At 40.8% G+C, this 119,567-nt stretch overlaps 2 protein-coding genes across 7 annotated transcripts; one reads left to right on the forward strand and one right to left on the reverse strand.

The window, feature by feature from the left end:
* Positions 1–22,902: 22,902 nt before the first annotated feature.
* PTCD2 (pentatricopeptide repeat domain 2) lies at positions 22,903–53,145 on the reverse strand. Of its 4 annotated transcripts, none has more exons than XM_050945273.1 (10): positions 53,013–53,145; positions 46,811–46,903; positions 41,599–41,728; positions 40,848–40,965; positions 37,424–37,502; positions 36,076–36,167; positions 32,629–32,742; positions 27,202–27,276; positions 25,580–25,693; positions 22,903–23,355 (listed from the first exon to the last, which is right to left on the reverse strand). In XM_050945273.1, the coding sequence occupies exons 1-10, from the start codon at positions 53,143–53,145 to the stop codon at positions 23,131–23,133; spliced, it is 1,173 nt and encodes a 390-aa protein (XP_050801230.1). In that variant the 3' UTR covers positions 22,903–23,130. The 4 variants fall into 4 exon arrangements, with proteins under 4 accessions (XP_050801230.1, XP_050801232.1, XP_050801233.1 ...); XM_050945275.1 differs by lacking the exon at positions 53,013–53,145 and adding an exon at positions 52,763–52,783; XM_050945276.1 differs by lacking the exon at positions 53,013–53,145 and adding an exon at positions 49,349–49,511 and having other exon boundaries at positions 41,599–41,715.
* Positions 53,146–53,176: 31 nt separating this feature from the next.
* On the forward strand, positions 53,177–117,144 carry MRPS27 (mitochondrial ribosomal protein S27). 3 transcript variants are annotated; one of them, XM_050945271.1, is made up of 11 exons: positions 53,177–53,431; positions 57,115–57,192; positions 66,089–66,159; positions 68,726–68,784; positions 99,906–100,020; positions 100,929–101,007; positions 101,713–101,828; positions 107,132–107,234; positions 109,147–109,289; positions 113,287–113,442; positions 113,751–116,667. In XM_050945271.1, the coding sequence occupies exons 1-11, from the start codon at positions 53,353–53,355 to the stop codon at positions 113,808–113,810; spliced, it is 1,059 nt and encodes a 352-aa protein (XP_050801228.1). In that variant the 5' UTR covers positions 53,177–53,352; the 3' UTR covers positions 113,811–116,667. The 3 variants fall into 3 exon arrangements, with proteins under 3 accessions (XP_050801228.1, XP_050801229.1, XP_050801227.1); XM_050945272.1 differs by lacking the exon at positions 113,751–116,667 and adding an exon at positions 116,675–116,746 and having other exon boundaries at positions 53,178–53,431; XM_050945270.1 differs by lacking the exon at positions 113,751–116,667 and adding an exon at positions 116,760–117,144 and having other exon boundaries at positions 53,182–53,431.
* Positions 117,145–119,567: the final 2,423 nt, after the last annotated feature.

Raw genomic sequence — 119,567 nt, forward strand, 5'->3', positions numbered from 1 at the left:
ATTCTAGTGAAGTAAATAGAAAGGAGCATAAACATTGCCAAATTAAGTGTAAAAATGTAATAAGAAAAGCCAAAAAGGAGTTTGAAGAACAGCTAGCCAAAAACTCAGAAGGTAATAACAAAATATTTTTAAGTACATCAGAAGCAGGAAGCCTGCTAAACAACCAGGGGGGCCCCTGGATGATCGAGATAAAAAAGGAGCACTTAAAGACGATAAAGTCATTACGGAGAAACTAAATGAATTCTTCACTTCAGTCTTCATGGCTGAGGATGTTAGAGAGATTCCCAAACCTGAGCCGTCCTTTGTAGGTGACAAACCTGAGGAATTGTCAGTAACTGAAGTGTCATTAGAGGAGGTTTTGGAATTAATTGATAAACTTAACAGTAACAAGTCACCGGGAGCAGATAGCATTCACCCAAGAGTTCTGAAAGAACTCAAATGTGAAACTGCAGACTATTAACTATGGTTTGTAACCTGTCCTTTAAATCAGCTTCTATACCAAAAGACTGGAAGATAGCTAGTATAACGCCAATATTTAAAAAGGGCTTTAGAGGTGATCCCGGCAATTACAGATGGTTCAGTCTAACATCAGTACTGGGCAAATTAGTTGAAACAATAGTAAAGAATAAAATTGTCAGACACATAGAAGAACATAAATTGTTGGGCAAAAGTCAACATGGTTTCTGTAAAGGGAAATCATGTCTTACTAATCTATTAGAGTTCTTTGAAGGGGTCAACAAACGTGTGGACAAGGAGGATCCACTGGATATAGTGTATTTAGATTTCCAGAAAGTCTTTGACAAGGTCCCTCATCAAAGGCTCTTACGTAAATTAAGTTGTCATGGGATAAGAGGGAAGATCCTTTCATGGATTGAGAACTTGTTGAAAGACAGGGAACAAAGGGTAGGAATAAATGGTAAATTTTCAGAATGGAAAGGGGGTAACTAGTGGTGTTCCCCAAGGGTCAGTGCTAGGACCAATCCTATTCAACTTATTGATAAATGATCTGGAGAAAGGGTAAACAGTGAGGTGGCAAAGTTTGCAGATGATACTAAACTGCTCAAGATAGTTAAAACCAAAGAAGACTGTGAAGTACTTCAAAAAAGATCTCACAAAAGTAGGTGGTTGGGCAACAAAATGGCAAATGAAATTTCATGTGGGTAAATGTAAAGTAATGCAAATTGGAAAAAATAACCCCAACTATACCCCAACTATACCCCAATATGATGGAGGCCAATTTAGCTACAACTAATCAGGAAAGAGACTTTGGAGTCATCATGGATAGTTCTCTGAAGACATTCAAGCAGTGTGCAGTGGCAGTCAAAAAAGTAAACAGGATGTAGGAATAATTAAAAAAGGGATAGAGAATAAGACTGAGAATATCTTATTGCCCTTGTATAAATCCGTGATACACCCACATCTTGAATACTGCTTACGATGTGGTCTCCTCATCTCAAAAAAGATATATTGGCATTAGAAAAGGTTCAGAGAAAGGCAACTAAAATGATTAGGGGTTTGGAATGGATTCCATATGAGGAGAGATTAAAGAGGCTAGGACTTTTTAGCTTGGAAAAGAGGAGACTAAGGGGGGATATGATTGGAGGTATATAAAATCCTGAGTGGTGTGGAGAAAGTGAATAAGGAAAAGTTATTTAGTTGTTCCCATAATATAAGAACTAGGGGCCACCAAATGATATTAATGGGCAGCAGGTTTAAAACAAATAAAAGGAAGTTCTTCTTCACACAGCGCACAGTCAACCTGCGGAACTCCTTGCTTGAGGAGGTTGTGAAGGCTAGGACTATATCAGGGTTTAAATAAGAACTAGTTAAATTCATGGAGGTTAAGTCCCTTAATGGCTATTAGCCAGGATGGGTAAGGAATGGTGTCCCTAGCCTTTGTTTGTCAGAGGGTAGAGATGGACAGCAGGAGAGAGATCACTTGCTCACTACCTGTTAGGTTCACTCCCTCTGGGGCACCTGGCATTGGCTCCTGTTTGCAGACAGGATACTGGGCTGGATGGACCTTTGGTCTGACCCAGTATGGTCATTCTTATGTTCTTATGAGTACCTTTCCCAGACCTGAAGAAGACCTCTGTGTAGCTCAAAACCTTGTCTCACCAATGGAAGTTGGTCCAACAGAAGATATTACTTCACCTACCTTGTCTCTCTAATATCCTGGAACTGACCCAGCTACAACTTTTGTTGCCTGACAATTTGGCATCCCAGTAATCAGGCATTGACTAGGTAAATACTGGCAGCTTTGCAGTCTTATGCCCACACTTAAAGCAGGTGCCTAAACATTTTCAGGATCAGGGACTAACTTACCATTATAGTGTTCTGGGTACAGTTGTGCAAACACTTCCAAGACATTTCTGTGAATGGTCGCTTAAATATTTCAATGAATGTGCTTTAGCCAAGCATATGAGTCCACCTGCACATCTACCAACGTGATATATGCCATCATGTGCCAGCAATGCCCCTCTGCCATGTCCATTGGCCAAACCGGACAGTCTCTACTCAAAAAAATAAATGGACACAAATCTGACATCAGGAATCATAACATTAAAAAAACAGTGGGAGAACACTTCAACCTCTCTAACCACTCAGTGACAGACTTGAAGGTGGCAATTTTGCAACAAAAAAACTTCAAAAACAGACTCCAAAGAGAGACTGCTGAACTCGAATTAATATGCAAATTAGATACAATTAACTCAGGCCTAAACAGAGACCGGGAATTGTTGGGTCATTACACTAATTGAATCTATTTCCCTACGTTAAGTTCTCCTCACACCTCCTATGGGTCATCTTAATTATCACTTCAAAAGTTTTTTTTTCTCCTGCTAATGATAGCTCATCTCAATTGATTAGACTCTTCCTGTTGGTATGCATCCTTCCTTTTCATGTTCTCTGTATGTATAAATATCTCCTGTCTGTATGTTCCATTCTGTGCATCCAAAGAAGTGAGCTGTAGCTCATGAAAGCTCATGCTGAAATAAATTTGTTAGTCTCTAAGGTGCCGCAAGTGCTCCTGTTCTTTTTAATTTGCTTTCTGTGAATATTTATGCAGCTGAGTCTTACTAGCACAAATCGGGTTCAGGAGGTGAATTTGAAGCTAAATGGGCAAGTACTCATAGAGACTACATTTGTTGGTGAAGCATACAATAACTTTCTGCAATATTCATTGGATTCTTGTAATACCTCATACATAATGTAATACATATTTCTGTGCTGTACATTAGCCTTACCTGGGTGAAGTATTATACTGGATCTGTTCATTGTAAAAAGTCCAGATTTTTCTAATCTTTGCAGTTTTCTGCGCTTCAGGTAAAAATAATTTAGATGATGTGTGGTGCAAACTAATCTTATTGAACAGAACCAGCTTCCACCCATTAAGTTATCACTCTCTCCTTGAATTTCTATGACTAATGGGGGGCATGTTTCCAGAATTTACCCTTTCCCCTTAATGCACTACAATTCATCTAGGATCCTGGGTCACTTATAGCATTTGTTTAATTTATTATTTATTATTGCTGTAACAGAGGAGCTGTTCCATATACCATACTATCTAAGACAACCTGTTCTCTGGAAAATCTTGCCAATCTTTGGCCCTAGGTGTCACTACAAGAGATACTTCCAAAGCACATCTATAAATTTCATTCTGCCTGCAACTCTTCTATGCAGGACAGTATTATTTACTTTGCCCAGGCCACAAACACATACTCACAGACTTATCTGTCACATACTGTAACTTGTCACCAGCACTGATTCAGCTTAACAGTAATCAATCAGTCACTTCCAACAAGTGAAAGAAGTGAAATTGCTTTGATGTCAGTTTGTAATGGCAAATAGGTGCATAGATTCTTGGGTTGGTAGTGCACTTTTCTACAGCATGAACTCCAGTTATCTGACAAGAGGCTCCGTTACTTAAAGTGGCATATATTTAGTTTTCATGTGTACTTTATAAAGTACTGTTCTATTTTATTAGCAGTATTTAGGCTTGACAGAATTGAATTTTTTTTAAAATAATTTCAATAAATAATATCAGTGTTCATTTAAAAGCATTTGTTTCTAATTTTATCTAGTTAAAATTCACAGTTGTGGGAAATTATAGGGCGAGGGTCAGACAACAATTATTTTAATGACAATAGATATTAAGATTCAAAAAGTTAAAGCTTTATAACTGTTAAAACACAAAATGTCAATAGCACATATCAAAATATAAATAGTAAATACAAACTAATGAATTCTCAAGCAGCATTTTTCTTACTTTGCCTATCTGTAAATTTCAATGATTATTGATGGAAATATTTTTCATGGGTTTTTGTGTGTACAATGATATTGATGTTTATCAACATTTACCAATAAACATCTAATCCTTCAAAGCCTTGTAGTATTGTATGTAGGAAAATGAAACCTATGACTCTGATCCTACAAACACATGGATGTGAATACACTATATGTATACCAATAGTGTCAATTAATTCAGTGGGACTACTCGTGTGAAAAGGTAAGTGTATAAGGCCAGGTATAAACTTGGAAGACTTTGCTGGTATAGCTACACTGGTATACTAAATACATCTGCAGAAAGCTCCTAATGTGGACTCAGCTTATACCAGCAAACCAGCATCCCTGAGCTAAATAAGCTATAATGGCAGAAGTGCAGTTTTACTAGTATAGCTCTGTTTATTCTAGGGGCTATTTCTGGTGTAACTATGTTGGTCATAAATCACAATTCCCCTGACAGACAGAGCTATGCCAGCAAAAGTTAATAGTATAAATGGGGCCTTAGTCTATAAGATAACATAAATGGCACAGTGGCAATATTAAATGAATTATTTTTGCAATTATATGTCAGTGACACTTCGCTGCCATTAGAAATGGGCTTTCATACTGGGGAACACTCGCAGGCAGTATGACTGCCTGAAGCATCTGAAAGTTAAGTAGCTCTCATAAGTTTTCTTAACCTCTTTGCCACTTATTTAAACACAAATAACTTAGGCAAGTGCATCCTCCCTACTATCCCATCTTCTTTTTCTAGAGCAAGAATTAGGACCTTACTGCAGGATCAAACCAGAGGAGTTATTGTTCTGGGAGGGAATGTATTTCTTGTTGCACTTCGCACTGGCCAGGACAGTTGAGGTAATACACTGAGTAGAGGCAGTTGTTTAGAGATCTCCAAACAAGTAAGTTAAACATCATTTTTGTACATACCTCTGGAACAGGGGTTTAACTCCAATATTGGCATACATTGCTCTTATTACAGAAGTCTGCTGTTCACTTTTCCCTCCTGTAACAGTCACCAGTGACAGAGGTATATTGTGGCTCTTCTGTTTAAATCATGTGGCCTGAAATCTTCTATATTGATGTGTATGTTTATTAAAGAACAGGCTGAATTCCTTATTAAACTAAGATTTAGGCCTTGATCCTGCATTGTGACTGCATAGGCAGAATGCAGCACTTGCACAGGGCTCTCAGTAGAGACCCATTTATCTTTCACTGTACAGAGCTATGTGCATCTACTGTGTTATAAAACTGATTAATAATGTAACAACTATAAGCCACTGACAACTAAAGTACAATGGCTTTTTATCCTCCATTTCATAATTTGAAGCATCCCACCACCCCAGCCATGTAACACAAGACAGATTCCATTTCAGTGTCATTTCCTTCTAGTTAATCTAAATATTCCCCCTTTTTGTAGTAATCTGAAAATCATTGGGGTAAATAGCAGTTATAAGAACCTGCATTTCACAAGCACAGCAAATGCTATGCTGAGGCCAGGTATCCATCTAATTCAGCTCATAAACCACACAGCATCAGAGCAATGGGGTATGAGATTACTTATTTAAGTATTTAAGACCTAATTACTCTTCTTCACAGTAAGATGTCTCAAAGGTTTACGGTATTAACTGGTTTATAGGTACTTCATATAAACAATATCAAACACAGGAATGGGATTTGATTGTCCTCCCACTTACATCTGTATAAATTGGGCATAACTCATTTGAAGTCAGTGCAGTTACGCCGGTGTAAGTGAGAGGAGAATCAGGCCCATGGCTTTTAATCTGACTGTGGTATTAGCAAGAAGAGGAACTTGGTTCTTTGATATCTACAAGTACATTTTTAAAACAACATGCAGGGATTTTGCTGCATATTTCTCACTGGCACTTACAGAAGTTGTGCAGAAAACTTCCTGGGCATCACTTTTTAAAACACCCATCTGAATTTTTGTCAGTAATTAGAGATCTCTCTATCTTAAGAACATAAGAACGACTTACTGGGTCAGAACAAATGTCCATCTAGCCCAGTATCTTGTCTTCCGACAGTGGCCAATATCAGGTGCCATAGAGGGAGTGAAGAGAACAGATAATCATCAAGTGATCCATTCCCTGTCGCTCATTCCCAGCTTCTTGCAAACAGAGGCTAGGGACACCATCCCTGCACATCTTGGCTAATAGCCATTGATGGACCTATCCTCCATGAATTTATCTAATACTTTTTTGAACCCTGTTATAGTCTTGGCCTTCACAACATCCTCTGGCAAAGAGTTCCACAGGTTGTGCGTTGTGTGAAGAAAGACTCCTTTTGTTTGTTTTAAATCAGCTGCCTGGTTTTAAACCAGGTCATTTGGTGACCTCTAGTTTTTGTGTTATGAGAAGGAGTAAATAACACTTCCTTATTTACTTTCTCCACACCCGTCATGATTTTATAGACCTCAATCATATCCCCCTTTAGTTGTCTCTTTTCCAAGCTGAAAAGTCCCAATCTTATTAATCTCTCCTTATATGGAAGCCGTTCCATACCTCTAATAATTTTGTTACCCTTTTCTGAACCTTTTCCAATTCCAATATATCTTTTCTGAGATGGGGTAACCACATCTGCATGCAGTATTCAAGATAAGGGCATACCATGGATTTTTATAGAGAGGCAATATGATATTTTCTGTCTTATTATCTATCCCTTTCTTAATTATGCCCAACATTTTGTTCACTTTTTTGACTGTCACTGCACGCTGAGTGGATGTTTTCAGAGAATTATTCGCAATGACTCCAAGATCTCTTTCTTGAGTGGTAACAGCTAATTTAGACTCCATCATTTTATATGTATAGTTGGGATTATGCTTTCCAATGTGCATCACTTGCATTTATCAACATTGAATTTCATCTGCCATTTTGTTGACCAGTTGCCTAGTTTTGAGAGATCCCTTTGTAGCTCTTCGCTGAGTTTGGCCTATCCATGTTTATACCCAGGGCTCTAACCGAGAAGAAATGAGGGAAAATGCAACTCCTTGTTAAAATATGGAAATCAGTCTATTAAATAGTCTTAGAAAGAAGAGGTCCCTTTGTCGCTATAAAAGTTCTGCATTTAAACACACAACGGGGCTGATTTACAGTTTTTTAGGTAAATCACCCATTTGATAAGAGGAAAATATATCAGCTTTATTAATAACTTTAGCGCAAAAAAGAATTTGATATTTTGTGGAAATGCCTAATGACCTTCTAAAGAACTGTACTGTTTGGTGGTTTTGCCATTCTTCCCAGCCAATGGTTTTGATCTTGCTGTGCCTATGTGGTCAAAACTACCAGGAAATTTTATGGCCAGGTTCTTCTGGTACATTCTGGGAGCTTTGCGAGGCTGTGCTTGTGTACTTCAGCCACAAAAGGTGCCTATGGGGCTCAGGAATTGAGGGATCGTATATGGAATCCTGCACTGACAAATGTCTTGCAGTCTTTGGCTTAGGGGCTGCAGGGTTGTGGTGATGCAAACAGGAGTATGGTTAACACTTCTCCCTGTTGTGCTGATACTCAGCTCTATGATTAAGGCAAAACAGATGCAAGGGGCCAATGTAACAGAGCAGATACCTATCTTTTCTAGGTCCCTATATAGTGGTTTACTCTTATCCATTAGTTTGGAGAAAAAAAATGTTTCCCAAATGTTGCTGGAGGCTAATTAGCATCATCATCCGACAGTGAAGTAGTTCTTGACTGCAAACATGTACACTCATTGCCAGCTGTTGCCCCTGAATTATCACAGTAAGGAACAAGTTATACAAGACTGAAAGATCTACATGACAGACAAGGTGGGTGAGGTAATTTCTTTTATTGCACCAACTTCTGTTGGTTAGAGAAGCTTTTGAGCTCTTCTTCATAGATCTAAATGAATCACGCTTGGCATAATCCAGTTAGCTGGTAAAGTAAATGTTCCCATAATCTCACAGACTTCATTACCATTTGTTTCCGTAGTAAAATGCAAATTTCTATGAGGCACCACATAAAAAACCGAAATCTATACACAATCAGGTGCATATTTCCACCAACCACCATCAACTATTCCTCTCAGTCCTGTTTCTATTCACCCTGGGCAAACAGGCCAGTGGTTTTCCAAAAGCCCTAATTTACAATTCATTTTAAGTCACTTGCAGTAGTGCTGTCCTTGAACAAAAAGGCTTACTGTCCTCTAATAAATACATAGGTGTCTTTGTAAACATTGCTCATCACTGTGGTTGCCCACAGCATGACACTGTATCAAGCAATTTATGACAAACAGAGCTGGTTGGAAAATGTGATATTTTTACCTACAGAAAACTTCAATTATATTTGTTTGCATCTCAATTTTTCATGGAATTTTTTGAATATTCTGGAAAAAAATCCCTGAAGTATTTTGACTGAAAACTAAAATGTTTCAATGCTGAAATGGTGCTTTAGTACCTCATGGTGCCTTTCTCTTCTATAGTTCAGGTTTCCTGACTAGAGAACTTCTTCCATGATGCACCATGCTCTCACCTTTCATGGTGGGGAAGGCCAGTCATCATGGCAATTGCATAGGAGATGTAGTCTGGTGGAGGATCCTGACCTGCAGAAGAGAATGGGAGCATGATGTATCCAAACAACAACTCCCATAAGGCATAACAGCAGCATTTCAGAATCAAGATATTTCAATTTTGGGCCAAAATATTTTGGTTTTTTTCACCAAAAACCAAATATTTTTCTATTTTCAAGTGTTCAGTTTTTCAGCAAAAGATCAATTTTTTCTGTGGAAAGTAGATACTTTTCACAAACAAAAACTTTAGTCAAAGAACTAATTAAACAATTATGATGGAAAAATTTCAACCGGCCCTTATGCCAAAGCTAGTTATAGTAGGTTAGGGAAATTTGTCTGCATTGTACAGACACAGATCCTATCCCCAAACACTAAATATATGACATAGGCGGAATCTGAAAAGCTTTTTAAAATTTACTCTAATGGAATGCCTAATTACAACATGTCTATGCAAATTAACAGTAGGCTTGTTTGCAAATACCAAAACTGAGTGCATAACAATTTCAGCATTGGCAACACAGTTAACTGTATTCACACTGCCTGTGTAACTTACTTTGGTTACCTAGCTTACATATGTAGCTTTTTAAAAATTCCTAACATATCACAATATGTGTGCATAATGAAGGAAAGTCACACAAATGCATTCTTTTTAACATAAATCATTCTGTATTTCTGGTTCACTGCAGAACTCAGTGCTCCACTGCCATCTATTTCCACCTGCCATGTCCATTTGTACTTTATGCTCCAATACGTCTGTTAGTCTATAAGGTGCCACAGGACTCTTTGCCACTTTTTACAGATCCAGACTAAGATGGCTACACTTCTGATACTTGATATAAGGAGCCTTGTAACCCCTGCACCGGAAGCAATGAAATGCCTGGTATAGGAGAGTATGGGTGATGGGCAGTGTAATGTTCTTGCCTCTCAGGATCAGGGCACCTCCCCCTGCCGGAGGCATCAGGGAATTGTTATGCCTGCTTGACGTTTTGTCAGGGGCCTGGTTTGTAGCTGCCCAATCATCCAAATAGCAGTTCAAAGCTCTGAAAGGTGAGTTAAGCAAACAAACAGTTGGCCGGTAGCCCAGGCCTTCGGGTGGGGGGTGAACAATAGTCTATGGCTCAGGCCTTCTGAATGTGGGCTGAGCAATTAAATTGTTTATATTGCTGGCCTTCTGGCCTAAAGATTAGCACACAACCAGCTTCATATACAGAGCTGGGGAGAAGGGGACCCAGGCCCACCCTGCTCCACCAGATCCCAGCCCAGGGTCCTAGAAGTGGCAGCGAATCCAGTCACTTGGTCACTGGGGAAATGTGCAGTCACTGCCTCGCCTTCCAGCAGCACGAGACCAAAGTCTTGTTTCCCTGGGCTACTACCTACCAGTTCCTGTTGGCACTGCTCCACCACTGCTGGGCCCTGGTCCTCAGTCTCATGGTCAGGCTCCTGGGGCAGCAGTTTGTATTCCTTGTCTGGTTGCAGGCGCAGCAGAGGGCTAAGCATCCTGAGCAGGACATCTGCCTCTTGGTCTGGCCCCAACTGAGCTGCAGGGCCCTGTTCTTACACCTCCTGCCCCGCCCTTGCACTTCCTGTACAGTTAGCTGCGCCCACCAGGGGGAGTTAACCCCATCTGTACTGGAAGGAAGTCACTCTGCCTCGTTACAGGCCTCCTCCCTTCCATAAGCCAAGCCAACTGCAAACCGTGCAGCCGGTTTGCTTCCAAACCACACCATGGGAACAACTTTACACACTCGTGCTCCATATGTTTCACTTCCTCAGCCTTGTGTCCTACCCCGATACCAAGTGGCAGGACTATCTACCATCTGTAAAGGGTGAGAAATCCTGGTGGGCCAGCCTCTATTCCAGCTTGGTCCCATGGCCTGCCAGGGATATCGGTTGACAGCTCCTTCATGGAGCTGTGAGAATGGGCATATACTTGGCGCGGTTCATTGCCATCCATGATGCCTGCCCCTTTTGTGGCATGAGGGAGACCCTGGCGCACGCCTATCTAGAATGCACCAGGTTGCAGCCCCTATTCCGGCTCCTCCAGAACTTTCTGTTGAGGTTTTGACTGCACTTTTCCCCACGCCTCTTCATATATTCATACCCTGTCCATGGCCCCACAAAGTCATGAGACCTCCTCATCAACCTCCTCCTGGCCCTGGCCAAAGTGGCCATCTACAATATCAGGAGGAGGATGCTAGATGAGGGGGTGCTGTGCCAGGGGGATGGAACAGGGGGAGCAATTAAAAAAAAAAGGTGCCACCCGCTGCAGTGCTTTTACTCACCTGGAGGCGCTCTAGGTCTTCGGCGGCGGGCCCTTCACTCACTCAAAGTGTCTTCAGCGGCACTGAAGGTCCCGCCGCCGAAATGCCACCAAAGAGCGAATGAAGGTCCCGCCACCAAAGTGCCGCCGAAGACTCGGAGCGCCACCAGGTGAGTAAAATAAAAGCGCTGCAGTGGATGGCACCTTTTTTTTTTAATCGCTCCCCCAGGTGAGTAAAAAGGCGCCAAGAAATTGACAAGACGCCACTTGTGCTCAGTGGGGGAGCGGCCGCTCCCCCATTCCCCCGCAGCTATGCTACTGTGCTCTGCGACAGGGGGGCCTTTTTCCGTTCCTCCCTGGTCTCATGCATCTGGGCAGAGTTCCTCTGGGCAGCGTCTGCTGGCTCCCTAGACAGCTTTGAGGAGCAGTGGGTGCTGTCCAGGGTTCTCTGCTCAGTGTCCCCCTTTGGATCCCTAGTTTTGAACCTGTGACCTCCACTCCTTGCCCTGTTATTTTTCAGTTGTCTCCCATGTTTAGTTGGAGCCCGTGTCCAGTGGTCCCTCCTGCAAGGCTGGGGGAAGGGCCTACAAGCCTGCCCGCATCCCGGAATATCCAATAAGGTCTCACTGCAGCTAGGTAGCACCCCTCTCCTTTGTTAAAAGTTTAAGAAAAGTTGCACCTCTTACTTAATTCCATGCATGTGTTTGTTCTCATTTTGCCACTCTGTCCACACTAAATGCTTATCTATTCATTTTAAAACTTTAAACGACATCTTTCAACCCAGAGAAAAATATGTCTGGAAAAAGAGTGAAAAAAAGGGAAATTGTTGAGGAATAAAAAACCAATCTCACTAATAATGATGCTTACAACCGTGTAGCATAAATATTTGAAAATTCTAACATTTCCATTATATGGTGAATAAATTAGATTATTTGGGCCAAAATTAGCTCTCATATAAACAAGTGTAAATCAGTTGTGTTAAATGGGTTCCCTTTCACTTACAGTAGGGCTGGATTTGGCCCTTTAAAAATAATTTTTTCAAAACCATTGATATATTTCAGCTTTATACCTTCATTCCTCCCCTCCCCCCCGCAAGATCTCCTGTGGATACAGAAAGCATCTTTACTTATTTTATGTCTCCTCATTTAATAAGAGTCTTCATAGTGATCTTGTAATCAGTTTTATAAGGACCAGTTCTATATGGACTGGTTTTTCAGGGCTGGGTCCACTAGTCAGATCTTCAGCTGATATAAATTGTCATGTCTCCATGGACTTCATTTTGTACCAGTGGAAGATCTGCTCTATCTATTTTTACAGCATCTGGCACAGTGAGTCCCTAATTCTGAATGTGGGCTGTGAGTCCCACTGCAATATAAGTAAGTGCTAATGAAATAATATGAATAATTAGATGTTGTGGCAAAATCAACTTTATCAAATTATCTTGGGTTTGAAAAATTAAGTTGGAAATTTCACACATTTCAAATTGTCAAGATTTCTGGTACTTCTTACTTGCAGCCAAGGTGGAATTTTTATGAGAACTTGTCCTTTCCAATGGTAGTGTGGCATTTCTGCTTCTAGTGCTAGAGCGGATCATGGAACCAAGACAGCTTGAGTCTAGTACACACAGCATGCATCTGGGTGCCAGGACCAACTGAGCTCTAGTCAGGATTCTACCAGTGACTCACTGTGTGTCTCTCAGCAAGTACTAGGGCTGCATTGTTCTAAAGTGGCCTCTAATTTTAGGTGTCTCTGTTTTTGGATGTCCAGCTACAGAAACCTTGTGCCTGGTTTTCAGAGATGCTAAACATCCACAATTCCAACTGAAGTCATCTTTGAAAAATCAGGCCTTGGGTATCTAAAGCTAGACACCCAAAACCAGAGGCACCCAAAATGAGAGGCTACTTTGGAAATTTTGGCTATAAATCTGGCTCTCTGTAAAATCATCATCGTGGCAAATCCCAAAGGGATATATCTTCCTTTCAGATTGAGCATCACCTGCATTTTTTCTAGCTGGGTCCTTAAGGTGGTCTGCAGGATATTCAGTTTATCTCTACCAGTGACGATTTTACTTACTGCACTACCAAAGTTTTGGCTACCACTTGATCACCGTCCATGTAGTAGTATTCCTTGGTAAACATTCTCTGTAATTCATTGGTCTGCCATCCTAATAATATGCCTGTACCAAGAAAGCTGCTGCAACGGAACCAGTGCTAATTGACGTGGTTGCTGGGTTTGGGTTTGAATATCTTCGTCTCTGATCTCATCTTGTCATTTAATATGGAGCAGCTGACAAAGAAAATGAGAATCTAAAACATCATTCTGCTGTTCTTCAGCCTTCCTTGGCGCTCATGTTTTACTGTTGTACAACAGTGTTGCTATCTACAAATCCACGCCTTCATATTATTTCAATTGATTTCAATTCATCCCCACAAAGGCCACTAAAGGGCTCAAAACATGGCAGCAGTTGCTGCCATACAAGTGTCCACATCTTTTGAGCATCCTTCAGCACTGTCTATGATGCTTCCCAAGTGTTTGACAGTCTCTGTAAAATGAATAAAGATAATAATTCCATCCCATGAATGTTGTGGAGGCTTCATTGGCTAATGTTCAGCGTGGAAGTTTTTAAAGTATTGTGTAAGTGTTAAGTGAGTGCAGAGGTACATAAAAATAGATACTAATGGAGACAAGCTAACTCCATATCTGTGATCTTCAAAATGTTCTTATTCTACTCAAACTAATTCATCCACTGTTAGTGAAAACATTTCACATCTCATGACAGCCACTGATTATGAACATGGCAGAATGTATGAGAAGGTGAGAGATGCTATTCCATCCAGTATTCCATTTACAGGAGATGTTTCTCAATTACTGTATTAAATAGTGAAATTGATTTTATTAATTATAATTACAATAATCTTCCATGTTTTTGTAAAAGAATATATTAATCAGGAGCTCATTGAGCTGTTTAATAGGATATCATGGCTATTAAATCATCTATTCCCACTGTCCCTATGAACATGCTGATTTGCTTTTATTCCCAACCATGTGCTCTACCCTCATTCAGTAAGGCAGAAATCCAAATGCATCTTGGCAAAGAAACAAAAGCTCTGATGAAGTGAACATTAACAGTGTCATTTGTTCTCAGATGGTGAAACATTCCTCTCTTCCCATTACCCTTCATTGGGCCCCTTTCTGATTATTCATACTTAATTAAATAAATCATTTAAAATGTAGGACAGTATTTCTATAACATGTATCATTCATGCCTTTTTAACTGCCCAGATTAACTTGATGATAGATCTTCCTCAAAATGCACATTAATGGTCTGACCCATTCCCTATAAGATTGTCCTTGAAAATGTATAAGGAAAAATGTGCATATTTATTCCCATAGCTGACAAGAAAACTAGATGTTTATGTAAGCAAAATGTTAGAACATGCATTATAATCCCAGTTGCAAATCAAGCATGAAGTGTCGTTTTTCTTAAACATTGTACTGATCTTTCCATTTTAGGGAAAGAGCAGGACTAGAAACAGATCACAATGGGCAAATCATTGCTGGCCCTGGACAGGTGCAATAAAGAGGAAAGAAGATACATGGAGCCAGGCCATAGAGAAACCAGAAATTAGCTGACTGGCCTCAGGAGCATGGAGTTGGGCCAAGAGCTAATATAGGGGCATATCTGAGGGATGGAAGAGAACAGGAGGCGTAGCAATTTCCAAAGTTCCTAATACTGCTGAGTCTTTCTGTCAGCAATATGCCTTACATTGGACTAATGAGCCAGTTTCTGCTCACAATAACACTTGTGTAAATGCAAAGTAACTCCACTGACTTCAGTCGGAGACTGAACAACTTGGGTCAGAGTCTGTGAGGTGGCGAGCAACTCCCACTGATGTCAATAGGAGTGGAAGGTGCTCAGCAGCTCACAGGGTCAGACCCGGTATTTGTTGAAACACTCATCAGCACTCACAAAGTCCGTGTGATGGTGAATACTTGTGTAACCTTACTGAGCTGTAATTTATTATGCAAATCTATTTTCACTTTTGTGGCTGTCATTAAATGTCTACTCGAGCCAAGTAGACACAACAAATTTTTTCTACAAACAGTAATTGTATTTTACCATTTTGTGAGATATCTGTGGCTTGAAAGCTTGCATCTGTCAGCGTGTACAAAATTAAACCTCTACAAAGGGTAGTAAAAGTAGAGCAGAACAGATTCTGTGGTCTGAATTTCCCCTGAAAGTACTTTACCACTAATGCAATTTGGTACATGTATCATCCTTTCTCCAGCATAGTTCTCTTTTTCTGTCATTCTGATGTGAGAACTGATAAAACTTAAAACATAAAGAAGAAGTTCTTCCCTAGGTCTATGCCTTTTATTTCTCCTTTTTTTTGCCATTGAGGTGATGTTGTAAGGAATAACAATGAGACGTTTCTGAGAAGTTTACTAATGCTCCTAACAACTTAATGTATTGGGGATTTTTTTTAATTAGGTAAAGTGAAATTATATGAACTAGTTTCTATTCTATCCTGTTTCTATTCTAACCAATTACACCGAGGAGTCTTTATAACCCTAATCCTACCATATATTATACATGGGCAGACCTCTGCACCTGACTAAAGCCCTACTGACTACAGTTACTTCAGTAGGGCTCTGCATGGTATTAGGGGTTCACCTATATGCAACACATCATAGGACGGCATAGGACATTTACAGCAATTAAGTAGATACCACCACCCCCCCCCAAAAAAAACCCAAACAAAACCCAACCAACTGAAAAAATCCTAAGGTCCTCATTCTTATTGACACTAAGGTCTCTTTACACCACTCTGACAGCACGATCAGGCACTGAAGTTTATGTAAGTTATATTAAATGCAAGTGTCATTTACAAGGGACTGTTAATGTACATGACAATTTAGGCATCACTGTCTCAAGAGCATAATATATTCAGTTACCTCTTCCATTGTCAAATGTATTTGTTCAGGTTGCATCACCAACTCTCCCACTACAGAATGGTTACTTGAACCCGGTTCCTGCAGGGCTTAATGAAGCAGTCAGCGGGGATGATGAGGATCCCACTCTAAATGTGCATGTCCTTCCCACAGCTGCAGTCCTCCATTAGTTCCATCGCAAATAGAGCACCATACTAGCTGAGGACTCCACTGATGAAGGATGGGCTGTGGGATCCACACTGACTCCAACATCTTGAAGAACCACAGTTACTGTTAGGTAAATAACCATTCTTTCTTCTTCAAGTATGTGTTTGTGGGGGTCCCACTGAGGTGACTGGCAGGCAGTATCCTCTTCAGGATGCTGAGAATGAGGAGTACCAGTTGCATCAGTTAAATAGTAATTGTAGTGCCGTACTCCCAAACTTGGCATCTGGTGTAGTAGCTAAGTTCACCAAAGTCAGATGGTTACTCCATGCTGCTGCCTCGCAAGGTTTCGGACATTGGCACATTCCTGAAGTTGGTAGAAGACGATTGCTTTGCTCTTGTGGAGTGAGCTTGATGTTCAGTGGCAGAGGTACACGAGGCAATTGGTGACATTCCAGGATGCATTATCATCTGTTTTCATATTCTCTGTGAAGAGTTGGCTTCACCTTTTGAATGCCCAGTTATGGCAATACACAGACAAGGCAACAGTCTGAATGGTTTGGTCCTCTCAATGTAATAAAGCAAAGTCCTGGATACATCTAGTGTGTATATTTTCTTTTCTCCCAGCATGAAGTGTGGCTTTAGAAAAACAGACAGATTGATGGACAGGTTTAGATGAAAATCTGAGACTGCTTTAGGAATGAAATTTCGGATATGTCAGAGTACTACCTTGCCTTATGGAATGTTGTAGGGGGCAAATGGTTCAGCTGTGGGAAATGGCATACTGGTAATGTTTTAATCCCCCTGTGAGTCAAGTACTTCCTGAGACTATTTGGAAATATGCATCCTGTAAGTCAAAAGGTACAAACCAGTTCTGAGTCTCAAGTGACAAAATGAAGGAGATAAGCGTTACCATCCTGAATCCGAGGCAGTATTTGTTCAGCCACCTTACGTCCAGAATAGGACAAAGACCCCCTTTCTTCTTTGAGATAAGGAAATACCATGAGTAGAAGCCTCTTCTCTTGTACTCCTGAGTAACATCGTCTACAGTGAAGCAAAAACACTACTTCTTTTTTAATAGACTGTAAATAGAAGGGTCCATGAAGAGGGCTGGGGAAGAAAGATAGGTAGAGGGAGAGTGTGAAATCGACTGTGATAACTGTCAGCAATTATCTCCAACATCCATTTGTCTGAGGGAACAGGACAAGGCAGATCCTGAAGACTAGCTCCTGATTGGTTCCAGTGTGGCTCCCAACATGCCCATTTGTCTGGATGATGAGGTTGGGTGGGTGATAAAAGAGGCAGTTGACAGATAATTCCTCAAGTATTGAGGTTGTTTCTACAATGGATACTCTGGCTATCTGCCCAAGAGCATGGGTGAGCCTTCTGTTTTTGTTGGGGTCACGGGGTTAATGATGTAACCTCGGTGATCTCAGAGTGGTCCTTTTGAGTTCTTCAGGGAGTGGACTACTTCATCCTTTTTTTTTGTTGAATCGTCCTCTTAACTTCTGAATCCTCAGTGAGAAAGATTTACACACTGAACTCTTATCTGGGATGTAGTCTCCCTCAAAGAGAAGAGATATTGACTATGCCTATTGACCAGGGGAATGAATCCTTTGCATCTCTGAAACAGTTTAGACCCTGAAGGATTATAATCCATATGAAGTACCTTGCCCCATTGTATTATGCAGTATATGGGGGGAATATCTTTTTATGTTCTCGGATGTCCAAAGAAAATTAACAAAGATAAGGAGAGTGAAGAAAGATTGAGTCAACTAGTCTAAAAGGTGAGTTTGAAGCTCAAAGAAAAACAGGTTGGACTTTGGCCTGGTTACATCTTGTTACAATCTGAGCAGTAAGAGGAAACTGAAGGAGGGTCACAGCTGCTCCATCCTTTATACCGGTGGGTTTTTTTTTTCCACGGATCAGTTGAAAATTGCCGAGGGTCTTGGCAGACCACTTAATGATCTTTGCAAATGTTGTTTGTACCATTAGCTAAACTTTACTTTGTACCAAGCTGGGCTGGGAAGGAGGGGCATCTCTCCCTCACCACAGCAGCCACAGAGCTGAGGCTGGGAAGGAGGGCCGTCTCTCCCTGGAAGCCGCAGCCCTGGAACTGGGGAAAGTCTCCTCTTTCTCTGGCCACCCCAGCCCTGTGTCCCCCAAATTCTTCCCACTCCCTCTTCTTGCCCCACTGCCCCCTCCCACCTATTCCCCCCAAGGCCACCACCTCACCTTACATGTGCATCTTCTCCAGGGTCCAGTTACCAAATTAGTGGAGCCATGCCTGCGCAGCCCCACTAATTAGGTGGGTGGCCTTTCATTGTCTTGTGTGCAGCCACCCAGGCACGCACCTTAGAGGGAACTATCCGTGGACCACCTGAATGGAGCTTGCAGACCTCTGGTGGTCCATGGACCACAGTTTGAGAACCTCTGTTTTATTCTCTAGCACAGGAGGAGTATGGCCCCAACAAATACTGGTATTCAAAAATAGCATGCACATCTACAGTGGAGCCATGCTGACACCATCTCAAAGAACTGGTGTTTTCTTAATGTTTCAGCTCTTCGTGTCACATGATTACCAGATCCTGGAGCTCTCAGCTTTCATTAAAAAAAAAAAATTGAATAGGATGACACTAGTCATATGTATTATGTTCCTTAAGCAACACTACAAAGATCGAATGAAGGTTTTAAAAAAGTTATTTAAAACTAGTTATGACCTTGTGTAAAACAGAATCAAGACTTTTTAGAGGCCTAGGAACAGTCCTTCTCTCTCACCAATAACATGACAAGTGAGGGTTTTGTTGGGAAGGAAAATAAAGTGGGGGAAATCCTAAAATACTCTCTCCCAAATTACTTGTTGGGAGAGGGGAAAAAGCACTAAAAAGATATTAAACCAAGAGGAAGTGACAGACTGTATAGAGTGACAGTAAAAAGAAAAATCTTTAGAAGGCATCACAGATGCACATCTTATTTTATTGTGAAAAGCATGTGAATATTAATCCCTGTATAACCTCAAGAGGTACAAACTCTAGTCATCAATATGGTGCTGATGTGTCTGAGCCTAAAAACACTTTTCAAAATTTGATGATTTGCAATAAAACATTTGGAAATTTTCTGTAACTCCTAATGAAAACATATATTATTCCCCTCTCTTTGATTATGGGTAGATATCTTCTCATGCATGCCATTCAGATTGCTTTAAACATCCTTTGTCATGAAGTAATGTCAGAGATTATTTTGATTTAGTACATTTAATGAGGCAGTTTTCCAATTAAATGCCATGGATGTCTGAGTTTAGAGTCTATGCCAATAACCAAACAAAAAATCACTATCAATTAAATCCCCTATTTCCCATTTCAGATTGTTTAAGCAGGCTTGGGTTGCTAGAGGGTCAAACACTTCATCTTGTCATTGCCTTACATGTAATCTCATTAATTAAAAATACCCACTTTCAATCAGACTTTTATATTACTATGAAGCATGAGCTGGAGCGCCCTCTGTTGTATGCTGTGTCCCGCTTCTAAGCAGCTAGTGGAAGACAAGCATGCATATTTTCTTCTTTCAGTCTATACTGTGCAGAAAAAGGATTTTAGTTTATTTAAAAAATAAAAATACATAATGCATGATAGAGCCATGAGACTATCAACTGTTAAAGCTGCATGATCCATCATTTATCTATTGCATGAATAACACAGTAAAGATAAACATAAGGAAATGTCATCCAATGATTTATTACTTTGAAATAGAATATTTCCTTTTTTTCAGAGTCATCTGTCAAGCAAGATAACTCTACCATTTGAGTTTCGTGACTTTGGTTTCTCTTTGTTTTTATGGCTTGTCTTCACACATTTTTTATTCTAATTGTTTTTAGTTTGTATAGTATTTTGCTGTTGTGCCTGGATGCAATATTGTACAGTGTATTGTATAATAGATGGGTACATTGGTACCTGTGAAAGGCTCGATTCCCCAGGATTCTGAGCATTCGGACTCCAATAGAGCAAAAGCTTTAAACGTGTGCTTAGTTTCAAGCATGAGTAGTTTCACAGATGGCTCACATGGCCCACATTCAGTCACACTACTCACACATACTTGTAATAAGCACGTGGTTAAGTGTGCAGCTGAATCAGAGCCAGAGTGGTCAGCACTTTGCTCGGCTGAGCCCTAAATTAATAGACAATATTATAATACACTGAGGTTTTTTGATCACATAACTCCAGAATATGCACAATTTGTGAGACCACTGGCAACTTGCTTAAAACTTGACTACATTTAATTTAAACATAACTGCGCATGAATGTAACAAAGCATAAGAACATAACCATAGGGTTTGCTTGTACTCTTATCTTCCTTGATACATGAATATGTTCCCAGTTTAAGATTGTTATAAAAATGTTATAGGAAACATCTTGACAAGTATTAACATTCTGAATTTTAGCTACCTTTATTTTTTTTCCCCCTCTGAACTTACTATTTATTCTTATTTGGCTGCCTCCTTTATTTTCCACTAAGGTGTTATTTATTCTTTATACCACACAATTTTGGGCCACCATCATTAAGCCCTCTAATTTTATTATTGTGCTGAACTACACCAGCTCATGTTTACTAAATCCACACTTCCCTCAGGTAGTTCCCTTGTTTTCTGGAAGGTGGTGGTGCTGCCGGTGTGGTATGTAGCAATTCTAGGAGAGCTTTTCTCCAAGATATATGATGCAAAAAAGAGAGAGTCTGTTTCTTTCCATGATTTTCAAACCTTTCAAAAACACTATCAATACTCATTACAGACTAATAGCAGACGGGTGGGGGGAAGACAGCTTCTACTGCTAAGAGATTATTAATCTAATACTGATGTATGCTTGATTTTATTTATTACCTAAGGGATATCTAAGCAGGTAAAGTACATGTGTTTTAAAGTACCAACAAGAGTTAGTTCAGGCATTTTTTCATTCTTGCTTTGTTCTAGGGCTAGCCGTCTGCAAAAGAGGATTTCTGCCTCTCCTCCTATAAAAATGTGCTTCCAATTTTATACATTCTCAGTTACCAAATTCCACCCCTGGTAAGATCATTGCATCTTTGCCTCGCTTACAAATAACCATCAATTACCATAGTCATGATTTTTCCCTCCTGCTCCGAAGATAAGGGAGTGTAACCTCTCTTTGGTCCCCATTTCTCTTACCTCTATGTTCATACCTCCATGTTCAATAGAGCGTTGGGAACCACCAGAGTGGAGAAATGCCCCTCATGCCATGCCATGGTATTCACCTCCATCCTAATCAATGCAGCAGGGATGGGGGAGACAGACTGACAGAAACACTTGGCTGGGCAGATGGAAGCTGGTGACTAACCATGCCCTAGTGGCTTTGTCCTTTACTCTGGCAAGAGTAAAGAAGAGCAAAGGTGGAGAATTAGTCAGCCATGACCTGTGCTGATGGTGGACTTTAGTGACACAAGATAACATTAAAAAAAAAAATTTCAAGTCACGTACAGGACAGTCGTTGGATTGGTTTGAAAAACGAAAGAGCGGCCCGGACAATTGGGAAAGCTGATGTGCAGAATACAGACATACATCAGGGAGCAGCAGCCATACAAGGAGCACATATTTTTGTACTAAACATACATTTGGAGATTTAGTAAAAGTAATCCAGCAAAACTGAAGAGACATTAATAATGTAACAAAGACAAGTCAGACTATTTTTTATTATACATAAAAGTGCATTTTACATCAAGCTATTTTTCTCCTAAATGTCAAATGCATCCTTCTGAGTGTATACACAATTATCTGCTCCTTTCAGTCTACCTTCAACTAACGTTTAGCCATTACTGCATTGAAATGCAGTCTTTATGAAATATATTTACAAATATTGTATGAATTTTTATTTCAAAAGAAAATATTCTAAGCTTCTTTAGTGAGAAAATTCCCAACTGAGGAGAAGAAAGTTGTCCTGAATCAGTAAGCCAATGAATTACATATATAACAAAAAGTTAAACATGTTGTGCATCAGAACAAGTCTTCCAAAACCAACTGTAATACCAACACAAATGTGTGTGTGTGTGTGGCATTTTATCTTGACCACATGTATGTGGTCATGAAACCAGCACACAGACGCCTACATTTCTCAAATCACGGTATGAACGTCAAATGATTAGGTAAATCCTTTATGCTGCACTTGTGGAGGTCACAAAACCAAGCCCATACCCACAACACCATTTCTATAGTAACTAATGATTACAATACTAAGGGGACAAAGCAGAAGGAGACTTACTGAACAAAAGACTAGTTGATAGCGTGAACATGTGTGTCAGTTATAAAATGTATTGTAGTGCCAGAGCCACGAGTGGAATTCTGCACCAAGAAGTGATTGGTTGAATAAGACAATGCCAGTTTTACACAACCTGCTCCCCACATGTTTTCAGAGTCATACTTGCTCACTTGAATGACTACGCCTTTGATCCTGAATCGGCGGAGTCCTGTTTCCGCATGGAGCCCCACTGACTTCAGTGAGGCTACATATAGGGGCAGGGGGCTGCCAGTGTGGATTTTATTGCAGGATCAGAGCCTAAGCTTTTACTCCTGCTACTTCTGCAAAGCCAACACAGAGGAGACTGAGTTGGATTCTATTCTTTCTTGTATGTCTATTGGATTATTTACTAACTTCCATTTATAGGGCCAATTGTTTCAACACGTGCAAAAGCAATAGAGATACATAGATCACCAAGGTCATAACTTGGAATCATAACTTTTATTACTGGGAAGACCACCCAAGAAGGAAAGAACTCTGCTTGACTCTCAGATCCCTGGTTGGGAGTGCACGGCTAGTAGTCAGAAAACATAACACTGTTTCAGACAAATGGCTTAAAACATCTGTCTGCAGGGGAGGAGGCGAAGAGATGCTTTATTCACACATTTTTTAAAGTGATGCTATTGTTAGTATAATTTGCAGTCAAATATAGAACTACTCAGCTAACAGAGCAGATTTAAGGGGTCTGAAAGTCCGACGGCTCAGTTGCTTTTGCTTTAATAACTGCATATGGCGCTTCTTTCCATAAGGAATCTGGCACAGCATGTCGTCCAGAGTCAGCTTGGTTACCTGTCCTGATGCTTGCAGCTTGGCACAAATATCTTCTAATCTGGCACGAAAAACAGAGTTTTCCTCCAACTCTTCCCTGACTGTAGCCAGCTTTGAAGAAGAGATAATGGCACATTGTAACAGTCCAGCAAATAAAAATCTCATTTAATCATTGCCTTCCAGACAACACAAACAACCATTCAATAAAAAACTATGTGGTGACAGTGAGACACAAGGTTAGCATAACCATCTGCAAGAGACTGTTAAACAGCACAGGTTACAAGGCAACATACCACTGAACACATGTTGAAAATCAATTAAAGAGAGTTTATTAGATTAAAAGCTTTTGTAAAGTATCCAAGTATTCTTTTCAATCTGAGTACAGATTGTAATAACACAATTATTTCTTCTTTAAACCCAAGTGGTATAATTGTATCCTGTATTATAGTGTTGTTTCCCAGATCAGCACTATAATTCAATGAAAGTAATCTAGCATGTTACACTTACAATGCACTCAATGAAAATCAGGCTGCTATAATGCTCAAAAGTTCTGTACACCATGAAATCTGTACAAAGAGATGAACTCAGAAGAAAATCTGTTTTATATGGACTTGATAAATAATGCACTCTGCACAGGAGAGGGGTAAGATTTGTGTTTGGTCTTTGACAAGTTTATAAACCTTTATTTAAAAAACAAAACATTTGTAACTTTGTAAAGAAAATGGAGGGGAAAAAACCCATGGAGTTGAGGTTTGGTCACAAAAACAATTAAATTACAAAACCAGGATGCTGCTTTTTAAAAACCTTATTTTATGTATCTTATTGTTTGTAGTAGTTTAAAAGATACATATACTACATGAACGTCTTTCTACCAACAATTGTGTTTGATGTCCATTCTTTCTCCACCCTCCCATTAATCCTACAGATAACTGTTTAATCAGGTATTTTTATATTATAATTGCTCAGTCAGTAAATGTGTTCAAAGTGAATAAGTTCAACATGCTGCTAAACATTTGCAGAAAAAGAAAAAGCCGTGCTATCAAAACCAACTAGATCAGTGTTCTCCTTCAACATATTCTGCCTACTGATTAATATAGTAATGGAATGATAATACTTTTTCTGTAGGAAATCTCAAAATAAATACTTTACAAACACAGGCACACCTTTCTCATTGCCATGCCCCTCCCCTCCTTGAGGGGAGGGGCATGGCAATGAGAAAGGTGTGCGCTATCTCCCACGGGCTAACTTAGCCCTGGTCTACACTGCCGGGGGTGGGGGGGGGCGTAATTGATCTAAGTTATGCAACTTCAGCTATGTGAATACCGTAGCTGAAGTCAACATACTTAGATCTACTCACTGCAGTGTCTTCACTGTGGTGAGTCGATTGCTGACCCTCTTCTGTTGACTCCACCTGCGCCTCTCAGCCCAGTGGAGTACAGGAGTCGACAGGAGAGCACTCGGGGGTCGATTTCTTGCGTTTAGACTAGACGCAATAAATTGGCCCCCCGCTGGATCAAACGCTGCCCACCGATCCGGCAGGTAGTATAGACGTACCTGTAGACAGCTCCCTGCCTAGCATGTGGATCACATTCTAAGGTGCCTATCTCTGCCCATTTATTGTATGGGGAGCACAGGTGCCTAACTCAGGCTTTGTGGACTACAGGGTTGTTGTTATGATTTCGTAGGAGCCTAAAACTTCAGCACTGTGACACTGCACCTCGCAATGCCTAAGTTACTTTGTGGATCCGGGCCTAAGTCACTTCTGAAAATGGAATTTAGGCTCTTAAGTTATTTAGGCACTTCTAAAAATTTATCCAGGGAGAGCAAGTTAGTAGCTTAAGGTCACAAAGGAAGGTTTTACCAGAGCCATGAATATAAGACAGGTCTCATGATGACCAGTCCTGTTTTTAAACAAGATCATTCTTCATCCCCATTCCTCCCCATTCCTATTCCACAGAGCTGTTATGTTTGAAGAGAAGCAGAAAAGTGATCATCAAGTTTGTTCACATATCTGGTTATGATACCTTAAGCTATCTAGAACATTAAATACAATAATTATAATAGAGAAAGGATGATAAACTAGATAAATGAACAGCACTGATGATAATAATGAAGTTTTCAAAGTAATCTTTGTTCTTTCACTTATTTTGTTCCATATCTGCAAACTATGCTAAAAGAATAACTTAAATAAGCCGAAGCACTAGAAAACATGTTGGAGGAAAAGAAAACCTGCTCTGGCAGGGGAAAGGAATCAACTAGATGCTCACCTAATAGGTCTCACCCTCAGTGTTAATGATTCCATGATTTTTAATTAACCAAATTATGGAGTACTCACCACCTGCTCAGAAAACTCAGTTCTTTTCACCAATTGTGAAGCATCCATATCCAATGCTGCCTCCAGTGTCTGCATAAGATCTTCTAGTGCCCCAGACTTGGCCAGTACAAGAATCTTTAAAAAGGAAAAAATAGAAAATCATACACACCACTAAAAAGCATGCTTTAAATGTGTTAAAAGGAAGACACTGGCAAGGATGACAGGACTAAATACACACTAACTGTAAAGGTTTAAATTTTTTAATGCTCTACTGATCCTCTACCAATCATGGGGGGAGGACTTAACCAGAAGAGCCTTTACAGTGTAACAACTGGGCCTTGGAAGGTGAATCATGTCATGGAGACAGTGGTCTTCACAGACAGCTGTGTCTGTTGCTCTGGGGGAAACTGGTTTTGATTTTACTGAGTTATTAGCTTCTGAAAAATCACATACAAAGGATTTTCCTCACTAAGCTGGTAACGTGCAGCTAAAGAAAGATTCACTGCACGTACATGTGCAGAGAGCCGAGGCAAGGCTTGGGTGGAACTGGGCAGAGCTAGCTGTAAAGTTTACTTAAGAGTTTTTGTCTGTCTAAATGGTGATGTTTTAAAATTGCAGTTTTAAATGGGAGAAAAACAGCATTATTAAAGTAACTTGCCCAAGGGCCCTGAGTAAAAGCAATGGCTGTATGAGAACAGGGTCCCAGCTTTACCCTCACCAAACTAGGTCATGCAGCCCCTCTCTCTGTTACTACAAATATTCAATAAAAACCAACTATTTTTGTAACAATTCAGAATGTGACATTTTTAAAAGCGACCATGACAAACAGCAGAGTCCGTTTTTGGAGCAGCCCATTGCATCACTAAAATACTTACAAGGTCCTAAAAACTAGTTTCTTCTCCACTGCCTTGCACCTTGTGTAGTCATTCACACGAACAACGCAAGGGCAAAGTAAAACCTCACTGTTTTACTTCTCTTAGACCTTGTCTATACTACAGGTTACTTTGGTATAATTTATCTCACTCAGGAGTGTGAATAAACCACACCCCGAGCAACATAAATTCTACCGACCTAAGCGCCAGTGTAGAAGCACTATGTAGACGGTTTCTCCCACCAACAAAGCTACCACCTCTCTCAGAGGAGTTACTAATCTCTCTCCCATCAGTTTAGAGCCTCTCCACCGCAAGCACTACAGTGCCTAGCACAATGGGGTCCTGATCCATAACTAGGGCTCCTATAGGCTACAGTATTACAAATAATAAAGAAATAAATAATAAGCACCAAATCAAAGGAGTGGCATTTTACATCCAGAATGTGCTCATTTTGCACAGATATATGTGATCTATCTGCAATCTCAAAATCACTCATGTTTTTCGCATTCCTAAATCCATGTGCCAGATTCCTCTGAGCTCTTTCAGCTACTAGTACTAAAAGTGCTACCATACATAGACATAGATAATTATTGCATAGTCCTTTTTTGAGTGCAGGGGACTGGACTAGATGACCTCTCAAGGTCCCTTCCAGTCCTACACTTCTATGATTACATAAGATGCAAGAGAAAGTCAGGGTCTAAATGCATACATAACTCCTTTAGTGTATTTCTCTGCACAAGCCTATGTGAACATGCAAAATAACACACTTACATTAAGATTACTGCATAGTCTGTTCTCTGTGTTCATGATCTGAGAATAAAAGGACCGGGCTTTTACCACATCATTCTAGAAGGAAGGAAAAAAAAAATCCAAACAAATATCAAGTTACGCTTGTACAAAACCGAATTTTATTAAAAAACCTAAAAATAGCTAGCTTGTACAACCTCCCAATTAAATATCCACACTCCCCCATCCATGCTCTTTCAAAATATTTCAAAAGACCCACTCATTCTATGTAGTATTCACTGTAAGAAACACACCTTGCTCAGTGTTTCTTGTGTCATGAATCTCTCTATGGGCTGGTCTACACGTTGTTAGATCGACATACCTCACATTAGGTCGAATTTATAATATGCGTGTCTACACTGCTGAGCCCTTCCCACGAACCTAAAGAGCTTTTAAAATCAACACCTGAAGTCCACCTCAACAAGAGGAGTAGTGCTAGATTCAATCTTCCCGGGTCACAGCAGTGTATTTTGACTTGTTTGGCTTCTGGGAGGCACCCTAGAGTGCTCCAACGTGTCCACTCTGGACAGCACTTTCAACTCTACTGCACTTCAGCCAGGTAAACAGGAAAAGCCCCATGAACTTTTGAATTTAATTTCCTGTTTGATCATCGTGGAGAGCTCACCACCATAGCTGCCCATGACTGCCCAGGTATGCAAATGTGCTCCAGCATGGGGCATACAAGAGACACTGGATCTGACTGCTGTGTGGGGAGAAGAGTCTGTACAGGCAGAGCTCCAAACCAGCAGAAGAAATGCTGACATCTATGCCAAAATTGCACAGGACATGGGAGAAAAAGGCTACACCAGGAAGACAGCAGTGCCATGTGAAAATAAAAGAGCACAGGCAAGCATACCAGAAGACAAGGGAGGCGAATAGTCGCTCTGGTGTTGAGACACAGACATGCCACTTCTATGAGCGGCTGCATGCGATTCTAGGCAGGGACCTCACCAGTACCCCAACGCTCTCCCTGGATACCTCCCAGGGGACCCGGGCAACAACGAGGACATTGTTGATGAGGAAGAGGAGGAGGAGGAGAATGCGCAGCAGGCAAGTGGAGGATCCATTCTCCCCGAAATCCAGAACCTTTTCCTAACTCTGGAGCCAATCTCCTCACAGGATCCACTGATGCAGGACTGTGATGGTGGGGAAGGCACCTTCGGTGAGTGCACACTTGTAATAACACTAGAGGGGTTAAATGCTATTGTGGTTAATGTTTAATTTGAGGTAAACAACTGGGATACAGTGGCGGCCAGTGCAGCCAAGCGAAAGGTGCTCCCTGGAAAAGCCTCTTTATGTGCCAGTAGTTTCCACACCAAAAAATATCCCCAGGTGTGCCCTCACACCACCTACCCTTTCATGTGTGCTTACAAGGCCTGCCTGCAAACCGAAATCTGCTGCCCAGCGCTCTGCCATTTGTTGTACCTTACTGGAAGGCTCTTTTAAAACACAAAATTTGGCTGAGTGCCTCAGGGAATGTATTTACTGCTGTGAATTGTTTCATTCATTGCAACAGTTAACCTTTTGTTTTCAACAACGTATGCTTTTCCTTGCAGATGCAACATTTTCTCTGAGTGCTTCCTCCACTCCAGCACAAAGGCTGTCCCAGATAAGAAGGCGAAAAAAGTGGACAAGGGAAAACATGTTTTGTGATGTGTTCCTTCATAGCTGACAGGGCCCAGCTGAATGCATGGAGGCTCACATTGTCGGAGAGCATGTGCACTGACCAAGAGGACAGGAAAGCTTGCATGTTACACTCTTGTTCCCTGCATGAGATATTGCAGCGTATGGGGGAGCAAACAGACATGTTGAGGCCTCTGGTTGATGTGCACGAAAGGCAGCTAGGCCTTAGAGTCCCACTGCACCCAGTGATGAACCAGCTGCCCTCCTCACCAAGTTCCACATTCTCCTCTCCGAGACATCCTAGAATGCGGGGGTGGGGTGGGGTGGGGGGAGAAAGAGTTCTGTTATCCCTTGAACTCAACTCCAGGGGATGGTTCATGGAGCAGAAAGCTCTCATTCCCACGGCTGTGATTGCTAGACAGTGCAATTGTAATAAGCTATGTGTTCTTACCCCTCCCTCCCTGTGTTATCAGGCCCTTACTTGGTTATCATTGCTATTCATTGCTGTCTCTGCTCAGTGTTTGTTAGCATAATAAAAATGCATGAATTGAGGACAAGAGGCTCTTTAGTCACTGTGCATACTGTGGTGGTGGTGGGGGGGTTAGTTTACACAGCAGTACATACGAAAAAGGGGGCAGGTTGGTAAGGAACAACACACACAACTGTCACATCAGTGTTGGATTATTCATGAAACTGGTTTTCAAAGCCTCTTGGAGACGCAGTGCGTCTTGATGTGCTCTTCTCATTGCCCTGGTTTCTGGCGGCTCATAATTGGCAGCCAGGTGATCTGCCTCAACCCACCAAAAACTTTTCCCCCTTCCTTTCACAGATATTATGTAGGACACAGCAAGCAACAATAGGAATATTGCATTCGCTGAGATCTAACCTAGTGAGCAAGCTGCACCAGTGCCCCTTTAGATGTCCGAAGGGGTATTCTACCGCCATTCTGCACATGCTCAGCCTATGGTTGAACTGCTCCTTACTGCTGTCCAGGCTGCCTGTGTATGGCTTCATGAGCCACGGGAGCAAGGGGTAGGCTGGGTCCAAGGATAGCTATTGGCATTTCAACATCACCAACGGTAATCTTCTGGTCTAGGAAGAAAGTTTCTTCTTGCAGCTTTCTGAAGAGACTGGAGTTCCTAAAGAATGCGTGTGATGTACCTTTCTCAACCATCCCACGTCGATGTCGGTGAAATGGCCCCTGTGATCCACTAGCGCTTGCAACACCATTGAGAAGTACCCCTTGTGGTTTATGTACTCTTTGGCAAGGTGGTTTGGTGCCAAAATAGGGATATGCATTCCATCTGTCACCCACCACAGTTAGGGAACCCCATCACAGCAAAGCCATCCTCTATGTCCTGCACGTTTACCGGAGTCATTACCCTTCTTAGCAGAAGTGAATTGATTGCCCGGGCTACATGGATCACAGCAGCCCCCATGGTAAATTTACCCACTGCAAACTGATTCCCAGCTGACCGGTAGCAATCTGATGTTGCAAGCTTCCACAGGGCTATCACCAGTCACTTCTCAACTGTCGGAGCAGGTCTTATTTTGGTATCTCTCTGCTTCAGGGCTGGGGAAAGCAATTTGCAAAGTTCCATGAAAGTGGCCTTACGCATTCAAAAGTTATGCAGCCACTGCTCCTCATCCCATACCTGCATCACGATGCGGTCCCACCAGTCTGTGCTTGTTTCCATGGCCCAGAAGCGACGTTCCACTGTTTCAACAAGTCTGGCTGCCGCTGCCAGAATGTGCAAATCGCTCTGTTTCATGGCTTCCAGCGCAGCTATTTGCATGGCATCACATTCTTCCATGTGGCTGCTCCTGGGTAAGCTCTGCAAATACTGCAGGACGCTGCATGAGGTGTTTGTGACACTCACAATACCAGCATACAGCTGAGCGGGGTCCGTGCTTGATATACTATAGTGTCTGCACAAGTAACCCAGCTCAGGCACAAAAATGACTGTTTGCCATTGCTTTCAGGGAGGGAGATAAGAGCCAAGTGCATCATGGCAGGCTGATGATATGTACCCAAAACACCTCACAACATTTTTTTTTTTTGTCTCATCAGGCATTGGGAGCCTAACCCAGAATTCCAATAGGCAGCAGCAAGTGTGGGATAACTTCCCACAGTGCATCACTCCATGGAGTCAATGCTACTCATGATAGTGCGGATGGGCTCCGCTGACAGAATGTACATAGTGGGGACATACACTGTCAATTTTGTAAAATCAGAGGCTACAGGTCAACTTTAATAAATTTGACCTAATTTCATAGTGTAGACAAGGCCTATGGTAGCATCTTGAGCCTTTAGACTTTAAGTCCCCAGTCTGAAGGGTGTGTAGCTTGGAGACAATAGGACTCTCACCTCCTTAAATACCTTGCTGAACTAGGGGGAAACTGTTCAGCGCTTTTACGTTGTGGACATAGCCAGGCACATCTACTATGCTATATAAATCAGCTAATTTCTCATACAATACAATGTTACGGTTCTATTATATGGCAGCACTACATGTGTGATCAAATCACTATATACGCTTCTTAAGCACATAATGAGACGTGATGTCATAGTCCCCATATCTTCAGGAATATAGAGGTACATCCAAGGGTGCTGTTCCATTTGTAAAACAGGAATTTAAAATATTTTAGTGAGCAAAATAAAGGCATTATGAATACAAAAGAATGAGACTCCATATTTGTATATGAAATGAGATTTTGGCTTTAACCTAATGGCTGTGGAAAGAAGTCGACATCACAAGAAACACCATCACCACCACAGATACTAATAAAGTACACTTGTTGATATTATTATACTATGCTCACAGAGATGCACCAGGGGGTCCAAGGATTGAATGAGCGTGGAGACTGAATATTTAAATACCACTTTACACATTCAAATCACTATACACACATCAACTAATTGGTCCTTAGAACACTCTGGTGAGGTGGAAAGTATCATCTTCATTTTACACATGGGGAAGTGACACAGAGGGTTAATGAATTGCTCAAGATTGCGTTAACCACCTAGTGTCAGAACTTGGATTAGAACTCAGAATTTTCTAGTCCCCATTCCTCTGCTCAGTCCTCCAGACTATGCTGCCTCAGAAACCTGAAGGTGGTCCCTTCTATGTCAGATTTGGAGCATGCTCTCAGGGCAGTGTAAAGATATTTGCACTGCCTCTGTATGTGGTGTTCCTATTTTGTGGTATTCTGTTTCAGTTTCGAAAGCTGTTAGCAGGCAACTAATTTACAGCAGCCTTCGTATTTATGTTACTATTTCCCTGGGTATGTAGTTATTACCAAAGAGCTTTGTTAACTTTTTCATTGATTCATCTAGTCTGACCTGCCATGTAACAAGGGCTAAAGAACGTCTCCAAAATATTCCCTAGAGCATAACTTTACAGTTCTTTCTCTCTCTCTTACCCCACCCCCCACACCCATACCAAGGAAGTCATGAATTAAGCCATCATTAACAACCTCACCAACATGTTCAGGGCAGGGCACATTTACGTCTTTGGCCTCTGGCCACTTCCGTTAGCAGCCATCTCAATTCATATTGTGTTGGGATTTTGCATTAATAGGGCTAAATAACTGTGCACTGGACTGAATATATATTCTAGAATTTCAAAATTCCCACACATTTTAAATGGCAGTTATATTATTCTCTTTTTGTCAGAGGCCTAATCACAGTGGTAGACAGACACACCTTTTTCTTTTCCTTCTGCTTGCTACCACATTGCACAGAAAGTCAACAGAATCAAAGACTAAATAAAAATAAAACCCCAGTACCTGTTTCAGAGCAAATGCTACAGCAAAGCAGTATGCTCGTCTTAGCACGTTATCTCCTTTTAACTGAGCCTCTTCAAGTAACTTTGTGCCAATTTTGCAAGACTCTGGGCTGTTCTGTGTAGACATTTAAATCCACATTGTCATTGTCAATTTAGAGAAGCAGCAAACATTTCACATGATTTCAGAATTTTATTTGCTGATTTATTGCATATAAAAATACATACATCATAAGACTAATAAGACAAACATCTTTTCAAATGGTCACCACACCTGAACCAAACTACACTATGCTACAGGACAAATTCTGTGCAGCAATTCCTGAGAAGGACAGCACCAAAGGTATAATCAAGGGGAGGTAGGATTGTGGGAGCAAAGGTGACTTTAAACCACCTTTGCATTGCCTTGATTGTGGGCTGCTCACTAAAACGGCCCCATGAACCATTGTGCTTAGCACTATAGACACTCCCCCCCCACCTCCAGCATGCCTCCTAAACAAATTGACTTTTCATCATTACATTGCTTTGTGAGCTGCATTGGATCTCAAAGGAAATCCATATGCTTTCTAGATAGCATTAATCTAAGAGAAGTCTGTACCCAGGCACTTGAGAATTCATTTGTTTCCATAAGGATTATTACAGAATACATTTTGAAAGGTAGTTCTGTAGGAGGAATTCTAATATAGCTTAGATTTTTGCTAGTTCTTCAGTACTGATACCTTGCATTATTTCTTGGAAATAAATAATCACATAGATGTTCCACTAATGCCTTAAACATGCACTCTGTTAGGGCCAGCTGCTACAAAGACTTACACACATACACTTAACTTTATGCACACAAGCAGTCCCATTGAAGTCAGCAGGATCAGGGTCTTACTGTGCAGATCGATGTGCCAAATGCACTCATTGATATTACTTCACTATTTTTAATGGGATCATATAATAAAGCGTGATGAGTTTGTCCATGTATTTTCAGCTTAGTTAATCACCTTTAAATTTTTTTTCTAATATTTGTTCCTGCTTTCTGTTGCCAGGGCTTCATGAATTACACCTGCAATGTACCCGCTGATTGTTTTATGATTAGTGTCTTTCAGTGTTTAAGGTTATTATTTTATTATTGTGAGAGTCAGTCTTCACTACTGTTAATGACCCTTCATGTGTTACTTTATTTACAATTTTATTTAAAAGTATGTTTTTGGATACTTATTCCAATGATTAGCAAACAGACTTATTATCTAAAGGTTTCATTCTCCATAAGAGAGGTACTGCCCTTCATGGCAGCAGCAGAAAAGACCACCTGCTGAAGTCAGATGATAGCCATCCTTTACAATGATTTGAAATATTCAGTTGTCTGGCCTTAAAAACACTTCTGTGCAAAGATTAAACAATAATTCCACGAGCAATAATCCCATCTTTAAATCCTATACATCTCTCTGAGCAGGCTCCTAGTATTGCTTTCAAAATAAATCTATACAGCTAAAATTACATATTACTATTACTTATAGTAGCATCATAATTTTACATCCGAAGACAGTCAACTTTAGAGAGTTTCTCCTTGTAAGAGTGTGCTTATTGCTTTCCTAAGGCTTCCTATATTGCAATATTAACAATAATATTTTGCACTTCTATAGAGCTTCTGTAATATGCTTTCCCCAAGCCATCATTTTAGTATGTCCCACTTTAAGAGATGGGTGGCAGAACCAATGAAAGACTAAAATTTCAAATAATCTCCTTTCAATAGTCTTTAGTGCTTAAAAGGCTATCCTCGCATATCCCCTTATCAAAGGCACCTTGTCTTGAATGAAATGGGAAATGTATTACTGCTGTTAAATTTTAACTGGATGATTGTTTGAAACCACTGCTCAGCTCACCCTCCTTTAGCAGCTATGTTCAATAAGTGAGGATGGGCCAGGTTCTCCTAAAAGCATGACTAGGGTCAAAAGCAGTAGAAACCAAGCACTTCCACTGAACCTTTGCAGGATGCTACATACTTCTGTGTGCAATGAAACCAAATTCCTCAGCAGCTCTCTGCAGCAGACTATACAAGGATATTAATCAGAATTTTAGGGGTATGAACAGCAGAGGTCCATGATCCTCTATCCCAAAATTACGTATGTTGATCTGTTGGGGGAGGAGTGTCGAAGCAGTGGACTGTATGTGCTGCTGATACTCTTCACAATCTGATGCATGCCAGCTACTCCAGGTAGGGGCTAAGGATGCCTTAGAGATGCTGAACTGGTAGGAGTGAAGATCAAAGCCCTTTAATGGGGGGCTGCTCCTTGGGCCATGATCTGGCCCTATCTTATTACTCTTATTACAGTAGATACCTGATAGCAATCTCTATAATTTAGATAACAAAACAGTTTGATTATAACCCAAGTTTTTACATGCTCATAACTTCCCAAATATTAACTTTCTACATTTAAGTTATTAGGTCTGGTCTTCCAATCTGCCTGCAGGCAGAGGGACCCCCCTTCTTACATAGTGCACAATCTCCTCTCCCATTCTTGAGCACTTTCCACCTCCCATTCTACAGGCCATCAAATAATGTCACCATGCGACCAGCCAGCTCTCCATGGACCACCTGAAGCTGCTCCTCAGGCCACTGGAGTTTGAGAATGATTGACTGTAAAACTCACTACCATGATATAGCGTTTTAGGCCAACTCTTTTTCTTTAGTGGGAAAAAAAAAATCTCCTACATATAGCTGAAAAATTCTGGGAACTGAGTTTACCATGGAGTCATTATTTTGGAGCCAGTGGCTGTATTCCCAATGGGGAAGATGGAAAACTGTAAGCATGGATTTCCTACAGAGCTATAACTAAAGGAGGAAATATTTTCTAGGGTGGCACAAATAGCAGAAAAAAATATTGTGTTAATATCCTTAACGTTTCATTTTTGCAGAACTGGGTTCAAATTTAGAGAAACAGAGATCATAAGTGACACCAATTTGGGTGCCCCAGTCTAGTCCCTAGATAATGTTTGCCTATAATGCAAAATTAGTGAATGATTTAGCATACACTGACATTTCTGCAAGGAGCAGATATTCCAGGAAACAACAAGTGCTGAATGCCAAGTTTCGAGTGTATTATAACAGCAGAACTGCCACTGAATGAGGCAGGAGTCCTGTGGAAAAAACAGTATGTAATCATACAATTACAGACTGCATCATAATATATGCACACAAGGGGAATGAATTACAGTTGCACAGGAAATCTTAATTCGAGCATTTCCTAATTTATGAGTGCTCAATTTTGCAAACTTTTTTTTGATGTGTGCAATATATATTGTACACTTGACAAAGCAGCAATCTATGATGGACTTAGGTTTCCAACTGAAGTGTTTGCAGCAGATGAGAAACAATGGCAGGTATCTAATAGAAATTTTAAAGATAAATCTAATTAAAATAAAATACTACAAAACTTCTTCATGGAATAATGAAACATTTTACCAGTTTGTAGCATATTGCAAATGCAAGTAAATAGGTATCTTTGATGAATTTTATATGTTGTTTTTTCATTTCTCTCAGCACTTCCAAGGCACCTGCCAAAAAACAGATATTCATCCAGTAGTTAAGTACTTCGCTAATTGGAGCTCTTACACTTAATGCATAACCCATCTACTACCAAAAAAACAAGATTACAGTATATGAGCCCCCCCCAAATATATATTTAAAATAATGTTGCAGATTAAGAACTATTAGTCTAAAAAGAATTTACATATAAATGATATGTTTTCAGAAACCTTGCATCAGTGCTAGGTAGAGGTAGCTGTTACTTTAAAAAAGGGATGTGATGAATACTTGATTTAGATTCAATTTGTATGAAAATTCTGTCCTATTGTCAAATCTATACTCATACAAATGTGACTCTCAAATCATATGCCTCCTTATCATCCTCACAGATCCCAAGAGACACCAGGCAGTGGCCATTTACAAATATGGCCAAACTCCCTTCACTAATCCCATACAGAATTCCCACAATCTCCCAGCTACTTCTCTTCATGCTGGCCCTGTATCCAGTCTCTAATATGCTCATTTCCAGGTTGGCTTGCCTTCCTGACCTACTGACCCTGACAATATTGAAATCAGGTTTGCCAAATGCCGGGACATTGTGCTGGATATTCTTCAAATTAAAAAAAAAAAAAAAAAAAAAGGGTTTGCCTCAACCTTACTTTACATTGTGCTTGAGATTTTCATGTCAGAAAAACCTTTCTGGGCCACATGAGACAGCTTCCCAGGTCTTCATAAAGGGTGAGATTGTGGTTTTAAGAAAATGGCAGTGATGTAGGGAAGACACTCTGAGTGTATGTGTCTTCAGATCAAACAGAGCCTCTGAACAATTTTCTTACAAAAACATATTTTCCCACATGCTCTAACACCCACAAAAATGCCTGAATAAATTTTCTTTAACCTTCCCCATACCACAAACAAAACAGTGTAGGGGGAAAAAGCATGAGACATTTCAGTCTAAAGGACATTTTTAGAGAAGTTAAGCCCCTGGAAAATAGGAGTCTAAAACAAAAGGCTCTTGTCTCAACCATAATTGTACAGTATTGCTAATGGGAGGCTAGAGTGCTGCTGCAAGTACTTAATAAGTACACATTATGGAGCCCTTCAAATGCTGTTGCATACTGCTGTGCAGCTTTCAAATCCAAGAGTGATCACATATGGCTCAGCTAGCCAAAACAAGCATACTGTTCAGTGTTATTTATAGCTTTAAAATAGATTCATGGTTATATTTAAGACGTGTACCTTGCTCAAAATGCATTTGCTTTGACACATTTATTTTAGTACTTACTTTCATAATGACCTTTTTTAAACAACATATCCATCAAAATATTGAATGATGTGCTATCAGAGAAGAAGCCGTGCAGAGTCTGGTGAAGAAACGCATAAACAGAGCCAGTTTTAAACAAAATTGCTATAGGCCCTTCCTTACCACATACAGCATGTCCTCCAGCTGTGAACTGGCCATGTCCCCATAAGTGATACATTTGGCTCTCAAAGTTCTCCTTGTGTCCCCCAGTGGAGTAATCTTTAATTTTTAATTGAACTTTAGATCATATTGTGTTATTGATTTTTGAAGAACTTCCCACTGAGTTCTACTTCAAAGAAGACTGATGGCAGGATATGCCCTTTGAGTTAGTACGAACAGAACTGACTGGGTACGGGCTACTTTGAAATCTTAACAGTTATAAATAGAGGTTTGTGTTTTCCTGTAGCTGAGCACTGATAAATGATGTCTTTGAGGGAAAAAATGCCAGCACCATCAAACTGAAGGAGATTTTTCTGCTGAACACAGAACAAAAGTGGTGAGCTGACCAGGACTAAGGTTCTAATTACCAAGGGCAGAGAATTTAATGAAAGAGCGCCTCAGAATAAAAAATTAGCGTATTTTCTCTCACTGAAATTATACTGAACATGGAGCATTCAGGGAAACTAATGTGTGTGAGACAACACAATGCTAGAGGTATATTAAGTTTGAATTTCTATCCACAGAGGCTGCACTAGTGACAGCTGAATGTTACTGTGGAGAATGAAGGGGTTACACGTAACGCTACGACTTTGGTGGGGAGATCAGTGTTTCTGATAATCATGAATCTGAATAAAGTCCGTGATCGTCGCAGCAACAGCTCCTTTCTCTTCTGGGAGTTGTGACCTGGCCCACATGGTCGCAGGGCCACTCAGGTTTGGTGTGTCCGCCACTCTGCAGATGGTGACAGAGGGAAAGAGACATCAAACCTGAGTGCATTGCGACTCATGGACTAGGTCACAATGACAATCCAATTCAGCCCTCCCTTCCTCCATATACAGAGGGACGGACAAGCCACACCTAGTGGCGCTGTGTCCAAGTGAGCCAAGTACCAAAGCCTGGAGCAGGGAGCCAGGCCCAGCCCTACACAACAGGAGACGCTGCTGCGAGGTGAGTCCAAGGCAGGCTTCCTCTCCAGCCCCCCTTTTTCCTCAGGGTCTTCCCTCCTCACCGAGATTGGCTTACTCTCCAACCTCTCCCATAGGCCCCCCTGCTCTTCCCCTTTCCGTGAGATGGCCTTGTTTTCACACACCTCTGCCATTACATTTTTTAAAATTTCTGTGAAAAAAATTGTAGCCTTAATTACATGTAGTTTTTTTTATAAATATGGCATGTCCCTCTGGTTATCTGTTCCACATTAACCTGCTTGACTGCCAGAAGTTAAATCAAAGGAGGTTGTTAAGGGAGAAACCAGCAGGAAAGGTATGGCAGTGATGAAGATAAGACTCCTTGGAGAAACAATGGGGAACCTATGGATTGGGAATAGCCCTTGCCTGGCTCCAAATAGTCTGGCAGGGTATATAAACCTAGGATCAAGCTGTTCCAAAAACGTAGGGTATGTCTTTACAGTACAGTCAGCTTGAGTTACAACTTGAGTGTTACACCCTAATTGGACTCCCATCTACACACACAAATCTCTAGCTTAAGTTAAGTGGTGCTTTAGGCTTGAGCTAGCTGGCCTGTCAGGGTATGTCTATACTGCAGCTGGGATCATGCCTACCAGCCCAAGCAGACAGACATTCCTTAGTTTCACTTACGCTCACATCTTAAAAATAGCAGCATGGATGTTATGGCATGTGTGGCAGCAAAGGCTAACCACCTTGAGCTCAGACCCAGGTGGTCATGGTGGGTCTGAGCTCAGGTGGTTGGTCCATGCTGCCACCCATGCTATAATGTCCACACTGCTATCTTTACCAACCGAGCTTGAGTGAGATTCAGGGTTGCTTGGGTAGGCTAGCCTGTGCATTTTTGCTGTGTAGACGTACCCTGAGGTTGACGCTCAGACTGATGGAGTCATACACAGGGACTGCAGCAAGCAAGCTGACTCTCTCAACCCACAGATGGGAATAAGTCAGACCCACCTGAGCTATGAATAGGGAGGTTAAGCTTATGTAAGGGAATATATTCAACTCTTTGTTGTGTTGACCCATTTGCCTAAATGCTGTGTTCCCTTTGGCAATTAAATGCTACTTTGTTCTGAAGATGCTGTTTCTGAGTCACTTTAATCAGCTGGCACTGGTGCCTGGAGAAAAAGGGGCTTACAGGTGAAAAACTTGGTTGGGCCTGTTAGATTAACATGGTTGGGTAAACAGGTGTGCTACAAGTCTCAAGACTCAATCTAGGAGTGGTTGGATCACATGGCTCCACCGAGAGTGAGGTGCAGGAAGCCAGGCCTGTCACCTGAGAGGTGCACTTGAGAAAGACACAAGGGTATTTAAGATATGGCTGGCCCGGTAACCGTGACAGCTGCCTTCCATGACCTAATACCATTCACTAGTTCTGCAAGAACTCAGGGCCTTTCTTCAAGAACTCAGGGCCTTTCTTACATAGGCCCTAATTCAAAGAGATTAATTTAAAGACATCTCTGAATAAGCATGCAAGCAGCCTCCGTGATTTCAAGGGATTTCTTACATGCTTACAGCTAGGCATGTGCTCAACTATGTTTCTAAATTAATGCCTGATCCAAATCCTAGTGAAGTCGAAGGGAGTCTTTCCATCAACTTCAGTGGGCTTTGGGACAGGCTGATAATATCCTCTCTCTACATTATAGGGCTCCGAAGTCCATCCTCCCCTGTAATAGGTAGCATGTATATAGGATTTTATATCTTCAAAATGCTGTCCAAAAACTAGTCTTTATAATTGTAAAGCATTAAGGGACTGGTTTTCAGAGGTGCTGAGCATATACAGCTCTTGTAAACTTCAAGAATAGCTGCAAATGCTCAGCATCTCTAAATCTGGGCCTAATCTTCTATACAAAAAACTCAGAATCATCAATGTCCAAAGATGATGCTAGAGAACAACAAACGATGCATCAGTGAAATACGTTTACCAATATTAGGTGAGTTTGGTAGACTGAAGAACTACTTCTATTCAATGCATTTTATAGAGAATGTTGACATTATTCTGAAATCCAGCTAACCTCCCAATTACAATGGAAATGCTAGTCTGATTCAATGTTTTCAATTATTGTTCCTAACAGAGAAAAGCAGAGACTGGAAAGTCAGAACTGGCTAATCAGCCCACACACCTCTGCATCTTAGAAAATAACTTCCCATTATTTCTACAAATCTTCCACTTTACTATAACTTTGAACTCACAGGAGGTCAGGACATGCAACATATTACTAAACAAAATTAGAATTGAAATGGAAAATAATTTTAAAAAAATTATACATATAAAGAGAAGCTACCTGATCTTTGATGAGTTCTATTGCAGGTACTTCAAGGTCCAGCTCATAACACAGCCTCATAAAAAGGGGTCCAAATTTAAACTCACCAAAGGCCACATTTCTGTTCTCTGTATGGTACCTGATTAGAAAAGATTTTAAAAATGTAAATACATCAGGAGTGGAAAATTGCAACTAATTATGACTTTCAAGAGGCAATGAAATCTGCATATGAAATGGCTTAGGCAGACTGTTCTGTCTGTATACAGTCAATGGCATTTAGAACAACAGTAAGATCACTGCATGGCTGGAGCTGACAATGTTCTTTTCAATTAGTAAATAATAAAGTGAACAGTAATAATAATGTCATCTCTTTTGTTGCCCACAAATTAATCTCTATCAGTTTAGCAATAGAGTGGCCTATATATCGCTACAGCATTTATTTGTATTGGGTTTTGTTGTATTATTTTTTAGTATACATGCTACTTGTAAAATGTGTTGTATTGACAGTCCTAAATACTCTAGTCCTCTATTCACAAAGCAAAAGCAGTACAGGCAGTAGCAAGGTTATTTTCATGCCAACATGCTTCCATCTTTTTCTGCAGGGCAACATCTAGGTGTGAGTGGCTTTTTCACTCTCCATAACCGTTTTTCCTTTTACTGTGTTCAGCGTTTCACAGTTGCTAGAGAGATACATTACAAATAAAATTACCATAAATGAAAAATACAAGGAGACAGAGAAAACAATTTGCTTTGGACTTTTTTTCTAAATTACCTGTAAATAACATTTTTAGCTATTTCCACATCGTCTGGTGTCTGGCACAAATGCAGCAATGTTTTTAATTCATCTTTGAGGATTATTCCATTTTTCTTCATTTTTTCTTCAATATTTCTAAAATATGAATCTGAAAGTAAACAAATTGTTGCATTAGTCTATTGGACACAGCTCCTTCAATCAGTATACTATACTCTGTACCAGAAGTATGACAATTTCATAGGCTACATCTACACTACAGCACCAATGCAGCTGGGGAAGGAATAGCTCAGTGGTTTGAGCGTTGGCCTGCTAAACCCACGGTTGTGAGTTCAATCCTTGAGGGGGCCACTTAGGAATCTAGGGCAAAAATCAGTACTTGGTCCTGCTAGTGAAGGCAGGGAGCTGGACTCAATGATCTTTTGGGGTCCCTTCCAGCTCAATGAGATAGGTATCTCTCTCTCTCTCATTGCTTGTGGTGGAGATGCTCTAAGCTGACAGGAGACAGCTCTCCCATTGGCTTAATAAATCCTGTCTCTGCAAGAGGTGATAGCTATGTCGGTGGAAGAAGCTCTCCTGCTGACATACTGCTATCTACACTGGTGCGTAGGTCGATAAAATCCATACCCCTGAGCGACGTAAGTTATACCAAAGTAACCTGTAGTGTAGACAAAGTCATAGCATGAAAAGGATTTCCCCAGTAATAGGCATAATACTGCCCACAAAGAAGTACATATCTGCTGTTTTCCTTGAAAATCTGAATGTCTGAAAGAGAGGGGGACTCAGCAAGTTTAAAAAGGGCTCCAAATCTAAAGTTTTTCTAGACTCTTCTGCACCGTGTACTGTATGGGATATAAAAGTAAAAACCCCAAGAGCTTTGACATTCTTCTTTCCTTCTTCCAGTCCCAGTTGTAGACTCAAACAGGCATGGGACTACACCAATCACCAGATAATAGTATTGGCCTGGGGGATTCATAGTCCTAGATAAGTGAAAGAAGCAAGGAGAAGAGATGTCTCATACTCTTCTAAAGCTAGAACAGAAATGCACAGGCTATAACCATAGGATCTTGGTAAAAAAATGTAATTACATCTCTTGGCCTCTCAAATGCTATGGTGGGTGCAGGAAATAAGAACAGACCAAACATATGCACCATAAACTAGGGATTTGACATATTATAGATCCATTAGTTCCCAGGGGATAATATAACTGTCATGGTATAATTCCCCACTCTGAACCTTAGCGTCCAAAAGATGGGGTACCAGCATGAATTCCTCTAAGCTCAATTACCAGCTTAGTACTTGTAGTGCTGCCACCAACCAGGAATTCCAGTGCCTGGTACACTCCGGTCCCCCCAAAACCTTGCCTGGGGACCCCCAAGACCCAGACCCTCTGGATCTTAACACAAGGAAAGTAAACTCTTTCCCCCACCGTTGCCTCTCCCAGGCTTCCCCTCCCTGGGTTACCCTGGAAAATCACTGTGATTCAAACTCCTTGAATCTTGAAACAGAGAGGAAAATCCACCTTCCCCCCTCCTTCTTTCTCCCTCTCCCAGACTCTCCCTGAGAGAGAAAGTAATCCTAACACAGAGAGAAAATAACCTCTCTCCCCCGCTTCCTTCCTTTCTCCCCACCAATTCCCTGGTGGATCCAGATCTAGTCCCCTGGGGTCTCACCAGAATAAAAAAACAATCAGGTTCTTAAACAAGAAATGCTTTTAATTAAAGAGGGAAAAACAGTAAAAATTGTCTTTGTAAATTTAAGATGGAATATGTTACAGGGTCTTTCAGCTATAGACACTGGGAATACCCTCCCAGCCTAAGTATACAGGTACAAATTAAAATCCTTTCAGCAAAATACAAATTTGAACTCCTTCCAGCCAAATACACATTTGCAAATAAAGAAAACAAACATAAGCCTAACTCGCTTTATCTACCTAGTCCTTACTATTCTGGACATATAAGAGACTGTATCAGAGAGATTGGAGAGAAACCTGGTTGCATGTCTGGTCACTCTCAGAACTCAGAGAGAACAACCACCAAACACTAACAGCACACACAAAAAACTTCCCTCCCTCAAGATTTGAAAGTATCCTGTCCCCTGATTGGTCCTCTGGTCAGGTGACAGCCAGGCTCACTGATCTTGTTAACTCTTTCCAGGCAAAAGAGATATGAAGTACTTCTGTTCTATTAACTCTTACTTATCTGTTTATGACAATAACTCAGCTCAGTGGACAAACAAGGTGAAGTATGACCTGAATCCCTATAAAGCTTAGTTCCTACATTTAGCAACAGTGTCTGACCCATATTAATAAGTTCAATATATATCTTATGAATCTTATTCCACATCCTCTGCATACTGAAATTCCACCACTATAGCAGGGATCTTATGAGTGAACCAAGCAGTGGAAATGGAAGAGGACCCTTTTAAACATAAAAAACAAAATGTACTTTTAACAGATAGTAGTATTGTAATTATTAGTCCACCAATCCTTTGCTTTCCTTGTGGCAAAAGCCTGATCGACTGTGGGACTCCTAGTCCAAATTTGCGCAACCCAAAGTAAACATCACAGAGTGTAAAACCACATTCTAAGGAGAATTCATCAGAAAAACGCTATTACATCAGACACAAAACAAGCATTTGATGTTTTAAGAAGCACTATTTTTTCAACATGAAAAGCTTTTAAGAATCGCCATGTTGCCTAATATTTTTAAAGAAAACTGTTTAAATAATGGTATATCTATACAAAGTACCAGAAAAATGAATAAATATGAAGAAACTTATTATGCTGCTTTCAAAGAAAGCAAATTTTCACAGCAGATCTGTGATTATGTTAGGCTTGGCAAGCCAGTCAACTTATTGACCAAATAATGTCATTTGACATGTATTTATTTGACCAAAGTCAAATGTTGCCAAACATTCCAGCAAGAATGGCCTAATGTAGGTGGGAGCCTACGTTTTTGACTGCATCCTGGTGCCATTCTTTCATTTTTTACAACTTCATTTCATTGCATTTTGCAATTTTCTGAGTTAAAATAACTGTTAAGTAACTTGTTTTTTGTAATTAGTCATAACTATCTACCTAAGGCCACGCCTATTGGGGATGGTAAAGTTTTACTTTTTTTTTTTTGTTAGTGTTCTAATAAATCACTGCTTTAAAATATTTGACCAATGTATGACTGGTCAATTCTTTTTAGGATCGGTCAAATAGCCAACTGCAGATTATGTCTCACCTGCATTCAGGACCGGCGCTAGAGTTTTTTGCACCCTAGGCACACGGCCATTTCACCGCTGTCATAAACAGATAGCTAAGGGTTAATGTCTCTTTCACCTGAAGCACCTGACCAGAGGACCAATCAGGAAACCGGATTTTTTCAACTTTGGGTGGAGGGAAGTTTGTGTCTAAGTCTTTGTGTCTGTCTGCCTGCTTTCTCTGAGCTTTGGAGAAGTACTTTCTACTTTCTAGTCTTCTGTTTCTAAGTGTAAGGACAAAGAGATCAGATAGTAAGTTCTATGGTTTCTTTTCTTTGGTATTTGCATGAATATAAGTGCTGGAGTGCTTTGATTTGTATTCTTTTTGAATAAGGCTGTTTATTCAATATTCTTTTAAGCAATTGACCCTGTGTTGTATCATCTTAATACAGAGAGCATTTGTATGTATTTTTCTTTCTTTTTATATAAAGCTTTCTTTTAAGACCTGTTGGAGTTTTTCTTTACTTCAGGGAAATTGAGTCTGTACTCACCAGGGAATTGGTGGGAGGAAGAAATCGGGGAGATCTGTGTGTTGGATTGCTAGCCTGATTTTGCATTCCCTCTGGGGGAATAGGAAAGTACTTTTTGTTTCCAGGATTGGGAACAGAGAGGGAGATTCACTCTGTTTGGATTCACAGAGCTTGTGTCTGTGTATCTCTCCAGGAGCACCTGGAGGGGGGAAGGGAAAAAGGATTATTTCCCTTTGTTGTGAGACTCAAGGGATTTGGGTCTTGGGGTCCCCAGGGAAGGTTTTTCAGGGGGACCAGAGTGCCCCAAAACACTCTAATTTTTTGGGTGGTGGCAGCAGGTACCAGGTCCAAGCTAGTAACTAAGCTTGGAGGTTTTCATGCTAACCCCCATATTTTGGACGCTAAGGTCCAAATCTGGGACTAAGGTTATGATAACCGCCCCGTGCGCTGCTCCCGCGGCTCCGGTGGAGCTGCCACAGCCGTGCCTGCGGGAGGTCCACCGGAACCGCATGGGACCAGCGGCCCGTCTGCAGGCATGCCTGCGGCAGCTCCACCGGAGCTGCGGACCAACGGACCCTCCGCAGGCACGACTGCAGCAGGTCCACCGGAGCTGCCTGCCGCCCCTCCCGCCCCTAGCAAAATAACGCCCCCCGAAAATCCTGGCGCCCTAGGCGATTGCCTAGTTCACCTCAATGGAAGCACCGGCCCTGCCTGCATTGCTTTCTCTCTCCCCCAGGGTGCTAATGTGACACAGTTTCATGCCATTCATCCCATGTTTAAATTATGAGTATCTCACTCTTACCCTATATATACTGCCAATTAAATTTTTTTTAACACTTGTTTCTATCTTTTATCTCAGGAAATAACTCTCAGCTCCCACTTTGTCCCCTCCAAAGATTGGGTTTTACATCTTCACAGAACATTGTTCCTCCCCTCCCCTCAACAATAAACCTCATTTTGTTCTTTGGGATAATTCTTGCATTTGTAAAAGTTAATCAACAGAAACAAAATCTGTGTATAATCAGACAGCTTCATGAAGATAAGTCCTGCATAACCTTTATCAACTCCTCACGGCAGATTTATGTTTCACTAAATAAAGGGAAAAGGAACCTCCAGATTTTCCCTAACGGGACTTTATCTATTAACAATAACAATCTAAGACTTCACTCCACACTCATTTTGGAGATCCTGAACTCACCTTTCATATTTCTAATGTACAGCTGTCACTGGAATCAGAGGAGATACAAGATGAGAGGTTGAGAGAAAGGAAATAGCTGAATAGCACAAAATTGCTAATTTACAAAGTGGATTAAGAATTATTGGCATAACCCTCTTCTGGATACCTAAGCATTTACTAAATTTTGTACTAAGTTTCCCTGCAGAAGAAAACAGTTACCTGTTCTAAAAAGTTACAAAGTTGCACTGTGGTTTGGTGGCCTTGACTGGAACAAACAGAAATATTAAACGCTAATTTTAATATTGATAATATTGTTCAATAAAATAAATACCTGTACCTTTATTGCCATAAATTTGATGTTCAGTTGCTATCTTCTTCTGCTGAAATTCTTGCAATCGTATAATATCATCAGTTAGCAGATATCGCTTTGCTATAAATGGGGAGGAAGGAAGGGGAAGATTCAGCATAATATTAGATTTACTGTTTGACAACACTGAAGTCTGCATTTAGGAACTACTGCTATTGTTTACCATGTAATCCGGGACCACAAGAAGATTTAGGGCCTGGTTTTCAGAAGTGCTGGGCACCTGCAGCTTAATCAATGGAAGCTGTGGGTGATCAGTGCCTTTAAAAACCAGGCTCTTAAAGAGCATCATAGTTAAAATGTGACGGTAAACATGGCACCTTCTTTCTCTCTGAATCATAGTTGCTTACTTTACTGACAAAAATAAGTATTTACTCCTACAGTTATGCAGGGCAAGTACAGACAAGGAGGAGTGAGCATTATAATAGTTTTGCTTCATGTGTAATTAAAGTAAACTGCAAAAAATAATTAAAATTGAGATGTGTGTTTTCCCATTAACCAATCAGTGAGAGCAGTCAGAGCAGAAAGGAGGAAAAAAGCTCCCCCTTTTGTGCAATCCTCTTAGTAGTACTCCTTTCTGGCTTTCTCAAGAGATCCCAGAATGCACTATTCAATGACAGGACAAATAGTGGTTGTGAAGAGATTTTGATATTTGTGCTGTCATAGAATGATGCATTCTGGGATCTCTTGAGTAAGCCAGAAAGTACCAAAAGAATTTCATTAAAGGTGGGAATAATTGGAAGATGCGCATGTATTATATGCATCACAATAGCACCCAAACTTCCCAATCAAGTTTGGAGCTCATTCGTGTTAGGTTCTGTTCAAATACATAGGAAGACATGGTTCCTGCCCCAAAGAGTTTACAATCTCAAGACTTTGATGCTGAACTCAAATTTTTTTATCTCATCTTTTTCAGCTAATTGTCAGCTAAGTTCTGTTTGAAAAATCTTTATCATCACAGACATCTCTTCAGTAACAGAAACTATTTGCAACAAAGCAATTTTAACAGGGTTTACACTGATACAATCCACTCTTTTAGGTTGCTTATGGAAACATTCTAATCCTTTTGTGTGTTGGCTTAATCATAAATTAGGGGAATAAAAAAAGGAAATAAGTAGCCTAACTAATGGAGCAGCTCATATCGAGCAGGAAAAAAGGATGATTTTATTTATACATACACACAAACCAAAAATTTTAAGGAACCAAAAAAAAAATTAAGAAAATCTTAAGATTTCTATTTACATAACAAAATAAAGGCCCACCTATACATATTAAAATATACACCAATGCAAACCATCCTAACATGGTTGAAATAAATACACCTCATTTCTTTCAAGTGTGTTTTGTCTCATGGTAACCTGTTATAACTGGGTGACTAAAAGATACAATTCTTCTGTTCCCACTGAACTAGAATGTTGAAAATTGGTATATTCATTCCTCCTCCCATCCCTGAAATGTGCCATTTCTAACATATCTCATCAAGAGATCATCAGTTTAATAATTTACAACATATTCTTTATCTTGAGGTAGTCTTATTAATAAGGTTAAGATTTTGTCACAGATATTTTTAGTAAAAGTCACAGATCGGTCACGGGCAATAAAGGGAAATTCATGGAAGCCCGTGACCGGTCCATGACTTTTACTAAAAATATCTATGACAAAATGGGGAGCCGTTGCGGGGGCCAGCTGGGAGCTCTGGAGGCCTCACCACCACATGAGGGAGTTTGGAGCTCCAGGGTCCCCCCTCCCCGTGGCTTGGAGTTGTGGGATCCCCCCAGCGGCGGCTCAGAGGTTACCAACACCTGCAATAGCAAGGAGCTGTGGGGTATCCCCCAGCCACCAGGACCTTGCAGCTCCCAGCCACCTGCCAGTAGTCTTTGGAAGTCATGGATTCCATGACTGCCTTGATAAAATTGTAGCCTTACTTATTAAGTATCATCCTCTGATTTGGAGAAATTAAGGCATCTGAGGTTTTATTCATTGGATTTTCACTAGCAAAATTTCTGAAGGTGAGAAACTGCACCACAGCAAGCGATGCTAATATCCACAGCTGTCCAAAACATGGAGTGCAGTCAGCTAGGAGGCAACAGTGTCCCAGGGCTGCATATTAGATTATCAGATCCATGGCTGAGTTTAGCCCTCACATTTAGAAAACTCATCTTTTGGCTTGTAAATTGCACAAGTTTGATTTGAAAATCGGAGGGGGGGGGAGGGGAGGGGGCAAGAAAGTATGGAACTCCACAATACCGTTTTTAATCACTTTTTGTCCTCTCTCTCCCCCATCTCTCTTCTTGCCTCCACCTGTTCTCTCTTGTTATACACTTAGACTGTAAGCTTTTTGGGGGCATAGACTTTTTTTTTTTGGTTCTGTGTTTGTATTGTGCCTTCCACAATGGGGTTGGGGTCCCAGTCCCTGACAGGGGCTCCTAGGCATTACTGCAACACAAATAATAAATATTATTATTTCTGACTAGCCTTCGTTTTCAAATTTCACCTGGATATAAAACTCACCTAGTACAAACTCCACAGCACAAAAACTAGTCCAAATTGTTTTCTTTGCTTTGTCATTTTCTTAATTGATTTTAATGGTGAAAAACAAGCTGTACAGGGCAACTTGATATGTACATTGATTGCAAAGGAAAGATGCAAGACTGCAGATAATTTGAAAATAGAGGATTATACAGCCAGATGCTAGAAACTCTGAAACCCTTACAAAGTAGTCCCCATGGTACTCCAGGATTCCAGAACTCTGGAAGTTGGATACTTGCTGAGTATCCAACACAGGAAGAGTCAAGAAGTCTACTTCATATATGGCATCCAGATATCATGTTGGCAGATACAGCAGAAATAGACAAATATAGAAGCCTAACCATAATTCCCAGTAAAAAGTAAAGGGGCACTAAATACACAGAATTTCAAAGCTGCACAAATTAGTAAGAGGTTCAAAGAGTGTAAGGTAGTTCTTCATTAGGTAATTAGAAATATTTAGAGGACAATGTAGACAGAAGCCCTGGTAGTCATGACTGTGTAAAGTGTAGTGGGAAACAATAGGACTGGACCAATCACCATGAAAGGCCTAATTCTGGAGCTGACAGAACACTTCCTGTTTTAGATTCTTCATGTGAAATAATGTCTTTTGTTCCTTCATTGCGTTAATTACACATATACAGCTTCCACCAAGAATCTGTGATTACTACTAAGAAGTTACTAGTGTATCCTACCACTAGTTGCAACTGCAGCTATAAAGCCCCATGTTAGAACTGTGATTTCAACTCAGGCACTTCTATCTTTGGGCTTGATCCTGCTAAATTCCAAATGCCCTCAAATCCGCGCCCCAAAAAGACTACAATCTGAAAGATAAAAGAAAACAAAGCAGGAAGGAACAGAATAAAAATCATAAGTAGAGAGGCTAGTGGGGTCACTGGTACATGCATTATGAATGCTGCACTGAAATATACAGCTACTACTTATCTCTATGGAAAGCCTACTCCAAACTGCCTCTTTACTCAGCTAAACATTCTTACATTTTGCAAATGAGTGGGTCTTTTAAACATTTCCACCATATTTTCTAAAAGTGAAAAGAAATGTTTATTCTACGTAAACAAACTCATTTCCTAGAAGCTGCTGAAAGACAGGAGAGGATGGCATAGGATATATCTTGACTGCAGTGTTAACCGAGGGTGATGAGCACTTTCATTGGCCTCACCTAGGTGTGAGTGGCCACATTGCAAAGCTATACTCAGGAGTGTCCCTGGTGCATGTATTACGAGAACTTCTGAGGGGCTCATATCATGGCTGTTAGTGATAAAGTAAACTGAGCTGCTTTATAGTTATTTCCAAGTAAACTGCAGAACTTGTCTGTCCTTCTGATCAGCTGGGGCTAATTGTGGGAAAGAACTGGAGGACTATCAGCACTCAAGTGGTTTAGCTTGCATTCACACTGCAAAATGGGTAGGTTACCAGCCCAAGAGTAAAGATCATTCAGGCTTTAGCATATATCTCAGTAACAATAAGAGCTCAAGTTAACGCTGCAGTGAAAACAAACCTTTAGTTGTCTAAAACCAGTTGTCTACATTACAAAGTTTTCTCAGTATACCTATATTGGTGTGTGTGTGTGTGTGTGAGAGAGAGAGAGAGAGCGAGCGAGCATAGCTATATTGGTCGGGGTGTGTGTGTAAAAACCACATCCCCTAGCTGACACGATTATGCTGACAAAATGCCCAGCAGAGACAGAGCTATGTTGATATAAAAGTGCTTCTGTTGGCATAGCTAACATTATTCAGGAAGCTGCTGTTACTATGAGAAAAATTAATTGGTATAAACTGCATCTACACCAATATAGCTATATCGGCAAAGCACTGATAGTGTAGACAAAGCTTCAGTATCAGGTTTGGAATATCTAGGCTCCCTGAAAGTACATCCCAGCAAGGGAGACATCCCTTCAACCTTCTAAGGCAGATAAACTGGGTATCATACAGGTTAGACATTCAGTAGCCACTGAATCAGCGCTGGGACAGAGTGTCTGTGTATGGGACGGAATAGTTTTATCTGGGTTGAATTCAATTCTATGTCTTCTGAAGTGCTCTATAGCCTTATTTTTGTAACTAATACAGTAGAAAACTGAAAAGAAACCTTAGAAGGTAAAAGTAAGTATTGAACTGATTACTAGCATTGTACATTGTGGGATCATGGACATTCCACTCACTAAGAAAAACAGCTCTGTGAAGAAACCTGCTTTTGTTGAAGTGGCCTTTCACTGTTCAGAAGCTTCCATAAAAGGAAGGCCCACAGAGGAATTCCCATTTCTAAAAGGATAGGACAATAATAAATGGAAGGTCATTCCCAGTTAAGGCACTTCCAACATCACAAGTTATAGGTAAGGAACAAGGATGTAGTTACACAGGCTGTTCTGTTGCTCTTAAATGCTAGAAGCACTGAAACAGAAATTCAGCTTTTCTTGGGCGGATTCCCTTTTTTTTAATTCCATGAAACTGAACACAGTATATCTCAGGTTAGGGCATTTGGAAAATTGGTCAAAATAACCACTTGGTGTCAACAAGCAGAGGCAATGGGCGTTTGGGCAAGGGCACTGTTCTCCCTGGGAAATTTTTATATAAAAAAAAATAAAAAGTTAAAGCACTTTTCAAGGCCAGTAAGCATAATCTTATATTTACAGATTGGTAAAGTGAGGCACAGAGATGAAGTGATCTGCATACTACTCACCCACAGGGCCGGTGTTCCATTTAGGCGACCTAGGTGGTCACCTAGGGCACCAGGATTTGGGAGGGAAGCAATTTGGTGGCGGGGAGTCCTTCCACACTCTGGGTTAGCGGTGGCAATTCTGTGGCAGGTCCTTCACTCACTCCGGGACCCGCCGCCAAAGTGCCCCAAAGACTGGGAGCGCGGAAGGACCCCCCCGCCGCAGAATTGCTGGGAGTGTGGAAGGACCCCGCCTAGGGCGCTAAAAACCTTGGCGCCGCTCCTGCTCACCCAGGGATCCAGTCGCAGAGCTGGAAACAGAACCCATATTTCCCACCACATCCCTAACCTACCCAGTGACATTAGAACAATTTTTACAGTGGAGGATGCTGAAAGCCATTGAACAAAACTATAAACCCTGTACATGATGGAAACAACTTCAAGTCAAGGGGTGCTACAGCACCCCAGCACTCCTAGTTCCAGCATCACAGATCAGGAATCCCTATTTCGGGCTGAGGCCCCATGTGGCCGGGGGAGGGGGATAACACGCTCCTCTCCGGACAGCACAGCTAGACGCTGAGCGCCATTAGCTGCTAACACAAGCGGCTCTCTAGCCCTCTGTACCGCTGGGGGCAGGGCAGACAGCCAGATCCGACAGCCCCGCTCCCACCCGCAGAGCCTAACCCCCAAAACAACGTGTGCACGAGCTACGAAGCAGCCGCTGACATGCCAAAGGGCCGCTCTACGCCAGTTCAGCAGTGAACAGACGGAAGTCAACAGGGACCACACATCCCAGCAGCCCCAGCGCCACTTAGCCTAGTCCACTAAAGCCAAGGAATTGCAGTGCATGCTGGGAAGCGTAGTCCTCCTGGGCTGTGACGCGGTCGCTGGAGTACACAGTCGGCCACCTCTATAGCCCCCAGGACACCCCAACCCCTGCTCATCTCCCGAGCCAAGGCCAGGCGCGTGCGAGTACCTCCATGCGGGCAGCTCCAGCAGCCGAGCGCCGCGGCAGCTGAACGCAGCATGGAATGTTTGAGTGTCTCCCGCAGGATTCGATTGGAACCCCCAGCTACCGCGGCGGCCATTCTGTCCTCGGAGCGTACCATCTGCGCCCAGAGGCAGGCGGGTGGTCGGGCGGGAAAGAGGCCACCTGTAAATGGCATTCACCCCGCCCTCACTTGCTAGTGCCGGTGTCCCTCCAGGGGCAGGGAGGGGCGCGATTCCTCAGTAGCTAAATAGCCAGGTCAGCGGAGCACTGTCCGGGTAGCTACTCGCGTCTCCCCTCTCCACCTCAGGCGTTGGTACATTCCGAGATGGCAGCCCTCGTGCTCCGGCGAGCCGTACTCTTCTGGGGCAAGGCTGGGGGTGCGAGAGTGTCCCGCGCAGCGGCAGGTGGGTGATGGTCCGGAGCGCGTGGCCGGGGCACCCCGCAGGCTCCAGCTGCCCTAGGGCTCGTTGCGGGGTGCGGACTCCCGGGGGAATCAGACTGTCGGGCACCGCTTGGTCCAGTCGCCTCCCGTGCGCCCCGGGGTAGGAGCAGCTCCTCGGGGCGCTGAGCTAGACGGGCCCGAGCTCGCCACCCGCGCGCGCGGCTTCTCTATGGGCCAGGCGCCATAGGCCAATGCAGGAGAGCTGGGATCTGCTCCTGGCTCTATAGCACTGCTGAGGCGACCTGTAAAATGGGGATAATCATGCCCCTCCGCGCCAGTGTAAAGTGCTCTGGGAGCTCTGCGTGCAAATAACGAGTCGGAGCTGAATGTCCTGTGGCTCCTGGCTACTGCTCCCAAAATAAAGGGGTTACTGACGCCAGTGCCCGTGCTAGCCCACTGGGGGCACTAAGCAGAATTTTTTTGGGGAGGAGGGGCCTACAATACGTACTAAAAATTAATAGGGAGCCTTCTTGAGCTGCTCAGGGCCTTAAGCAATTGTTGAGTCTGCTTATTCCTAGCACCGGCTCTGACTACAGCTTGAGAATGTAGACCTGCATTTATTATACATTCACCATACTATCATCTACCCAATCATCTGCTTTTCAGGCTAACAGAACTAGCACCCTGCTGTAATGTTGGGACTGTAAAATCTGCAGCGATAAACACTCAACAAAAATTATCCATCCAGCAACAAAAGTTAGAGAGGTCAGGTGGGTGAGATAATATTACCTCACTCATCTTGTCTCTGTAATAGCCTGGGACCAACTTGGCTATAACACCACCATGTATACCACTGGTCACCAACCTGTCAATCATGATTGGGCAATTGTGATCTCCAGGGGTGTAGCGGGGCTGCCTCTAAGGCTGACTCCCTGCCTAACTGGCCACATGCCACTCTCAGAAGTGGCCAGCATGGCCCTCTGTGTGCTGCTCCTGCCTGAAAATGCTGCTCCCGTGGGCCAGGAGAACTGGGGGAGCGGTGCTTGCAGAGACGGGCAGCGTGCAGAGCCACGGAGGGGCTGCAGGGGCATGTTGCCCCAGGCTCAGCCCAGAGCACCCTCCCACACTGAACCCCTCAGCCCCAGTCCAGAGCCTGCATCCCCTCCTGAATTGCAACATCCTGCCCCAACCTGGTGAAAGTGACTGAGGGTGGAGGAGAGCGAGCATTGGAGAGATGGAATGAAGTGAGCGGGGGAAGGGGCGGGCTAGATCCTAGATTGCCCTTAGATTCAAAAAGTGATCTTGGGCATAAAAAGGTTGGAGACTACTGACCTACAGCAACCAACTTAACAATTTTTTATTAAAGCTTGTTTTTACAAAAGCAAAATTTTGGGCAAAATTGAACCAGAGTTCCCCTGAAAACCCTGTACATTAACTCCTCTGCTAGTGGAGTTTGTTGGGTGAGTTTAAAATTTCACTAATTTGAAATCTCTCCTTGCTGCTTCATAGTAGGTCAGTGTCCATGTCACAAAAATCACCACCTTTTCATTTGGAACTAACTGGTATCCTTGTGACAAAAGTGAAGTAGCATGGAGACTGAACTACCCTCAGTTAGGGTTGAAGCGCTAAAGGTAGCACAAAAGTAGAATTGGCAATACCATGATCCCCCCCTAAAATAACCCTGTGACACCCCCTCCCGCCCCGCAGCTTCCTTTTGCGTAATGTTCCTGCGTTATGGTGTCTCTATACTATGTGCTCTGTGGAGACATAGCATTTCAGCCTCTAGGGCTGGCATTCTTAACCAGCTCGAACTATGCACGGACACACAAAAGGGGAAGTTGTTCTAAAATGTCTAATTAAAATTATCAGTGTAACACACCTACCACTTGTATTGAAGAATGGAGGATATTAAATGCTTCTTGTGATTTGAAACCTTTTTGTACAGCTGAATACATACAATAATGTATTTTGACCACAGGACTCCAGGCCACCAGATCTTTTGACACACATTTGCAAAGAAATGCAGAACTGGACATCTTTAAAAAGAAGGCTGGTGAAGTGAAAGAGGTTCATTTTCTAGCTTCTAAGTATAGCAGGAAAATAACTAGGAGTAAAATAAAAATGATAACTTTAAATTTCATGAGGTTTGTTAGTGCTTTCAGATGAGGACTTGAAAACAGGTGCTATTTAGTATGTGGAACCATAATACACCTCTACCCTGATATAGTGTGACCTGATATAACACGAATTTGGATATAATGTGGTAAAGCAGTGCTCCGGGAATGGGGCTGCGCACTCCGGTGGATCAAAGCAAGTTCAATATAACGCTGTTTCACCTATGACATGGTAAGATATTTTGGCTCCCAAAGGCAGCGTTATATCGGGGTAGAGATGTAGTAATTTGTACTTACAATATATATTTAATCCAAGTCTTTCAAAGCATTGTACGTCCATGTCTGAACCTCTTTCCCCTTCAGCAACACATGACATGCTGCCTGTTGCACCTCTCATGTATTCCTTTGCACAATGGTGTTCCCTGTCCTCCAGGATTCAGCACTTGCCATTGTCTTCCAGAAGTTATGAACAGTCTTGCTCATGTTTCATAGGGCTGCCAGTGTCTCTCAAATAGATCTTGGAGAATAACTATTTTTTATGTGGCTTATTGGCAGTTTAAAAAAAAAATCCTTTTGAGTTGGTTCTAAAATGAAAACTTTAGGCAAATAAAATGTTTTTTTCAACCTCAATGGAATTTTTTTTCCCTTTTTCTGACACTAAACTTTTCCTTTAAATTTTGAGCTTTAACATTTTTGAATTTGTTGAATAAAATTGAATGACATTTAAAACCCCAAATCATTTCAAACCGAAAAATTGTAACATTGTTTGGAAAATATTGAAACAAAATGTTTTGAGTTTCAGATTTATTTTCTGAAACAAACAATTTGGGGAAACTGACATCAGTTTGTAAACTGACACTAAGTTGTGTGTTTGAATCTGCCTTTTTTTTTTTTTTTTTTTTTGCCAAAAAGGTTTCATTTGAAAAACTGAAGCCCTAATCACAAATGTGCATGAACAGAGACGTATGGGGAGCAAAGTACATGTTTGATGCCATGTGGGTTTGTACTTCTTGCTTTGGTTCATGAATGTTTCCTGGTCTTAAGCTTTTATTAGAGGTGTAGAGAAAAGAAGAAGGGTGTGAACAATAAATGTTTTAATGCACCAAAGCTTTCTTCCAAATGCTAAAATCAAGTTAAGTGCTGTGGAAGTTAATTTTATGTTGCAGGGGACTATAGAGGCTTCTAGGAAAAAGAAAGTGACCATGGCAATGTCTTGTCTTACTATGAACCATAGAATATCAGGGTTGGAAGGGACCTGAGGAGGTCATCTAGTCCAACCCCTTCCTCAAACAGGACCAATCCCTAGACAGATTTTTGCCCTGATCCCTAAGTGGCCCCCTCAAGGATTGAACTTGCAACCTTTGGTTTAGTAGGCCAATGCTCAAACCACTGAGCTAGTCTTTCCCCCATGCATGGTTTGAATGCATATATGATGAATTAACTGCTTGAAATATGGAGTGCTCACAAAACAATTACAGTTAAGTCAGTGAATGGAAGATATAAACATTTGTTCTAATAAAATGTTTGTTTAGTTAAACTGACACCTTTAAGTGATCTGACTTTGACAATGATTTTCTTTTTTTAAAATTAGGCAGAAGATCTATTCTTTCTGCAGCTTACGTGGACAGTTCAAAATGGGAAGAAAGAGAAAAAGAGGTGCACAGCTTGGGTAACGAAAGAGTTTTTACATTTACTCATCTTGACTAACTGAAAAACCTAAAATCATTATGGAACAGTTAATACCATTACTCACATTTTGTAGAACTTCACACTGAGTCTTTGTGGAGTAAAATGCTACTGAGATTGAGTAAGTGGATCAGAATCTGATCCTGTAAGTTAGAAATGTCTTGCCTGTTTGTACTATTGATCCAGAACAAAAATATGCAGATACTTTCTACCAAGGGTAGACTTTATATCTTTCATTAAAATTAGAAAGTCTTTTCTGTAAATTGTTTCTTTCACAAGATACACATTCTATGGATGTGATTTTTTTTTTTAATCTAAACTTCAAGTGCCCATTCTGAGTTTTGATATCAAAATTTAAAAGGCAGTCTGTTACTTAAAATGAAGAGTAAGATGTGCAAGATGTCATTTTGTAAACTATTGGAGGATAATTTTCACTTTTAAAAAGAGTGACTGAAATCTCAGTGTCTGCTAAATTTTTTGCTGAGATTTTTTAATTTTCTGTCAGGAAAATTGAAACTTAGTTTTGGGTTGGTTCAACATTAAACCATCTGCTATGATGTTTCATGGAAGTTGTAGTCTGTGCACTTGTATTATCTCCTTTGGGCTGAGCTCCTGGACTGGACTACAGCTCCCATTGTTAGGGCCCTACCAAATTCACAGTCTATTTTGGTCAATTTCACAGTCATAGGATTTTAAAAATAGTAAATTTCATGATTTCAGTTAGTTAAATCCTGAAATTTCATGGTGGTGTAATTGTAGGGGTCCTGACCTCACAAAGGAGTTGTAGGGGGAATTGCAAGTTTATTGGAGGGGGTGGGTTTTGTGGTACTGCTACCTTTACTTCTGTGCTGCTGCAGGCGGCAGTGCTGCCTTCAGAGTTGGGCAGCTGGAGACTGGTGGCTGCTGGCCAGGAGCCCAGCTCTGAAAAGCAGAGCTGCCACCAGCAGTGCAGAAGTAAGGATATCATGGTATGGTCTTGCTACCCTTAGTTCTGCGCTGCTCCTGCAGAGCTGGGTGCCCGGCTAACAGCTGCCACTCTGCGGTTGCCCAGCTCTGAGGGCAGCACAGAAGTAAGGGGAGCAATACCATGATTCCCTCCCCCCCAAAATAACCTTGTGACCCCTGCCCCTTCAACTTCCTTTTGGGTCAGGACCCCCTCATTTGAGAAACTCTGGTCTTCCCTGTGAAATTGGTCTAGTATAGGGTAAAAGCACATAAAAGACCAGATTTCGCAGTGAGAGATCAGATTTCACAGTCCGCTACATGTTTTTCATGGCCGTGAATGTGGTAGGGCCCTACCCATCATGTACTACAGCATCTACTCTGACCTGCATGACATATCATAGTAGTTTCATGGCAAGCTTTCAGCTTCCTTTGGGCGCAGGGATTTTCCTAGCCATGAATATGAGGCTGTAATCTGATCTCGATTATGCTTGATAAATCCAGATGATTGGCACTGAGGACCAGTTAGTGCTAGTTGTGATTTTTTTTTTTGAGGGGGAGGGTTTTGCAACTGTAGAAGCTTAAGGGGGAGATGGTGGGCGAGGAAATGTACTGCAGTATCCAGTTATTGTCCTTGCCAATGCAAGAGGATGTCTCAAATCAAGATTGGAGGTCTTTCTAAAAGATATGGTGTAGCTCAACCAGAAGTTAAGCTAGATGCAGGATTACTGGATGTAAGTCTATGGCCTGTGTGGTGCAGGAGGTCATGATCACCATGATTCCTTGTAGGATTAATGTTTATGGATCTGTGAACTGCTCTCTATAGTATATAACTTTTTCATCTATTTATAAATAACTAGACTGATACTAACTCATTTTACTGGTAATAGGCTACCAAAGTTTTTGGATAGCAATTACTATAGCCCTGATCATAGAGCTCTCTTATGACACTTTTTGGGGAGGAAGATTGCAACCTCTTTTCTGCCTGAGACCTTGGACCAAAGCAGTTAGCTTACTCCTGGCTGCCTCAGAAAGTCAAGACCGCTTCCCCTCTCTCAGGGTTATTAGAACAAATTCATTCATTTGGTTTGGGTTTTGGTGTCTTGTTCCTGGAAGGAACAAAAGAAGGTAGTAAAAACCATGTCATTTCTAATAGCATGTTGGGGAGATGACATCAGACATCTGGACTGTAGCCTGTCTTTGCTAATTGTGTTGCTGCATATTTAATTGTGTGTGGAAGAACAAAAAGATAATTACTACTAGGATGAATTATTCATATTAAGAAGACTTCTTTGTTTTAGTTGTTATAAAAACAAAAAAAACTCATCTCCTGCAGAACACAGAGAGAAGATTAAATTGGCACTTACCCCTTCTGTATCTGATCTGCTGGTAGAAGCCTATAATCTCCATGGTTGTCATAGATGTTGGCATAGAAAGTACGCTTATTAAGTTTGCAGACGATACCAAACTGGGAGGGATTGCAACTGCTTTGGAGAACAGGGTCAAAACTGAAAATGATCTGGACAAATTGGAGAAATGGTCTGAGGTAAACCGGATGAAGTTCAATAAAGACAAATGCAAAGTGCTCCACTTAGGAAGGAACAATCGGTTTCACACATACAGAATGGGAAGAGACTGTCTACGAAGGAGTATGGCAGAAAGAGATCTAGGGGTCATAGTGGACCACAAGCTAAATATGAGTCAGTGTGATACTGTTGCAAAAAAAAGCAAACATGATTCTGGGATGCATTAACAGGTGTGTTGTAAAGAAGACACGAGAAGTCATTCTTCCGCTCTACTCTGCGCTGGTTAGGCCTCAACTGGAGTATTGTGTCCAGTTCTGGGCACCGCATTTCAAGAAAGTTGTGGAGAAATTGGAGAGGGTCCAGAGAAGAGCAACAAGAATGATTAAAGGTCTTGAGAACATGACCTATGAAGGAAGGCTGAAAGAATTGGGTTTATTTAGTTTGGAAAAGAGAAGTCTGAGAGGGGACATGATAGCAGTTTTCAGGTATCTAAAAGGGTGTCATCAGGAGGAGGGAGAAAACTTGTTCACCTTAGCCTCTAATGATAGAACAAGAAGCAATGGGCTTAAACTGTAGCAAGGGAGATTTAGGTTGGACATTAGGAAAAAGTTCCTAACTGTCAGGGTAGTTAAATACTGGAATAAATTGCCTAGGGAGGCTGTGGAATCTCCATCTCTGGAGATATTTAAGAGTAGGTTAGATAAATGTCTATCAGGGATGGTCTAGACAGTATTTGGTCCTGCCATGAGGGCAAGGGACTGGACTCGATGACCTCTCGAGGTCCCTTCCAGTCCTAGAGTCTATGAATCTATGAATCTGGCACATCTCATGATGATTTTAAAGAAAGTATTTTTGATGTAAAGAAATTTCCTCTATTCCACTGCTGTGATGACATAGCTGTGTTTCAGGCTTGTTCCTTTACTGTGTTATCTGTATAGTGTTTTGTTACAAACTTGACTCCATACAAATAAATGAGGATTATAGCCTAAAGTTAATGTTCCTGGAGTGATAGGATTTCGAGACATTAGCATTTGTTCCGCATTCAAAACTAACCAAAGAGCGGTTGGTTTTTAAAAGATGATATTGACATGTTCTGGTCATGGTTTTCAAATAGCCTACTGTTATGGAAAAATTGGTTTAATAATAATAGACTGAGTTCTGAAAATTAGATGCTCAAAAAGGAGGAGGATTGGATGGACTTGCATTCTCTAAAATTTCAGTTGCTCTGTCAACAAAAAAGATGAAGTTAATGGAGAGTAGATTGATGGCAAGCAGAGAACGCACTAATGGGGCAGCATTAATTAGTTTTTTTCATTTGTTTGAAAAAGCATTGGTGTTTTAGTTATCAAAACTGTCCTATCAGAACAGGAGATGGCAGTGCTCTCTTTTTAGACTTCAGTGACTCAAGGCCTTTGTTATAAAAATCAGTCCTTTCCTGATGAATCCCAGAAATGTGGAGGCCAGGGCCAGTTGCGTGTGCTGCATCTCATTTGCATGTTGGGAGTTGAGAGCAGAGAGACATTTGATGTAATACTAAAGTTATAGGGTGAGCTCTTGACTCAAGCAGACATTCAGTCTCCCAACATAGGACAGCATTTTTTCGTGCAAAGCATTTTGTTTTTATAAAAACTGAACTTTAGCAATTGACAATTCTGCACTGAAGTAGGTCTTCATTCACAGGACAAGTGTCAGAGGTGTAGCCGTGTTAGTCTGGATCTGTAAAAGCAGCAAAGAGTCCTGTGGCACCTTATAGGCTAACAGACGTATTGGAGCATGAGCTTTTGTGGGTGAATACGACGAAGTGGGTATTCACCCACGAAAGCTCATGCTCCAGTACGTCTGTTAGCCTATAAGGCAGGTGCTGCTCCAGGCACCAGCGCTCCAAGCGGGTGCCTGGTGCAACAAGCTATGGGGGGCGCTCTGCTAGTTGCCGCTAGGGCGGCAGGCAGGGTGCCTTTGGCAACTTGCCTGCGGAGGGTCCCCTGGTTCTACGGCTTCGGTGGACCTCCTGCAGGCATGCCTGCGGGAGGTCCTCCAAAGCCGCGGGACCAGCGGACCCTCCGTGCTTGGGGCAGCAAAATGTCCAGAGCCACCCCTGCTATAAGGTGCCACAGGACTCTTTGCTGCATTCACAGGACAAGTATGTCATAGGTACCAGCTTCCCAGTGTTGCCTCATCAGTGGGCTTCAACCTTGTTCTTGATGATCACCACTATGAGTGAGATGATAGTTCAAACTCCATGCCAACTGCATGTTTGCCATAAGGGTGCCAGTTGTCAGAGTGGTTTGTATGATGGACAGATGTCTACTAGGAACTGAACTGAGACCACATTCATGTTGCAGGTAAAGAAGTGGGTTTCTTACCCACAAAAGCGTATGCCCAAATAAATCTGTTAGTCTTTAAGGTGCCACCGTACTCCTTGTTTTTGAGACATTCATATCACACAGGCCACCAAACATCAATCAGATGTTAGCCACTGTTGACCTGAATTGTATTTGAAATCAGTACCTTGGGAGATGAAAGTCTCTTTCATTAGTAGGTTCCCTGAGCCACTCAATTGTTGGGAGCAGGAATTTTAGTTTCCACGAACAGATTTAAAAATAAACAGGATATCAAAGAGCCAGTTATTCCCTTGACTAAGGGAGGAAGATGATGCCTTGAATTTAAGTGACTCACTCTTATATTGTCATTTAAAAAAAAATATATGGTTATACTGTCTTTTGTAGTCTGTGGAAAACTACCTTTTTATGAAAGATAATAATTCAGTAAAAATTAACCTTGGATGAGAGTTGATCATATTCATCTCCTTTTTGATAATTACCACTGCTGGACAAATAGCATAAAAACATTTTTGGTGGATATTTGTTAGAATTTAAATACAAATTCACTTGGCCATGTAAACACTCCTTTTGTGTTTCCACACACATACGGTCAGGTTTTACTGCTATGAAAGCTAAGAAATGTAAATCATGCACTTGCATTCAGATATCGCACAAGTATGGTTGAGCATTTGATCAGTAAGATATTGTCAAATGATGTAAAAAATGGTAAAATACTTTTAAGCACTAATTTATTAGATCACTAATAAGAGTAAGACTTTATGGTCTCCAGTAGGCTGAGCCTTAGATACTTATGCCTAATTACAAAGAAACAAGTTACTTAACTGAATTACTTTAACTTAGAAAAATGCAAAACACAATGAAATGAAGTTCTAATCGGAAGAATGGCACCATGATGCAATCTAAAAAAGTAGGCTGCTACCTACTTCAAGGCTTTCTTGCTGGAATATTTGACAGTGGTCAAATATTCATGGTTAACTGACATTATTTGACCAGCCAATTGATCTGCTCGCCACACCTACCGACAACACTTATCACTTGCAACACAGCTACGTTATTTATTAAATAGCAATCCACAGAATTAAATTCACAAGAAACATTAATTTTTCTGAAATTCCTTATTTTAAATTATTCAATCTGCTCTCATGCTCTACAGACAGAAGCAAACCTGGAATATGTTCACTGCAAAATATTGATTCATCTCTAGTAACTACAGTAAAAGCTGCAGTTTGGCTAGCAATGTAGTTAAATTTTCAGTTAACCTGATTTCTGTTACCTGTATGTTAAGCTTTAATTTTAGTGTGATTTTTTATACTGGGGCTGAGGGAGCTGTATCAGTGGGTGCAAGTTACTTTCTATGGTAAAGTGCTGACAGATTTCCAGCTTCATTGACAGATCAAAGGACTAATCGTGGAAGTCCTGGGTGTGCAACTCTCAAATACTTCAGGGGGAGTTCTCTGTGAGTGCCTTTCAGGATTGGACACCAACACTCAAAGATATCCTAGACATCTTTCAGTTTCAGATAGAGATGCATTAAATCCTCAACAACTCAATGAAGTCTGAAAAATGACTGCTGCAAATGGTTCCCAAGCTGTATATTCATTCACCACAGAACCATGTTGTTGTGCTATTGTTTAAATACTGAAGATATTCTCATTGTATACTTTCCTGTCTTATTCACTGGGTAGATTAAGAACTCTAGATAGTCTTATGCTCAGATGAGCATCTTTCTGTAACTAGTCTTTTGCTAATTGCTGTCAACCTGATGTTGCTGCTACATCTGTTGCCCTTAAAGAATAGTTCATTTCACAGTTTGAATTTTCACTGCTGAGAAGAATTGAAATGGCCTCTCCAACTATTATCAGTTGTTTAGACCTAGATCAGGGGTCGGCAACCTTTCAGAAATGGTGTGCTGAGTCTTCATTTATTCACTCTAATTTAAGGTTTCATGTGCCGGTAATACATTTTAACATTTTTAGAAGGTCTCTCTAAGTCTATAAACTATTGTAGGTAAAGTAAACAAGTTTAAAATGTTTAAGAAGCTTCATTGAAAATTAAATTAAAATACGGAGGCCCCGGACCGGTGGCCAGGACCAGGGCAGTAAGAGAGCCACTGAAAAATCAGCTTGTGTGATGCATTCGGCACGCGTGCCATAGGTTGCCTACCCCTGACCTAGATCAGTTGATCAGCTGCAGGAGAATTGAATTATTCAGTCCCTTCTACCATTCCCTTTTCTACACATTTTCAAAGGAGTTAAAAAAAATACAGCAGATACATTTATCCTTTAAGCTTAGTGACTCAAGGCAATAGGTGGTTGACAGTGTTTCATGCTTTCCCTAGAGGAATCTTGTATAACATTTTCTCCCCCTTAGATCAAACACTTGAAAGATAGTTGAAGTTAATAATTATTGTGGTAACTACAGCTAGGTTTAATATAATCAGCATTTTACTGGGTGTGGTCATTCAGACATGGTCTTGAGTTGAAAGGCCTAAATTTTCCTACTTAGATATCTTGTGTTTAGATACCTAAATCCACATTTAAGTACCTAAATAAGTGGCCTGATTTTCAGAGATGTTGAACAGTCTGAGGGAGCTGCACCTTCTTAGCACCTGTGAAATCAAGCTGCTTACTTATATGCCAGAATACAGATTTAGGTGTGTAGCTTTAGCCATCCTTTTTGAAAATTTGGCAAAAGATACTATTTACAATTGTAGATAGAGCTAGATTTTCAAAGATATTTAGATTCCTAAAGATGTGGATTGGCATATCTGAAAATCCCACTAGATGCCTAGGAGCCCATCTGCATCGTCAGGCATCTAAATACCTTTAAAAATCCAGCTGTAAGAGCTTGAACTCAGGTGGAATGGAGACGGGATCTACAGGAAACCAGCTCAAGCTCTGTGATTCAGGGCCGCCTAGGTTAAGTGGAGGCTGCACAGGTACAGACTGATTTATGCCTCTGGTGGTAGGGCCCTCAAATACTTTACTTATATCATTGAAGGATCAGGTGTAGTGGGGCAGTTCTTATTTGTCCTGGCTATGGCCCACCTCCCCTCCCACTCTGCTGAAGTATAGAGCTTAACATCCTTTGTGCTGGAAACTATGGCTGTTGCATATTACAACAGGTGGAAAACAAATTTAAAAATAATCAGTGCACACCTCTTGATTGCACTGCAAGAGCCTGATCAAAAGCTCATTGATATCAATAGAAAGACTCTCATTGATTGCTTAATAGGCTTTGGGTCAGGCCCTAAGTAAGTTGCAAAGGGGTCAGTGAGTAGAGCTGTTTGGAAAGGGGGCTTGAGGAGAGTACTTGTGAGTCACCAGACCTGGGAGACAGGGAAAGTACTCCTAGGGCTGCTGCCAGAACCACAGAGGCATTTGGTATCTCTGACTCTGCAATGGAGCTGATACACAAGAGAATAGAGAGACAGTGAATCTGTCTTAGTATCATGGATGGGATACCCTTGACGCATATCAGAGATGCTGCAATAGAGCTTTTTCCAAGACATGGTTATTCAAGAAAAATGCAAAAAAAAAAAAAAAACCAACTTAGATATATCAAATTCAGTAGTTAGCCCCAAGGTTTAAAACCACTGTGCAGACGGTTAAAAAAATTACCATGTTGGGCTACTGGGATGGTAATAAAATACTGACATATAGCCCAGTTTATATTTGACTTGATGTTTATCTTATTTTGGCTTCTAGGAGTTGTTAGTGTTTGATTTTTATTTTATTATAAAATAAGAAGAAACAAAACATGCGCTGTCCAGTAAACACCAAACTTGAAACCAACAGTGAACTTTCAAGGCATCTGTCCAGCTTGTTTAGGCTGTTTGTTTATTGATTTCACCTAATGCTTTAAGTCTTTTCCTAGTATTAAACATTTTGAAAAATCCTCCATGGATTTTGTTCTAACTTCAAATGAAAATAAAATACATTGCTAAGAACTGGTGTTAAATTTCATGACTGCATGCCTTGTTCCAGTTTGCAGAAGAGTTAATCTTTTACTGTCAGTTTTTCTCAGTAACTTTGATTAGAGGAAAATAACTTTTCATGTGTTTCTACAGCGGAATTGGCCACATTCATGGACAGAACCTATGAAAGAAAGCTTCCTGTCAGCTCTTTGACAATATCACGGGTAAGAAAAAACTCCATTAACAAAGATGGGAGTGACCTGAGAATACTTAAGAAGTCAAGTGAACTCCTAAGGAATAGATTATTATTTGTGCTGAGAGTTCAAATTGTAAACATCTTGTTATATTGCTAAATTGAACCCTTAGCTTTGTAAAAGTGTCTGCTATATCCACCTGCTTTAAATACATATTGTACTTTGGACTGTAAGCTTTTCAGGGCAGAAACTGTCTTTATTGTGTGTTTGTACAGTACCTAATGCAAGGGGACCTTGACCAATTATTGGGGTCCCTAGATACTTCCACAATACAGATCAATATATTGGATCAGATTCTCTGAAACTGGCACAGAAGAGTGTAATTTACAATCCCCTGTGCCAGCCTGGCCCGGTGCACTAGAGGTGAGAAGTCCCATCCCAGTGGAGTGCTGGCAAAGCTGCTGTTGGCTGCCCTTTTGTGATTTCTGTCTGTGGCAGCAACAGCTTTAAAATCCACCAAGTGCTAGAAGTGTAGCACATATGACACTTGCTTTTAAAAGAATTTCAAAGCACAGAACTAGGTCAGAAAGAAAAAAGCTGACTGGGTATATTGGAAACTCATCAGTACTATTCTCACCCATTAGTGATCACTGGAATGACCCGTGGGGCTTTCATACCACTTCATTCAGAAAAACACTTCATGCAGTTACTGAACACTTTCTGTGGCCTCCGTTCTGGTTGTTCTCTTGCTTATAGCTGCTTCCACTGGGAGAACCTGTAAACTGTTTTGCAGCATAGTATGGTCTTGATTGAAAGCCTGTTGAAGAAGTCAGTGAAAAGACTCCCATTGACTTGAGTGGCCTTTGGATCAGACAGCTTTGCCTTTTTTTGGGTTGAGCTTTACTTTCTGACCCAATATCAAACTTGCGTGAAGCAGGTAAATTCTAAGATCATTACTGGAGGTTGGGGAACAAAAACAGTGTTTGTCAATTTTTGATTCTATTAATTCAGAAAGGCTGGAAAATTGTGTATTGCATTGAGACCACTCAGTATAACAGATTCCCACAACTCCTGTTCTCCGCTCCTGTTGTCTGAATTTAATTTTAAGAATTTTTTGTAAGATTGTCTAAATTTAGAGAGTTTTCCATTGGCATAGGTCAGCATAGCTTCATGGAGTTACACTGGTGTAAATAAGAGCAGAATTGGGCCCTCTAGCTTTTTTTTTAACTATTAATCCCTAGTGACAGGTTTCAGAGTGGTAGCCATGTTAGTCTGTATCGGCAAAACAACGAGGAGTCCTTGTGGCAACTTAGAGACGAACATTTATTTGGGCATAAGATCTCATAGGCTAGAGCCCACTTTGTTAGATGCATGAAGTGAAAAATGTAGGAGCAGGTATAAATGCATGAAAGGACTCATATCTATTCAAGGGACCATCATAGGACCTAGCCATGTCAGCCACAGTATTAGGGGCTCGTTCACCTGACATCTACCAATGTGATATATGCCATCTTGTCAGCAATGCCCCTCTGCCATGTACACTGGCCATACCGGACAGTCTGTACACAAAAGAATAAATAGACACAAATCTGACATCAAGAATCATAACATTCAAAAAACCAGTAGGAGAACACTTCACTCCCTCTGGTAACTCAATAACAGACCTAAAATTGGCAATTCAACAAAAAAACCTTCAAAAACAGACTCCAATGTGAAACTGCAGAACTGGAATTAATTTGCAAACTGGATACCATCAGATTAGGCTTGAATAAAGACTGGGAGTTGCTGGGTCATTACAAAACCTAAACTTATTTTCCCCATTACTAATTTCTCTCTACTGTTACTCGTACCTTCTTGTCAACTATCTGTAATAGGACACTCTCTTACTACTTCAGAAAGATTTTTTCCTCCCTTGGTATCCTGCTGTTAGCTGATTTTTATCTCATTAGACTGACCTCACACTTGGTAAAGCAATCCCCATCCTTTCATGTATTTATACCTGCTCCTGTATTTTTCACTTCATGCATCTGATGAAGTGGGCTCTAGCCCACAAAAGCTTATGCCCAGATAAATGTTAGTCTCTAAGGTGCCACAAGGACTCCTTGTTTTTTTTATTAGTGCCTAGAGACTCTAGCTAAGACTGGTCCCTGTTGTTTTTGGGGGTGTATGTACACAGTAAGATCTTCTAATATAAATAGAGATGACAAAGTGGAAGAAAAGGATGCTTTTTAAAGATAGGAATAGAAGCACAGAGATTAAGGGACTTGACCTAAGTCAGAGGATGGAGCCAGGAATGGAATCCAGGTTTCCTAATTTCTAGTTCAGGGCCTTAACCACCTCACCATTCTCAGTCTTTCTGGACTGTATGAGACACAGATGGAGGCAATCAGTGACTCTTAAGGTTATACAGCTTCTCTTGGATGTTTTACTTGTGTTTGCATTTAAGAAAACAGTGCAAAAATGAAGTCAGTTACTAAACAAAGTGAAGATTTTTTTTTTGTGGCTAGATACTTAAATGTGAACCAAAACAAATGCCTTAATGTTCTAATATGCATTGTGACTGCTGTACACTAAAGCTTTTTTATTTTTAAATCAGTTTATTGACAACATTTCTTCACGAGAAGAGGTGGATCAAGCTGAGTATTACCTTTACAAGTAAGCATCTTTTTGCCCAACCTGACCTTTAGATCAAAGCCCCTCCCTTTATAGGAATGACACTTTCCCACTCATTGACTTGGATTTCTGTGTTTTAAAGCATGTATCTGTTGTTCTTATAACTTAATTGAGAGACGTTTTGATATTCTTGGTGCTGGTGTGGATATCCTGTTTCCCATCCTCTGGCACTGGCTCCAGTCAAGCATTCTGATTTTGTGCAACTGAGCAACTAATATATACCACTGGTTATGCCTTAAGTAAGAGATGATAAAATAAAGGAATTATGTCTCTAAGATTTTTCCTTCTGTTGACTTTCTCTAGGTCATAATTAAATCCGCCATTTTTGTGTTTGCATGTGTAAATACACCTCTACGCCGATATAACGCTGTCCTCAGGAGCCAAAAAAAAAATCTTACTGTGTTATAGGTGAAACCGCCTTATATCGAACTTGCATTGATCCACCAGAGTGCGCAGCCTCGTCCCCCCGGAGCGCTGCTTTACTGCATTGTATCTGAATTCATGTTATATCGGGTCGCGTTATATTGAGGTAGAAGTGTATAGGATTCAGGGCAGCTTCTCAGTCTACTTCCTCAATCAAGAGAGTCAAGAAATAGGGTGCTGTGGTGATGATCGAGTCAGGCTAGAGGAGATAGTTGTTTATTCAGAACAATTAAAGTTGAAAGGGGATAAACTGTGTGGTTAACATACCGTGAACGTGCAAGTGAAGAGAAGTAACATACTACTTTGCTAGTTCCAGAGAAATCAAGTGTCTAAGCAGATTTGGCCTCCTTAGGTTAGTACAGTTTGCTCTTCATGTTGAGAGGGAAATAAATCTCAATGGTCACTGAAATAAAGAAGTCAGTACTATATGTATTGCTATATACATTCTGATACCTACATTTTCAAAAGTAGAGAGGAGAGATTCCTGGGCAAATATAAAGGTCTGTATTTGCATGTTCCTTTACTATGATTGTAATTAGCTATCTGGAAGTGCTAATGGTCATTTTAGCAAATAACTGTACACACAGTTGCTGTAAGTTCACAATTCCATGAAGCCTTCAGGTCTTGGATTTTGAACATTTGACTCTTACTATCTCTTATGAGAAGGGTCAGCAAGAGTACAGAGCTTCTAGCATAAAGATGTATGGATTCAAGGTGTATTAAAAATCCTGTTCAATAATACTTACCCACCCCACTTCTGTGAAGAAATAAGAAGGGCAGAGGGGGAATTGCGACACAAAGCACATGCTAATAAAGCTAAAGCTTGGTTCCCCTGACAAGGACCTTTAGTCATCTCCCCACCCGCCCCCAAGACTGAGATCTGCTGGTAATCCTGTAGTATGAACTGGAGACAGGAGCTCTGCTCTAAGAGGTACTGCATGCTAAGCAGAATTCAGTTTTGCTCTGTGAAAAGTGATTGGAATAGAAGAAGATAAGAGAACATTGTCTGGTCCAGACTATTTTAAATGGTGGTGTGTGAGAATGTGTTAGCTAACATGTTCTAAAAAGTCTAGTGTAGGCTTCAACACTTGCAAAACTGGTTGAGTTGAAGCTTAGAGGATGCCTGTGAGGGGGGGCTCACAGTCCTGATAGAGGTTGCAGGGTATTCTAATAATGATGTGGGGCAGATTATTCAGTCAGAATGATACAGATGAAATCAGCATATCCAGAATGGAGTGTTCATCTGTGGATGACTCTTTGTGTTTTCCTCCTTGTAAGAAATAGGAGGTTCACAGATGGATGACAAGAATGCTATGGAAGTATTTCCATGCTTCTAATCAAAGTAGAGAGAATTGATCATTTATGAACTAAGTCATCCCATTTTCCCCTATTACTCACCCAGGTCTAACTAGGATCCTGAAATAAACAAAAAACCCCACATCTTTTCAGATTACATTCTAAAGAAGAGATTAGCAGTCCAGAACAACAGTTACAGGTATTTGCTACTTATTTGAAAAAATAGTAGATTTCCCATAGCTAAGCAACTGGGATGTAGTTATTTGCATATACAGTTTGATTGGTTATCACTGTTTCAGACTTTAGTAGGATTAACCTTTTGAGAAGATAATAGAACTGTATTGTTTTGTCACACGATTGTTCTCAAAATGCATTAATAAGCAAGAAGCCCAACAGAAGCCCCTCCATGTGAAATTGTAAATAAAACTCAATTATAACATCACTTTCGCTTTTAAATTTAAAAAAATGCACTAGCTTGAGGAAACTAGAGAAGTGATATTGGCGGGATCCACTTTATTTTTCTGCACATTTCTCACTTAGGCTAGAGTTCACATGAAGGACACATCTCTTTGCAGCTGGGAGGTTGTTGGAAAGCGCCTGCACATTGCACAGTGTTCAGCCAGCTATTGCCATCAGGCATAAAGGGAGCAGGGGAGTTAAAGGAGGACTAGCAACTTTAATTAGCGCTCTCTCTTTGGGTAGTCACATCTGTAATGTTGTTAAATAGCTCTGTGCATTTAATTTTCCTTCTGTTTAAAAATTAGTGAAAATGTTTAAAAAGGGAAGGAATGGAAAATATTTTTCTTTGGTGCTGTGTAAGGTTTACACATTGGGTCCTATTTATGAGCAAATGGCTTGTAAATTTCATTATAACTAACCTGCTTGTCACTGGGTGAATGTAAGTAAACAGAGGGCTCCCAAACCACCTACCATACAGCTCTCTTCCTTTCACTAAACTAGAGTCTAAACCTGTATTAGTAGTAGGGAACCTTTTCCATGGAGTGCCACTTCCTGTGACACTCGCCCTGGGCACACTTCCAGGAGGAGGTGGCACTTCCAAAGGGATGGCTCATATCCCCCAACACAGGGCTGTCAAACTCATTCTGTGGAAAGGACCATATTACACTTCAACTCTTAGGTTAATGGTACAAAGACCATACTGCTTATCTACAGCAAATCTCACGTGCAAAGATGGTGGTAGAACATGGCTAATTAATAACTAAACCTTAACTTATTAGAGTTGCTATTGCATTCAGTAAGACTCAATGCTCTTTCTTTGAAGCAGTTTGTGTATAGTTAGCTGACTTGTGCACATAATTGCATTAAGTGTGCAAATTAGGAGTGCTAATATAAAGGGATTGTGTGTTGAATCATGTGGATAGATGTGGCATGTATCGGGGGACGTGTGTGTGGGGGGGAGATGGAAAAAAGAAGTGATAAGGTAGAATGGGAAGAACTAGAGGGGGTAGGACACACCACGTTGTCAAAAAAAAAAAGGTTTAAAAACCAGCACAACAAGGGAAAACGAGAATTAAGGAGCTAGAACAAGGGAGACAGTGTTTGGGTTTAATGCCAACATTTAATCATGTTCAACATTTTTGTGGCACTTCAAAACATGATTTACTATTATTAATCTCTCAACTTATTGGGGGGGGCGGGAAATAAAATACAGCCAGGCTGACAATACTTGAGCCAGAATTTTTAAGACTAATATTTTAACTCTCAAAAGGAAGCTGGGCAGCTTTGAAATAAAAATGCAAAATGACCCTCAAGTACAATTCCTATATATGAGTTCTCATTTTCCACTTTTTCTACCTCCTGCCTGACCCTTCATCACCTTTATGGTTCTAATCATTGCACCTTCTTCTATTCCATTTCCTATGCTTGGAATTCTCTTCCTTTCCTTGTTTGCCAAGCAACCTCCTTCCTCTGCATTTCTTCTGCATGACCTTTCATTAATAACCCACTGTGTATTTGCTGTAGATTTATACGAGGAACCCACCATCTCTCACTCGTGATGTTACATATAGAGCTTACTTTAGATAGAGGGTGAACCATTTATATGTAGTTGTGCTTGGTTTTACTGCCTATGCTTTAGTGTCCCGTGCTCCCCTTCCTTTATGTACATAAAGGAAGACTGCATTTGTGGATGTGGCCTTGGGGACACAGAAGGGAGGAGAGCCTCCTCAGTGCCCCCCCCACCCCATCAGAGGCTCTGGAGTGTGAAGAGCATGAGGCACTGGTCTCCACTGGATTTTTCCTAACACTCCCTTCTCCCCCCACCCCCCAAAAAAAAACAAACAAACCCAAAAAACTCTGGCACAGCAGCAAAAGTTACAGCAGTGGAGTCTGCAATAATTAAACACTGCCTCCTCCATGCTGCAGAACACTGCCCTCAATAAGGGAAACTTGAGGGCCCAGGGAGCATAGCTCCTGCAGTGGCGAGCAGCAGTTCAGATGCCCTTGGCCACTGCATAGATCCACTAAGACTGACTTTGATTGCAAAGGGGCTGCAGGTTTAGGGTGTGGAGCCCTGTCCCTTTTGCAGAGAGGCAGATGTTGTCTTTGGAGCAAGAATCTGAAGGAAATATACAGAGTTTTCACTCCCATTCTGTGATTATTCCCACATACGGGAGTTTACTGGACCTTTAAATTGTAAGCTGCATGGACAGGGACTTTTTGTACATTGCAAAACAGTGCACATGCAGTAAATACAGGTACATTCCAGAGCATTGCTTAATATATTTAGCGTATTGGAATAAAATATGCTTAACATATTTAGGCCTATAACTTTATCTGCTTTAGAACTGTGGGTCTCTAACCATACCACAATATCCTGCGCTTTCAAGTATAGCTGTGTGGAAAAGACTATGCTGCATGGTGGAGAATGTCAGTAACAAAAAAAATTCCCATTTTTAAGCAGGACGTCAGTGGCTTGCAGTGCTCCTCTTTTTGTTCTCTTTTGAATACCTTTTCTTGTTACTGTCTGACTTAAAATCCTTTCATCTCCTAGCAGCCCAACATAAGTTCTAATCAGAATTCAAAACACTTTCTGTCTGCATCAAAGGCAGAGTGTTTGCCCCACTTTGTCCTATCTTACCAAAATGTCACTTTTCCCTCAGTTAATTACTATTCTCAGATGATGTAAATATTAGTATATTGGGGCTGAATTTTTTTGCTGTCATAACTTCATTGATTTAAGGCTTTATGCTAGCAGAGAATGAGTCTTAGTGTATCAGAAGTAACATGGAATTTTTACATGTTTACTTTATAGGCTTTTTGTTTGTATTAAGCACATAACCGTAACGTTGAGGGTGAAAATTGTGATATATAAAAAGGTACCAATTCAGCATCCTACGTCTACTGTAGATGAGTCAGCTTTGGTTTAAAAATTAAGAACAGTCTTGATAAGATATGTCTGAGACTTAAAGCAGCAGGAACATGGATATACTGTGTAAGAACACAATTTTTGTGGGGCGTTCTGTTGGCCCTGCTGGTCTGGTATCTGGGGGGATATGAAACTTTGTCCTTTGAAAAATGCAGGTGCTTCTATAGATTTGACTGTGTATTACAAGATTTTTTTAAAAATGTGATTATAATTGCAAAATAATGCAATATCAAGCCATAGAGCTTTTTATGTATTCTATTCTTATAGCTCTGCTGGTAGCAAATTACATTTTTTTAAAGCTAAATTTCAGCTCTCAAACCATTTCGGGACCACAAAAGTCTACAGATGCATTAAATTAACTTTGTTCCTCACAGTGCCAAAGTATCAATCTGAACTAATATTCCATATTACAAAACAAGTTTCATTTGAAGTGAGCATGCATGCATGCCTCTGTGTTTGCTGCCACAGATTAGGTTAAACACTTTTCTGCAAGTCAAGCCGCTGAAGGTTAGTTGGAGCCACCCAGAATGTTACTTAATAAAATGATCACCATGCACTAAATAAAAATTTTGCTCCTGCACTTTGTCTGGGTGTATTTTTGTACTACTACAACAGTTTCACTTCCTTTCTTTGTAGTGTATGGACATACTAGTATTTCATAACATACTGCAACGTATTACCATGCAAACTAGGGACCTAGTATTCTGAGTTGCTTAATTCTTCCTTGATGCCATGAAGTCACACCTCCCATAGACTCCAGTCAGGGTCATAGCAATATCTTAGGAGCCCTGGTCCCAATCATCTGTGGTCTTTCAGAGTTTGTACATTGCATTCCTGAGTTCATAAACTCTGCAGGAATCATTGTAGACTGGTAACCAGCCTCTAACCTTCAGGATTCTGAGCACTTCGGTCACAGTGTCTACAAATCTCACAATCTTCAATGATCGGTAAGAACCAAATGCTGCAGCCCCTACTCACCTGAGTAGCTGCACTTAAATCACTGGGGCTGTTTTGCATAAGTAAGAGGTGCAAGACCCCCCTCACAGAAGAATCTTTCACAGCATTGAAAAGTTCTCTTTTCCTGTAGCAGATAGTTTTTCAATTATCTGATCAACTCCATCCCTGTACATTAGTTCTCCCTCAGACCTGGTGAATGTACTGAATTTCTAGTTTCTAGATTACATGTACAATGGCCAAAAAGGTAGACAAATTGCTTTTTAGGAAGTAAAGTTTTGAGGTTAACAGCTGAAGACCTGCAAATGGTTAAAACTGTGTGCGTGTGTGTGTGTGTGTGTAATAATTGGCTAGGAGAGCTCATGCAAACTTCAGATGGAAAAACGCCTTTCCTGAGGAGGCGTCACATAGCTTAATAAGAGGAAAGAAAGACTCTTACCTTGTTAATTGAGCAGTCATTTCACAGACTCCAGAGCTGTTCAGCCACATGAGAAATGTAGCCAAAAAGTAGGGGTGAAATCCCTGCCCTGTTGAAGTCAATGGCCATACTGCCATTGACTTCAGTAAGGCCAAGATTTCACCTCATGCCAATACTGAGTAATGGAGAGCATTGGGTAAATATTGTCACTCTCAATGAAGGGCAGAAGAGTGAGTTGAAAATTAAGGACCAGATCCTTAGCGTAAATTGGCATAGCTCCATTGAAATTAACTGAGCAATGCCTGATTACACCAACTATGGATCTGGCCATAAGTGTCTTGAATCATTATAGTGACTGAGAAACGAGGCTGATTTTATACCAGAGGAGAAATACTCAATATAGAATAGGTTAGTTACATTTTCTTGTCACGTACTCTGATGGCTATTTGTTGCCATACTTGCAAAAAAAATACCAAAATATCTTTTTCCTGCCAGCATTCCAAAACATTTTGTACATTAGATGAAATCAGTAACAGGTTGAAATGCAATGTAAGAGGCATTTTACAGTCAAATCTTGAGATGTGCTGCTCACATCTGGTGCCTGTGGAAGTCATGAGGAATTAACAACCATTTTAGGTGACAATTTCCTAATTCAAAAAATGTTGCAGCCAACCCAGAGAATTCTATATTAGACCTTGTCCTAACAGATAGATAGAGGAACTGATCACAGAATTAAAAATTAATGGTAGCTCAGGTACAAGTAATCATGACTTAATCACTTTCATTGTGCAAGCAGAATATAGTCCAGATGAATATATATCCTTGACACTTTAATAAGGCCAGTTTCAAAAGAATTGAGCCAGATCAGCTGGAAGGAAGAATTTAATCAGAAAAATGTGAATAATTGGGAATTCTTTAAGAACCCCTTACTAGATGTCCCTAAAGCCACAAATCAAGGAAGAAGGCTGTACTGATTAAAAACTAGACTTGATTTAGAGGGGAAGTGAAGGCAGCTGTAAAAATAAACAAAAACAAATGGAAAAAAAGGGGGAATTGATAGTAATGAACATAGATTAGAAATTAGGAGTTGTAGAAAATTGATAAGGGAGGTAAAGGGACACAAGTTGTCTATGGCCAGCAGAGTTAAGACTATAAGAAGGCATATTTTAAATATGAAATAAAATAATCATGACAATGGTATTGATCAATTACTAGATGCAACTAGAATTATCACTAATAATACAGAAAAGGCAGAAGTGTTCAATAAATATTTGGTCTATATTTGGGGGCGGAAAGCAGATGAAATAGTTTCATTGTATAGTGATAACACTCTTTCGCTTTCACTAGTATCTCTAGCGGATGGTAAATAGTAGCTACTAAAGTTAGATATTTTTAAAAGCAACAAGTCTAGTTAACTTGAATCCAAGAGTTTTTAAAGAGCTGGCTTAGGAGATTGCTGGACTACTGATGTTGATTGTCAATAAATCTTGGATCACTGGGGAAAAGGGTAAATAGGATAACCCAGGTAATGATAGGCTTGTCTGCCAGACATCAATTCTGGGCAGGATAATGAAGCAGTTGATACAGGTCTATATTAATAAAGAATTAACAGGATAATATAATTAATGCAAATCAACATAGGTTTATGGAAAATAGATCCTGTCAAACTACCTTGCTTTTTTTAAAAATGAGATTACAAATTTGGTTGATAAGGTAATAGTAGTTAATGTAATAGACTTGGACTTATGTAAGGTGTTTGACTTCATACCACATGACATTTTGATTTAAAAAAATCCTAGAATGATAAGATTAACATGGCACATATTAAATGGATTAAAGATTGCCTAACTGATAGATCCCATTATGTAACTAAACAGGGAATCATCACTGAGTGGGTGTGTTTCCCTAGGGGTCCCAGTTCTTGGCCTTATGCTATTTAACATTATCATCAGTGTGCTGGAAGAAAACATAAAATCACAAAGTTTGTAGATGACACAAAAATTGGGAAAGTGGTAAATAACGAAGAGGACTGGTCACTGCTTCAGAGAACAGCCACAATAAGGAGTAAAGGATTAGAAAATATGCCATACAGTGATAAGCTAAATAGATCGAGCGACTTGAGTTTAACTAAGATAAGTTTAAGGGGTGACTTGATTAAGTCTGTAAGTGCCTACGTGGAGAACAAATATTTAATAATGGGTTCTTCAGTCTAGCAAAGAAAGGTATAACATGATTCAATGGCTGGAAGTTGAAACTCGATGAATTCAGACTTGAAATAGACATACAGTTTTGATAGTGAGGGTAATTAACCACTGAAATATGTAACAGGTTCACTCACCATTGTAGTGTGCCCCTTCTGGCTCATCTAGAGGTTAGCTCTCCATGAGTCTGATACCGCCTCCTCTGCTTGCTTGCCCCATAGTCAGTTTCTCTCACTTTTGACTTGGTTGCTCCCTCTTGGTAACAGCTTTATGGCCAGGTCACTATAGTCCTCCTGTTCCAGGGTACCAAAGTCCAAGCCTTCCTATCCACTGCCCAGTCTGTGCCACTTGCCCAGTGGCCAGTAGGGGAACCTGGGCCTGCCCACTACTCTAGGTTCCAGCCCAGGGATTCTGCCTAGCAACAAACATCTGTGAAAGTTCTGACCTTGTTGCTGTTTTCCTGGGTCTTTTCCTACTTTTCTTCCCTATCTTCTGGCTCTCTGAGTTACCACTGGGGCTTTCTCTTCTCCGTGTGATTACTTCATCCCCTCTGGGCTCCTGCCAGAGTCTGTTTTCCAAGGAAGGATTCCAGGGCTTACTCTCCTAGACCTCTTCCTTGTACCTAGCTGCCTTCCTTTTTCTCTAAGGACTGACAGCAAAGCTCCTTATTGTAGCCTTCTCTTATTACCAGTTTCCTCTCTTTATAAGCTTATCCCAGCTAGGCTTCCTAAGCCGTTAGGCCTGATCAGGCCCAAGCTTTCCTCCAGGTGCAGCCTATAAGGTAAATTGGCCTCTTTTAACCAGCTCTGCCTTGCGTGGGGTGGATACCCCATTACAAAATAATTTGCCAAGGGTTGTGGTGGATTTTCTATCACTAACAGTTTTAAAATGAAGATGGGATGCTTTTCTAAAAGATCTGCTCTAGGACTTATTTTGAGGAAGTTTTGTATCCTGTATTACACAGGAAGGTAAACTAGATGATCACAATGGTACCTTTTGGCTTTGGAGTCTATGAGTTGCTGCAGCGCGTCTCAGGATTTGGCTCTTCTTCCCAAAGTTAAACTGAAGTGCATTCAATATCAGTCTGAAGGTTATTTTAGAGCCTGGACCCACAACAGCAAAAAAGCCCTACTGGAGACAGGTTGTGAATTATATTTTAGAAAATTTAAGAGATCAGCCATAGACAAAATAAAATTGCAGCCAAAAAATGTAGAGAGCAGATAGTTCGGATGAATATAAATGAGCATAATATGAGATTCAGAAAAATCTTGTTAAGAGGCAGAGATGTGTCCAGAAGCTAGTTCAGACATCTAACAACCGCAAAATATATTTGAGACTTAAGCCCTATCCAGTTACCATTGAAATGATCATCTGCTGCTATAACACCTTTGGAGGACTACAGGCAGCCAGTATAAGGTAGAGCAGCCCCAGTTGAGCGCAAAACACACACGGAGCCACCCCCACTCCAGAATTGCACTGAGTTGCCCTTAGGTTAGCCTAGGGAGTTCGATCATTGTATTTGCAAGATCAGTGCAAACTATATAATTGCTTACTTAAAAAACATTCATGGGCTAGTGCTTACTGCCTGCCAATTTTCATCATTCCTTTACAGTATCAAGTGTGATTTTTTTTTTTCCATTTCGTCTTTGTGGCAAACAAAACATAGACGTTAAACAAAGATGATACACTGAATGAGCAATAGCCTAACTGTATTGTATTAATACTCAAGGAGCTGACTGAGGAGATATTTGAGCCCGTAGCTATTGTCTTTGAAAAGTCATGGAAGATGGGAGAGATTCCAGAAGACTAGAAAAGGGCAAATATAGTGCCAATCTATAAAAAGGGAAATAAGGACAACCTGGGGAATTACAGACCAGTCAGCTTAACTTCTGTATCCGGAAAGATAATGGAGCAAATAATTAATCAATTTGCAGACATCTAGAAGACAATAAGGTGATAAGTAACTCAGCATGGATTTGTCAAGAACAAATCATGTCAACCAACCTGATAGCTTTCTTTGACAGGCCTTGTGGATAGGGGAGAGGTGGTAGACATGGTATGTCTTGAGTTTAGTAAGGCTTTTGATTCTGTCATGCATAACCTTCTCATAAGCAAACTAATGAAATGCAACCTAGATGGAGCTACTATAAGGTGGGTGCAAAACTGGTTGGAAAACCATTCCCAGAGAGTAGTTATCAGTGATTCACAGTCATGCTGGAAGGGCATAACAAGTGGGGTCCCGCAGGGATCAGTTCTGAGTCTTGTTCTGTTCAATTTCTTCATCAATGATTTAGAGAGTACACTTAAAGTTTGTGGATGATACCAAGCTGGGAGAGGTTGCAAGTGCTTTGGAGGATAGGATTAAAATTCAAAATGATCTGGACAAACGGGAGAAATGGTCTGCATTAAATAGGATGAAATTCAATAAGGACAAACTCAAAGTGCTCCATTTAGGAAGGAACAATCGATTGCAGAGATACAAAATGGGAAATTACAGTTTAAGAAGGAGTACTGCAGAAAGGGATCTGGGGGTCATAATGGACCACAAGCTAAATATGAGTCAACAGAGTAACGCTGTTGCAAAAGAAAAGCAAACATCCTTCTGAGATGTATTAGCAGGAGTGTGTAAGCAGGACACGAGCAGTAATTCTTCTGCTCCACTCTGCGCTGATTAGGCCTTAACTGGAGTATTGTACCATATTTCAGGAAGGATGTGGACAAATTGGAGAGGATCCAGAGAAGAACGACAAAAATGATTAAAGGTCTAGAAAACATGACCTATGAGGGAAGATTAAAAAAATGTGGCTTGTTTAGTGTAGAAAAGAGAAGACTGAGAGGGGACAAAACAGTTTTTAAGTATGTAAAAGATTGTTACAAGGAGGAGAAGGAAGAAAAATTGTTTTTCTTAACGGCTGAGGATAGGACAAGAAGCAATGGGCTTAAATTGCAGCAAGGGAGGTTAAGGTTGGACATTGGAAAAACTTCCTAACTGTCAGGGTGGTTAATCACTGGAATAAATTGCCTAGGGAGGTTGTGGAATCTCCATCATTGGAGATTTTTAAGAACAGGTAAGACAAACATCTATCAGGGATGGTCTAGATAATACTTAGTCCTGACTTGAGTGCAGGGGACTGGACTAGATGACCTCTCGAGGTCCCTTCCAGTTCTATGATTCTGTGATTTCTATTGTCATTATTGTACTGTGATCTAGTCAGATTATCAAAAACTGGTGGTACAGCTGAAAGCTAGGGGAATCCATTCAAAGGAAAAAGTTAGGTCATCCTAACTTACGAAGATAGGTACAAACTAAGAGACCTTCTAGCACTCACTTCTTAACATGAAAGTTTTTTTACCTATAACAAAGGTTTTGATTTGTTCTGGATTTTATTGTAACTCTGGTTCACAGGTATAGCAGTATAACAAAAAGGAACAAACACATACAATACAGTGCACCTATGCCTTACAGATGTGTGTCCCAAAAACACTATAGTATCTTAAATATTACAGAACAGCTTATGGTATAAAGCAGAGAAAGATGTAGGATAAAATTTTTGAAGGTTAAGCACTGGAATAAATTGCCTAGGGAGGTTGTAGAATCTCCATCACTGGAGATTTTTAAGAACAGGTAAGACAAACAGCTGTCAGGGATGGTCTAGATAATGCTTAGTCCTGACTTGAATGCAGGGGACTGGACTAGGTGACCTCTCAAGGTTTCTTCCAGTCATATGATTCTATGATTTCTTTTGATTTTGACAGAGATAAAAATTGCATTGTAATCAGTGACAGTTTAAAGAGGATGATCAGCAGGTTGACTTTAGAGATTAAAGCAGACTTCAGAAATTACAGTTCTTGGGAAAGTGGCAGGGAGGTGATTTAGGCCATTTTTTTTTTCAGACGGCTGGGGAAGAGTAGACGCAGAAGCAATGTTTTAATTTTTGAAGGATGGAAAGTGGTTGGTCAAAGACCAGTAGGTAAGATATTTTAAAAATCAGCTGAACATGTCTTGCAGGCTAATAGATTTCTTTCCATGTCCAGTAATAAAAAAGTTTAATAATTTAAGTGTTATGGCAGGCACTCACCCTTGAGCATCCCCAAGAGTGAGGATGCATGCCTGCATGCCTTCTGGTGGCCTGGTATGGAACTGCAGGTAAAACCCTGACTGAGCTTTCAATGAGGCTTTGAAGCAGTGAATAGTGCCCCTTCAGGGGTCTGATTTTTTTAGTTAAAGGCCAAACACAGTACACAAACAGCCTTCACCTCAGTGTCCTAGTTTGGGGGAATCACTTCACTTCCTACAGGGAAAAAAAAGGCTTATGGTGCAAATAGAACAAAATAATATTTCAGTATATTGTATAATGGAACTGATAAGCCCAAGGTACAGTTTAAAAATTTCCTGAGGTGGCATCTTAGGTTAATATCCTCTCTCCCAGGAATGGGAAACTACGGAGAATAACTTCTGAAAGTGAGATATGTAAAATATACCTACATGGGGAACAAATATTTAACAGTGTGCTCTTCAGTGTAGCAGAGAGAGTCTAAACTGATCCACTGACTGGAAGTTGAAACTAGACAAGTTCAGACTGGTAATAAGGTTATAAATTTTTAATAGAGTAATTAACCATTGGATTGTGGTGGATTCTCCATTGCTGGCAGTTTTAAAATCAGTATTGGATGTTTTTTCTGAAAGCTATGCTCTAGTAATTATTGATGGAATTGCTATGGCCTGTGTTATACAGAAGATCAGACAGATCACAGTGGTCCCTTCTGGCCTTGGAATCTATGAAACCCTTAAAGCAGTGTAGTAAAACCGGCCAATTAAGACTGCTTGGTATTTATTAATGCTATTTGAATAGTGATCACTTTGTAGCTGTATGCTCCAAGATAACATGCCCATACTATCTATGCTGGAGTGAGGCCAACTGCATTTCCTTTGCTTTTCTGAAGCAAGCACTGCAACCATTACGTGCAGCTATTGTCAGAAGCTCAATCACCTATTTTCCCTCCTTTCCACCAATGCCATCTCTTCATCCCAAAATAGGAAATCCTACAACTTTCCTCTGACAAACATCCCATCCCTGCTCTCTTCTTCCTCAGAAACAGCAGCTCCAGTCCTACCTCTCAGCTGTGGACACCCTCCTAGTGACAGCACCAGAGTCCACTCACCTCCTGAAACCTTGTACCCTTCAAATGCTAAGTGTCCCCAGTCCAACCCACTCAGCTATCAATTTCTCTCAATTGTGCTATGCCAGATCTAAAATATTTGAAGCCCAGAGATACTGCAAAACACAAGTTTGATCCTCTCTGGAGGAAGGCCCCCACTGCCTTTTTTGTGCTGTATGTTTCCATTTCACTCTCTGTCTGTGGATGGGATGTGGACCCCCTCAATATGTGCCTGTTAGATTTTGTGGCCCTTGCTTCCTGCACTGTTATAATTGACCGTGTCTGGTGAAGTACCTCACATATATGCTTAGTGCGCGAGATTCTCAGCACCACTTACAGCTGTTTAGGATTTGGTTCAGAGTGTTTTTAGGGGACCTTTAAACACTTTCTATGGTCATTGTCATTTGGATTAAAAGCATTTATTCAACGCACTTTAGAGAGCAGTTGGTGGAATCTTCTGTTTTTCAGCTGTAAACTCAGATGCAAAAGGTATGTCCTTTGTCACTCTCTTTCTGGGAAAAAAAAATCCATGAATGGAGTTTTGGATTTTGTTTTTGTAAGTGTAGATCTCCTCAAACTGAAAGTGTTCAGATTTTGGCAATTGGTTTTGCAAGTAGGTACATGTCTTTGAATAATACACTTTTCCAAGAATTGTAGTTTCTAAAGCCTGCTTTAATCTCTAAAGTCAACCTTCTGATCATCGTCTTTAAGCTGTCACTTATTTCATTCTGATCTTCCTTTTGTCTTCACTGCAGTTCTCATTAACTTTTTACCAAGGGAAAAATATGTCATCTTACTCCATTCTAATTGTAATTTTTCTGTACCGCTGTGCTGGAAATGCAGCTTAGGGAATGGTTTTAGGACTTGCTTCTTGGACGGCTGAAGTCTAAGCCCATCAAGGCTATCACAGGTTGCGTTTTCTGGGTCACTTTGAATGAGGTTAGTAAAGATGTAGGAAGGGTACATGCTGTAAAAGCAGCCAGGCTGGGGAAAGGTAGAAGGAAGGCAGGGCTGTATAAAAATCATGGGACTTAACAGTGTCAGGCCTATTCTGTGTTGATTTGGGTGTATTTTAGTGGAGACGCAGGCAGGCAGGAAGAGGGAATCCTGAGGGATGGCTGGTTGGCATGTATTCAGTGGCTCTAGGTATGCCAGCCAGTTTGGGAAGGAGCTAAATACTGACCATGTATAGTGGAGGAGCAGTCTGCCACCTGGCTGGGCAAGTGAAGAGGCAGTCCAGGTGTGGAAGTGGGTGAGGAAAGGAGGTAGAGCCATATGAAAAGAAAGTGAGCATCATGGTGGAAGTGCTGCACTTGTTATATTTCTGAACTGTTCCTGATATGCAAACAGTTATGAATTGGGCAAGGGGTCTACTATAGAAAATACTATGATCTATTAGCAGTCATTGTGATGATTGCCCTTGATGTAAGATGGAGAAAAACGTGTGTCAGAAGAAGAGAGATGGGCAAGGTGCTGCAACTGGGGTTTTGTGTCCTGCAACTAGACAAAACTAAAAGCATTTTAATGAATTTAAAAGATTTTTGAAGTCTCCCTTTCCTGAGGCTGAAGATTTTATCTTTTGCCATCATGAAGATTCTTTAAAAAGATGAAAGATGATGATCATGGTTCTGTTGTGATAATTATCCCTCTAACACTGCTAGTAGCTATTCTGATTGATTGATTGATTTTTGTTGCCCTTTTCAAGTTACTATAGTAGAAATAAATAATAATGTCCATAGGCCCCAGTCAGGGCTAGGGCCCCATTGTGCTCTCTATCTAGATCTTCACAGTATTTAAAGGTCATACAAACACTTAGAAAGACATGGTGCCTGCCATGAACATCTTAAAACGTTCACCTGAGTATCCACTGGAATACAGCGTTATTGCTTTAAAAAGGAAGACCACACCTCTTCATGCTCCACCGAAGCTCCTATTTTGCAATGGTCACACATACCCAGATGGCTTCCTTTATCCAGGCCAAAGATTGTAGCTACTAACTTAATTTTAGGATTTTATTAATCTCTTTGGAAAGCCTTGGTTCTTAGGAGGTTTTTAAAAAGCCTGCCTGGAAAATAAATCAGTGCGCGTAACTGTTTTGACTCTCCAGTGCATAATATTTTAGCTGCGATCACAGACACATGAATGTGATATGCACACATGTAGTACTTTCGCCCATTCTGCCTGTCTGCTCTGTTTTTGTATGCAATGGGTAACATGACATTTATAAGCCTTATGCACTATGAATGCTTCAGAGAGCTGGATGCTTGTAAATGTCAGTTCACTGTCTGAATACAAGAGCAGAGGAAGCCAGCACAGTGGGGAGAAATAACATTGCATACACACACTTGCACCATGTTCTGATGCTCATCAGCAATCACAAACCCAACAGGTGGGTCGTATTTTCTGACTACCAAACTTGACAGTGTTCCTTTTCAGATGAGAAAGGAAAGGACAATAAAATATCCCTCTGCATTTTCAAGTCGTTTGTCTGAGCTTTGAGTCACACAGTCTAACTGAATGTTCATGGGAATTATATAGCTTGTAAAAACCGACAACTCTGAACATTTATCCAGTAACATATACAGAACTTCAAGTTAGGTTCTTACTGTCTCTTTTTAAATAAAAGCCTTGACTTTTTTTTAAAAGAACTGTGTAAAATGCAAAACTAGCCATATTTCTTGTGTTAAGTATGCTTGTTAGATTAAATTCAATATTTGATAAGGAAGTACCAGCATATTAAGAAGTTGCTTAAGAATGTAGTGTTTTCCCACCCCACCATTAGTAAATTACTAACAATACCAGGGCCGGTGCAAGGATGTTTCGCACCCCAGGCGAAACTTTTACCTTGCGCCGTCCCTGAGTCCCTACCCTGAGGCACCCCCCCCCCACGACAGCTCCCCCCCTCCGCCCTGAGGCACCCCTCTCCCCCCGCGGCAACTCCCTCCAACGCATCATTAGGGATCTACAACCCATCCTGGACAATGATCCCACACTTTCACAGGCCTTAGGTGGCAGGCCAGTCCTCGCCCACAGACAACCTGCCAACCTGAATCATATTCTCACCAGTAACTGCACACTGCACCATAGTAACTCTAACTCAGGAACCAATCCATGCAACAAACCTCGATGCCAGCTCTGCCCACATATCTACACCAGCAACACCATCACAGGACCTAACCAGATCAGCCACACCATCACCGGTTCATTCACCTGCACGTCCATCAATGTAATATATGCCAGCAATGCCCCTCTGCTATGTACATAGGCCAAACTGGACAGTCTCTACGGAAAAGGATAAATGGACACAAATCAGATATTAGGAATGGCAATATACAAAAACCTGTAAGAGAACACTTCAACCTCCCTTCAATAGCAGATCTTAAGGTGGCCATCCTGCAGCAAAAAAATCTTCAGGACCAGACTTCAAAGAGAAACTGCTGAGCTTCAGTTCGTCTGCAAATTTCACACCATCAGCTCAGGATTAAACAAAGACTGTGAATGGCTTGCCAACCACAGAACTAGTTTCTCCTCCCTTGGTTTTCACATCTCAGCTGCTAGAAGAGGGCCTCATCCTCCCTGATTGAACTAATCTCGTTATCTCTAGCCTGCTTCTTGCTTGCATATATATATCTGCCCCTGGAAATTTCCACTACATGCATCCGACGAAGTGAGTATTCACCTACAAAAGCTCATGGTCCAAAACGTCTGTTAGTCTATTAGGTGCCACAGGACTCTTTGCTGCTATTCACAATAAGTTTAGCATGGCACAGTACAGTAATAAAGACAGCCCCTGTCCCAAAAAACTTAAGAAAAGGCTAGGCACACAGAAGACAAGCTGTACTGGGAAATCTTCAGGTTGGATAACTTAGTTTGGATGCGGGGTTGGATTGTTTATTTGTCTGTTTTTGGGTTTGATGAACTCAAGGTTTGAGTTTTGTTTGGTCACAGAATAAAAGAGTTAAATAGATGAGTGGTTTGTGAAGAAGGAAATACAAATAGATTGCTGTCCAGTTCTATGATCAAATCCTTAACTAGACTGCATTACTTATATTACTTCATAGCACCCAATAGGGTGGTAGGTGCTGTATAAGAAACAGATGGTCCGAGTCCTCAGAGCTGACACCTGGACATCAGACCTGTCACAAAAAGTGGTGTGACAAAGAGCAGGAAAGAGATAGGGGTGGAAAGATGATTTACTACAGTAAAATCGTGCAGTTGCTGAGATTGATCTACCTTTAAAATAAAGACTGTGATGAATGTTATTGACTCACTTATTGACAGACTCAAAAAATGGGAGCTTTCAGAAGGATTCAAATGAGGAAATGCTAATTGCCTGTCAGACCAGCTCACAAAGGGTGCCCTGTACTAGAGGCTGGCATGGAAAAAAGCACAGAGGTGTTAGCAGGAGAGTTGGAAGATGTGCTCTCCATGGGCAGAGTGGTGGGAGTGGGAGCAAGATGATAAGAGATAAGGCTGGATAAGTAGAGGAGTGGCAAAATTATATATGGCTTTGAAGGCAAGGACAAGAAGTTACAATTGATACCAAGGAAAAGGGGAGGGCTAATGGAGAGATTCATGGGGGTTAGTGAGGTCAGAGGAATGTTTTAGGAAGATAATTTTAGCAGCTGCATTCTGGATGGACTGGCGAGAGACAGGTAGTGTGGATGCTGGGAAGGCTGGAAAAGAGGAGATTGCACAGTAAGTAAGTGGGGATCTGATTGGAGCATGGATGAGATTTTTTTTGAAAGCCGGACAGAAAGGCTGGATCTTCAAAATGTGGAGAACCGGCAAGACTGAGTACAGCCTGGATGCGGGAGGCGAACAAGAGGGACGAGTCAAAGATGATTGCCAGATTATAGACCTGAGCGATGTGAGGGGAGGTGGTAACGTTAACAGTATCAAAGAAGGAAGAGGAGAGAGTTGAACCCATTACCCGGAGCTATAATACAATATGGCCTTGACAATATTGTGAAATGTAATATTGTTCAGTTAATAGTATAATAAGGCTTTTCTACTTCACTTACTATACATGATAAACCTTAGACATGACTGTAATGTTGAGATACAGCACTGATTCAAGGTAAACAGCCCAGTAGCAGCCTTCAGAGAGAGTGGTCAGATAAGGATTTTGTCTCCTATGAGTGAGTTTTTCTGTGTTCTCCTAGGTGTGAAGCCTAAGGCATCTACTAACATTGCACTAACATTTTGGAAATAGCTGCAAATTTGTGGCCAAAACATCAGATGAGCCTGAATCAATTGGTCAGTGTTACATGTGCATTTAATATGAAAATCTGATTTGTTTTCCTTAGCAGTTCATCTCATTCATTCTAGCTCTGACACCACTCTGTTGATGTTGAGTTCGGGTAGCAATGCATAGTGGAATCAGATTGTCATAGTGAAGAATTGTGAGTACAGAATGGTAAAGTAAAAGCCATGTTCTTCTGCCACATGGACTCTTGTTATGAAATGGGGAGCAGGGACAGGGAAATGGTATCACCCACTTTGAATTAAAACATTTTGAAGTGAATAAACAGCAGTGAATTTTTAAATTTGGGAAATTGGTTCATGCCAGTGTCACTTGATTTTTTTTGGCAGCAACTGTGAAGTTCACCTCAGAAAGGTTAAATCATCTTATCTGTTCAGTAGTTATGTTGTTTCAGCACTGCCTTTTATTTTTGTGTGTGTGTGTGTGTGTGTGCGCGCGCGCCTCTGGGGCATCTGGTGTGAAAGTGAATGACATTGCAGAATAAATGACTTGGTCTCAGAACACGCTCATTCAAGTTTCTGGTACAGAAGCCAGAAGAAAAGTTTGCTGCATAATCTGCACAGCTTCAACTTTGGCCTCTGTCATATTCAAAGTGTGTAAGCAGTTGTGGCAAGTGGCACAGTTTTAAACTAGCATCCAGTCTGTGCCAAAAATAAATTATGTGAAGTACTGGTCATTTGAACACATTAAGCGGATTTTGCAACACGTCTGTTACAAACCGAAGGCTTTCTAGGTGAGCTATATCTTTGACAAAATTGGTCATTTCTCCTTCTCAGACTAAATTTAGTCTTACATTAGCCACTGTCAAAAGTCAGTATTTACAAGCGCTTCCCACAGTCATTTATTGCAGTTTTTTCTGTTCTTGGAATAGGTGGTCATGGTGGCAATGCAGTATTTGGTGGCAATATTTACTTTTTAATGGCACCTATAATGTATTACTTTATAATGTGAAATAGAAAGGCATGCGGTAGTGGTATGAACCCAGGATTGGAATCCTGGAACCTCTGAGTTTTAATCCTAACTGACACAGATTCTTTCTTTGGCCTTAAGCAAATTATTTAATGGTCCTGTCATCTTGAATTTTTTAGGTATAGACCATTATTCCTAAGTTAAAGCAAACTAGGTACTTTTTAGTTCACCCCATCAGTGTCCACAAAGCGGAGTTAAAGCACAGCATGGTAGTGTGTGCTACAGTTCACACCCTATAGGCTAAACTGTGGGACCATGTAGACATAGCCCTTAGGTCTTCCTTTCCTCCTGCTAGGCAGCACAGCTTTTGTTACCAAAGAGTAGAAAGTAGGTCATCACTTGTAAAAGTCATTTTTAAAGATTAAAATGAGCAAAACTTTTCAAAGCAACTAAGTATGGAGGGTTGGCCATAGGCTGAAATACTGGCAGTCTGAGCAAATGACAAGCAAGGAGCTGAAAAATAAAGCTGTCATCCTCTAAAAATGAGATCCTTTGTTAGCTAGTGTTTGAGTAATATAGAGTTTGAAACATATCTTTTTGACACTCTGTAAATTAACAACAACTTGCAATATGTGATTAGTGGGGGCAGGGAGTGGATTTAGTTGGCTTGTTGCCAGTTTTTGGAAGGCGCTCTCGCTGTCGCTCTCTCTCTCTAATTGTATAATGAGCCCAGATGGGAAGGTGATGACTGCAATAGAAATTTAAGTACGTTTTCAACAACATGTTTACTTGTTTTTGAAAAATGTATCCGGCTGATAACTTGTGTGCCAAGTTTCAGACAGATGGAGAATCAGTCAGGATGGCAAGAAGCATCCAGAGAGGCTGAATGACTGAAAGGGCAGAAGGAAAAAGTATTTTATTTAATTTGCTGTAGTTTTATAGCCTTTGTGTCTAATTAATTTTTCGGAGATACGCAGATAAGCAGTGGCTCCATACAACTGCCCTTTTGTCAAACCTTAATACAAATAAGTTTTAGCCTGACATTTTGAAATTGCTGAGATTCAAAAACCTCCCAAAAGCAAGAAATGTAAAGTGTTGCTCAGTTCATCATTTTATAACCTGTATTTCCATGTCAGTATACCAGGAGAAGGTATAATTAATGCAAGTGTTGGTTGTAAGTTAGACTTTATTATGGTTATACTGGGACTAAGAAAGGCACTAGAGAATATCTTCTCATAGTCGCTATAGCAACAGCTCACCCCATCATACTCCATGTTTTCCTGAGCCTATCGTACTCTGCATCCTAACACTAGATTATTAGTGGCATTTTTATTCAAATCTGGTCATTTTCAACTGTAAAAGCCCAGAAGTATTTTTAAAAAGCAGAATTCCTAGGAACTGTGTCCTTAACTGTCAGTAAGATTTTTTTTATGTTAAGAAAAGGCTTTTACCATTTAGTTTCTTAACTGCTGCACCTCAAAGGAGTTTCAGCTTTGTATCGAAAGTAATTTAGGTTCTTCATACCTGTGACAAGAAATTCTGATTTCTTCTCTCCTCCTATCCCACTTTCTTTTCTGTTAGGATTTAGAGAGAAGGAGATGGATAATCAGATATTCTGTTCATCCTAAGGGCAGGGACAATAGGGACAGTATTTTAAAGTTGGGTCTCTGTCTTTCATCAGAGGTTTATCGCTGAGCAACAAGGAGTGAAACTAATCTCTCTCTAACACATCTTTCTGTCCCAAAGAGAATCGGAAAAAGTAAAATCCAAAAGATATTTGTTGATTAGTTTGTGTTTAAATAAAAAAAATAAAATAAAACACTGCTAAAATAATTGGCTTACATTCTACAGGAAATTAGGCTAAATGCTATCTTCTGAGTTTATCAGTAGTATTTACATTTCCACAGTGCTTTTCTCCTGTAGGCTCCCAGAGGCAATATAAACTGCACAGCAAACAGCTGGGAGACATGGCTTTAATTCAGTCACTTCATCTGCATTAAAGGCAATATGTCTTGTCTGTTCTAGACTTTTTAAGGTGTGTTAATTAGCACCTTTAAATCCTGGTTTAGACAAGGCCTGAGACTGAGGAACTGTTATTCCAGGATATGAAAAACACCCATGGTCCCTTAACCAAAATTTTGTTGAGGAGGACGTGAGGCATGCTGAGAACCTTGTTTTGAGAACCGAACTTTTGTCAGTACATCTTAAGACTGATCACTACTGTATTGTTTCATATTGTTCTGAAGAGATGTGGCCATTAGAAGTTTCTGGAGGAACTGCAGTAAGAGCCAGGGGAGTTTTCCATTGATTGAGAAAGTATCAAATCCTGAAGGGGGCATCTTGTGTGTACTCTCTCTTGGTTTTACAGGTTGGAGGACCTGTCTTGCTCAACTTCCATCAAGTTCACTGCCAGCGGATGGATGGCTAAATTTGTAATATACTTTTCAGAGCCAAGAATTTCAGAGCCACGATGGTCCTTTGGGCTTTGCTGCAGATTATAGAACCGCTGCTGTTACTATTTCTTTCCTAATGCTTCTTTTCTGTGTTTTTATGAAAACACAGTATTTCCTTTGTCTTTGTGTAATGAGCCTCTATTAATATATTGTTATGAAATGAGTAGCAACTCTTATGATTTTTTGCAACTGCTTGACAATCCTATTTCTCTCTCTAAACATAAGATTGTTCTTTTCTGTTTTGTTCAGAGAGCTGCATTATATCTATCAAAAGAAAGAGGAGCATTTGAAATGACATAAGGCTAGAAGATTGACAACATTGGGCATAAGTGCTTGTTGTATCAAAAATTCAGCTCGTCAGTCATTTGTAAGGAAATTCACATAAGTGACTGTCAAATATACTAAATGGGTCACTAATGGATGGACCAGATCTTGCCAGCATATGGATTGATTGTCCCTCAGTCACTGGTGGAAAGAGACCTTTTGAAGCTGTTCTTTCTATGCAGCAGAATAGTTTTGAGCAAAATGTTAGCCTTTTCAAGATTGTTGAATGGTAAATACCATTGCTTATACTGTTAAAAGATTGTTTTCCATGATCATACGAATTTCTCATGCAAACCCATGCACATCTAAACTCCTCCTAAATGACAGTATATGCAAATGTGTGGTTCTCCCAACAAAAATCCAGACCAAATGTGTCTGGTGCTTTTACCAAACATGATTATTACTGCACGTGGGGGTTAAAAACAAAAACCAACCAACCACCCACACTTTGTACAAGATAAAAATAAAAGGACAGTGGAATGGGAAGGGGAGAGAAAGGAGTGGCAAATATGATGAAGTGGTGAAGGCTGGCCACAGAGTTTTGAGTTCTGGGTTCTATTCCCAATTCTGCCACAGACTTGCTGGGTGACTTAATTATGCTTTTGTGCCTTAGTTTCCCATCTCTAAAAGACATTAATCATTTCCCCCTACTTGAAAGACTTATTGTGAGACTAAATTCATCAGTGCTTGGAAAGCTCTTTGTGATGCTAAGAAGGAAGGTGCTACAGAAAATACAAAGTATTACTTGGAGAAGAAAAAAAAAGTCAACCATATAGATGCAGTGGCAGTGATTAGAATAGAAATGCTTAGAATAGCTCATAGGCAAAGGATAACCGGTTTAAACTCCGTTAGAGAAAGCTGATAAAGAATTAAAACATAATGGCTGATAACCTAAACACATGACCATTTTCAGGGAGTGCAGTGAGGCTTTTCTATAGGAAAGAGCAGTTGTGCCTGGCAATTATTCTGCTCCCCCCACTTACAAATATTCTGCTCCCCAACCCCCCCCCCCCCGACTTGATCAATCTGTCTTTAAAAGCCGCCTCCTATTACTGCTCTTGATAATTGATTTATTATACTATATAGCAAAGGTATTCTACCTTAATCCTATGTAATGTTTTTATTTTACTTTAAAAGTTAAAAAAAAAAAAAGTTCCCTTTGATCCTACCAGAAGTTAATGAGTCATTATGTTAAGAAATGACTTGTGTATTTCTTGCATGAATGGTATGACTATGTACTGTACTGGATTTTAAACCGAGTATACACACACTTGTGCAGACAGACAAATGCATACATGGATATAGCTGAAAAGAGAGAAAACTGACGCTTCCTTCACTCACTCATGTTTAAAAGGAAATTTCCAAACCACAAAGTTTTGCAGGACAGTTGTCTTGACATTGACACATGATCACTGCCTCTGGGCCATTTCAAATGCTGAGGATTTCTCCCGGAGTATACAGCTTGACATGACAAACAAAGGAGACATTTAGGTGACGTTTTTCTTAACATGTTAATTTCCAATCTAAGTCTGCCTGAAATCTGTTTGATCATTATGCACTGTAGCTCGAAAAATGTGCCTTGGAAGAAAAAAATGTGGCATTGCCAAGGAGCTTTGCATCTCCATATGACTTGCGTTTAGAAAGTGGAGTGGCTTTGGATTAGTTCCAGAGAGGCAGCTTCTTTCTGGCAATTAGAGATGTTTCTTAGGAGTTGAGGCATTTTTCATCCTGTTAATTCCATTTCTGTTTTGCTCCAAGACCTTTTAGAATCTGAAGTGGATGAGAAGAAGCCTGACTCTGTTCCTTTTCCTGATTAAAACAGATAAGCATCCAGATCCATCCCTTGCTCTGGTTCTGGAGAACTAAAAGACATCTTAAAAGTTAAATGGAAGAATTTCACTGTAGTGTTCAACATAAGACAGGATTCATGTTATAAAAGGGAGATAAACATACACCAAACCTATAGGTTAACTATTATGAGGAAAGTTAAGATGAGTGAAAGATAAGAGCATCAATTATGGGTAGAGATGGGAGGTATAATAGAAATCTTCCAAATATGTGAAGACTGTCATTACCAGAGAGAAAGAAAAAAATATTTAGGGAAGTTCCCAGTTGTTTAGGAGTAACAAGATGATATTTTAAAAAGGGAAATTTCAGGTGAAATTCAGTAAAAGTCTTCTACAAAATGTGATTACTACCAAAACACCTAGAGGCCTCAGAGATCCCATTGTCTTGTACACTGCACATACACTTCATAAGAGACGGTCCCTGCCTTGATGAGCTTGCTCTCTAAATAGACAAGACCAAGGAAGTTGTTGTTCCCATTTTACAGATGGGAAACAGAGATTGTACGCACGAAGTAAGTCTCTAGCAGAGCTGGGAATTGAATCCACACCTGTGAATCCAAGTCCAGTGGCTTAACCATAATGCCATCTTGAAATGTGAAATAATCTCCCAAGGGAAGCAGTGACAGAAGCCCCATCAACATCTGGACATTTTAAAGTAGAATTAAAAAAATAGAAATTTTATCTAGGGAACCATCTTGAATGGTTTGGGGGGCAGAGAGGAATAGACAGCTCAATTGATCTGTTCCATCTACCGCTGCTCTGATTATGTGAACTGGTTTTGGAGCATGCAAGTTCTTTCTGGCATCTGACTTTATTTTTTTTTTTAAACTGAAGAGAATTTGCTGCCTTCTTTTTCCATTCTGTTGTCAGCTTCAGGACTACTGTAATTTCCTTGAAAAACTGTATATGAATGTGGTAATACATAATTTAACCACTTGGTGGCACCAAACAAATTTTAAAGGACAATTCTTATTTTTAAAAAAGGAACCAATTCAGCTGGTTCTGCAGTGCTGGAAAGAATCAATGTGCACCGCACTTCCTACAGTTTTGAGCAGAAAAGCCAGCCCTAACGTATTTTCAGCATCTGATAAATTGCTTCGTTATTCACTGTCTTCTAAAACTCTGAAATATTTCAGTATTACTATAAATAACAAGTAAAGTCCTGATGCAGGAAATCAGTAGTTTAGGACTATATTCTCAGTGTAATATGCGGGCTTTATCTGCATGTCAGTGATAGTAGGGAGTTTCTCAGCTGAAGTCATGTCAGTTGTGCTGAGTATGCCCTGTACCTCATAGCTGCCAACTCCAAGATATATTAATAACTAGTTTCTGCAAGAATTAAGCAATAGTTTGAATCAGTCACCATACTAAAGTAGGTTATTTGAGCATTTTTCCTCACGAGGGAGGTGTAGTAGACTCATAGTACATTATTGCATTCTACATGTTTAGTTTCACAATGATCTCTCTAGTTCACTGACTCCTTGTCTTAAAGATATTCCTATCTGGGTTCCCTGTAGGGAGAGAGGTTCTCAGTTCAGTGGCCATGAGAATTGCCATATTGATTTCTCCGCCATTAACACTAAACTATTCCAACACTGAGCTACACTAATACTGGTATAGATTCTTCCCCTTGTCTTTTCTGAGTGTGTCATAATAATCTGATATTTCTTGAAGTTTTATCAGACCTGCAAGGAATGAATCTGGATGACATCTGGATGATAACCGCCTGGTTTTTCCACTGAACATATAGGAATTGCTAGAGGCTTCTTTAAATTCAGTATGTATCCTCTGGTTTGCCATAACCTGCTTTCTGTAGTTTATCCACCTCCTATCTTTTTGTCTGTCCCTGCACATACTGCATTCCCTAATTATATCTTGTGTGTTTCAGAGAGGACGGGGATATTGATACTTGTCTAAATGACCAGCACTTTTCCCTCTTCCATTTCAGACAAAAGCATCTGCTACAACATTTGGATATTTCATCTGGGTTAGTTATAAAAATTGAATGGTCTATTGGCTTCGGTCCCCAACTGATACAGTAACCTACCCAAGCACAGTAGGAGGCAGAAATGATGAGAAGACAGATACGATATATTTTCCTTTCATAACTGATTCCCTCATCCCCCTGCCAGGAAAAATGTGCTGCTGCAAAGGGGTCTATACATGCATGTACATGCCTGGCACAGGCACACACATGTGTAGTGGAGACAAAGTGAGTAAATTTGGCACCGCTCCCTGTCTCCCCTTCTCATGCACAACTGTTTAGTACTTACTTATTTCTTAGATAGTAAGCTCTTTGGGGCAGGGACAATCTTTGTTCTGTGTTTGTACAGGGTTAAACACAAGGAGGTCCTGATCCACAAGGGAAATAAAAACAACCCAGGAAACTACAGACCACTTAGTTTAACTTCTGTGCCAGGGAAGATAATGGAGCAAGTAATTAAGGAAATCATCTGCAAACACTTGGAAAGTGTTAAGGTGATAGGGAATAGCCAGCATGGATTTGTAAAGAACAAATCGTATGAAACCAATCTGATAGCTTTCTTCGATAGGATAACGAGTCTTGTGGATAAGGGAGAAGCGGTGGATGTGGTATACCTAGACTTAGAAAGGCATTTGATACGGTCTCGCATGACATTCTTATCAATAAACTAGGCAAATACAATTTAGATGGGGCTACTATAAGGTGGTCCATAACTGGCTGGATAACTGTACTCAGAAAGTAGTTATTAATGGTTCTCAATCCTGCTGGAAAGGTATAACAAGTGGGGTTCCGCAGGGGTCTGTTTTGGGACCGGCTCTGTTCAGTATCTTCATCAACGACTTAGATGTTGGCATAGAAAGTACATTTATTAAGTTTGCAGATGATACCAAACTGGGAGGGATTGCAATTGCTTTGGAGGACAGGGTCATAATTCAAAATGATCTTGACAAATTGGAGAAATGGTCTGAGGTAAACCGGATGAAGTTTAATAAAGACAAATGCAAAGTGCTCCACTTAGGAAGGAACAATCAGTTTCACACATATAGAATGGGAAGAGACTGTCTAGGAAGGAGTATGGCAGAAAGGGGTCTAGGGGTCATAGTGGACCACAAGCTAAATATGAGTCAACAGTGTGATACTGTTGCAAAAAAAGCAAACATGATTCTGGGATGCATTAACAGGTGTGTTGTGAGCAAGACACGAGAAGACATTCTTCCTCTCTACTCTGTGCTGGTTAGGCCTTAACTGGAGTATTGTGTCCAGTTCTGGGCACCGCATTTCAAGAAAGATGTGGAGAAATTGAAGAGGGTCCAGAGAAGAGCAACAAGAATGATTAAAGGTCTAGAGAACATGACCTGTGAAGGAAGGCTGAAAGAATTGGGTTTATTTAGTTTGGAAAAGAGAAGACTGAGAGGGGACATGATAGCAGTTTTCAGGTATCTAAAAGGGTGTCATCAGGAGGAGGGAGAAAACTTGTTCACCTTAGCTTCTAAGGATAGAACAAGAAGCAATAGGCTTAAACTGCAGCAAGGGAGATTTAGGTTGGACATTAGGAAAAAGTTCCTAACTGTCAGGATAGTTAAACACTGGAATAAATTGCCTAGGGAGGTTGTGGAATCTCCATCTCTGGAGAAATTTAAGAGTAGGTTAGATAAATGTCTATCAGGGATGGTCTAGACAGTATTTGGTCCTGCCATGAGGGCAGGGGACTGGACTCGATGACCTCTCGAGGTCCCTTCCAGTCCTAGTGTCTATGAATCTATGACTGCTACAGTAATATAAATAATAATTATTTGTACACTGGTGGTGCGCACAGCCTATTGGGTGCTGTTCACCCACAAAGGAAAACCAGTCCCAGCTCACAATCACCAGTGTTTTAGTCATCTTTATTGAATACCCTCCAAGGACTTTGATGGTCATGTCGTTTTCAGAAACTTTCACTAATGAGATTAATTTCAGGCTGACTCCAGTTTTCATACAACATACCATTTCCTGCTGAAGCCTTTTACCGTTCACTTGCAATTTAACTTTTGAATCAAGAAATATTTCAGCTTTACAATATGCTGTAGTGCTTCTAGCATGCAGGGAGAAATAATGGAGGCATCGCTGTGTCTGGTATCTTTTAGAAGAGAAACACAGCTCTGCTTAAAGATGACTGTTCAGATCCATTATTAGTCTTCAATTTTTTAATGTTCTCTTCGATCCTTTACTACCACCCCACTGGAAAAAGATATTAAAGACCAGATAGATGTCAGTGGGATATTTTTAGTGTATCTGAAAGTATTACTGTCATGTCTTTGTAGTGCAGGACTGTAGTTTTGCACTTAGGAAAGGATGTTAGCTGTTAAATGAAGCAACTTTGAATGATGCTGGCAATGGATGTCAAGATTTCATTCTGACCTTTTTTTTTTTTTAAATGACTGGTGAAATAGTCTTTAGCAATTAGATAATTGTCTCATCAAACTATGATTAAGTCTGAGTGTCTGTAATTGATGCTTTTTGTAAGCATTAGTGAAGCAGGACTTTCATTAAAACAAATATAGGATCTTGCTGTTAATCAGAGTGGGGGGGGGGAGAAGAGTAGAAAGCAAGTAGATCAACAGAATGCATGTTATATCTATTTAAAAAGCGTGCTCTCATCTGCCACGTAAATAACTTTATACTTAGACCTTATTCAGTTGTTTACGTCTCAAAACCTCTGCTTTTGGCAGTCCAGTCTCTAGCAACTCTGCAGATTCTATAGACTTGAACATTTTCTCCCTGTTTCCAAGCTTGGTGATCTGTATAGCCTTTAGCCATAGGATATAATTCGTAGGAATTCATGAGGAGGGTGGGGGGAGAGGGTTGGTGGCTACAATAATCCGATAAATGTTCCGGAAAGCATGCTCATTCAGATGGAAGAGCCAATCCTGCAACTAAATGGTGATGTAGCGTGGCTCTAGGCTGCTAGCATCTGCACATTAGTACAACTCAGCCATCACAGTTTTCTGCAGGAACTGTAGCTTTTGTACTTTAGGCATAAAACCTTTTCTTGATGCACAGTGCAAAATGTGCAAGGTTTCAGGTATCTCTTGATACTTAGATATGAAATTCAGCCCAAAAGCAGGACGGACCCTACCATATAGGGCTTTTAGTTTATTTTACAGACTGTAACTACTGCAAGACTCTGCAGGTTTTGGTTATTAATTTTCCAAACAAATTGTGAGACATATTTGGGTGAATTAGGATGAACCTTCCAGCATTTAATCTTGCAACTTTGGATCTGCATCATCCCCCCAACCTCAGCTGTTCATCATGGGCTGCTGCTCTTTGTGAAAATGACCACCAGCAGCAGGAAGCTGACTGTGAGGTTTATGAAGAGCAATTGGAGCTACTATATTAGCTGGAGTATGAGTTCTAGGTTTTTTGTTCTCTGGTGCAAAATATTATTTTCAGATACTCTCTTTTTGTGGGGAGGGAAATGGGAAAGAATAGGCATTCATTGGAAAATACGTTTAGTCCTAAAACCTCAGAATTTAAGGTTGTCTCAACACTTTCATTATAAATCCTGCTTTCCTCTACCTTCCCCTACTCCAACCTGATAGAGCACAGAGATTTGTTCTGGGTTGCAACTTGGCTTGTGAGGTTTTCTCCCCAGAGGAAATTCATTTGAAGTTATGGTTGTAACAAAAAGTAAATACACAAAGAATTAATTACCCTGTTTAAATGTAATGTTTGTTTTTATTCAGTGGGCACTTCCATGAGTCCGAGTCTAATCAGACTGACATTGGTGTAAATAAGTGTAATGCTACTGAAAGCAACTGAGGTACTCAGGGGTATGTGAAGTGGGATATGTGAATCAGGCCCAGGCACCTCAAAAATATTTTCCGACTGGAAATAAGACACATTTTTAATGGTAAGAATAATTAACCATTGGAACAACTTACTAAGGGTCGTGGTGGATTCTCCATCACTGACCATTTTAAAATCAAATGTGTATGTTTTTCTAAAAAATCTGGGGGAAGTCCTGTGTGTTATACAAGAGCTCAGATGAACTCATTTTAAAATTAAGTAATCCTTTTCAGTTTCTTTCTGTCCCCTTCATAACATGATAAAGTTAAATTCCTCTAGGAGAATGGAAGGGCTGGCTAGATCCTTTCTTTGATGAGCATAGACAATGCTTGCTAATACTACAAAATCATTGGGGGCAGGGGACAGGTCCCATAGTATCTGGCTTATCAAAACTCAGGTAGGCAGGATAATTTTATAAAATTTGCATATATTTACTATTCTAATATTAATAAGTTGGGCCTAAGGCATCAAAGTTTAGGCAGAGCTTTCATACTGCTGCAGCTACAAAAAGATACACCTTTTTTTGTGGGGTCAGGTGATGGTGGTGTTCTTAAATACTGCTGATTGTTTTAAATTATGCCCTTTGCACCTGTGAGACTTCTGGGAAGAAATTAATTGTAACTTAAGACTCTTCTGTTTTGTCCTTTAGGTTTCGGCATAGTCCAAACTGCTGGTACCTGAGAGACTGGACCATCCACAGCTGGATCAGACAATGCTTCAAATATGGTGCACAGGACAAAGCCTTGTACACATTAAAAAACAAGGTCAGGTTTTTCAGAGAAAAGGCAAGATTTTATTTGATCAGCATTAGACAAGTGTAGCCTATTCTGAATTCCTGTGATAAGCAATGTCTCTTCATAGACTGCAGTCCGGATTACATACTTTTGTTGAATTTAAAAATATAGGTGGAACAGAGCTTGAAATAAGCTCTTCCCAGCTTTTTTTTTTAACTCTTCCCTACTTGATGTCTTTTCCCACAACCCCCCACATGCACAGTGGTAGTGTCCAAAAAGTGCTGGCCACTATACAGACATGTGGGAAGACAATTCCTTCCCAGTCCTGAAGAAATCTAAAGAGGACAGAAAACCACCAATGGGTGGAGGAACAGACATGTCACAGAAGCCTAGTTATCAGGGTGATAAGCACATGAGCTCTGATTCCGAACACTTACACACATGCTTTAATGTTATGCAGGTGCATAAGTGCTTGCAGACTTGGGCCATGGATGTCAGTTCTTTGTTGTTTAAATTTAAACAAGTAAACACCACATTATATAAGATGCCTCTCCCATGTTCTAATCACTCTAGCACAGGGGTCGGCAGCCTTTCAGAAGTGATGTGCCGAGTCTTCATTTATTCACTCTAATTTAAGGTTTCACCAGTAATACATTTTAATGTTTTTTAGAAGGTCTGTTTCTATAAGGCTATAATGTATAACTAAACTATTGTTGTATGTAAAGTAAATAAGGTTTTTAAAATGTTTAAGAAGCTTCATTTAAAATTAAATTAAAATGCAGAGCCCCCTGGACTGGTGGCCAGGACCTAGGCAGTGTGAGTGCCATTGAAAATCAGCTCGTGTGCCGCCTACCCCTGCTCTAGCACTTATTAAAATCACAATTCAAAACATGGAACACTAATTTTTCAATGTGTTTTTTTTTCTCTCTCCTTTTTAGGTACAATATGGAATTTTTCCAGATAACTTTACCTTCAATATATTATTGGATTATTTTATAAAGAATGAAAATTATGAAGGTAAGAAACCAAATATCAGTTATGTCATCAATTTTATGCTTTTCATAACAATGGTACATTGGATTTTTAAAAATCTTATAGTGAGTTAAATCCAAAATTGTTTTTCTTAAAGCCCTTTTTTTCCCTCTGGAGTTTAAAACATCTTCTTCCCTGCCCCCAATCGACTTTTCCACATGATTACACTTGGTTCCTCTGTTTCCTTTGGTGTCTTTGCATAACACTTAGGAGTCATCAGCTTTCTACCATCTTTAATTCCTCTTCAATCTAAACCACCTTTCCCCATGTTTTTGAAATCAAGCATATTGTATATTATGTGGTGGGGTGAAGGTAGGGAGTATTAATTAGATATCTGAGACGGAATACTCATTTAATAGCAGAATTATTGCAAACAGCTTAATCACGAAGTCACAGTTTGCTGGTAGGTATGTGCAGGTTCCCCACCTCCCCGAGAGACGGTAGTTGTCTACACCAGGGGTTAGGTTCTATAACTGCAGCGCTTAGGGCGATGTAGTTATACCAACATCAGATTGTAGTGTATACCAGGGCTCAGACTAGCTTGAATGGTATATAGTAGTTCTCTAGTACTAGGCATAAGGAGGCTCGTTTTTTCTCTTATCATTCTGATTCTGATTATGCATCCATTGAAGTCACTGAGTTTTGCCAGTGTTTTCAACCTGTAAATTGTTATTTTATTTTCCTCCCTAGATGCTGTGTCAGTAGTTACTGAGATCATGCTGCAGGAAAGCTTTGATGAATTCTCAACACAGCTTCTCTCCCTCCATGTCTTATACCAATACCTGGCAACCAAATCAGAATTTACAGTAAGCTCTCTGCACATTAAAACTATTTACAGTGCCTCTGGTTCAAAGGGTTACTGCATCCCCAGGGGGCACTAAGCTAAGTAAAGCCCATCCAAGTTAACTTAGAAAATGAAGTGATCTAGTGCCAACGTTTCAGCTGATTTTAACAGCATAGGAAAAGCAAAATCTCTGTCCCTTTTAGTTACCTCTGTCTCTCAAAAGGAGGCTGAGTATTTCTAGATGTTTAGGAGATTAAATGAAGATGAACCAGAGTTTATGGTGCAGATCAGGCATCTTTCTTTCTATCTGCAGGATTGACTAGTACTGGGCTCTCCAATCCATTTGAAAAGTTTTATAAGTGCAAATAAGGAAAATCTGTAAAAAGATACATTTACTATTTATTAACTAAACAATGCAGTATGGGAAGCACCACAGAAAGAGAATGTAAGTATTACTCACAGTTAGGGATGTTATTCAGTGGCAATGATGTCAGTAAGGGTCTAGTGCTGTGAAGTTTTTTCACTAGGATTTCTACCACCTGTTGGGCTCTGGAAATATTGGATTCAGTAGACAATACTCAGGTTTTTTTAATTAGGTTCGTCTCTTATCACTAAGGCTGCGAGTTTGTCATGGAGGTCCCAGATTCCATGACTTTCTGTGACCTCCGTGACTTCTGCAGCAGCCGGTGCGCCTGGCTCAGGGGCAGCTCAGGAAGCCCCTGTGCTCGTCGCACCAACCGCTGCTGGGGCAGTCTCGGGCCATCGTGCCGCCCACACTCTCCGAGCAGCAAATTTTGGGTATGGGAGGGGGCAGGGGGTTGGGGCATGGCATGAGATGGGGTGGGGTGGGCTCTGGGCAGCGCTTATCTGGGGGTCTTTCCGGAAGCAGCGACATCCCCCTTGCTCAGCTCCTGGGCGGAGCACTTCCTCTATACGAAGAGTGCTTAAAGACCCCATTTTTGTTACTTGAAACAAACATATTAAAACAAACCACAGATGTCATAAGGTTTTCATCAATTGGCTAGTCATTCATATTTTTTTCATTGCTGATAACTGTTTAATTGCCATATTCTCCTTTCTTCCCTCTCATCCACAAAAGTCAGTCATTTGAGTTGTCTTTCCTGATTGCATGATCATGAATCTAGGCGAACAAAAATCCTATGCTCTATTTGGGTATATGCAAATCATCTACATACATCGCTTGCACTGTTACCATGACCACAAATGCTAGTCAACATGACAGAATCCATTGTGTGTTTGATATGCATATTCAGACACCGTTAGGTGATAGAATATTCACACCCAAATGCCATGTCTTGAAAATGTGCTTCTAGATGACTTATTAATTCAGGATGCTGAATCCCTCTGCTATTGAAAGCCCATGTACTTCAGGAGTCTCTTGGCTCAATATTTTCCCCCTCACAAGGATATTAATTTGTTTAATATTTTTTCAAGGTTTGGGGGGACACACCAAGATACTGGAGTGCAATGCAATAAAACAGAGTTATTGAAGAGTTTAGGGCACCTTCAATTCACTGTCTTTTACTTTCATTCTCTTTTGTGTTCATAGAGATAATAAAAATGTAGGGTTGGAAGGGACCTGAAGAGGTCATTTAATCCAACCCCTCATGCATGGAGGCAGGACCAAGTATGCCTAGACTGTCCCTGACAGATGTTTGTCTAACCTGTACTTAAAAACCTTCAGTGATGGTTCTACAGCCTCCCTTGGAAGCTCATTTCAGTACTGAACTGTCCTTATTGTTAGAAAGATTTTCCTAATATCTAACTTAAAACTCCTTTGCAGCAGGTTAAGCCAATTACTTCTTGACTTACCATCAGTGAATATGAAGAACAGTCGATCACTGTCCTTTTTATAACAGCCTTTATCATATTTGAAGATGGTTATCAGGTCCTGTCCCTGCCCCTTCAATCTTCTTTTATCAATACTAAATATGCCTAGCCTTTCCTCAAGGTCAAGTTTTCTAAACCTTGTATCATTTTTTGTTGCTTTCCTCTGGACTCTCTCTAGTTTGTCCGCATTTTTCCTAAAGTGAGTTGCCCAAAACTGGACATAGTAGTTCAGCTGAGGCCCCACCAGTGCTGAGTAGAGTGAGACAATTACCTCCTTTGCCTTAGACGTAATTCTGAGTAATGAGAGTATTGTATTAGTCTTTTTTGCAGCTGCATCAGATTGTTGACTCACATTCCATTTGTGAGCCATTGTAACCCCCTAGACCCTATTCTGTAGGACTACTGTCTACCCATTTATTCCCCATTTTGTATTTGTGCATTTGATTTTTCCTTCCTAAGTGAAGTACTTTGCACTCATCTTTATTAAATTTCCTCTTGTTGATTCCAGATCAAATCTCTAATTTATCAAGATAATTTTGCATTCTAATCTTATACTCCAATGTACTTGGAACCCCCCTCAGATTGGTGTCATCCACAAATTTTATTGGCATACTCTCCTCTCCTTCATCCAAGCATTAATGAAAAAATTGAATAGTACTGTTCCCAGGACAGACCCCGCTGGGCCCCATTAAATATGCCCTCTCAGTTCAACAGCAAACCATTGATAACTAATTTTTCAACCAGTTGTGTAACCAGTTTGTAATAATTTCATCTAGATCATATTTATCTAATTTGCTTGTGAGAATGTCATGCGGAACTATCAAAACTTTCACTAAAATCAAGATATCACATCTACTGTGTCACTCCCATCCACTAAGCCAGTAACCCTGTCAAAGAAGGAAAGTAGGTTGGTTTGGTTTGACTTGTTCTTGACAAATACGTGTTAGTTATTGCTGATCACCCTATGATATTCTAGGTCCCTACAAATTGATTGTTTAATAATTTGTTCCAGGATCAAAGTTAGGCTGAGTGGTCTATAATTTTTTGGGTCCTTTTTAAAGATAGGTACTGTGTTTGCCTTTTTCCAGTCTTCTGTGACCTCACCAATCCTCCATGAGTTCTCAAAGATAATTGCTAATGGTGCCAAGATTGCATCAGCTAGTTCCTTACCTATGCACGGATAAATTTAATCAGGCCCTGCTGACTTGAATACATCTAACTTATCTAAATATTCTTTAACCTGTTCTTTTTCTGTTGTAGCTTAGAATCATAGATTCATAGAATATTAGGGTTGGAAGAGACCTCAAGAGGTCATCTAGTTCAATGCTCTGCTCAAAGCAGGACCAGCACCAACTAAGTCATCCCAGCCAGGGCTTTATCAAACCGGGCCTTAAAAACCTCTAAGGATGGAGATTCCACCACCTCCCTCAGCAACCCATTCCAGTGCTTCACCACCCTCCAAGTGAAATAGTGTTTCCTAATATCCAACCTAGACCTCCCCCACTGCAACTTGAGACCATTGCTCCTTGTTCTGTCATCTGCCACCACTGAGAATAGCCTAGCTCCATCCTCTTTGGAACCCCCCTTCAGGTAGTTGAAGGATGCTATCAAATCCCCCCTCGCTCTTCTCTTCTGCAGATTAAATAACCCCAGTTCCCTCAGCCACTCCTTGTAAGTCACTCCTCATAAATGCCCATGCCCCCTAATCATTTTCATTGCCCTCCGCTGGACTCTCTCCAATTTGTCCACATCCCTTCTGTAGTGGGAGGACCAAGACAGGACACAATACTCCAGGTGTGGTCTCATCAGTGCTGAATAGAAGGGAATAATCACTTCCCTCAATCTGCTGGCAGCACTCCTACTAATACAGCCCAATATGCCATTGGTCGTCTTGGCAACAAGGGCACACTGCTGACTCATATTCAGCTTCTCATCCACTGTAATCCCCAGGTCCTTTTCTGCAGAACTGCTGCTTAGCCAGTTGATCCCCAGCCTGTAGCAGTGCATGGGATTCTTCCTTCCTAAGTGCAGGACTCTGCACTTGTCCTTGTTGAACCTCATCAGATTTCTTTTGGCCCAATCCTCCAATTTGTCTAGGTCACTCTGGACCCTGTCGCTACCCTCCAGCTTATCTGCCTCTCCCCCCAGTTTAGTGTAATCTGCAAACTTGCTGAGGATGCAATTCATCCCATCATCATTAATAAAGATGTTGAACAAAACCAGCTCCAGGACCAACCCCTGGGGCACTCTGCCTGATACCAGCTGCCAATTTGACATCGAGCCATTGATGACTACCCGTTAAGCCCTACAATCTAGCCAACTTTCTATCCACCTTATAGTCCATTCATCCAATCCATACTTCTTTAACTTGCTGGCAAGAATACTGTGAGAGACCATATCAAAAGCTTTGCTAAAGTCAAGATATATCACATTCACCACCTTACCCTTATTCACAGAACCAGTTATCTCATCATAGAAGGCAATCAGGTTGGTCAGGCATGACTTGCTCTTGGTGAATCCGTGTTGACTGTTCCCTATCACCTTCCTCTCCCTCAAGTGCTTCAAATGCTAGTGTTCCTTCCTCTTGTAAATATTGTAAGCATCCACTTACAATTAACTTTTTTTTTAGAGACAACTGAAGCAAATTGAAAGCAGTCTGTGGCTGACAACTGTTCATCCTCTTTCTCAACTCTTGAAGTCTGCTTCTTTGTTTTTGTTCTGCTGAAGGAGAATACTGTATGTTTCCCAAGGTCAAACTACTTGTGTGGTTTTAATATACTTACTAATTTGGCCCCAGTCTCCCAGCCTCATGGGTGGTCTGGATCTTTAGGGAAGCTCATGCAGTGCTTCTTCCTAATAGCAGAGCCATGTCTCCAATGAGTCCTAGGACATTGCTAACTAGACAAGTGTGTTGGTGTATTTTGTTTGGTTTTGCCCTAATATTCCTTTCACAATTGTTGATGCGGCATTCTCTCTGCCCAGTGATTTTCTACCCTGTTGGCATTCTCTTCACTGTGGTTGCAAGACTCATACATTTTAATTTCTGATCCCATGCCTGCCCCCACCCCCTTTTTTGTGGGGTTGGGGTGACTGCTCCCATGCACAGATCTGTGTAATTTTGTTTTCAATAACATTGCCCTGAATATTATGAATTTCAGAACACAGGTTCAGATCTTCAACTAGTAAATGAAGGTAGCTCTGTTGATTTCAATGGAGTTATGCTTAATTATACCAATTAAGGATCTGGGCTACTGAATTTGTTTTAATACTCTGTTCCAAGAAGATACAAATCCTCTTAAATGCAAGCTAAGACTGTAACTTAGAGTTTTTGGTAGGGAGTGATTTCCAGAATTTAAGGATTTTTTCCCTCCCCATGTTGTACGATATAAGGCAAGAACATGCTATGTTTGATTGTTGCCATTGTAAGTTAATGTTTTATACAAGCAAGACTTATCTGGTTTGAATTATTTACAGTGGGAAGAGGAGAGAAATCTTGGAGCCTCTCTTTTGCTTACAGGCCTAAAACAGACAAACACTGTGGGTTTTAGCTCCCAGCTGTATGGCTATACATTCCTTGGTAAGTTTTTAAGTTCCTTACATACCAATATTTTTTTCCTCCACTGTACTTATTGATTTCATTAAAAATCATCCCATTAAATTATTCCTTTGCTATATTAAAATGTCATCATCATTCGTAGACAATAGAATTAGGCTTAAATAAAGTGAAAGTTTTGATACAAATACAAACCAGATCTTGAGTGATTTTCAGTCCATCTTTAGCTTGCATTAGTCAGGGTGGGGAGGTCACCATGATGTGAACTAAGAATGGAGTAACAGATTTAACTTGGAAAATTGTGCCTAAAATTGCCATCAGTTTCACACCTTCCCTTTCCTGTGGGCTTCCCCTTCAGGTTGCCCTGCTACAGTGGAATAAGTAGAGGTATTCTTTTAAATGTTAGCGTTTCATTGGAACATTAGTGTTTCCAAAGTGAGATTGCCGATATTGGAAGTGCATTTTCCGCAGCATACCGAGTATGCTGGATGTGTGTAAGTAGCACCAGGTGTGGTGTGCTAGGTAACGTTATTTAAATAAATAGTGATCAATCTGAATTCTCTTGAAATTTCACCTCTGTATTTCTTTTAACTTTCATAATTCCTGCGTTTCACAGGAGACTATAAAATGCATAGTGATTTTCTTCCCTTTCCACTGCAAAACTGCCATTTACCTCTGGGTAAACACCTATTTTAGCAGCAAGCTTTACATGATTGCTCCATCACTATATCGGTTTATTTTAGAAATCTATCAAAGGTAATAAAAACTAGACATGTTTTGAAAATGTAACTTCAAAGTAAAATGTGTAGTGGCAGAATAAGGATATCGATTCTGATTTAACCTGATTGTAAGAAAAAATTGCACACAATCAAAAGGGAGATAAAAGTTGTAAGTAAATTGGAAATCAAGTTTTCCATGGGGCTGTTAGTTTACCATCCCTTTGAGATATTGTTACAGGTAGATTTTTGCTGTTTGGTTGGCATTCAGATTTGTTACACCATATAGATTGGCTGGGAAGCGGTTCTATTTAGAAAATGTACTTTACTTTGTCTGTGAGCAATAGTCCTCATCCCATGACATTGACATTCAGTGGATCAAAAGCTATTTACTGCAATGTCACATATTCTACAATCTTGCCAACACTAAGAGAACAGACCTCTGCAAGAGTGAAAGATGTCTCTAGGCATAGACTGACCTGGAGCACTTTAGCAATTTAAATTTAGCCATAGTCCAATAAGCTTTGTCTTTGCATTTGTTACTGTGCTTTTCCTAAATCATCATCCTCCATGTAAGAAAAATCTGTGTTTTAATAGCTTGCATTGTCAGAGCCATCATTCTAACTAAGTTGTACAATTAAAGGTCATATGAACTGCAGTAAGCGAGGTAAAGCTGGATCAAAAGAGTATAACAAAAATACACCATTAGTTACCATGGTGACAGTCAAGAGCTTAGACTGGTTACCATTGTAAGTCAGCATTTACCAACATATTACCACACTGTGGAATGTTGATTTTAATTTCTCTGTATGTAGAATAGGTGTTTCATGTTTTATGATGTGTTAACTCTTGGTAAATGGGCCAGATTTCTAGAGGTGAAGAGCACCTACAACATCAGTGAAAGTCACTGGGAGTTGTGGTGCTCAACATTCCCAGAAATGAGGCTTAGTGTGTCAAGTTGGGCACCCAACATGAGGCCTCTGCTGAAAAGTTTGGCCTAACAGCTGTCTTAGATTCTCTTTCTGCAAGACAGATGTTAATCCTTACCTAGCTCACTAGGGTGTGATAAGGCCAAATTAGTAAATGTTTGTAAGGCTCTGGAGCAAGTTTCCTTAGACACCACGAGAGTTGCTTTCACTTTTTTAGTGCAGCCCTTTGTCATTCCTTATCTCAGGGCTCAAACAGTAAAGCATTAACTCTTAGATATTATTGTACAACAGGAAAAGTGGAGTTGCACAAAGGACTGCGAGCTGTGTACCATCAAATGCCACTGATATGGACACCGGGATACCTGAACAGAGCTTTGCAAGTGATGGACAATGTGGCCTCTCTCCCAGGGGATATAAAGCTCTGCAAAGAAGCTGTAAGTGTAAAAGAGAGTGTAGCCTGGCATAGTTGTGCACAATATGTAGCCTTGAGGGTCACACGCAGCCCATGGACTCCCTGTCTTGGTAACTGCAAAGTGGGGACAAAGCTGACTCACCGCAGGTTTCTGATGAATCCTTGACAGCAAGCAATGTCTGTTCAGTGGTGCACAGCCTTTCCAGCCTGAGAGCCAGACATATTACAAGCTCATGGGGCCACAGTCAGTATTTAGGGACAAATTCTGTGCTCTGGTCCCGAGCCATCTGCTGAGGATTCCTCTGGTGTGAGAGAGACAACAATGGGCACAAAGCCAGCAGAGCCTACTCTTATATCTCTCTTCCAATCAGGGGACTGGAAGGGGGAATGGGTTGGAGTATGCTGCATTCAGTCTATTCCCAATGGACTCAAGGGGACCATTGGCAGCTGGATGGCTGTCTGGGAGAGGGAAACGTCCCTTTGCTAGGAGTTTCTCTAGGCACAGGCAGAGCCAGCCAAGCTCCTGTCTTGCTCTCCCCAGCTCTCTCACAGCCTGATGGGAACAGGAGATGACAACCAGAACACCTCTTTACCTCTCCCTGCCATGTAGCAGGTGGCCAGGTGGAGAGTTGCTGAGCAGCTTCTCAAAGCACGCCACAGGCTCACCGCAGAGCAGCTTCTGGGGCTGTAGAGGAAGCAGTGAGGAGGTGGGACTCTGTTTGAGGCTATTTTTGGAAATTGCAGGGTGCAGCTCGAGGGACACATTTCCAATTCCCAATCAAATACTCATTTTCTTCTGAAATGTGAAATACCATTTAGAGACACAACTCAGAGCCCCAAGGGCCATAGATGGCCCTTTGGTCACAGTTTGGACACCACTGATCTGAGTCATTGAGGAATATAAACAAACAACAAACCCCACAAAGCATCCAAGCCTTAAGGATGAAGCCTTGTAGGTCCTGGCAGTTTGTTTGTTTAGATTTATAATCACAGAGTAAATAAGCACCCATTCAGCCTGCTTTGGGCAATGACAATGTGGCCCTTGATGCTACAACCCTGAAACCAGCTTTTGTCTGTTTATAGAACTTCAGATCTGATCCAGTCCTTTCTAAATTTGTATTTCTTTTATTTGCATATGAAATAACAATCATGGCCTGATCTAATAGAGCCCTCTTTGTGCAGATTTTAGTGAATGAACCATCAGGGTGGTTACTAAAATTTTCAAGCGCACTTAAGTGACTTAGGATATGTCTACACTGCAGCGTAGGCCCAGAGTTCAAACTCAGGCTCAAGCCTAACCCTCCTTCCATCTACACACAAATTACACTAACCCAGGGTCCCAAGATTACATGAGCCTGAGTCAAGCTGGGATCCAGAGTTCAAGCCCTAATGCTTTGCAGTGTAGATGAAGCGCCACTGGATTCGTGTTGAGGGAGTTCACCAAAAGTGTTCCACAATCCCACTAGCCAGCTGTGTGTCCTCTGGACAGTCAATCTTGGTGGACAGTCACATTTTCCCATACTGCATTATGAACAAAGGGCTAGAACAGCTTCATTTTGGGAGGCTGAACTCAGGTCCGAATAATGTAGATGCTGGACCCAGGGTTCAGCAATTCCTAACCTGGGATTACATATGAGTATAGCTGCTCACGCCCTAGGTTAACAAACCAAGAGTCTGTTAACCCTGGGCTTACATTGCAGGGTAGACATACCCTTAGGTACTTTTGAAACTTCTACTCTGAAGAGTTTTATCATGTCTAAATTGCACTTTTTTCGGTCAGACTGCAACAGAAATTAAAGTTGGTGCTGATTGTTAACCACAGCCATAATCAGAGACACTCATCTGTAGACTCATGACTAGTATCCTCAAAGGCTGAACTAGTAGAACCCATGAGGTATATGTAGTCAGCACCAAGAAACTTCATTTCTGCCGAAGAGTAATTCTGCTCTCAGTTACCAGTGACTTCTTATCATAACATGACATTATACATCAAAATCTTGGGCCATATTCAAACCCAACTGAGCTATGCTGACTTACTCCAGCAGAGGATCTAGGCAACTCCATTTAAAGGCTCATTTTAAGAGCTAGCTCCTTTTAGATATTTTTAATCATTATCTCTGAGTGAATGTAGTGTTCATAAAAGAGAGAATCTAATAGCATTGACCAGATGAGACAGTGGGGCTAGTCCTGCTGCTGTTGAAATCAGCAGAAAATCTTCAAGCGGGTCCACTGGAAGCTGGATCAAGTGCTGCAAAACCTCCTTTCCCACCGTGCCTTGGGGCTCCCTTGAGTAAGACTGTCAGACATGCAGAATTATATTAATTGTGGGATGGTTTGGGGATGTGAATAAATAGGGGATGTATCAAAACCACTAAATTCACCCACACTTCTGTGACCCCCAGTCAGTACAGTTGTTTGTTTGAGAGATCCACTAATCCATTCCACAACCTAGTCCCATGCATTTTTAGTGTGTACAGTGTATTTCTGGTTGGAGATATTTAGTTATTTTGAAGTTTCTCTTTAGATAACAGTCTCAATAGTATGACTTGATAAATAAGTTATAAGTGACTGGTTCTATATTGTTGTCTGCTTTTACAAACTCTGGAGTTGTTTAGAAAGATATTTAATTTCCTACTAAGGTTTAAAGCTTCCATTAATCTCTGTCTAGTTGGCCTCTGTTTCTCTGCTGAGTTTATTCTTCCAAGAACTCAGTGTCCTTTTTGTTATCATTATAAATACTGTAACTATTATTTGCTGCTGTGCACAAAAAAGATACACATGCTCTTAACAAATCTCTGGATACGCCGAGGAATTCCACAAATGAGAGTACACATTTCTAAGCATGCATTTTTGTTCTTGCCACTTATCTCATCTTGTTGTTTCATTGTTGGTAGTTTCAAGCTGGTTTATGGTCCCATTAGATTACAGTATCAAGAAACAGCAATTGAGCAATGTTCTATTTCTAATTAGCCTGATGTTGGTTCATTAAGTGTTATACAAATGCAGACAGTAGGAAAATGATCTTTAAAAATAAACAGACTGCAGGCATCAAGATCACTTTTGCTTTATGGAAAGTATCAGAGGCTTAGAATGTTCAGTGGTTATTTATAGATCCACTTCATCCTAGTGGCATGCATGCAGAATTAAGATTCACAGTAGGATAACGGCTCTTTTCATTTGTAACAGTTGAACCTGAAAAAATTCAGACTAGACAGAATTTTAACTTGTTACAAGAAACTGGAATTTTCCCCAAATACCACAACAGCATCAAGATAGCAGCACCATCCTTTGCATTGATCATACGTACAAAAATTGTTTATAGAGTTAGTTCATTAACCAAATGCATTCCTTTTGGTTCCGCTGCAATTAGATTATCAGACAGGGCAGTTCGCTCAGAGAGCCAAAGTACATCTAGCTGAAAGCAATACAAAGAGAACCAGGATCTTGCATAGATTAAAACCAAGTCTGTACTATGGATGCTATGTGCTAATGTGTTTTCTTTCTGTTCTTCCTATTAAATTATTGAATTGCTGAACTAAAGATGTTTTTTTCTGCCAGTTAAACAGATCATGAGTTCCCAGTGCACTTTAGCCAAAGAAGAATTGAGATGTCCTATGAAGATTATATTACAGAAGCATTTCAAAATCGCTCCCAGTATATAAATGCTGTGGTATATTGTGTCTGTACTATTTTCACCATGAAATATTTATAGTCAGAAATTAGAGTAGAGTAGTGGCCAGGTGGGATTTTTCAGAAAGGCCAATGCTTGGTCTAACTCTGCTCCTAAAAAAGTCAGTGGTAGTTTTACCATTGACTTGAATGGGAACAGAGTTTCAACACTTACGAAAATTCCAAACCTTAACACTCCCAAACATATTAGACAGCATTAATTCTTGAAACAGTGAATCATGTTCCTTGTGGAATTGTTTTTTTATTCAACTTACAGTACAGCCATCTCATAAAATGATGTTGGATTGTGTTTGCAAAGGACATGGTAATAATTCTGATTTCTTATTCAGATTGATGTTCTGGCGACGATTTTGCAGTGTGTCCCTGAGGTAAAAACTGATCCAGAACCATCAGAAGAAGTCAAGGTATCAGAACACAAGCCAAAGCAAATGGAATCTGAAGAAACTGAGCAGTCTAAACTGCCTGAGTACCTTACCCAATTTAAAGTAAGATTCTTTTTTACAGTTTTAACCAAGCTATAACAGGTTTCTACTATGTACAACAGCAAATAAATATGTTTTCCTTTTATGCTGATGGACTGATACCCCCACCTGCATCAGTAACGCTAGCTGGCATTTTAAAAACTGACACTGAATTACATTTTTACTGCCTCACACAGGAAATTGCCTTCAAAGAAACAAATGCTCAAGGCCACTTGTCTATTTTGTCTGTCTGCTGGGATTTTATCGTCTCTTTTCATAACGTCAGACTGATAAATCAAAATCCTGTTAGCTAAAATGGTGTGTCATTACAGATCCATTATTTGACCATATGTGTGGGCTCTTGCTTGTTAAAACAAATGCCGTTGGTCTGACATTGTCCAGGATTTGTTGCCAATTAGGTATGTTATCATTAAATATGACTGTTATAGCTTCTAACTTCAGTCTAGGAAGTTACAGGCCCACCCCCTTTTTTTTGGCCTTTAAACTACTACTAATGTGCACAGTATAAATTATTAGACTGGTGTCCGTAAGGAAGATTCACATACACATATTAAGGCTGTCTGGATTTTTTTTTTTTAATTTAAATTGTATGAAATTATATGCAAATATATTGCAGACTTAGGCTTCTGTCAGGTTGCCCTTGGTCTGGCAATGTCTGGGCAAACCCCTGCCTTAACACTACTCACAGGTAGTAGAGTTTCTCCTTTTGCTCAGATGATATTGACTTGTGTTTTTCCAGCTGAAATTGGTTAGCTCTGTTGTTCATACTCTTTTTGTATAGGGGTAGCTGATGACAATGGTGTCTCTGTGCTACATTTTCATTCCATGTTTACTTCAAGAAATTACTAGGACTGTTCGTTTCATGCGTGGGCTTGCTCTGCCTGGCTTTCCACACATGCTTTTGGATTCATTTCTGTGCTTTGTATTCAAAGAGGCTGTTTTTGGAAACAGCATGAATAATCCTTTGCAGACTGGCTAACAAGAAAGATGTTCGGCAGAGTGCCTCCTCAGAGGTGCTGAGTGCCTTCCATCTCTGCTAAAGAGACTGGAAGTAGAGGATACTCACCACCTTCCAGGATCAGGCCCCTAGAGTTATAATTTAGATTGTATCTGATGTTGTCCTTGTAATAATTACCTGTCCTCAGATACCACACCAAGGCCTACAGTTCAGTACAACTTTCCTCCAGTAAGTCTTACCAGCTGTTTAAATGATCAGTGGGCAGGGCTGTCATTACATAAAGGCTCTACAGACAGCTCATGTGAGGCACCAAGCCATACACAAACCATTCTGTCTAAAAGCAGTGTTCCTTTTTGGACTGTCTGCATGTGGAGCCCAGGGGAATTGCTTTAAAAAAAAAATCAATGAGTTAGCTATTTACAAATGGCTTCTGGCATCTACAGCCTGTTATTTTTCTAAATGAGTTTCATTTACGTATTAGTGTATTTCCGGAGAGTCAAAGAGTTCAGTTGTTATAGGTGACGGAAGATCATCTAGTTCCTCATTCTTTTGCATTTCTTTTTGTTTAATGTCTTGGCATGCGGAAGTCCCTCTCCTCATCTCTCTGCACTCCCCTCCTCCTCGTATGCAGTAGGAAAAGTTTTGGAGTGATTTTTAGCAGTTATATTTAAACAAAAAAAAGACTAATTTGGCAGCATGTAAGTAGCTATGAGGAATGCCGTCCCCACAACCAGATAAGTACTAACTCGGCACATTTCTGAATGACATGCCAGTATGTTTACTAACAATATTTCAAACAAAATAAAAGAGCTGCATGTCCAGATATGAGCACATATTTGCATGGTCTGGTGACGTCAAAGCAATTGTTGATCTTTCAGAGTTTTACAGAATCCGCTTCTCAGCTGTTCCCCCCCCCCCCCCCCCCCCCCCCCAGCATCCATCAAGGTCAGGCAGTCTAAGAAGTGCAGAGGCTGCTAAAGGAACATTGCAGTCTTCTGGGCACTGCAGAGCTGAGCTCCATGGCAACTCTCCCTGAGCTGAGGGGGGGAAAGATTTTGAGCAGAAAGAGGAGAAGGAAGAATGTGGTCAGTGGGTCTGTGAACTGTATAGAACACAGAATGGGTTGGGGCATGGGCTTCAGCTTGCAACAGGAGCCCTAGCCCAGCTGTCTAGGTGCCCCATATCTGCCTTCTTGTTTGGGGGTGAATTACACAGAGACACTGCAAAGCCCTTATTCAGCCTTTGTGCAGGGGGCTATGGTAGAAACATAGCTGCACACTCTGAAGAGGAGACACTATTTCATGCATCTCCTAATAGAGGTCAACTCTATGAAATAGATATTAGAATTTTATTTAAACCACCACAGTGTGAGGAAAATGAGATCCTTTCAGAAGAGTGAGCAAAGGGTAAACATCTGCTTTTTAAGCTGCTTGATGCCATGTCATCTTCCTCCTCCAGGTAGAACAACTCCTCCTGTTCTCTGGAAGGTTGCACTGACAATGGCATTTTACTGCCTTAATGATGCAATATCATACTATACCTTAAGCTTCCAGAAAGCCACAAATGGCCCTGTTGAATGATCTAAGTCTTGAAGCACTTACGCAAATTAATATTTGTGTGCTTCATCAGCATACTCCACAAGAAATACTGCACAGTCGATATATAACAAAGCTCAGAAAAAAAATACTGCATGGCTTCCTAACCAAGTTCTGCTGTTCACTACACTGGTGTAACCAAGCGTAGAGTCCATCTCTGAATAAACGGCGCTAAAGCAAGAACTATTACAAAGTCTGTATAAGCATAGCTGAGCTTCAGATCACATTAGTTGGAAAACATCTAATGGAATTTGGTAGTTCACAATGGCTGCAAGGACTCATGGGGGCTATTTAGTAAGCCATTACGAAGAGACTATTTAAATGATTTGCATCTGTTGAAAGGGATTCTAACAGAGGCAATCCAAGGCAAAGCCTTACATCAGCCTTGGCTGATCATCTAGTTGGCTGGTCATCTATCATTTGATACGTAAGAGTTTTATTTATGGTGTTATTCTTTAGTTTTGCAAGTTCAGTCAACTCCAGCACTTAACCGAATTAAAAATTGATTGTTTCAGCTTGGTTATTGCCAAATGAAAACTAATTTAGACTGTGTGTGTTTGGGACAAATGGCAAAAATGGACAGTTACTATAATGGAATCACTTTGCCAAGATAAATGTATAAGTTAAATTATCCCCTAGGAATGGCAGTCAACAGTTAAATAAAAACAGCCATTTTTTTCAGGCCGGGAAATAATGTGGACATTTTGGGACTGACTGGATTTAAAAACAAACACAAACAAAAACAAACAAACCTTTTTTTATGACAGGATCTGTATTCTAAACTGCATTCACTTGGCAAGGTTGAATCTGAAAGCCTGTTGATCCTGACCACCCAACTTGTCAAGGAAAAGCTGCCAGCATGTGAAGTGGAAGACATTGCAAAATATGAGCAGAAGCTAAAAGAATGGGAACAGGAGCAAGCGCTTCTGGTGGAGAGAGAAAAAGAGATGAGAGAGAAGGCAAAGCAGGAGCAAGCAGCTAGGGAATTCGCTAAAGCATCTGTTTAATATTGCAACTCAGAGACTGCTGTTATGCTACATATTCTTCCGGTAACAAACTTAAGCACATGTCATTATTAATACTGCAATGCAACCTTGCTGTAAGTGTAACATTTGCTGTATGCAAATTAAACTAACTGATCATTTCCATCCATTTTGCCTGTTTCCTGGATTACATGTGCAGTTTAAAAATTATGATCCTGCCTAGAATGAACTCTCCTTACAGGAGGTAGAAGGAGAAGGATTGTGTGAGGAGGGCGAGGCGACGAGGCTCATGGCAAAGGCGGAAACACAGTGAAGCAAAAAGCAGCTGTCATTTGTATAGAGCTTTGACACTGGAGCAAATTTGAAAAAAATAAAACCAAAACAGCCAGAGCTTGTCTGGTCTTTTCTTCCCTGTGCTTTGTTTTTATTAAGATGCATTTGAATCATCTCCATGAGAGAAAGGAAAACCTGTGGCTACTTTAAACCTGAGAATCATCAGGATTAATATATTAATCACCCAGGTCCTGGTTTGGAAACTAAATATAGACTTAGGAGCCTAACTTGAGACACCTTTTTTGCAAATCTTAGCCTGTATATTTACTATTTGTATGCTAAATACATTGTTAGCCCCCTCCAACTTCACTAGCCCCCCTATCCCCCATCACCAAGATCAGTGAAGAGACACTTGCAACCGCACCAGAAAAGATAGCAGGGAGTGTGCCCGCTTCCCCTCGGTTTCTGGGCACACTGCCCCCTTTTTAGTCCCAGTTCTGCCCTGGCCTCAGCTGCTTATATCATCTGCTCCTCACACACTGGTGCCAGTCTTTGAGCAGGTTAATAAGCAGATAGTGGGGCATGTTGTGAGCACAGCAGAAGATGATTAGGGCTAAGGGAAGCATTGCAGATAGGGACTCTCCTAAGACGGGACTGGGTCAGGACTCTTACCTACTTATGTTCCCCTCATTCTAGTAGCTGAGCATCTACTGCCAAAGAACCTCCTTTCTTCATGGCAGGGCAGGAGTTGCCTCCTTAGAACTAGGGAATCCCAGGTGAGGGCCTGTTGCATTGTGGAACACAACAATCTACCATAGCATTTACAGCTGACTGTTTTTTAACAGTGTTTGATAAGTATCTTCTGCTTTAGCCTGCAGTTGTCTGTGGTTGTGGACATAAAACTCCTGTCATAAAGTCAGCATGATTGAGAACCTAAAAAATACGTTTCAGATGTCTGCGCAGTGAAATTTTAGATGTGCAAACGGTTCTAAGTAAGGTGTATATTGAAAATTAAACTCTTCCTATTCCCAGTGCATTGGCTTGGAATCAGCCCTGACTTCTCTCTCAGGTTCAATAAGATTGTAATAAGGTCACTCACCTAGTCTTGGCATCAAGTTTCAGAGCCATGCCTCCATTTCCCCTCACTGAAGACAATCTCTTCCAAGTTGGCAGATGATTTGGAGTTTAGCCCCAGGGCCAAACCAATGAGTCTTTCCCGTCCCAGGCAAGATAAAAATCAAACAGTCCCTCACTCTCCTGTGCAGAGTCACTTTCCTTAGTTTGTTGACACTAGTTCATGTCCCTCCTTGGGCTAAGTCTTTCCTCCTGGCTGCAGGGAAGCAAAGGAGCCAGGGATCCTTCTCCCAGCCCCTTCTGGAAGCTCCAGACTGAGCCTCCTTAAGAGCAGTGGCACAGACCATGCCTCAGGCTTGCACCACCGCTCCCATTTCAGGCCAAACAGTCCTGCTCCCCACAGGTTTTAATCTTCACAAAAAACCACAACACTTAACTCCTCCACATAGGGCCCATTGCCTCTTGGGTCTGGGGCTCAGAAATAGTCCCTTATCCCTGGACTTCTTCCACAGCCTCTTGGTAGACAGCCACATCTACCATCCACAGTAGCTCAACCACCTCCCCTTCCTTGAGCTGCTTTCCCAGCCACTTGACTGTCTTAGCCATCCCCCTATGCCTAGGCTCTCCCCTATACCACTGTGAGAAGACAACATGATAATGATTTGAGCCCTAGGCAGCTGTTATAGTCCTGCCATCACATGACTGTCATGTGACCACTAGCCCCCTCCCACCAAGGCACTATAACAGCAGGACACAGGCCATGCTGAAGGCCATGTTGCTGCTGAGCTGGGTCACAAGGGATACTGCCATACGTCTCCCTGGTTCTCCAGTTACATGGCGCCTACCATGCTTAGGGTTACCAACTTTCTAATCGCACAAAACCAAACACCCTGGCCACCCCAACCCCACCCCTTTTCTGAGGCCCAGGCCCTGCCCCTGCGCACACCTGCTGCCCCTCTCTGTCAGGCACTCTCCCCACCCTCACTCATTTTCACCAGCCTGGGGTAGGGGGTTGGCGTATGGGAGGGGGTGAGGACTCTGGCTGTGGGTGCAGGCTCTGGGATGGGGCCAGGGAGTGGGAAGGGGTGCTGGGGTGGAGAGCGTTGGGGTGCAGGCTCTCAGGTGGGCCAGGGATGAGGGATTTGGAGTGTGGGAGGTGGCTCTAGACTGAGGCAGGGGTGTGGGGTGTGGTAGGGGGTATGGGCTCTGGGCTGGGGGGTGTGGGTTCCAGGATGGGACCAGAAA

This window comes from Gopherus flavomarginatus, chromosome 3 (assembly GCF_025201925.1).
Source record: "Gopherus flavomarginatus isolate rGopFla2 chromosome 3, rGopFla2.mat.asm, whole genome shotgun sequence".
Classification (NCBI taxonomy): Eukaryota; Metazoa; Chordata; order Testudines; family Testudinidae; genus Gopherus; species Gopherus flavomarginatus.

Excerpts from the sequence above, each read along its gene's own strand:
- MRPS27 (XM_050945270.1), top strand. The coding sequence starts at position 53,353 with ATGGCAGCCCTCGTGCTCCGGCGAGCCGTACTCTTCTGGGGCAAGGCT. Across the intron at positions 57,193-66,088 it reads AAAAGAGGTGCACAGCTTGG|CGGAATTGGCCACATTCATG; the intron begins GTAACGAAAGAG and ends GTGTTTCTACAG. Across the intron at positions 109,290-113,286 it reads TAAAGCTCTGCAAAGAAGCT|ATTGATGTTCTGGCGACGAT; the intron begins GTAAGTGTAAAA and ends TTTCTTATTCAG.
- PTCD2 (XM_050945273.1), bottom strand. The coding sequence starts at position 53,145 with ATGGTACGCTCCGAGGACAGAATGGCCGCCGCGGTAGCTGGGGGTTCC. Across the intron at positions 40,966-41,598 it reads GCTAAAAATGTTATTTACAG|GTACCATACAGAGAACAGAA; the intron begins GTAATTTAGAAA and ends TTTTCTAATCAG. Across the intron at positions 36,168-37,423 it reads TAAAAAAGGTCATTATGAAA|GTGCCTTGGAAGTGCTGAGA; the intron begins GTAAGTACTAAA and ends GTTTTTTGGCAG.